Source organism: Pinus tabuliformis, chromosome 8 (assembly GCF_031772625.1).
Source record: "Pinus tabuliformis cultivar Carrire ecotype Pingquan chromosome 8, CPIR1, whole genome shotgun sequence".
NCBI lineage: Eukaryota > Viridiplantae > Streptophyta > Pinopsida > Pinales > Pinaceae > Pinus > Pinus tabuliformis.
This window is the reverse complement of record NC_142294.1, coordinates 1,820,458,099-1,820,602,277: the sequence shown is the minus strand read 5'-3', so window position 1 is coordinate 1,820,602,277 and position 144,179 is coordinate 1,820,458,099. Positions and strand designations below refer to the sequence as shown.

Sequence of the window (144,179 nt, the reverse complement as noted above, 5' to 3'; positions counted from 1 at the left end):
AAAAGGTAGCTGAGTTTTTAACGGACAATATCTTCCACAAGTTTGGCTACCCAAGAGAATTAGTCACAGATCAAGGAAGTCAGTTTACCTCTAACTTGATTGAAGACCTGCTCACTCATCTCAAGATTAAGCACAGAACTTTCACCCCTTATCATCCACAAGCATATGGATAGGTGGAAGTTACTAATAGAGATTTGGAAGGGATGTTGACTAACGTAGTGAGAAGCAGCAGAAAATATTAGGAAAATCGCTTGGTTTAGGCCACCTGGGCCTATAACACTACTTAGAAAACTACAACAGGTTTCACACCCTATGAGCTGGTATACAGGAAGAAGGATTTGCTATCCATAGAATTTTAATATAACACATTAAGGTTCATAGCTCAGCTAGACCTAGATCTCAGCCACGCACAACAGGAAATATTGCTTCAGCTGAATGGATTAGATGAACAGAGAATGCAGGCCTTTCTCCACTCAGAGGTAATCCAACTTCATAGAAATATATGGCATGACTGGCACCTCAAACAAAAGCAATTTCAGCCAGCGGATTGGGCGTTGTTATATGATTCAAGGTACAAGGATTTTAAGGGCAAGCTGAGGACAAGATGGCTGGGACCATATATAGTGGAAACTTGCAATGACAATGGTTCATTCCTTATTTGCACCATTGATGAAGAAGCCATCCCCATGCTCGTCAATGCGCATAGATTGAAAACTACAAGAAGCCCCTTTCTAAGCAGGAGTTCATTAAGACTCTTAGAAAATCAGTATCGGTAATGGAGCAGGTCCCTGTCACCGCTCTACCTACATCATGAAGGAAAAACACACCAAAAAAAAAAAAAAAACCAAAGAAAAAAGAAAAAAAACAGAAAAAACATAGAAAAAAGAAAAAAGAATAAAAGATCCTTGGGTGAAAACCTCTTGGAGGTGCCCAGGGTAGACATTGAGGGTGAAAACCTCCTGGAGGCACCCCAGCTGTCTCAGACAAAGAAAAAAGAAGAAAGGAAAAAGAAAAATAAATCTAATTTCTATTGAATAAATTGCAGGTTGCAGGAAAGTCATTACAGGTTTTGGGAGAATCGTGCAAATCAGAGACAGAGGACAGGACCAGGATGCATGCATCCCTCACAATCCATTCCTCCATCATCCTTACCTTTTCCCGAGATCTGGTCTAATTTGGCCCGAAATTCCACATCCCACATGAAGCTCTGTATCTTCTACGGGAGGATCTTGTAGAAACTATAGACAAGCCAAAATCGGTCTCAGAAGAGGACCCAAGGGTTTGAGATCTGCCTATGAGGCCTATAAAACCTCCCTGCTTCCATCCCTCACCATATGCCATCCATTTCCATCTTTGTACACCTCCATTCTACTCGTTTTCATGTCCCTGCACAGCCACACAAAAATCTTGTTTTTTATGCTGCAAACAAATTTTAGTGACAAATCAAAACAACAGTTTTTCTTTTCACTCACCATACTTGCTACCCTCCATCCGAGATTCCTTGCCAGTAGAGACCCTCATCAGTAATTATATCCCTACTCATTTTAGCTTGAATCTCAGAAGGAGAAGCAGCTACAGGAAGCCCTATAAGATTCCTATAGCAGCTGATCCCTCTGAAACACATACTACAGAGCCAGGGATAGCAAAGTATAGCCTATGACACATGCATGAGCTATGTTTGAACGTATAAACATCAACAACAGTCCGAGGTCAAGCATGCAGAATGCAACAAACAACAACAATGAAGAAATGGGTTCCAGCATCCGAAATGTGCATAACACGGACGCGACTGCACAGGTAAGTGACTAAACCTATTTTGCAATTACATGAATTATATTTCAAGGTTGCATAACTATGGGAATGGTTTAGTTTGAATGGAATCAGTGGCTAGTTAGCTAGCCACCCTCGGTCAGTTACACGTCCTCATGGAATCCAACTGAGCCCCGTTAAATTCAGAACTGCTGATAAGATATGCAGCCAGCACATGTGGAATGTCCATTCACGAAGAAATAATCAGGATTGGTAGCAGTGGTAGCAGATAATGGAAGGGAGGTGATGGTGGTCAGATGGCATGCAGCAACTGTTGGGTCCCTATAATACTAGTGATTACCCCATTACTATTGTAGTTATACCCCTTATTTATATTTTTGTGCCCCTATTACCCCCATATTGTTATTTCTGTGCCCCATAGAATCCCTCTATTGTTATTTTTGTGGCTTTATATTATTATTGTTAGGTCGGCTGGATTATATTGTGACTCCTTAGACTCCTATATATAGAAAGGAGGTTTTGTCATTTGTATCATCGAAGAATTGTTCATTTATGTAATGTAAAGGAGGTTGCCCCCTCGAAGAGGCTGAATTCTAAGGCGTTGATCTATCTTTTCTATCTTTTCTTGAGCTGGTTTCATAACATTTGGTATCAGAGCTTTGGATTCTAGGGTTTCGCTGCTCCAAACAGGTCATCGTGGAATTTTCGGTATAACTTTTTTTCTGTGACGTGTCAGAAGTCTCAAAAAAACCCATTTGAGAAGAATTGGTGCTGAACCTTGGGTCCGAATTTCAGAGCTTTTTGCGTGATATTTTCGGAGATATGATCTGAGGAAGTTAGCCTTTTTGCAGACTCCTGAATTACATTCAAAACAGGTGACCTGGGGAAAATCGTCATAACTCTCTTTCTGAGGATCGGATTGAAATTTCGTACAAAGGTACAGAAAGAGGACGGACTGCAGTTTCTTGTATGTGTGTTTCAGATTCAAAGGTTGAAACAGTGACTCGTGGCACGTCGTACAAGTTCACTCTACTGAACCAGTCTAAAAGCAAGTCACTGTGGGAGATTTCACATAACTCTTCCTTGGAGAATCCAATTTGACTCAGACTTGTGGCATTGGAAAGAGGACGTAGAAGGCTACTGCAGGTTGCATCCTCAAAATTGGATGATCTGAAATTACAGAGATACATCAGATTCAATATCAGGCTTTTATAAAGTGAAAAAAGGTGTGTAGTTTTTTTTTTTATTTTTGTGTAAGCTTGGTTTAACGGAATTCAAATGGCATAGTAAAACATTATTATCGGTAACTGATGCCCCGAGGAAAGAAAATGCAAACACCTAGTAAGGAACCTGAAAGCTCTAGCATGACTCATGAAGAAGAGGAAGAAATGCTACATGATATATCAAAATTACAAGAACAAGTGCAACATATGTCACGCTCACAAAAGCTAACAGAATCTAAGATAAATGGCGTGGAATCTAAGATAAATGGCGTGGAGTCTAAGATAAAGGGCATGGAAGCTAAGATGGATGATTTGAAGATAGATTTGAAGACAAAAATTGCAGATTTGAAGACAGATCTGAAGACAGATTTGAAGACAGACATGGCAGATTTGAAGACAAATTTGACAAATTTTCTACAAGAAATACTTACTAATGGTGAAAAGGTTGTAAAGGAAACTCATGATGTGAACAAAATTAATGTTAATCATGATTCCATAGACTCTAATGTTGGATCGAAGACCCACCATATTCCAAAAATCGATAGGAGGAAGTTTGATGGCAAGGATCCCGCCACATGGATATTACAGATGGAGCAGTTCTTCGATCTCAATAATGTGCAAAACACACAAAAGGTACGTATGGCAACTATATATTTGGAACCAAATCAGTTTGTATGGTATCAATGGCTTTTCTCTCGTAAAAAATTTATCACTTGGGCAATTTTTACGGAAGAATTGATAGCACATTATGAAGATAGAAAAAGCAACACTTTTTTTAGCCAATTGATAAGTCTCAAACAAAAGGGTTCAGTAATGGAGCACATTGAGGAGTTCCAAAAATTGAACATAAGGGTAAAAGATATTCCAGAGGAGCATACGATTGATGTGTTCATAGGGTCTTTAAATGACAATATCCAACATGATGTTCGCCTTTGGGAACCTGATTCATTAGAGAAGGCATTCAGGTTAGCAAGAAAAATGGAAAGCAAAATTATGGCAGCTAGGAAGCATACCACTCACAACTATAAAGACGGAAGTGTTGTTGCGCCTAGTCTTCCACAACCTATAAGGTTGACACCACAACAATTGGAAGAAAAAAAAGCAAAAGGGCTTTGTTACAGTTGTGATAGCAAATACACTAAAGGTCATAAGTGTGCTGAGAAGAAATTATTCTACATAGATTGTGAAGAGGAAGAAGAAAATGAGCAAGAAAGGTCAAAAGAAGAAGATATACTCCAAGAACAAAGCCTAGATGAAGAACAAATAAATCCAACCATATCTTGTAATGCATTGGAGGGAACTACCACTCCTCAAACCATCAAGATAGAAGGAAAAATCAAGAAGAAAAAGGTAATAGTGTTGATTGATTCAGGAAGCACCCACAATTTTATTAATTGTAGGGTAGCAAAAGAATTGAATTGCTTCCTATATCCAGCACCAGAGTGTCAAGTGATGATTGCAAATGGAGGAACAATAAATTGCTCTGGAAAGTGCCATAATATCAAGCTATCCATGGGAGAATATGTATTGACTAGCCCAATGCTTTCCATTCCAATGGGAGGTGCTGATGTTGTACTAGGAGTCCAATGGCTACAATCCTTGGGTACAATAGCTTTTAATTTTCAAGAACTTTTCATCAAATTTTCTACGGAAGGAAAAGAAGTTGAATTAAGGGGTATTGCAGGGAAACCAGGAAAGATAATCATCTCTCATGGTATGACAAAGCTTCTAAAAAAGGAGCAAAGAGGTGTGATTGCACAATTATGCTCGCTAGATGTTTCCACATTGGAATCATCTATTTCTCCAGATCTCCAAAAAGTCTTGGACAATCATTCCAAGGTATTTGAGACTCCCAAGGGTCTCCCACCTATGCGTGATCATGATCATGCTATTCATCTAATTCCAGGAAGTGTTCCTCCAAACATCAGGCCGTACAGATATCCCTATGTCCAAAAGAGTGAAATTGAACGTATGGTTGCGGAAATGCTAGAGGCTGGTATAATTCAACCGAGTCAAAGTTCTTTCTCAGCTCCAGTAGTATTGGTGCACAAGAAGGATGGATCATGGCGCATGTGTCCAGACTATAGGGAGCTCAACAAGCTCACTATTAAAGATAAGTTCCCCATTCCTGTTATTGATGAATTACTGGATGAATTGCATGGATCAATTTACTTCACCAAGTTGGATCTTCGTTCGGGATATCATCAAATCAGAATGAAGATTGAAGACATTCCAAAAATGGCATTTAGAACTCATGAGGGTCATTATGAATTTTTGGTCATGCCTTTTGGCCTTACCAATGCACCTTCAACATTTCAAGGTTTGATGAATTCAATTTTCAAACCATTCCTTAGAAAATTTGTGTTAGTATTTTTTGATGATATACTAATCTACAGCAAGTCTTGGAAGGATCATGTTGAACATGTTGACAGGGTGCTACAACTATTGGAGGAGAAACAATTATATGCAAAAAGATCCAAATGTTTCTTTGGAGTCCAGGAGGTGGAATATTTGGGTCATATTGTATCTCATGAAGGAGTTAAGGTAGACCCTAGCAAAATTAAAGCCATTAAGGAATGGAAAATCCCCACTTCCATAAAGCATCTGCGAGGATTTCTTGGGTTGACAGGGTATTATCGCAAGTTTGTTAAGAATTATGGGAGAATAGCAACACCTCTAACAACATTATTGAAGAAAGATTCATTTTCATGGACTCCAGAAGCAACAAAGGCCTTTGAACATCTTAAAGAGGCAATGTGCCAAGCACCGGTCTTAGCTACACCGGACTTCACAAAAACCTTTATTGTGGAATGTGATGCTTCAGGAAATGGAATTGGTGATGTTCTAATGCAAGATGAAAGACCCATTGCTTTTGAAAGTCGTCCAATCAAGGGAAAGTTTTTAAGCAAAGCTATTTATGAGAAGGAAATGTTGGCAATACTCCATGCACTTAAGAAATGGCGACCCTACCTAATGGGAAGACACTTCAAGGTAAAAACGGATCATGATAGCCTTAAATACTTTTTAGAACAAAGATTATCCTCTGAAGAGCAACAAAAGTGGGTCACAAAGATGTTGGGTTATGACTTTGAAATCATCTACAAAAAAGGGAAGCAAAATGGTGGCAGATGCACTCTCAAGAAAGGATGAGGATGTGGAAGCATTGTTGTGTGCCATTTCTATTATCCAACCAGATTGGATAAACGAAGCAAGGGAGGAATGGAAGAATGATGAAGAAGTGTGGGCACTTATTCGAAAGCTACAACAAGATTCCAGTACTTCTGATACATTTAGCTGGCAAAATGATTCGTTATGGTACAAAGATCGCTTATACCTCTGTAAGAATTCCCAGCTAAAACAAAAGATTCTTATGGAATTGAACACTTCTCCCTTAGGAGGGCACTCAGGATTTTTAAAAACTTACCACAGGGTTAAGAAGGAATTTTTTTGGGATGGCCTTAAATCAGATATTCAAAAGTTTGTGGCGGAATGTTTGGTTTGCCAGCAAAATAAAGTTGAAACAATTAAGACACCGGGTCTATTACAACCTTTATCCATTCCAAGCCAACGTTGGGAGGAGGTTTCTATGGATTTTATCACAGTTTTACCCAAGTCTGAGGGAAAGAGTGTCATCATGGTGGTAGTTGACAGACTTACCAAGTATGCACACTTTTGTGCATTATCACATCCATTTAAATCCAGTACAGTTTCTACTGCATTTATGGAAACAGTTCAAAAGCTACATGGAAACCCAAAGATTATTGTAAGTGACAGAGATCCCATTTTCACTGGAAATTTTTGGACAGAATTATTTTCTTGTCTTGGTACTCAATTAGCTCATAGCTCATCTTATCATCCTCAATCTGATGGGCAAACTGAGATAGTAAACAAATGTTTGGAAGGATATCTTCGTTGTTTTGTATCTGATAAACAGACACAATGGGTCAAATGGTTGCCTCTGGCTGAATGGTGGTATAACACTTCCTTCCATACAGCAACAAAAATGACCCCATTTATGGCACTTTATGGGTATCAACCACCATCTATCACATCATATTTAAGAGAAAATTCTAAGGTTCAGGCAGTGGAACATCACATCGAACATCAACAACAAGTCCTCCAACTCTTAAAGGATAACCTCGTGTTGGCACAAAATAGAATGAAACAACAGGCAGATCAACATCGCAGTGAAAGAAGTTTTGATGTAGGTGATTGGGTATTCCTACGGCTACAACCATATAAGCAAATGTCCCTAAAGCAAGCTAAGAAGGATAATAAATTATCACCAAAATATTATGGTCCGTACAAGGTGTTGCAAAAGATTGGTACTATGGCATACAAATTGGAGCTTCCTGCAGCTTCTCGATTGCACCCAGTCTTCCATGTTTCATGTTTAAAGAAGGTTATAGGTGACAAGCTCCCAATTCAAACAATATTGCCAGAACTTGATGAGGAAGGAAAAATTATATTGGAACCGGAAGCAGTCACAGAAACAAGAACTCGACAGCTACGAAATTGATCAATTTCAGAGTATCTTATCAAGTGGAAGAACTTATCCGTTGAAGATTCCACATGGGAGGATGAGAATTTTATGCAGAAGTATCCAGAACTACTCAAGCGTTGAGGACAACACTTTTTTGAAGGAGAGGGGCATGTTGGGTCCCTATAATACTAGTGATTACCCCATTACTATTGTAGTTATACCCCTTATTTATATTGTTGTGCCCCTATTACCCCCATATTGTTATTTCTGTGCCCCATAGAATCCCTCTATTGTTATTTTTGTGGCTTTATATTATTATTGTTAGGTCGGCTGGATTATATTGTGACTCCTTAGACTCCTATATATAGAAAGGAGGTTTTTTCATTTGTATCATCGAAGAATTTTTCATTTATGTAATGTAAAGGAGGTTGCCCCCTCAAAGAGGCTGAATTCTAAGGCGTTGATCTATCTTTTCTATCTTTTCTTGAGCTAGTTTCATAACAGCAACATTATGGTCGTGATGTAGGATCAATGGTCCGGTCCAGCCGTCTCATCACCTCACCACGAATCACGCCCACAGATAAAACACAGCTCAGTTAAGCCATTCATCACCTTTTGTTCGTTCTGCACTCACGACGTTTTCAATTGGAGTACGCATCTACCACTTCCAGAGCAGCTAACCAGTTGTCCTCCACTATATTTCTGCCTATTTCTCGAAAATCTCCCACCTATTAGACTCTATAGGAAGCATAGTTTCATTCTATAGGAGCCGGGTTACTTAGGAAGGGTTCTACAGGAAAAGCAGAGAACAGCTCTACAGAAAGAAAACCCGGGGCTTTCATCGAATTTCAAGCTGAAAACGAGGTAGGCTCGGGAAAAATTCTCTGTGCATGATTTTTTGGTGCAAAATGGTGAATTGAACATGGCATTACATTGAAAAATGAGAGTAAAAAGTCTGCCTGTGCATTGAGAAAAAGTGGAAGTCTGCGTGCATAATTCACTGAGTTTACCTAGTTTTTTCTTCTGCATCCGAAATCTCCTCATTAGTTTTAAAAAAAGAAAAATTCTCTTGTAAGGAAGACATGCAGTAGTAGAGGCCAACCTGTGCGTGAAAAAAAAAAACCGAATTTACATATCTATCAATGCGCTGAGAAAAAACCTGTGTCCTTAGGCTCTGCTGTAATTTTTTTTTTTCTTTCATAAACAGACAGACCAAATTCTGGGTGACAGCAGTTTTCAAATAGGGGAATATTATTGCCATTTGATATTGTAAGGAGCACATGAGAAATTCCTCCTTTGATCTAAGAAAAAAACCAAACTCAACTATCCTTTGTCTTAGTGATTGACTGTGTTTTTTCCCCACCTGAGCATTTTATTTTCTGGTTAAAGACCAAACTCAACACCATGCCAGGAGGATTCATGAGGAAAGAACCCTTAAACTGTAGAAAATTGTATGAAAACCTTGAGGTGGTGGGCCTTTTCACTAGGGTAAATTGGATATCCTTCTTTGACAGATTCAGGGTTATGATGAGGAGGTGACTGGAGAGTTTTTGATGTCCCTGAGACCACATTCGAAGACACATGCCATAGTTAGTTTTAGGGGTATGACCCTAGAACTTACCCCTGATTTCATCAGCAAAATTACCAATTTACCATTAGGGCTCCCTTGGAGCAAAGAGGAGAAGTCATTGGGACAAGTGGCTAAGAAAACATTTTTCTGCCTGAGGAGCATCCTATCGGAGACAAAAACGAGGTCAGAAGGACCAGCTTGCCTCCTCTTTAGAGTGAAGTCAGTTATCAAATAATGAAGTATATCACATGTGAAGGGAGGTTTAGCATCATTTATGGCTATCATTCGAGGCTGCTACATGAATTGAGGTATGGGATGGAGTTGCCTCAAGCCAAGAAGCCGAGCATCTCATATTTCCTCCTTTAGTCTTTAATTGAATGTGGTACAAAACTAAATGCAGGAGTCCCAGATCAGTTAGCCCACATGGACTCATCAACCTGTTGGTGGAAGATGCTTTACGCACATATACTCTCCCCATAGCTTGGGAAATCTTCAGAAATATGTTCAGGGATGATAACATCAAAACTTTGGCTGAGAACATCAGCCCACCCAGCAGTGATGAGGGGGAGAAAATTGAAGAAACTGAGAAGAGCATTGACGAGGGAACACAGGACATTCAAGAATAGGGTAAAACAAAGGAAGAACAGAAGGAAAAAGAGGAATTTGACAAGACTGCTGAACCTAAAACAACAAAGGAGAAAACAAAAAAAACAGAGAAACAAAAAAAGTCAAAGTTTGGGAAGAAAACAACCAAGAAAGCCCAAAAGAAGGTTACCATAGCCAAGGCAGGTACCCAGCAAGAGAAATAAGAGATACACCCTGAGATATCAGGGACACAAGGAGAAACAAGGGGCATAGAGATTTCTACAGGAAGTCAAGAAAAAGAACATTAGAAAGAGAAATCCCCTGAAATGTTGGCAAGAGAGGCAACAGCTATGCTTGCTGCATTAAGCACACCTACAAAACAAAGAGGAAAAAGAAAAAGGACCTCCATGTACTTTAAAGCCAGAAAAAGCACAAGGATCAAAGAAAGCAAACCTCAGCCACTTTCCAAGGAACCAATTGTCATTGACGACTCACCCATTAAAAAGAAGGAAGAGTCTCCTTCCAAGATATCCATCACCTATGAAAGAGGAAGCCCAAAAACCTTTACATGGAAAGAGAAAATTAAGTTGATGGACTCAAAGGCAGTTCTATGGGAAGCTTCAACATCTCTACTGGAAACTCTAGCCAAGTTAAAAGAGACTAAGAAAATAGAGGAGAAGGTAGTTAAACAATCACAAGGGGAGAGAAAAACTGAATAAATACCTGAACCTACAACTCAACTTGATTTGGGCTCATATTAAAATTTGTTAGAGGGTGGGAAAATCATCCCACAGAAATTTGTCGTACCATTATTTTTCGAATTAGAGAAAGAGAGGATCAGAACACACACATGTATGAAAATCGCCAAATCTAAGGGAGTTGAGGACATAGGCCACATGGAGGAGAAGTTAAAATAATTAAGGGGAGAATTTTCCATGGTAAAGCATGTAGAAAGCTGCAAAAGAGCCCAGCTGCAGGAGAGGAATGAGTTGCTGAAAAAACAATTTCAGCTACAAGAAGTCTAGAAGGAAGATAGGGTGTCCATTTGGGGAGGGCAACAACAGCAAGAAGGACCTTCAACAGACAAGGACACAATTGAGAAACAACATAAAGAGGAAGAGCTACAAGCTAACGTGGAGATGCTAACAACATTGCTACAAGAACAGGAATCTTAGGCAGCAAAAGAAATACAAGTTTTGAAATAGCAGTTGCAAGAGAAAGAGGCCCAATTGGCCTGCATGGCTAGTTGGGCAATAGAAACCTTGCAATGTAGGCAACCTGCTAAATCTTATGCATTATACCTTAAAGACCAATGGTTGCAATTTCAAATTAACACACTGGCCCAAAGGGGCACCACTCCATTTTAGAATTATAATCAGTTTTTGCAATTATGTGATAGTAGCTCAACAGAAGATAAGGCCAAAATGGTAGAATTCTATTTACATAACTTGGTGCTACCTAACATGAATCTATGGGTCCCAAAAACTGTATTAAGAGATCTGCAACTAATGGCCATGGCTTCTTGGTTAAGCCATGAGGAAAAAAGGGGAGTAGAGATTCAGAAGATTATGGCTAGGGAACTGAATGAGCCACTTATGATCAGGGCAGAACCAGAAGATCCCTCAACCCTTATATATTCACATCAGTACCTTGTAGACAACCCTCACATCGTGCTTGACTATGTTGAAAGACAAGCTCAGGCAATTGCTCACTTTGAGGACATGGAAAGACTGTTTGGTGATAATTGCATTCATGCTTGCACAAGGAGATGGAACACCTTGTCCCATAGTCTAAAAATAAGAGAGTACCACTCCCCAACTAGGATGAGGGAGGCTATGAGAAGAGTACCCCTACACAAAAAATCAATGTAGAACTTGAAGGCCAATTAAATTGGCCTTAAGTTTAGCCCTTCACTGGGGTTGTTAGAAGGGGTCAAGGAAGAAGATGAGTAAAGGCAATGGCAGGAGGTAGATAGAAAGGAAATATTTCATGATAGGGAAGAGGACATCAGCTCAGAGGCTTGGGATGTCAAAGAGGCAGTCAAAGCAATCAAGGATGATGAACTGGATTATTTTCTTAGAGGATGAGAAACACATTCAACAGGGGTTGATGATGAGCCCCGTAAATGGGTAAATATATGGGTTCATTTTTCCTAATATCCTCATTTAATCCACCATTCTCCATAGTTTTATGCATGCTTTTGAATATATTTATGTTAGTTGTGTGAATGGGAATAGTCACTTTACCACAAGGTCTAATACGTGCTTATTGCAGATTTTTGGAAACTTTTGGGACCAAGATCAGACATTTATGAGTAGATTGGCAGCCAAATACAAGGAAACAAGACTGAGGATTTGTAGGAGGGATGTCTACTTCACTAAATGACCCCTTCCTCGAGTTCTCCACCATCAGCTCAGAGTTCTACAGCCCACCAAAGATGATTTCAAGGGCAGCCGAGCAGGTATAGTGAAATGGCTGATTAACTATAGTTTTGGGCGGCCAAGCTCCTCAAGTTAAGGAGGACTGTTGGGGGTGCTCGTATGCATAAGTAGGAAGGATTCAAGCCTTAGTAATTTAGTCATTTTGTTAATCCATTTTCGCACTTTATTGCAGCTCTGTATCAGCACATTTTCAAGCTTCTTCTTGTAGACATTTTGTGGGATGTAACTATTATTTTTGGATCAATGAAGATGAATCTTGCTTTGCACCAGCTCTCATCTTTCTAGGAGGCTGTAGCTCTTGGGGTTGGGCCCAACCAAGTGCCAGTACCTCCTTTGTGTACTCTTATGTGTTTTTCTTGCATTCATAGACTAATTTCTGTTATTTAGGTTAAAATCTCGCTTCATTTCTTAGGTTTCTTTTGATGATTTAGATAGTTGTTCATGCTTTAGGTTGATTTGATAGTTTGGTAATAGAAAATATCCACAAAAATTCTACCAAGTAGTCCTTGATTTCAGCTCTCCCTCCTTGGGATCATGAATTCAGACCAAGGTACACTTGCTGCCACAAAAACACTGTTTTTGCCTTCTAATGCAATTGCTAGTGTTAGATTTTGAATTGGAAAAGTTGATATCGGTTGTGTCTTCATGTTCAGATCTATTCTTACTTAGTTTCCATATCTCTCTTGCATGATTTTCTGTTTATACGCTTCTATTCATCACATTTCTGGTTTTTAAGAGTAGATTAGGTCAAGGTATATAGATCTTTGTTTTTTTAGTCTTTGTTTCGATCAGTTTTGGAAAGTAATGTGCAGAACACCTATAATACATTCCTACCTACCCTTCCTCCATCATAAAACCTGTTCCAACCCCTCACTCAAGATTTCTTCCCTTCTTTCGCCACACTCTCCCAACTAACCCTAATTTCTATATTTTTGTGCAAACATTGCTTTCTACATCCTTGAATAAACCCAACCATCTTCATGACTCCTTAGATTCATTTACCAGGTCCCACACCTCTTAACAACCTTATCCACGCTTCATTCCCGCTTCCCCACCATTTTTCCTGCATCAATCTTTAAAAAATCACTTTCGGCCTGTTCGTGTAGAACTTCCTATAGAATTTCCTGTAGATCCCCTTCAACCTCCTGTAGAAGATAACGCGAGCAGTTTTTTGAGATCTGAGCATGGTGGAAATCTCCAGAAGGGTGCTAGGGACCCCTTAGGTCCTCTCCATACCTTTCTAACCCCTTGCAAACACCCACTCCATTCTTTCGCCAATAAACCTTTTCACAGTCAAAAATAGTTAAAATATATGCATAATAATTTTTGCATGAAATTGCTCAAAAATACAAAAAGATGAATTTTTCGTATTTTCTTTCAAAAGTAGCTTAAACACATGTATTTTACCTCTGCAATAGTCCATGGCATCCATTTCAGTAGTTGTACGTCTGTTTTCTTGCACAAGTAGTGTTTGTCGATAAAACAAGGGTTTGCTAGGGTTTATATTTCCTTTCGGCTTTCATCTTCTTTCTGCAAGTAGACTAGCCTCTTTTGAGTTAGCCTTTATCGATCATAGTTAAAAGCTTCTTCTAAGAACTCATAGAAGTTGGCTTAAGCTCCTAGCTAACTTGTGCTAGCTAATCAAGTGACAACCTACAGTAAGAGCTAGTACTTGTGCATATAGCATTGTCGCTTCCAAGTTTGTTATGAACTATTGGGTTGATAATAGTAAAGTAGGGAGTCCCAGGAGTTGCAGCATCATTGCTGCAATACTGGAGCTCACCAAAATGGACTGTTGGGCTATGTTATATTCTTTCCACGACTAGCCTACATAGTTAACGGGGGGGAGTTAGAGGGGGAGATGGAGTCCCCCCTTCATTGTGTTGATTATACAGTGGGGGGGTCACAGGAGGTTTGAGGGGGGTGGGTAGCCCCCCTCTATGGGTTCTAGGGTATTTCCTAGGGGAAAAAAAATTTGGACTCTATATTAGGTTGGGCAGACCTACCTATGGTTTTGTGCATGGTTTTCACACATGGTTTTGGGCACGATGGTTTTCAGTCCTTCGTATTGGATGTTTCGACATCTATAAATATGTACTATAACATTGAAAGGAACATAATGGAAAATCAATTTGGTAGTCTTGGTTTTGGGATCCAGGGGGGAATCTCTATTTATATGTGTTTTATGTGTTATGCTCTTGCATTGTTTATTTTTTGTGTTTTAGAATTTGTATGCAGGTAATTTATGTACGGGATTAAAACATACATTTGGTATCAAAGATGTTTTGGCTTCAAGGGGATGCCTTTGTTGCTGAGGGGTTTCACTTGGGCCTGTGGTAGAACCTATTCAGGGAGAGATCTACGAGATCGATTCTAGTGGTGAAAGAAGATGGCAAGCAGTGAAAAGATAGAGATTGAGAAATTTAATGGTCAGAGTTTTGAGTTGTGGTAACTCAAGATGGAGGATCTATTGGTGGATAAAGATCAATGGATTGTGGTAGACCCGAGTACTAAACCAACGAGAGTGTCCGATGAAGAATGGAAGAAATTGGATCGAAATGCAAAGAGCACAATACGATTGTGTGTCTCAGATTCAATATTTTTGAATGTATCAGGGGAAGCTACAACGAATTCTTTGTGGGACAAGTTAGGGCCTTTGTACCAATATAAGTCTCTGGTGAATAAATTGTTCCTCCAGAAAACACTATATAACCTGAGGATGAAAGATGGAGACTTGATGACAAAACATCTAAACGTATTTAATATTGTGGTAAGTCAGTTACTGTCTGTTGATATTAAAGTTTCAGATGAAGAGAAGTGCATCAGTTTGCTGTGTTCTCTATTAGATTCGTGGGATAGTTTGATTATTGCAATAGGTAGCAAGGCAATTGCCTTGTATTTTAATGAAATAGTCTCATCCTTGCTGACGAAGGAGATGAGACGGAAAAATATGGAGAGCGAGAATGGTGATGCCTTGTCTGTACGAGGACAGTCCCATAATAGAAACAAAAATATGTCATCGAGTGGGAGATATAAATCTACAGGAAGATCTAAATATCCAGGAAAACCTATAAAGGTGGTGTGCTGGAAATGCGGAAAGGAAGGGAACTACAAAAAGGACTGTAAATCTGAAGCTCCTGACAAAGGACAGGGATCTTCTGATGCTCCTTCTGCAGAGGCGAAAACCACCTCAGATGAAGGTGAGGATGTGTACTTGGCTTCTTCAAGTACACAAGTAGATCATGAGGCATGGTTGCTTGAATCAGGTGCATCCTTTCACTTCACTCCCCATAGAGAGTGGTTCTACAAGTATGAGAAATACGATGGTGGTGATGTCTTCTTAGGGGATGATAGGAAGGCTAGAATCGTTGGTGGCAAAAAAGTAAAGTTGAAGTTACAAGGTGGAAGGGTTAGAACACTTTTGGGTGTTCTGCATATTCTTGCATTGGCCAGAAATATGATTTCTCTAAGCAATCTAGATGATGCAGGTGTAAAAACATTGTTCAAGAAAGATACCACAAGACGGTTTGGGGAACACTGGTGTTGATGTAGGGAGTTCGGATTGGAACTCTGTATAAGCTGCAAGGTAGCACTGTTATTGATGGGTGCAACAGTTTTGTGGTTCCTAAAAGTGGAGCAGAAAATCTAGTGGTCTTTTGAGAAAAGACCATGCTATGGCATCAAAGGCTTGGACATATTGGAGAGAAGGGCGTTTGAATACTTCATGGTAAAAGTATAGTAGAAGGTATGACTAATAGCTCCCTAAATTTGATTTCTGTTACAATTATGTATATGGGAAGCAGAATCGGGAGTCTTTGAGAAATTTAAAGAATTTAAGGCTCTAGGATAAAACCAGATAGAGAAGAAGATAAAGGTGCTGAGGACAGATAATGGTGGAGAGTTTTGCAACAAGAAATTTGAAGAATTCTGTAAGAAGTGTGGTATATCACGACAAGAGACTACTCCATATACACCTCAGCAAAATGGAGTTGTAGAATGAATGAACAAGATGTTGATGGAAAGGGCAAGAAGCATGCTCAGTGGTGCCAGGTTAGGATAGGAATTTTTGGTAGAGGCGGTGGAGACATCATGTTACCTGGTCAACAGATCACCTTCATCAGCATTGGAGGATAAGACTCCACAAGAAACCCTCTCTTTCACATCTGAGGTAGTTGGATGTGATGCATATGTACATGTTCCAAAGAAAAAAAGAACCAAGTTGGATAGTAAATTTGAAAAGTGCATCTTTATAGGTTATAAGGATGGTTTAAAGGGTTATCACCTTTGGAACCCAGTAACAATGAAGGTTGTATATAGCCAAGATGTGGTGTTCAGAGAGGTGAAATATGTTACTAAACATGAAGTCCCATCAAAGGAACCTTAGAAGATAGAGTTTGAGCTAAAGGAGAAAGAATCAGACTTTACAGCAGAGGAGGAATCAAAAGATGAAGATCCACAAACTCCGGGTGTGAGAAGATCAGTTCGAGAAAGAAGGAAACCAAAAAGGTATAGTCCATCTACTTTTTGTTGAAATTTTTCGTTATCTATTATTGATGACGATACCGGAACTATGAAGGAAGCAGTAGACTCAGAGGATGGAAAACTTTGGAAAGAGGCCATGGTTGATGAAATGACATCTTTGCACAAAAATGAGACTTGAGATCTGGTGGAGTTGCCGGCTGGAAGGAAACTCATTGGTAGCAAATGGGTGTTCAAGAAGAAGACAAATGTAGAAGGAAAGGTGGAGAAATACAAAGCTCGGTTGGTACAAAAAGGTTATTCCCAGGTGCTGGGAATTGATTTTGGTGATATTTTTTCTCCTGTTGTGAAGGTAGCTTCTATTAGATTACTTTTAGTTGTTCTTGTTGCTTTTGATTTTGAGGTAGAACATATGGATGTGAAGAAAACATTTCTTCATGGGGATCTAGAAGATGAGATTTACATGAAGCAACCTGAGGGTTTTGCGATGAAGGGTAAGAAAGAACTGGTATGCAAGTTAAAGAAGTCTCTGTATGGGTTAAAAGTCACCAAAGATGTGGTATTAGAAATTTTATACATTTATATGGGGACTTGGCTTCACCAGAAGAAAAGAAGATTATTGTGTGTATTTTAAATTAATTGGTGACTGTGTTATTTATCTGGTCTTGTATGTGTATGATATGTTGCTGATTAGAAATGACAAAGAAATTATCTAGAATTTGAAAACCCAATTTTCCTCCAAATTCGACATCAAAGATCTTGGTGCTGCAAACTATATTTTGGACATGGAAATTAAAGGAGAGAGTGCAAAGAGGAAGCTCTAGTTAAAGTAGAGGAAGTATGTCGAGACAATATTGCAGAGGTTTAATATGCAGGATAGTAAACCAATGAATGTTCCTATTCTTGTAGGTGTAAATTTATCTGATGAATAATGTCCCAAGACACAAGAAGAGGAACAGGACATGTCCCATGTTCCATATGTAAGTGTAGACAGTAGCTTGATGCATGCAATGGTCTGTACTAGACGAGAAATTACACATGTAGTGGTAGTATTGAGCAGTTTTATGTCAAAACCAGGGAAGGAGCACTGGACAACAGTGAAGGGGGTTTTCAGAGATTTGTGTGGCACTAGTGATTTTGGCTTGTGCTACCAAGGAAGACCAGGATTGGACAGAGTGTTGGATATTCGTGGTTTTGTTGATGCAAACTAGGCTGGAGATATGGATCAGAGAAGATCTACAAGTGGGAATGTGTTTAACCTATTTGGAGGTGAAGTGAGTTGGATGAGCAAGAAACAACTGTAGTGGCCCTATCAACTACAGAGGCAAAATACATGATAGCCACTCATGCAAGCAAGGAAGTAGTTTGGTTGCAGAGATTGTATTCAAGTATGAGGTTAGTACAAAGAGATATAAGGATAGACAGTGACAGCCAAAGTGTAATTTTCTTGGCAAAGAACCCTGCTTATCATTCAAAGAAAAAGCACATTGATGTTCAATATCACTTTCTGAGGGATATGATAGAAGACAAAAAGGTGTTTCTGGTAAAGGTGGACACTTTGAAGAAGACTCTAGATGCAATGACAAGATTTGTGAGCTCTAAGAAGTTCTCTTGGTGTAGAGAAACAATGGGTGTTGCAGGGTTGGATAAATGACTAAGCTCTCCTGTGGCCCCCTATGGAAAGAAAAAAACAAGTGGAAGAATGTTGGGTTGTGTTATATTCTTTCCACGACTAGCCTACATAGTTAACTCCCGGGGGGGGGGTAGAGCCCCCCCTTCGTTGCATCTATTGCATAGTGGGGGGTTTACAGGGGGTTTGAGGGGGGTGGGTTGCCCCCCCAAATGGGGTCCGAGGCAGCGTCTGGGGGAAATTTTTTTGGACCCTATATTAGGTTGGGTGGACCTACCTATGGTTTTGTGCATGACTTTCGCACATGGTTTTGGGCGTGATAGTTTTCAGTCTATGGTATTGGATGGTTCGACATGTATAAATATGTATTGTAACATTGAAAGGAAAATAATGAAAAATCAATCCTGTAGTCCCGGTTTTGGGATCCAAAGGGAAATCTCTGTGTATATTTGTTTTATGTGTTATGCTCTCGCATTATTTATTTTCTGTGTTTTAGAATTTGTATGCAGGTAATTTATGTACGGGATTAAAACCTACATGGACAGTGCCTCTTTGCTAATTTGAATGTTTATTTGATCCTGGTGGATCTTGGTGGCCACCTGCCAAGTCCACCTGGACCCCCACCATTGTTTCTCTCAACATTTTCAGTTTCCTTAATTGTAGCACAACTTACTATTTTTAGCAGTTTTTCGGGTCCTGAACTGCCGGAGCCGTTTTGAGGCCCTAAACGATGTTTTCTTGGGAAATCTACCACCAACAATTTTTCTGATAAAAATCATATTCTCCGTCGTAGTCCTCGGAGAGATCTTTCCAACAAGCTATCATGCGCGTCAAACGGAGATAATACGACCAATTCGCGACCCCGGGAAGTTGGTTGTCCAACTCACCCCAAAACGGGGCCCACAATTTGGCGTTTCATCTTCTAGGGTTAGGTTTTGGAATGTGAAGGGTTTTCCATTGTTTCTCAATAATAAGTAGGCCTTCGAGCCTCGTTGTAAACACAGTTCGGAACAGTTCAGAGGCATGTAGCCAACACATCTCTTCTCAGAGATAAGCTACCATCGCCCTAGCTGGGTTATTTCTATTTCCATTTGTAAGCATATTTCAGTATTTTCCATTAATGAAATGAAGTATTATTTCCACTACATATCTGTCTTTATGGTTATCTCTATATTTTATTGCGTTCCTATTTAAATCTGGATCAGTGGTATCAGAGCGGTCTACCTTTTCTCTGTTTTTCTTTGCACGTCCCCAACGAGGTCAGGATATAAGGAGTTAGGGCTTGAGCTGGTCGAACCTTTGCGAGACCAGCCTCGCAGATCCCGACGGCCTCCTATGGCGGATGAGAAGAAAGATGAGGGGGCAGGAGATTCTATCAAAATCTTGCTCGAAGAAGCCCTCGAGCCACAACGGAACGCGATGATGGACAGTTTTGCCCAAATCCTTCAGCGGCTACCCAGAAGCGACGCATCGGCTTCCAGCAGCTACTCTGGAAATGCCACGCCCTTTAACGTACAAGTTAATTTTGAAATCCCCATATTTGAGGGTTAGATAGATGTAGATGCTATAGATAAATGGTTAAATCTGCTGGAGGGTTATTTTTCTATTCATGAATTTTCAAGTCAGGAAAAGATTGTTTTCGCTCTTCACAAAGCAGCCCCCCACGTCAAGGACTGGTGGGAAACCTACTGCGAGCAGAAGGATGAAAATACTGGCTCACTATTTTTAGCTGCACCCACCTGGAATTCATTCCAGGATGCCATCAAGGAGCAGTACTACCCTGTTGGAAGCTATGAGGATGAATACATAAAATGGACCACGTTGCGGGAGGGAAGGGACCAAGATGTGCCGGAGTTCACCAATCTTTTCCATACCCTTCGCACAAAGTTGGGTACCAAGGATACGGAGCAACATTTGATACTCAAATGCCGCGGCTGCCTGCACAAGTACATCCAGGAAGAAATACAATTCCTGAAGATCTCCTCGCTCAGCACAGCGTATCGATATGCCATCAAGGTCGAGCAGACGTTTAAAAAAAAAGAAGCGAGACTTTGGGTTTGCGAATCTGAAGCAAGGGAAAGGTGCCGCTAAAACATAGAACAAAGGACAAAGCCAAGGCAGAGCAGCCCAAGACAACCCGCCAAAGCTGCAGGCAAAGAACAACGTCGCGAAGACGAAAAAGGACATGGGAAAATGGTGTGAGTTCCATAAGAGCTCCACCCACAACACCAGTGAGTGTCGAGCCAAGCAGTCACTGGTGGCTGAGCTAAAGGTTCCAGAATCAGATGCATGTTCCAACTCTAAGTCAGAACCCGACAAGGGGGATGACAAAGGGAAGCAGATCATTGACGCGGATCCCAACGCCACTGTTTCTACCGCAAAGATCCAGAAGAGGAGGAGCGTCTCTTCCACTCCCAGATGTGGGGAAAGGGCTCCCCACTACAGTTCATTGTCAATAGCGGGATCCAAAAGAACCTCATTTTGGCAGAGGTCGTGAAGCGGTTGGGCTTGCCGACCATAGCACATCCACAACCATACACCATCGGGTGGCTTCACCAAGGATGGGATCTTCGCGTGAGCCAGCAGTGTCACCTTCTGTACAACATCAAGCCCTTCACAGATGAGGTATTGTGTGACATTGCTCCCCTTGAAGTTTGTGATGTATTATTAGGACAACCATACTTGTGGAAGCGACACGCTGTGTATGAATCAAGGCCCCGTGCTGTTATTGTTACATTGGGAAATGAGTTGTACAGGATACTAGAGGTAGCACCGCCTACCGCCATCTCTTTGATTACTGCAAAACAATGCAGTAAGCTCATTTCCAAGACTGGTAAATTTGTTTTCCTGATGATACGCCCGCAAGGAAAGAATAAGATAGTAGCCATGGCCTCCAGACAAGACCCCTCCGCATGAAAAATACAGATGGATAAGGTCGTGAAGGAGTATGAGGACATCTTCACCTCCCCCGCAGGGGTTCCTCTGCACTGTCAAGTCAAGCACTCCATCGAACTGACCCCAGGTGCGCTGCTACCCAATGGACCAATTTATCGGCGCTCCATTCTGGAGAACAATGAAATCAAGAGGCAGATTCAGGAGCTATTGCAGAAAGGTCACATCCGTCCGAGTTCATCACCTTGTGGGAGCCCGATCGTGTTGGTACAGAAGAAGGATGGGACTTGGAGACTCTGTATTGACTATCGGGCGCTGAACAAGATCATTGTCTGTAATAGGTACCCGATCCCGCGGATTGATGACCTCTTGGACCAACTAAAGGGGGCAAAAATATTTTAGCAAGATCGATCTGAAGTCAGGATATCACCAGGTACCAATCGAACCCTCTGATGTGTCGAAGACTGCCTTCAAAGCCAAGGAGGGCCTCTTCGAATGGTTGGTTATACCTTTCGGATTGACGAATGCTCCTGCAACCTTCATGAGGCTAATGGATGACATCTTGCGGCCATTCACCAACTCATTTGTAGTGGTATACTTGGATGACATTCTGATCTTCAGCCAGAGTTGGGAAGAGCACCTCCACCACATCCGATAGGTTCTTCAAACACTGCGGCAACACAAGCTATGTGCCAATTTGGAGAAATGCACTTTTGGCATGACCCAGGTTCAATATATGGGATACATTATTGATGAACAGGGGGTGCATGTAGATCCGTCCAAGATCCAAGTCATTAGGGATTGGCCATCTCCAACCACTCTGACAGAGCTCCGCAGCTTTCTAGGACTTGCCAACTTCTACCACAGGTTCGTGTTGGGATTTTCTCATATCACTTGGCCCTTGAGTCAAGTCACCAAGGGAGGAGTGAAAGTGAAATTCTTCTGGTCTGCATCTCAACAGAAGGCATTCAGAGAGTTGAAAGGTTGCCTCTGCACGGCACCGGTGCTTGCGTTACCAGATTTACAACAACCTTTTGAGGTCGAGACAGATGCCTCTGACTATGCTATTGGGGCAGTCCTTACTCAACACGGGCATCCAGTGGTGTTAACGGGAAAAGTGTCTATTCAGAACGACCCTATCCCACTAAGGTGTGACAATGACCTTAGAAACAAACAGAGAAAACTACTTTCGTATTCTTCTTTATGAACTATAAACGAAGAGGAATATGATGAACCAACCTGTGTCTTGCGCTAGTCCTTTGATCCAATCTCTCTCCTCTTTGACAGCTTCCAGCTACCTGCTCCCTTACTTGCCCAGCTTCACCAAGTTCCTGTAAGATCACAGAAGAATAAAACTACACAAAGACATGGATTTATATTCATAAATAGCTTAGGATCAGATTTAAGCTAAACATACAAATGTAACAAACATCAATGATACACAAGCATGTAGGAGAAACTCAAATAGTTTTATTGATATAACAAGAAGATCCAGGAGGAGTTACAACCGATGATTCCTGATCCAGCATCAACCTCCCAGCAAAGAATCCCCTCTTCACCTCCAACAAAGCATAAATCACCCAATACTCTGATATCTATCTCAAAACCAACAGCAATTCTCTGCAATGTACAAAATTCCAGCCTCTGGATCTCTGGGATGAGGGATCCATATATAGATGTATGCAAAGAGGATGAGTGAGCTTATGATTTGACTAGTGGCTTCTCTCTGTCAGTTCTTGCTTCCACTTGGAGACTAAGAGCCTCTTACTCATCCTTGGTCGAACTCATTGAGGCAAGTGTCATTGGAGAAGATTCTGGAAGCTTCCATTGTCTTTCCACCTCGCGGAATGGCACTGCCATTTGTCATTTCCCGCTCAATGCACCCTGGTAGTGCATTTAGGTGCGTTGCAATGCACCTAGCTAGTGTATTTGGGTGCTATGCAACGCAGCTAGCTAGTGGAGCAGCTGAAATGATCCTGATTTGACTGATTCTGAGCAGTTTCTGGTGGAGAACTTCTGGGAGAAGCTGTAATTTGTTGACCTTGTTCCTTTAGGGGTTGGAACGACACTTTTAGGGACTTAGGATCCCTTGGTTTATGGACATTTCATGCTTAGAGTTGTAAGGCACAAAAATGTCTATAACAGTTGCCCCCTAAAGTATGAGGCTGTTTATCGGGTGAAATGCTTTATTAGGAGGATCCGAAGTTCTTTCAATGCTGGGAGGAGACCTGTAATAAGATACAATACAATACATTATCTTCATACTATTTTTCATGATCTAGCTGAGGCGGGCATTCCCATGCTTAGCTTTATAAATTCATTTTTATGTACATAGGACAGACAATCGTCTGATGGTAGACTGATGATTCTGATAGAGCCATCATCCTTTTGGTAGGATGATTATCTGTGATGCAATGCTGTACATTTCAATGTCTTTATTTTTCCTGAATATATATCGCAGCCCAGATGGATGAAACTAGATCCGGGGTCTTCAATCTCGTCCGATCTTCACTCGAAGTACAAGTCGATCCATGTGAGAAATGTTTTGAAGTCGAACATGGAAAGACATCGCTTGATTACCAGTCAATGATGTAAACCGTTAACAAGCGCGAGAAGAATCAGCGATAATGATGATGACCCTCAAGGTACTGCAGTACAATTCACGTGGTGTGAATAAAGGACTTGGCGTCGAACACCACGCAAAATCTTTCGGTCGAAGGTCATTGATGTATACCTGTCGCCGAAAGTGAGAAACTTGCCATTGAGGCATGCAAGCTTCAAAGTACTGAATGGGGTGTTCGTAGATCAACTTCTTGGATAATGAGCTGATGTCGACAAGAAGTGATCCGTCAAAGGAGGGCCTTAATGAATCCCACATCAATGACACGGAACGGAGCAAATGATTTTGATGGAGGTGAAAACAACCTGATGATATACGGTTCAGGATGGCGGTCATTAAAGAATGAAGTATAATGTATGGTAGTGGATGGGACACAGGTGACTTCTCTAGATGACTTCTCTTGAACATGTCGGCGACACTTATATGATGGATTAGTAGCATTTACCCCAAATGTGGATGGTATGGCGTGACCATGGTGATGTGACCGGTGAATGAAACAACCCAACCCGATTCGGACACGGAGTGGAAGTGTCATGTTCAAGAGCGACTTGCTACCAATAAAGATTCTTTGAGTTTTCTTCCCAATTTTTCCCCAGTCATTGCTGACCAGTACCTCTTTATTTTTTTCAAGCTTGAGGAGGATAACATATGCTTGTTCTATAATTTGCCCTTCGGGAAAACCCATCGCTATGTTTTAACGAGCCTAGCGATAGTGAAACTCGTTCTCGTCTAAAGACAAGTTTGTTGCTATTAATATTTTAACGAGTCTAACGAGAAAGATAACTTGGTCCTTTTCATTTTTAGAGAGTCTGAAAAGGTACGCAAAGTTAACTCCAAAATTCCTTTTTCGTCATCTAATCCCTTAAGTCCGAAAAAGTATAAAACAATACAGAAGGGATGAATTTTCGATAGTTTTAACGAGCCGAACAAAACAAGCGCTCGATCGTTTTGTGCAATAATCCCTCAGGTCCAAAAAGATTAAAATCTAGAGGAGGGATAGCACTTCCGGTCGCTTTAACGAGCTGGAAGGCCAAAACTCGGAAATCTTTTCATATTTTACGAGTCAGTTGAAAAGATCTTAAAGAAGACTCATCTTTTGAGGAACGAGTGATAAAATGGGTAGCAGCTGATTCCAGGTAAGGTTTGGAATTTTCCAATCACGGCAGTGTCACAAGGATGGCTAGTGAAATCACTCTTCGCAGCTGTTCCTCAAAATGTGTAAACAATCAAATGGAGGTGAATGATCGGCCAATGGAAAAGTGGAGGTGACGGTGCAAACACGACCAAGGCTTTAATGGCTGAAATGCTACAATCACGGTGGTTATTTACCGAGGAATAGTGTTGTGGGGAAAAATGCCTATTTAGGATGATCCTATCCACCTAAGGTGTGACAGCGCCTTAGCAACAAATGAATACAGCTATCATGATTGCTTCCTTTATGAAATATGAAAGAGAGGAGATCGGCAGACTTACCGTTGTCTTCCGGTTGTCCCTCGAACTAGATCCTCTTCTCTTTGTGTGTCCACAGCTACTTGCCTCCTCGCTTGATCAAGAGAACAGCTACTTGAATCCCACGAGATCACAAGAGAACAACTACCTGTGACAAGAGAACAACTACTTGCGACAAGAGAAGAACACAATACAAAGGCAAATATACATATTCATAAATGATTCAGGATTAGAAGTAAATCAAATATACTAATGCAATCATACAAAATACACCAGCATATAGGAAAGAATCAAGATAGCTTTATTGAAAGTAACAGGATTCAGGAAGAGATACAACCCATAGGGCTCCAATCCAGTATCTCCTTCCCAGCAGAATGGAATTCCTTCTTCAGCTCCTTTCAAAGCATAACACACCCAATGTTTCTAGCCACAAACCAACAGCAATTCTTTGCAAATACCAAACTCCAGCCTCCCCTGACCTCATGGAGAGAGATCTATATATAGGAGTTTTGGAGAGAGGATGAGTCAGCTTGAGGCTGGTATGAAGTTGACTAGTGTCCTCTCCCACTTCAGTTCTTGAGTCTACTTGGAGGTTCTTGCTTCCACTTGGAGATTTGGAACCTCTTACTCATCACCAGTCGAATTCCCTGATCCAAGTGTCATTTTGGAAGCTTCCTGGGTATTGACACCTTGAGGAATGACTCTGCCACTTGTCCAAACTCGCTCACCGCAGTTTTGCAGTTGACATTCAACGCAGGTAGACAGTGGAGCAGTTGACATTCAGCGCAGATGCTCAGTGGAGCAGTTGACATGATCCAGAATTGCCTTGTTTTTGAGTGTTTTCAGGTGGAGAACTTTTGTGAATTGCTGTGGTTACTTGGCCTTGTTCCTCTAGGGGTAGGAACAACATGTTTAGGGACTTTGGATCCCTTGATTATTGACATTTCATGCTCAGTGATGCAAGGCACAAAAATGTCTATAACAGTTGCCCCCTAAAGTATGAGGCCGTTTATCGGGTGAAATGCTTTATCCAGGAGGGTCCGAAGTTCATCCATCTGCTAGGAGGAGACCTGTAATAAAATACAATACAATACATTATGATTCATACTGCTTTCATGATCTAGCTGAGGCGGGCATTCCCATGCTCAGCTTTATAAATTCATTTTTTTACATAGAACAGATGATCATCTGATGGTAGACTGATAATTTTGGTGAAAATTATCATCCTTTGAGTAGGATGATCATCTGCTGCAATGATGTACATGTCAAATGTCTCTATTTTTCCTGAATATATATCGCAGCCCGGATGGATGAAACTAGATCCGGGGTCTTCAAACTCGTTCGATCTTCACTCTAAGTACAAGTCGATCCATGTGAGAATTGCGCTGAAGTCGAACATGGAAAGACATCGCTTGATTACCGGTCAATGATGTAAACCGTTAACAAGCGCGAGAGGAATCACCGATAATTATAATGACCCTCAAGGTACTGCAGTACAATTCATGTGGTGTGAATAAAGGACTTGGCGTCGAACACCACGCAAAATCTTCTGGTCGAAGGTCATTGATGTATACCTATCGCCAGAAGTGAGAAACTTGCCATTGAGGCATGCAAGCTTCAAAGTACTGAAAGGGGTTGTTCCTAGATCAACTCCTTGGATAATGAGCTGATGTCGACAAGGAGCGATCCATCAAAGGAGGGCCTTAATGAATCCCACATCAGTGACACGGAACAGAGCTAATGATTTTAATGGAGGTGAAAACAATCTGTGACATATGATTCAGGGTGGCGGTCATGAATGGATGAAGGATAATGTATGGCAGTGGATGGGACCCGGTTGACTCTTTCTGAATGACTTCTCTTGAACATATGGTGACACTGATGTGATGGATTGGTAGCATTACCCCAAATATGGATGGTATGGCAAGACCATGGTGATGTGACCGGTGAATGAAACAACCCAACCCGAATAGTGATACGGAGGAAAAGTGTCATGTTCAAGAGCGACCTGCTACCATCAAAGTTTTCTTGATCTTTCCCAATTTTTCCCCAGTCATTGCTGACCAGTACCTCTTTATTTTTGTCAAGCTTGAGGAGGATAACATATGCTTGTTCTATAACCTGCCCTTCGGGCAAGCCCATCGCTATGTTTTAACGAGCCTAGCGATAGGGAAACTCGTTCTCGTCTAAAGACAAGTTTGTCGCTATTTAATCATTTTAACGAGTCTAACGACAAGGATAACTCGGTCCTTTTCATTTTTAGAGAGTCTGAAAAGGTACATAAAGTTAACTCCAAAATTCCTTTTTCGTCATCTAATCCCTTAAGTCCGAAAAAGTATAAAACAATACAGAAGGGATGAATTTTCAATAACTTTAACGAGCCAAATAAAACAAGCACTCGACCTTTTTGTGCAATAATCCCTCAGGTCCAAAAAGATTAAAATCTAGAGGAGGGATAGCTCTTCCTGTCCTTTTAACGAGCTGGAAGGCCAAAACTCGGCAATCTTTTCATATTTTACGAGTCAGTTGAAAAGAGCTTAAAGAAGACTCGTCTTTTGAGGAACGAGTGATAAACAGGGATAGCAACTGATTCCAGGTACAGGTTGGAATTTTCCAATCACGGCAGTGTCACAAGGATGGCTAGGTGAAATCACTCTTCGCAGCTGTTCCTCAAAATGGGTAAACAATCATATGGAGGTGACCGATCGGCCAAATGAAAGTGGAGGTGGCAGGTGCAAACACGACCAAGGCTTTTTATGGCTGATAAATTTACGATCACAGCGGTTATTTACCAGTATAGGTTCATTTTTTATTTAAAAATGAGCTTAAACTCTGGAGGAAACATTGCTCACTGCTTATATTTATTTTTTAACGAGCATGAAGATCGCGTTAAAACTGCTCGGATCTTGCGTTTATTTTTTAACGAGCATGAACTTTATGCTAAAACTGCTCGATTACCCAGTCATAAGATAAGAGTGTCTCATGAAAGATCCCATTTTTTATAGAGCTTGCGCCTTACCAAAGCTATGCTCACTCTCCTTTCTTTATGCAAGTTCGGAAACGGCTAATCCTATGAGTTTAAAGGGTTAGACCTACAGGTTTAAAGGGAGGACCTAAAAATTTAAAAAAATAAATAGTCGCCCCTTGCTTGCACTCCAAAAGGTTTGCATGCCCCTTGGTATAAAACAGAGTTTCAAGGTTACCCCTCAATTTGCAGATAAAACATTTGTTTTACCGGGAGAGGCCTACCTCTTTCAGGTTATCCAAAGATTGTCTCGTTAATCTTTCAAACAAAACACTTCTGTGGCAATGTCTACCGAAATAAACAAAGGTGAGTGACGACCCCCCGCCCTCTCATAACTTTGACAAGAGAATCTTATTCCAGAACAACCCCTCTTCCACCCACGGACGGGGTACGGACTAGTCATATTCTCCCGCGGAAACCTATTCTATACCTAAAGTTTTCCTGCCGAAGCAGGCCAGGACGCATGCCCCCTGGGTTCTGGTCATATCCTTCCGGATTACTCGCGCTCATCAGGCGGACGGACCATGGGTTGAGACACTTCTTGCATGAACAGACCATTTAGGGATGGCACATGACTATTTGCGATGTGTGATCCGGGAAACGAAAGTTGGTCCACGAGCTTGACCATTCTTCCTTCATGCGGAAAACACATTACTCTAAAGAGTGAGGAGACTACAGCTCCCATGCAATATATATAGTCTCGTCCAAGGAGTAGGTTATAATCCAAGGGTCCTTGAACGACCATCACGTTCATTTGAACGGTCTTCCCTTTCAGTGTTATAGGCACATTGGGGAGGATCCCTAAAGGTCGACTGGTTCCTTTATCAAAACCTGATAGATTTCTCAACTCAGGTAAAAGCGCCGGCGAACCAAGCGCTTTCCAAGCAATAGAGGAAAGGATACTCACAGATGCCCCCTCATCAATGATAGTGCCAGCCATTACCATTATGTATATTTGACAAATAATTCTGAATGGCACACTGGCTGGCAACCGGGGTCTGCCTAGTTGGTTCCAATCAAAGGACACAACCAGGTTGCTTGGTGGTGGGACCGAATATACGGCCGGATAGCGCTCTGATGAACTTCCTTCCTGCGACAAAGGAATGGTGGCGTTGCCCCCTTGATCATCAGAGTCAGTGCTGATGAAGAGAATTTGGACGGTGTCGTCTGTATTCTCCTCTGTGATGGTGTCATTCGAAGATGGAGCCTCTGAAGGCAAAACCGGGTCAACTGCCCTATCGACCTTTTGACTTTCGTCAGGCATGGATCCAGACGGTTCTTCTTCAATGACAGGTGCTTCGGCTGACCATCTAGGTGGTTCAGCCGGATTCTCAACTAGTGAGGGACTTGGCAGGAGTCTTTAATATCCAGGAGGAAGATTCGCTCGTAAAATCGGGTGATCTTCCAGGACTCTTTTTGCCTTGTCTAAGAAGGGACAATGGTGGATGGCGTGATCGCCTTCACACAGTCTGCAGGGAAATTTAACTTTCCCATTCTGTCCTGGAGTTTCACTCCCACTAGTTGACGGTGAGCAATCGACATGGCTATCAGAGGTCGATGCTCCCGAATTGTGCAAACGGGGGGACCAGTCTCTTAGTATCCGTGGGATACAGGGACAATCTCTATGGAAGTGGTCTCCCCTGCATATGACGCATGGCGATTTAGGCCTTACAAGTGCGGTGTGTGGATTTTTGTTAGATGACATTTGTTTGCCCCCAGTCGCCTTAGGCTCCTTCTTCTTCTTTTCTTTCTTCTTCTTCTCCTTCTTCTCCTTAGGAACCCGATTTTTTGATCGACCAGTTCCGTCAAGCGAAGAGGAAGGAGGAGAGGAAGATGAAGTGGAAGGCTGGGAGGCAACTCTTGTCTGATCTAACTGTTGACTCGACTGTTCAGGAGTGGTGGTATTCTGAACGACATTAGTCGAAAAGAGCCAAACTGGTAGGCCAATTGTCAGTCCTGGAAGCGACAATGTGGCCATGTGGGGCGCACCAACATCTCCCCAAGAGGAGAAGGGACTAGGATTTCCACCCAAGGGAACTCCTTGGTTGGTGTGCTCCATCTTTTCAACCTAAAGATCAACGCAGGATTAAAGGGTGATTGTTCCGTTTAAAATAAATTGTTAACGACGCTTTTTAGACACAACTTGCTTTTTCAGTTTTAAAGAGTCGAGAAAAAGCTAAAGATGACTCTAGTCTCCTTCGATGTTTTAACGAGCCCGAAGCGACAAATGCTCGGATGGACTTTTTCTGTTATAGAGTCTGAAAAAGGCCAAAAGAAACTGCTCTGGAGATCTAGGCAGAGGGTGTGCCAAACTTTTCGCAAAACCACAGAATACGTTTTACGGTACAGGTGGTCGATCTTCGTGAATGTTGTGTTCACTGCATTGCGATCAGTAGGGCGGCCGACACGGCTTCCTAAGGATAAAAGATATATGCCTATAGGGGTCTCCCAATATATACGCGACGGTACGTGGGAGCACAATCCGTATTAGTGCCACCGACTCTCAGGAGGAATCACCCACCTTCTTCGAGATCGACAGTCACTATGTTTAACGACGCCGGAACACGTCTCTAGCCTAGACCTCTATGTTGTGCGTTATGTTACAAAGCGTTGTTAGGTTCATTCATTTTATTTTAGGTTGATCTTTTTAAAGTTTGCCTTTCAAGGTTCACCACGAGATGTATGATACAAATTCCTAAATGCAGTCTAAGATGATAAGCAAGCTTTACAATCTTTCAACTTTGAAAATCCTAGCTACTAAGGGAAAAGAGAGCGACTATCTTTTCTCAAAGAGCAATCAACACACTCTAATGCACTTTCCCTAAATCCAACATGCAAACTTATCAAATGCAAAATGCACAATGCAGGTGTTTGTTTTCACTTTCTCAGTATAAATGCCTACAAAGAAAGCTTTTTGCACAAATTTGAATTTGCTTTTACAATGATCAAAATAAACAAGTTCTCTTTCTTCGAAATCAACAAGGGTAGAAGAGATTACAATCAATTTGCGATTTTCGAAATAAAGACTCGTTTTGATACTTTGAAAAGAAAAAATTCAAACCAATAAGCAAAAGTAAAAAACTATAATCAATCTGAACAAACACCCAATGAACTCTCTTCTAAGATCACTCTCAATCAGATCTGAATCAAAGGCTACAGAAAGATTACTTTACTCGTGCAAAGGAAGATTGTAAATGACGCCACAAACACATAAAAACATTTACAATCTTTTTGTACAAAGATTGGCGCGGAATTCAGGCAAAGAAAAGGGTTATCAGACCAGCACCTATACTTGGTTAAAGGCTGCAAAAACAGAGATCAAAACAGGGCAAAAAAGGACAAAGAACCCCAGCTGCACAAGGCCACACTGGTTCAGCGCAGGTACAACACTGTCAGTTTGACATTCAGCGCAGGTAGCCCCTTCGGGACCTGCGTTGAAATGCAGACTGCCTTCACAGTGTCTGCGCTGAAAGGGAAAACTCTCGTTTCCCTTGGTTTCTGGGTCACAAAATGCTCAAAAATACACTGTTTCAGGCCAAATCAGAAACACAAGCAAGGTATAAACAGAGGGATGCTTTGATAGGGTACTAAAGACTATCACAAGGATCAATCAAATCGTTTGTGGATCTAGTTTAGATCATAGACAAGTCCAACATACTGGATCAAAGCAGCAACTTTTACTTTGCATCCGAGAAAGATGCAGTTCAAGAATTGTTGTCAAGTCTATGAGGTAAACAAATGACGGAAACACAAATGAAATGAATAAACAAGTTCGTCCCCATCGGAGTCGCCAATTTGTTGTGGGGAAAAATGCCTATTTAGGACGATCCTATCCACCTAAGGTGTGACAGCGCCTTAGCAACAAATGAATACAGTTATCATGATTACTTCCTTTATGAAATATGAAAGAGAGGAGATCGGCAGACTTACCGTTGACTTCCGGTTGTCCCTCGAACTAGATCCTCTTCTCTTTGTGTGTCCACAGCTACTTGCCTCCTCGCTTGATCAAGAGAACAGCTACTTGAATCCCACGAGATCACAAGAGAACAGCTACCTGTGACAAGAGAACAGCTACTTGCGACAAGAGAAGAACACAATACAAAGGCAAATATACATATTCATAAATGATTCAGGATTAGAAGTAAATCAAATATACTAATGTAATCATACAAAATACACCAGCATATAGGAAAGAATCAAGATAGCTTTATTGAAAGTAACAGGATTCAGGAAGAGATACAACCCATAGGGCTCTAATCCAGCATCTCCTTCCCAGCAGAATGGAATTCCTTCTTCAGCTCCTTTCAAAGCATAACACACCCAATGTTTCTAGCCACAAACCAACAACAATTCTTTGCAAATACCAAATTCCAGCCTCCCCTGACCTCATGGAGAGAGATATATATATAGGAGTTTTGGAGAGAGGATGAGTCAGCTTGAGGCTGGTATGAAGTTGACTAGTGTCCTCTCCCACTTCAGTTCTTGAGTCTACTTGGAGGTTCTTGCTTCCACTTGGAGATTTGGAACCTCTTACTCATCACCAGTCGAATTCCCTGATCCAAGTGTCATTTTGGAAGCTCCCTGGGCATTGACACCTTGAGGAATGACTCTGCCACTTGTCCAAACTCGCTCAGCGCAGGAAGCCTTCTTTGCAGTTGACATTCAACGCAGGTAGACAGTGGAGCAGTTGACATTCAGCGCAGATGCTCAGTGGAGCAGTTGACATGATCCAGAATTGCCTTGTTTTTGAGTGTTTTCAGGTGGAGAACTTTTGTGAATTGCTGTGGTTACTTGGCCTTGTTCCTCTAGGGGTAGGAACAACATGTTTAGGGACTTTGGATCCCTTGATTATTGACATTTCATGCTCAGTGATGCAAGGCACAAAAATGTCTATAACAAATAGTTCATTTTTTAACGAGCTTAAACGTGGGTGGAAACATTTGCTCATGTCTTATGTTTATTTTTTAACGAGCTTGAACTATGTGCTAAAACTGCTCGATTAATCCAGTTATATGATAAGAATGTCTCATATAAAAACGACAACTTTTAGATTTTTCCCCCACATCCTTTCTTTATGCAAGTTAGGTGACGACTAATCCTACGAGTTTAAAGGGTTAGCCTACGGGTTTAAAGGGAGGACCTAAAAATTTAAAAAATAAATAGTCGCCCTTCGCTTGCACTCCAAAAGGTTTGCATGCCCCCAGGTATAAAATATGGTTTCAAGGTTACCCCTCAATTTGCAGACAAAACATTTGTTCTATCAGGAGAGGCCTACCTCTTACAGGTTACCCAAAGATTGTTCTATTTACAGTGTAAATAAAACACTTCTATTTACGGTGTAAATAAAACACTTCTTCGGCGATGTCTACCGAGATAAACAAAGGTGAGTGACGACGTCTGCCAACTTACATAACTTTGACAAGAGAATATTATTCTAGAATAACCCCTCTTCCACCGACGGACGGCGTACAGACTAGTCATATTCTCCCGCGGAAACCTACCCTATACCCGAAGTTTTCCTGCCGAAGCAGACCAGGACGCATGCCCCCTGGGTTTCAGTCATATCCCTCCGAATTACTCGCACTCATCGGGAGGACGGACTGGGGATTGAGACATTTCTTGCGTGAAGAGACCATTTAGAGACGGTATATGACTATTTGCTATGCGTGATCCGAGAAATGAAAGCTGGTCCACGAGCTTGACCACTCTTCCTTTGTGCGGAAAACACATTACTCTAAAGAGTGAGGAGACAATGGCTCCCATGCAATAAATATAGTCTCATCCAAGGAGTAGGTTATAATCCAAGGGTCCTTGAACTACCATGACGTTCATGTGAACTGTCTTCCTTCTCAATGTTATGGGCACATCGGGAAGGATCCCTAAAGGTCGACTGGTTCCTTTATCAAAGCCTGTCAGATTTCTCATCTCAGGCGAAAGCGATGGCAAACCAAGCGCTTTCCAAGCAATAGAGGAAAGGATACTCACAGAAGCCCCCTCATCTCTGACGGTACCAGCCATGACCATTCTATATATTTGAATGATAATTCGGAATGGTATGCTTGCTGGTAAACAGGGTCTGCCTAGTTGATTCCAGTCGAAGGAGATAACTAGGTTGCCTGGAGGTGGGACCGAGTAGACAGCCGGGTATGGCTCTAACGAACTTCCTTCCTGCAGTAAAGGAATGGGTAGATTGCCCCCATGTTCGACGGAGTCTATGTTGATGAAGAGAATTTGGACAGTGTCATCCTTGTTCTCTTCAGTGACTGTATCATCCGAAGATAAAAACTCTGAAGGCAAGACCGGGTCAACTGCCGCCTCGACCTTTTGACTTTCGTCTGGTATGGATTCAGTTGGTTTATCTTCAATGGTAGGCGCTTTAGCCGACCACCTGAGCGGGCCAGCTGGATTCTCAACTAGTGATGGACTCGGCAAGAGTTTTTTATATCCAGGAGGAAGTCGTAACGGTGAAACCGGACGATCATCCAAAACTCTTTTAGCTTCGTCTAAGAAGGGACAACGGTGGACGGCATGATCGCCTTCGCACAGTGTCATCCTTGTTCTCTTCAGTGACGGTATCATCCGAAGATAAAAAATCTGAAGGCAAGACCGGGTCAACTGCCGCCTCGACCTTTTGACTTTCATCTGGTATGGATTCAGTTGGTTTATCTTCAATGGTAGGCGCTTTAGCCGACCACCTGAGCGGGCCAACTGGATTCTCAACTAGTGATGGACTCGGCAAGAGTTTTTTATATCCAGGAGGAAGTCGTAACGGTGAAACCGGACGATCATCCAAAACTCTTTTAGCTTCGTCTAAGAAGGGACAACGGTGGACGGCATGATCGCCTTCACACAGTTTACAAGGAAGTCTAGCTTTCCCTTTTTGTCCTGGGGCTTCACTTTCACTAGTTGACGGTGTGCTTTCAACATGATCACCAGAGGTTGATGACACCAGATTGTGAAAACGAGGAGACCAGTCCCTTAGTATCTGGGGGATGCAAGGACAATCTCTGTGAAAGTGGTCTCCTTTGCAAATGACACATGGCGATTTAGGCCTGGTCGGTGCAGTGTGTGGATTTTCGTTAGACGACACTCGTTTTCCCACATTCGCCTTTGGCTCCTTCTTCTTCTTCTCTTTCTTCTTCTTTTCCTTCTTCTCCTTAGGAACTTGGCTTTTAGTTTTACCAGTTCCATCAAGCGAAGATGAAGGAGGAGAGGAAGAATTAGAGGAAGTAGAAGGTTGGTGGGCAACTCTAGACTCGTCTAATTGCTGATTCGATTGTTCAGGAATGGTGGTGTTCTGAACGACATTGGTTGAGAAGAGCCATACTGGCAAGCCAATTGTCAGTCCTGGAAGCGACAATGTGGCCATATGGGGCGCACCAACATCTCCCCAAGAGGAGAAGGGACTAGGATTTCCATCAAGGGGAATTCCCTGGTTGGTCAGCTCCATTTTCTCAACCCAAGATCAACGTAGGAAAAGGGTATGAATATTCCATTTAAAATAAGTTTTAACACACTTTGACACAAATTGTTTTTTCAGTTTTTAAGAGTCGAGAAAAAACAAAAGATGACTCTAGTCTCCTTTGATTTTTAATGAGCCTAAAGTGACAAGTGATCAGATGGACCTTTTCCGTTAAGGAGTCTGAAAAGGAATGAAAGGGATTGCTCTGGAGGTCTAGGTAGAGGGAGTACCAAACCAATCGCAAAACTGCAGAATACTTTTTACGGTATGGCAGTCAATCTTCCCGAATGCTGTGTTCAATGCATTACGATCAGTAGGGCGGCCGACACGGCTTCCTATGGATAAATGGTTTTAAGCCTATAGGGGTCTCCCAATATATACTCGACGGTACGTGGGAGCACAAGTCTGTACTGGCACTTATCGTCTCAAAGTGGAGGAATCACCCAACCATGAGTGAGGACAACAGTTACCAGGCTTTACGACACTGCAATACGTCTCTAGCCTAGACCTCTAAATGTTGTGCGTTAAGTTCCAAAGCGTTGTTAGATTCATTCAATTTATTTTAAGTTGATCTTTCTTACGAAGTTTTCCTTTTGGGTTCACCACGAGATGTAGATGTAATTCCTAAAATGCAATCTAAAGATGATAAGCAAATTTTTATCTCTTTTCAGCAATGAAAATCCTAGCTACAAGGGGAAAAGAAAGACATAATCTTTTCACAAAGAGCAAACAACACACTGTAAATGCACTTTCCTAAATCAAGCCAAACAGACTGTCAATATGCAAATGCACATGTGCATGCATTTGTTTTTCACTTTCTTAATATTGATGCCTAAAAAGAAAGTAGATGTACAAATCTGAATTTTCTTTCAAGTGACAAACACAAACAAGATTCTTTTCGAAATCAAAAGGCAGAGATGATTACGACACTTTATGATTTTGAAATAAATACTCGTTTCGACACTAGAAAGTCACAAATTCAAACCAAAGGCAAAAGTAAAAGCATAATCGACTATCAACAGCAAATAAAATTTCTCCTATGATCAAAATCATCACTTGCGACAGATCTAAATCAAAGGACGACAGTACGACTATTCTACTTTTACAATGGAAAACTGTAAACGACGCAACAAACACATAAAAAACATCTACAGTTTCTTTTGTACAACTGAGGCGGAATATCAGTAAGGAAAAGGGGTTTTTAAACAGACACATACACTGATCACAGGCTGCAAAAATCAGAGACAAAACTGAAAAAATGAAGCAAAGAACCTCAGCTGCACAAGGCTAGGCTGATCAGCGCACCTGTTACACAGAGAAACTGGATTGCAGTGCAGGTAGCCCTCTCGGGAATTGCGTTGAAATGAAGAACCTCTTCACAGAGCCTGCGATGGGGCAAAAACGAGAATTCTATCCGGGTCTCGGGTCACAGTTTGCAGTTTAATCTATGGTTTTTGGCCGAGTAAAAGCAATCAGTAATGCACAATCAGAGGGTAGATTTAAAGGAGGTGTAAGGGCTATCACAAAGGGCAATCAGATCATTTGTGAATCAGTTGTTCAATTCATAAACACATCCAGTGAATGGATTGAAGTAGCAGATGTCTACTTTGCATTTGTTAATGGCAAATGCAGTTCGATTGCTACTTCTATGTTTATGAAACAAACAACAAGAGAAACACAAACAAACTAATTAGACACGATCCCCAGCGGAGTCGCCATTTTGTTAACGGGAAAAGTGTCTATTCAGAACGACCCTATCCCACTAAGGTGTGACAGTGACCTTAGAAACAAACAGAGAAAACTACTTTCGTATTCTTCTTTATGAACTATAAACGAAGAGGAATAGGATGAACCAACCTGTGTCTTGCGCTAGTCCTTTGATCCAATCTCTCTCCTCTTTGACAGCTTCCAGCTACCTGCTCCCTTACTTGCCCAGCTTCACCAAGTTCCTGTAAGATCACAGAAGAAGAAAACTACACAAAGACATGGATTTATATTCATAAATAGCTTAGGATCAGATTTAAGCTAAACATACAAATGTAACAAACATCAATGATACACAAGCATGTAGGAGAAACTCAAATAGTTTTATTGATATAACAAGAAGATCCAGGAGGAGTTACAACCGATGATTCCTGATCCAGCATCAACCTCCCAGCAAAGAATCCCCTCTTCACCTCCAACAAAGCATAAATCACCCAATACTCTGATATCTATCTCAAAACCAACAGCAATTCTCTGCAATGTACAAAATTCCAGCCTCTGGATCTCTGGGATGAGGGATCCATATATAGATGTATGCAAAGAGGATGAGTGAGCTTATGATTTGACTAGTGGCTTCTCTCTGTCAGTTCTTGCTTCCACTTGGAGACTAAGAGCCTCTTACTCATCCTTGGTCGAACTCATTGAGGCAAGTGTCATTGGAGAAGATTCTGGAAGCTTCCATTGTCTTTCCACCTCGCGGAATGGCACTGCCATTTGTCATTTCCCGCTCAATGCACCCTGGTAGTGCATTTAGGTGCGTTGCAATGCACCTAGCTAGTGTATCTGGGTGCTATGCAACGCAGCTAGCTAGTGGAGCAGCTGAAATGATCCTGATTTGACTGATTCTGAGCAGTTTCTGGTGGAGAACTTCTGGGAGAAGCTGTAATTTGTTGACCTTGTTCCTTTAGGGGTCGGAACAACACTTTTAGGGACTTAGGATCCCTTGGTTTATGGAAATTTCATGCTTAGAGCTGTAAGGCACAAAAATGTCTATAACAAGTGGCATATCACAGTGAAACACTTTCAGACACAGTCCGGAAGTATCCCACTTATGATAAAGAGATGTATTCCATTGTGCAGGCCTGCCGACAATGGAAGAATTACATTTTGGGGAAGGAAACGGTCATCCACACAGACCACCGACCCCTGCAGTTCATACAAACCCAAGGGAAATTGTAGAATGATCACCATCAGAAGTGGTCTACATATCTGCAACAGTTCCATTTGAATATCAAGTATAAGAAGGGCAGCACCAATAATGTTACAGATTGCCTCAGTCGACCACCAATCATTGCGTTAACCACCGTGCTCAACTCTTGTGGCCATGAGACTTCTGATTGGCCACTTCTCTACAAAAGTGACCCAGAATTTGGCCACACATACCAGACACTCTTGGGGGGTCAACATGTTCCAAATTTTCATCTCCAAGATGCCCTGTTATGCCACCTGGGTCACCTTTATGTTCCTTCAAGCGAGCGTGCCAAGATGATTTGGGAAGCACACTACAGTCGGGCTGTTGGGCATTTCGGGGTCGAGAAAACGGTGGCAGTACTGCAAAAGTATTTCTATTGGCCAAATCTTCGACAAGATGTCAGGAAATACATCAGATCATGTACTTCCTGTGCCATTGCCAAACCCACCATCAAGAAGCAAGGCCTCTATACCCCGCTGCCTACCCGTAGTCGACCTTGGGAATCCATCTCCATGGATTACATGTCAGGCCTTCCTTCCACTAAGCATGGAAATGATTGTGTTTTTGTGGTCGTCGACAGGTTCTCGAAAATGGCCATTATTGCGGCCTGCAAGAAGAATATCACAGCAAGCCACTGCTAAACTCTTCTTTGAACGAGTTTGGGTGCACTTTGGGATCCCACAGTCTATCATCTCAGATCGGGACAGTCGGTTCCTCAGTACATTTTGGTCCAGTCTCTGGTCAATGCTGGACACCAAACTCACTAAGTCCACAGCCTTCCATCCTCAAACTGATGGCCAGACGGAGGTTGTCAATCGAATGATTGTACACATTCTGCGCATGTACAACTCAAAGCATCCACGGACATCGGACGAGAGCCTCCCCTATGTTCAACACAGCTACAACTGAGCTCTTCATAGCTCGACGGGCCACAACCCTTTTCAGGTGGGCCTGTGATTCCAGCCACTATGCCCCATTGATGTGGCCATGCCACTTGCAACTACTTACACAGATTTAGCTCATGTCCAGTCCGAAACAGATAAGGCAACCAGCTTCATTGAGCATATCCAACATATTCGCCAGCAGGTCCATGACATTCTGGAAAAATCAAATGCCAAGTACAAGCAGCGACATGATCAACATCGGGTGCCACACAAGTTTCAAGTGGGCGACAAAGTTTGGTTGCATTTGCAAAAGGAATGCCTTACTAGAGCCTATCGGAAACTGAGACCACTCCAATATGGTCCTTACACCATTATTAAGGCTGTGTGAGACAATTCATTTGAGCTCAGCATTCCCCCATTCCTTGGCCTACACCCAGTGTTCAATGTGGACCGCCTTCAGCCATACTTTCCACCGTTGCTAGACACATCCGACATTGCAGAACAGCTCAGACCCACAAAATTAAATGCAGATTGCATGGAACAAGCTGCAACTGATCGGATCATGGACACGCAGGTCAAGAACACTCGCCAACAGAATATCCAACTGTATCGAGTTGTCAAAGCAGGCCAACTCCTTCACCAGGGCAAGTGGCTCACCAGAGACCAAGTTCAGCAAAAGTTTCCTCATCTCATGGAGGAACTCAATGCAATGGGGACCATTGCTTCCTAAGGGGGGAGGAATGATCCAGGTGGATCTTGGTGGCCACCTGCCAAGTCCACCTCGACCCCCACCATTGTTTCTCTCAGCATTTTCAGTTTCCTTAATTGTAGCACAACTTACTATTTTTAGCAGTTTTTCGGGTCCTGAACTTTCGGAGCCGTTTTGAGGCCCTAAACGACGTTTTTTTTGGGAAATCTACCACCAGCGATTTTTCTGATAAAAATTGTCTTTTTCGTCGTAGTCCTCAGAGAGATCTTTCCAACGGGCTATCATGCGCGTCAAACGGAGATAATACGACCAATTCGCGACCCCGGGAAGTTGGCTATCCAACTCACCCCAAAACGGGGCCCACAATTTGGCGTTTCATCTTCTAGGGTTAGGTTCTGGAATGTGAAGGGTTTTCCATTGTTTCTCAATAATAAATAGGCCTTTGAGCCTCATTGTAAACACAGTTCGGAACAGTTCAGAGGCATGTAGCCAACACATCTCTTCTCAGAGATAAGCTACCATCGCCCTAGCTGGGTTATTTCTATTTCTATTTGTAAGCATATTTCAGTATTTTCCATTAATGAAATGAAGTATTATTTCCGCTGCATATCTGTCTTTATGGTTATCTCTATATTTTATTGTGTTCCTATTTAAATCCGGATGATTATTTCTACATTCATGTTCATAATGCCCAAACTTCTTACAGCAATAGCATTGAAGATTAGATTTGTTCCATGTTCTGCTTATCTGAGTTTGGTTTTGTGGAGGTCTCCACTTCTTTGCTGCATGATGATGTTTTGATCTGTCTCTGCCTCGAACTCTACCTCGGTTGATGCTGCCTCTATATTCTCTGACCTTGCTTATATCAAAAGAGATTTGTGGTTTGAAATCTTGTTCCATTGAGTATTTTGTGAAGTTGAGTCTTGTTTCGTGTGCGAGGAGTGATCGACTCAATTATTTTTATGAGAAAGTTGTAAAATATTTAGATTCCAGAATGGCTGTTACAATCATGTCATATTTCCTGGCTAGTCTTCAAAGAACTTTTTCAACAATCTTTTGATCTGTAATGTTTTCACCAATGAGTTTGATATGATTTACTATTTCGATCACTCTAGTCATGAACTGGTCTACACTCTCTTTGTTTGTCATTTTTAGGGTTTCCAACTGAGTTCTCAATGTTTGTAATTTAACTGTATTGACTATATCATTGCCTTGATACGTAGCTTCCAATATTTCCCAAGCTTCTTTTGTTGTGGATGTGTCATTTATCTTATCGTAGATAGAGTCATCGATTGAGCTTTTTATCCAACATTTGGCTCTATTTTCTTTATTTTTTAGTTCAATAGCTACATTGCTATGATTATTGGTCATGGTCGCCCATGGTTCTAGGTTTGGCTCTACGTAGCCATTATAAAGTGTATCCCAACACTCTTGGGCTTGAAAAAATGTCTTCATTCTTAAAGACCCAAACGCATAATTTTTGCCAAGCAGAGTCGGGGTCTGTGGCAAGGTGCTAGAGAATCCATATTTGAAATTTGGATAGACGCCCATTTTGTTTATAGATTCCTTTCCAAGACTTAAAAAAAAACTCTTTAAAACAAATATCTTTAAAAAAGAATTCAAATTTCATTTTTAAAAAAAACTTTTGAATTAGTTTTTTTTTTTTTTTTTTTTTTTAGTTTGAGCTGAAAAGAAGAAGAGCATAGGCTGCAACTAATTTTCCAGAAGAAGCAGAGAAGTAGCACACAAATGCTCGTGAATTCCACTGTACACAAACATAAGTAGATGACAATTTGGTGAATCCAACAACAAAGCTTGTTGAAAACAATTTGGTGAATCTAGTAACAGATCTTGTTGATGCCAATTTGATGAATCCAGCAACAGAGCTTATTGATCACAGTCAATGCTATGGTAAATCCAACAATTAATATTGTTGATGTAAACTTTGATAAAGAATTGTTGGAAAAAGATGAATGGTTGCAGATGATGCACCAAAAAATCATATTGACATGATGTTATTCAATAAGAGAAGCCCACTTGAGTCTGCAAACCGGGTGGAAGACAACTTGTTTGCAACAACATGGGTTATTAAAGAAGTGGAAGAGACAGAGACGGAGAAAGAGATAGAGGCAAAGGAGGAAGCCAACAAAGAGAAATGAGATACAAATACAAACATAGAGACATAGATAGAGGCGAAGGCATGGAAGGAAGCCCACAAAGAGAAAATAAAGATAAAGGATTAGAGAGAGAAGGAAGCACAATAGGAGAAAGCTCTCATTGTAAAGAAGAAGGAACATAACCAATGTGGTTCTGTAGATGTTTTTAAACTTACCATTCATTTCAAATGTGCAGGTAAATAGGATGATTATGAAGAAGAATTAAATTTCCTTGGAGCATGACTTGCAACACCATGTTTAGATGAGGTCTGTGTAGAGGTTGTAGTAATGAAGCTTCAAAACAACTTGGATGATGAAAACACTAATGAAATTTTCAGGTATTGGAGCCTCGAAGAGATGAAATTGCATTAAGGAATTATGTTGCAACAAAAGATTGATGATGAAAATAATGCTACAAAAGATGGCATGTGGCAGCAGTCGACATACAAACCGATATTTGAAGAATTCAAGAAGGTTACAAAAGATGTAATGTGGTAGTAGTCCACATAGAAACCAATTTTTGAAGAAGTGAAGGAGATACTTAGATAGCGTCGAACAATTGAAGACATGCACCAACAAATGAAGAAACTAAGATTTGGAGGATACAACTAAAAGTAAAAGTTGAAATGAACTAGAGGCTAGAAGATCTGGAAGAAGAGAAAAGCCCAATGCGCATAAGACTCCCTAGAGAGCAGAATTTCAAATTATTTTTTGGGCTGAGAGGAAAAAACAAGGGTCATGAGAGGCTGAGGAGTAAGTGCGAAAGCAACACAAATTTTCCACCTCTGAAGAAAGAGAAGTATGTTAGTTTCAGACCTATAAAGAGAGCCAAGTACATCATCAGTTTTAGACCTGTGGAAAGAGCCAAGTACATCAGTTTCACATCCCAACACAAAAAGGTGTGCGCAAAAGAATAAAAAAATTACGAAATTGTGGAATATTTAAGTTTGATGCACCCCACCCAAAGAAAGAGTGCGCAAACGAATAAAAAAGTTACGAAATTGTGGAATATTTAAGATTGATGCACCCAGTGAATGGAAATAGTGGGAAAAATGCGCAGACAAGCTATGCGGTGAACTGCGCAATTGGCGGAGGTGAATTTTAAAAAAGAGAAATGATTTTTGTAAGGTAACCATAAGTCGTTTATGCTTTCTCCACTAAACGAAAAAGGAGTTTTATTCAAATTCCACTTACTAGTTTTCACATGCAAAACGCTTCACGTGTTTTTTCTTCTGAAAAATTCAAAAACGGTTTTTTAATATAAAACGACAAAGGCTCTACAAAGTCAAAACAAGGTCGAATAAAAGTGGAACAAACACTATTTTTTTTATTTCATGAATTAAAACGGCGCACATGAGATTTGGAGCTTAACTCGTTATTAAATTTTTTTCCTTCGAAAAAAAGAGTAATTCATATTTGAAAAAGGGGGGAGGGGTGGCTTATATAATATGGTGGCATTTATTAAGGGTTTGTCTATGTAAGTTATTTAAAAAGTTGGGAGCATTTAACATTTGTTGGAGGTGTTGAAAGGGGTTATACGAGGGTGTTGGTAAAAGAAAATAGTTTGCTTTTTAATTTAAGGAAAAAAATTTCTTTAGAATTAATTGGAGTGGAGTATTTGAGTAGTAAAGGTGAATCTAGTTTGGATTTTTGGACCATACCATCATCACGAGCCATAGCTGCAACCATAGCCAAATCTAGTGTTGATAGCCAAATTTCTTTGATGTTTTGTAGCTGAGAAAGAAACTTGATGATAGGAGTGAAAGATGTATTTTCGTAGGCTACAGGGAGGAGTCAAAGACCTACAGACTTTACAATTCAATTACCAAGAAGTTTGTTTTAAAAATAGATGTTAATTTTGTTTAAAATAAATCTTGGTCTATCATGTTGATTATGCTTAAAATCAAACCTTTTATCCACCACAACCACCAATATTGTAGGTTCAAGAAGAGCGATACAGTTATGAAAATGGTACATCGTCAAGAAGTGAATCCACTAGTGATTCAACATATTCAGAATATCAAAAAACAAGAAGCATGAGATAAATATATGCGCATAAGCATGAGTTTGACCAACATAATATATTTGCATTTCGTTCGACTCAACCAACCCATTTTGATGAAGTAGTTAAAGAAAAAAATTTGGGTTGATGCAATGAACCAAGAAATTGCTACCATAGAGAAAAAACATACTTGGGAATTAGTTGATCTCCCAAGAGAGAAAACTAGAATTGGTGTAAAATGGTTATATAAGACCAAGTTGAATGAAAAAGGAGAAATTGAGAAACATAAGGCAAGTCTAATGTAAAAGGCCTTCCCACAACATTTTGGTGTCGACTATGGTGAATCCATTGCTCCAATAGCAAGGTTAGACATTGTTAGAACCATTTTATCCACAACCACTGAACACAATGGAAAGTCTATCAACTTGATCTAAAATAGGCCTTTCTAAATGTTATATTCTAGGAAGAATTTTATGTAGAGTAACCTCCTAGTTTTGAAGTTTCAGGACAAGACCATAAGGTATACATATTGAAAAAGCCTTGTATGGCTTGAAACAAGATCCATGAGATTGGAAAAGTCACATCGACATCTATCTCATCAAAAGTGGTTTTTGAAGAAGAATCCAACTTTGTATACAAAAAATCATGAAGCAAAGTTCTTATTGTATGGATTTACGTACACGATCTTCTTTATACAACAAATATGATGTTAGAATATTTCAAATCAACAATGCGAACCGAGTTTGATATGGCTAATCTAGGAGTCGGGAAATACTTCTTAGGAATTGAAATTCAATATTCTGTTAATGGAATTTCTGTTGGTTAACAAAAATATGCCAGTGACATCATCAAAAAGTTCAAAATGACCAATTGCAAACCAGATTATGGACCAATTGCTGAAGACACCAAGTTGAGCACAGAAGATGTAGCACCAACAATTGATCCCACATTGTATGAAAGTCTAGCTGGTAGTTTGTTATATCTCACTACAACTAGATGCATCAATTTTTGTCTCTAGGTTTATGCAATCACCAAATATTTCTCCTTGGAATGTTGCAAAAAGGATCTTAAGTTATATTGTAGGGACCATAGACTATGGTTTTCCCTTTACACATTCTAAAAATTATTCACTTTGAATTTATATAGACAAGGATTACGTAGGGATTTTATATGATCACGAAAGAAAATCGGGTTATGATCTTCATCTTTGCAACCAATATGGTTTCATGGACATCCAAGAAACAATCAATCATTTCAATATATTCTGCATAGGAAGAATATGTAGCAGAAAATTTTGCAGCTTGTAAAGCAGCGTGGTTAAGAAGATTATAGAAATATATTTCAAATTTTTAGAAGGAGCCAACTCTTATTTATTGTGATAACATTTTAACAATTTCTTTATAAAAAAAACATGTTTTCCATGAACAGAGGAAGTACATTGACCCACGGTTTCATTTCATCCTTGAGATTGTCAATGATGGGGACATAGAACTTGGTTTTTGTGGTTCCAAACATCAGCTTGCATATATTTCCTCAAAGACATTCGGAAAAAATGTGTTTGAATTTAGTAGAGAGAAATTAGGAAGTGTAATTTCTTCTACTTGTAACAGTTGAGATTAGGAGGGGATGTTGAGATATTAATCTCGGTGTCTGCTACATGTCATCACATTTGATTTCGTTATCTGCTAGGTGTCAAAGTTAGTTCAAAATTACTTCAGTTTAGTCGAATTCTACTCCAGTCATTTATTGTTGATGTTTTCGATGTAATATATTTTAGTTATTTTTAATATTGGGAAGTGCAATCTCTGCTCCACGATTTCTCTCCATTCTTTGTCACTCCTCTGTGCAATCATTCTTAGCTTTCTTTTCTCGATACGAAGAGACTCTTATTCTTTCGTGCAATCCTCCACTATGTATTCCAACCATGGAGTATTGATTGATCTCAAATCTAGAAGAATTAGTTATAAATTGTAGATATAATTATGCACCCGAATGGATATAGATTCACAACACTTGCATGAGATATTTCCTTGAACTGTCATCAATGCACTCTCAAACCAACATGCTCTAGAACTATTATCATTATAGGTTGTTATTAACTTTAACAATGAAGCCTCTACTCTGACTCACAAGAAATTTGATGCACCATTGATGCTCAGGATCCTATCTCCCCTCTACACCTATAAATACCATACATATATAACCCTATAGGAATAAACAAATATCTAGATAGTTAAATAGAAATTTGACATTTGTCCCAAAACTTCCTACAATCTAAGTTAGACGCTTGTCAATATTTACAAAGGTCTAGTTGTCCAATTCCTAAAATATCCTAACAACACAATATTCTAAATTCCTCTCAAATGAGGACACTTTTCCATATTACAAAATTCCCTAAATGAAATGAGAAAATAATATTTTTATCGAAAATTTACATATCCCTTTTTAGGGAATAAAATAATGTAGAACTAGTGTTGACGCTCCTGCATCAAACTCCCCCAGTAAAAAAGTTGATCTCCTAGTCAATATGTTAAATCCTCCAGGGTCCCAAATAAAAATATGTTCTTGTTCATATGCCTGATTATGTTGCCACTCTAGTCTTGACTTCGTTCTCCTAGGATATGACATTTGATTCTGCTACATTCCATTTTCCTTCACAAGGAAATCCTATGTAGTCAACTTCTTCTTGTATGTGCTTCTCCTTACAAATTTTGAGATCCTTCTTTTTTGTTGTTTAACACTCATTATTCTAACACAACCCATTATAGTATGTCAAGTACTGAAAGTCATTGTTCTTTTGTTATCTTGATACAATTCTTCATGTAAACCTTTCATTACCATATCTAGTTGGTCCAAACTATTTTTTGTAGTTAACCTCGTAAATACCTTCATGGACTGAGTCTCCACTCCATCATATTTGAAAATAATTAACAATCCTTTCCTTAGATGCTCTATGGAAAATATACTTCCATATTCTACACACTTATAATAGAAAATGATTTTCATTTTCTCTTGATTTTCGCCATTAGCTATTTCAACATGCTGATCAACTTTTACAACAATTTCCTTTGTTTACGTTTTTCCCGAAAATAAAATAAATTTCCATGAAACAAACTGGTGTCAAGCCTCTTTACCTATCAAGATATTTTTCACAGTATCCTGCAACCAACATAAGACTTTTTGGATGTCTTTATCCTTAACAGGTCAATTCCAGTCTCTTTGCAATAAATTTTCCTTCGCTTAGCCTTCCTAGGCATTCTACTGAACCTTAGGTACCGTGAAATATCATTTACATATAATATATTAATTTGAAACACACGAGGCTTTCCAATATCTTCTATTGTCCTCTTCAAAAGTTCTTTCTCCTAGTGATTTTTATGAGAAATTGTTGTTTAGTCCTCCTTTATGATAGGTGCCAATTCCCTTCTTCCTTCAATGTCATCGAAAGATATCATGACAATTGTGTATGGTTGTCCTCATTTATTATTATTGGGATTTTTATCCACATACAACTTGTGAGCTTTAAAAATGTACGACTCTTTTTCCTCATGTCATGAATCCTACTTGTACAATTTTTTTTTTTTTTTTTATATCGTTAATGATATTATTCTCCATCTCCTTATTTGATGGTCTAATATAATGTTATCTAGTTTTGTTACTCTCAACTACATTCATTGAGATTATACTTATGCACCATGTCCTATATATTTTATTTTATACATGATTCTCCTCTCATAAGGTCACTAGCATTATGGTAATATATCTGGGTTAGATATTTTCATTTGATCAACATTGTATGCCACCATTATAATGTATTTACCTACCACATGAGTGATATGAATGTAGTTGGCATTAAGTTAAGGTTTACATGCTTGGTATGGTTGGCTCTTAAGACATTTAACTTAATTTCATGAGTTTATTATATGCCCCTCCCCAGGCCTCTCAACTTTTGTTGGCCCTCTTGTATGCTACCCCATGTGACACATTCCTACATGTTCCTGCATCTATCCACTAGCACTCTCCATGTGCTTAGCTTCACATGTCCCTGCACCTAGTGACAGAGGTTTAGTGCTTACTAATGAAAAGGGACTTCAACGACCCAGATTTAACATGCCCAATGGATGGTAATCCTTCACTTGCTCCAATCTTAGCTACATTTCATCTTATCCGGTTTCACAGTTCGTCATTTTCTTCCCTCCCAGTTTCTGTCGACTTGCCTCTGTTAAGGTTTATCCCACAAGTGGTTTTCTCTGTAATAATTGCAACCATTATGCCCTCCATTGTTTCCTATTGCTATCACCTGAATTTCCAATGGCATGTATGGGCTATGATAGAGTTTCAATACCAGGGAATGCATGGTTTCACCCCCTCTCATCGGCACAGGTTATCTTGCTCAGGCATAGAACCTGCCAAGTATAATGCCTATAGTGTTGCCTAGACTACACATTCACTTCAGCTAATTTTCAAGCTTAGTTCTTATATTTCCATGTGTAGGTCTGCAATGTATTATTTTTTTCTCTAGCTACAACAACTAAAAATGTTGGGTGAGTGCAAGTGGTTGGGTATGGTTTCCTTCACAATGTAGGAATAATTGACAAAGGTAATGATCTTGGTGGATGCTCTCCCTTCGAAACCCATGGTAGGAATTTTTATTTTCCTTCTAGATAACTGGGGTTTTGGGAGCGATGTACTATGCACCATATTTTCTTCTTATATCGCCAATTCTCAAATTCCTAGGTCGACAAGTCTCCTACTCGACTCTTCTAAGTGCGCTAAGCCAGGTATGATAACCCCCTCTACAATTTTCTTGTGGTTTTCATGATATTTTTATGTTTTACGACTTTTCGTGTGTATGATCCTAACAATAGTACCTTGCTCTGATTGTGAACATGTACTGGTAACATCTCTAGTCTTGGATCTACTATTCCTACTAGCCCTAGATCCTCTCTACTATGCTTTGGATGACCTCTCTCTTGGATCCCTCGAGGTTTGCTCTGAGATTTAGATATATTTTATTGTAAACATCTTCCACCATGAGAATTTTTTGAAGAAAATAATGTTATTGGATGTGGATGGATACATTTTGGGTTCTCACAGTTTCCTTACACCTTGCTACCTAATGAGTTTCATCTAGTTTTAGTTTATTGAGGGTTTCATTTCCTTTTTTTAGCTCGGCCTTTCAGCATTGATTCTGCATAAGTCCCCTTTATTTCTTTGTCCTTTTGTATTACGATACACTATAAAGCGTTCATCAACTTGATTTTTGTATGACTATTATAAGGGGTTTATTGTTTAATTCCATAGTTAAACCAGTTATGAGGTTGACTACTTAAATTATGGACTTGAAGTCTGGTCTCTGTAATTTAGGGTCCCTTGTACATTAGCCCTTATTTCACTACTATGAATGGTTAATTCATACTTTAGTTGTGTTCCTCCCAATGTAGGGGTTCTCTATGTCATTATGTCTTCTTTCAGAGTCAACATGTTGAGACCTTTAGTTACTTTCCAGCATTGATTGATATTTATTGTTGTTGTTGAAGGACTGTATACAATTTGGCACTGATAATTTTGTATGTATTTATTTTTTCTGATATGTTGGTAAGGTTAAGGCAGACTCTACCAGTGTTATTCTCTAACTATTGTAATGATCCAGTTTCATTTACTGTCAACACTATTTATAAATGATATCATTACTATTTATACATTGTTATTTCTTGTTCTCATGTGCAATGTGATACTCAAAATTGTGTTGATTTGTTCAACTCTATGCCTACAATTTATTTTTACGTTGAATTTTGTGATGCCCTTTGGGAAAATATGTTTCATGATATTTTGAAATATGTATATTCAGTTGTTTTGTTCTATTGGTATCTTGGTGCATATATGCCTCATTCAACTCTTGACTATGGTATTAATGGTGTAGAACCAAATGTATGATATACTGCTAATTGGAAACCATTAAATGAGTTTGAATTACAATTTTTGGGTTTGTGAGTTAAGTTGTGATGCTTTCTTTAAAAATATTTTCTGTATAATTGCTACTATTTTGTCTCCTCTATTTATTGTGTCTCAGTACACATATCAATTGTAATATTAACTCTATAGATCCAATCTCATAGCGGCTATGTGTGTATTTTAGTGTAGTAGAAAATAAACTATACTCGTGCAACTGAAACTTTAGTTTGATTCAAATTTGTTGTTGTTTAATTTTCATTTCTTTTACAATATGACATGAGAGCTCAGTTGTTCATCACATTTTCATAAATTCATCATTTGTATTTGAATCTATCTTTTTAACCTGGAGCACTACTTTGGAGTAATGACCTGTAGTATTTCACTTGTGTTCACCTATGAAACACTACTCGCTATAGGTTCGTCGTACTTTCCTTTAGTAACTTTGATGTTGATCATCCTAACATGGATCCAGTCCTAGTTTAACAGTTGTAGTTCATCAATATTTTCTGCTTTCAAAAGGTTTAAACTTAATATTATATTTCACTAAGTGACCAACATTACTATAACCTCCTAGAGTACACTTGTAGAACTACTACTCAAATCAGTAGTACTTCTACACAAAAACCTTATTCCACTTCCCTTAACCACATGCATCATGATCTGAGTAACTATGGGTCTTCCAAACCTAGGTTTAGTGTTGCCTCCCATATATCAATATGAGTTACAAATTTTGGATAAAATAAGTAAATGATGTACCTCCTAAAGGAGATTTACCTCCTGAGGATCATTCCACAATTCGTGTTCAGACCCACCAGAACATATACAACTACTAAATTCAAATAATCAACACTAATAATTTCCCTTAAAATATTTACTTCACATTCTGATAAAAATTCAAAGGTACAACTTAAGTTGTATGATTATTCCATTTAAAACAAACCTACCCAATCTATAATATAAAAATAACAGTAGCTATGACCTCTAACCAACAACTTGGTACGAAGAAGTTGACTTGGATCGAACAAGTTTTCCTCCTGACCATGAACCTCCTCTTCTAGTTCTCCCACAAGCTAAGATCTCTTTCTCCTTTCCCCAGAATCAACAACCATTACTGTCCTGGTGAAGGAATTTCTATGCCTCACTTTCCCTAGTAGACTTTCTATAACGACGTCCCGTTTTTTTGAGTTCTTCCAATCCCCATAGCCTAGGATTTCCTGTTTTTGTTTTGAAAATGACTCTTTTTCATCCTTTAAAGGCTACCTTTTTCCACTACGGTGCTTATTCACCGATTCCAATGTTGTTTCTCCTGCACTGGATGATTTTGCCAGATTTTTCTCTTTTTATCCAATAAATCACATGATTTCACTCTAGGGGATTTTCTGAAGTGATTTGGGAAAGTTTCTTTTTCTTTATCTAGTCTATCCATCCTAGATTATGGATTAGGATAATGATCTCATTCGTTTCTTTGTTCTTTCCAAGTAATTTCTTCAAATACCATATTTAATTATTTCAAATTCAAATAATTACATTATTATATCTTTTCCTCCATAAAGAAAAGCTTGGCCATATTGCCATTACTATCAATACTTAAACTACTAAATAACAACATCTTAACTATAATAGTTTCTGAGATAGAGGGGCATTACGGTTTCCACACTAAAATAAAAGAACATCATCATCATTTTTTATTACTCAAACATTTCTTTGTTAAACAAAGCTGGATAACTAGCTTTCATGTTGTATTCCAGTTCCCAAGTGGCCTCCTCAAGAGTAAATTTCCTCCATTGCACTTTAACTAGGGCCATGACCCGATTATGGAGCACAGTCTCTTTCCGCTCCAAGATGCAGAGTAGCTTTGGTAGAAAGTCTCCTTTGCACTCCACCTCTAACCCATTCGAGTTAACTATATGAATAGGATCATGAACATATTTTTTTAGTAATCATACATGAAATACAATATGACCTTTACCTGACTGGGAAAAGCCAACTGCTATGCTACTGGACCCACTCGATCTAGAAATTCAAATGGCCTGTAGGATCGTGGTGCTAATTTAGTGCACCCTCCAGTTCTGAGAGTACTTTTCTGAGGCTTGACCCTCAGATATACATTCTCTCCTACTTTAAAATCCTTATGTGTCCTTTTTCTATATCCATAACTCTTTTTTCGGTCTTGGGTATTTTTAATATTCTCTTGAATTTCCCACACTATCTGCTCCATTTCTTATAGAACCTCGACTCCAAGAATCAACATATCCTCACGTTTGCTACAACTGAGTAAGGTATTGCATTTCATGCCATACAAGGCTTCCAAGGGGCTCATCTCGATATTAGTTTGGTAGTTGTTATTATAGGAAAACTCAAATAGATGTAGAAAATATTCCTACTTAGTGGGCATGTCCATCACATACATTTAGAGCATATCCTCTAGAACTTGATTCGTTCTTCTCATTTTCTCGTCCGTCTACAGATGGTATGCATTATCGTAGTTCAAATTAGTTCCCAAACCCCCAAACAAGGCCTTCCAATAGTTGGAGGTAAATTTTGCATTCCTGTCTGAAACTATCATCTTTGGTATCCCACGAATTCTGAAGATATTCCTCAAGAAGATATTAGCATTTTGTGCAGTTCCAAAAGTGGATTGTACTAGGATAAATTTTGTTTCTTTAGTCAATGTATCAACTACCACCATAATGGAGTCATGTTGATGCTTGGTCCTTGTTAACCTTGTTATAAAATCCATGGAGATCACCTCCCACTTCCATTTTGGTATGGGTAGTGGATTCAGTAATCCTGTTGGATGTTGGTGTTCCACTTTCACCATTTTTCACTTCAAGAATTCGGCTAAATAGTCTACCACCTCTTTCTTTAGACCTGGCCAAAAAAAAAAAAATCCTAAGGCTGTTATCATTTTATGATGCCCGAGATGACCGACGTATGGTCTCTTATGGTATTCATCGATAATCATATGTATTAATAATGCTACATTATGAATATACAACCCATTTCAATAAGTCATTAAACCTATTTAGTTTAATGCATACCAAACATTTATTCCCACTCTATTTAAGTTCCATTTCTTGATAACCATGTCTTGTTGCAATACTATCTGTTCTTCAAAATCTATCTTTACACTGCTTTCTGCACTTGCAATAAGAGAATGAGAATACCTACTTATTGCATCAACAATTTTGTTCATTTTTCCCTTAATGTGTTTGATTTCAATTTCAAACTCACTAAGGAATTATAACCATGTTTCCCTTCTAGCATTTATATCAGGTTGACTAAAGAAATACTTTAAGATGATATGATCAGTTACTAACACAAACTTCTTTCCCAACAATTAATGGCTCCACATTTTCAAGGCATGGATTACCACGACTAGCTCCAGGTGGTAGACAACATAATTTTTTTCATGTTTTTTTAGTTTTCTTGACTCATAGGTGATGACAACATGTTCTTGCAGTAGAATACTTGCTAGTCCTTCTAGACAAGCATTTGTGTACATTGTAAACTCTTTATTTGGGTCTGCTATATTTAAGATAGACTTATTGTTAACATTGGCTTTAATTTGGGGGGTTTTGGCTTTTCGTCGAAGCAAGGGGAGAGGGAAAGGCGTCTGCAACCCATCTAGGGTTTCTGCAACTTCTGCAACGGCAGACCTGCCAAGCTTAGTACAGCAGGTGAGAAGCAGACGGACGGGTGGTCAGAGGAGAACGACCATTGATAAGGAGTGAAATGCATTCCCCTCAGGGGGAGGGCCAGGAGCCTCCCCCCGATAAGGACAGTCGGTTGCCGTCAATGGAAGAAAAGGAAACGGATAACGAACAGAGCGGAGGTGATACGGATCGCAGCAAGCTGAAGGGTAAGGACATAGAACAGGAAGACAGAAACAGAGCAAGCTCATCCACATGCAAGCCTGTAGCAACGGACAGGCCGAGAGTGGAGTTCCCAAGTCATCGCATCAATGCAAGGATACAGTACATGAGAGATCACGCGTTGATTGGCAAATTCATAGGAATTTGGCCGACGGAGAAAGCACTGAGAAGTTGGATAAGTGCTAAATGGCATCCAAAAGGAGACATTACTCTGCATCTTGGAGCAAAGGGGTTTTTTACGGCGGTCTTCAACTGCTTGGAAGATCGTAATAGGATCCTGGATGGGGGACCCTATTTTTTCAACTCTGCAGGATTATATCTCAAAGCGTGGGTGGAAAGATTCAATCCAGATAAGGAAGATCTGAGCTATGCTCCAGTGTGGATAAGGTTATATTCGTTGCCATGGGAATACTGGGAAGAAAAATCCCTTCAGGAGATTGGGGACGCTCTTGGTGAGTTTGTCAAGATCGCAGAGGAAACAAAATCATGTAGATACACATCTTATGCTCGAATATGTGTCTACATGGACCTCAAGCAAGCTCTGCCAGACACGGTAAGTTTTTTTCATGAAGATTCTGAATGGATTCAAGTTATAGATTATGAGCATGTCCCATTTAGATGTAGGAAATGCCATAATATAGGGCATCTCTACAGAGACTGTCCACTAAACAAGAAACCCTCTTCCCAAGAAAGTTCGGATAATCAAACAGCAGATGGTTTCACTAGGGTTACAAACCGAAGGAGAGGGAATAGGAAAACATCAGGCAATCCCAAGGCAAATCCGATTAACAAGCCAGTACCAACAACGAGCAATCGTTTTGAGACCCTAGCCAAGGCTGATATGCAAGATCAGGAAAAGGAAGTGCAGGAGAACAAGGAATCCAATAAAGATCAGCGAGGAGAAACTTCAATGCAAACAGGAGATATGACTCATAAGCAATCAACCCCGCAATCCCAAGCAAAATCTGTATCCTGGCAATCCCAAGGAATGGAAGTGGAATACACTGAGCCCAACAACAAATCATCAAAGGAACGAGAGGAATCCTCTCAAGAACCTCAAATAATGGAAGAAGATCTGGAATCCTTAGATATAGGAGATCTGGATATTCTGGGCTTGGAACAAGCTTGCAAGACAGGGAATTTTGAAAAAATACCAGACAGGCAGGTGGACAACCTAGTTGAAGTGTTAAATAGAGCTCAGCAGAAATACTCGCTAGGTGTCCAGACAGGAAGTCCATGGGATGGCAAGTTCATCACAAAGGATAACAAGAAAAGAGGCAGAAAAACAAAGCTTGAAAGAACCATAAAGATAGGAGAGGTATTAGTGGAGTCAGGGAGGTATGCCAAACTGACAAAATACTTTAATACTGATCCCCATCCTTCTCAATGAAGCTGATATCATGGAACATAAGAGGGCTAAATGGCCCAAGGAAGAGCAGATTATTAAAAAATATGCTTATGCTAGAAAAACCGAGTATCCTCTTTCTGCAGGAAACGAAATGCAGCTCAATAATCTTGGAAAAAATAGCAGCGAAAGTCTGGCCGGGAGGGTTAGTAACAGCTGTTGATGCACAGGGAGCCTCAGGAGGACTTGCAATTCTCTGGGATGCGCGAGTTATTCAATTAAATGACATACAAGCCAATAAAAGCTTCATTCAGGCAACATTTCATCTCATAGGAACTAACACCTATGGATTCATAACTAATGTTTATTTTCCTCAGGACAATGCTCAAAAAGCTCAAATCCTGAACACATTGTCAGATCTCAGCTCAGAAAGGCCATACCCACTTTGGATTTCTGGAGGTGATTTTAACATGACAGCAAGCATGGAGGAAAAAAAGGGCGGTAGAAGCAGAGCAAATAATGATGGTAACCTCTTAAAAAATTTCATTCATACTAATTGGTTGGTGGATGTTCCCACAAGTAATGGCCTCTTCACCTGGAGCAACAAGAGAGAAGGACTACAACAAATTGCATCACGACTTGATAGATTTCTTATCTCTGACAATGCAACACATTTAGGAGGGGAATTTACAGCATCAATTCTGCCTATCTCTGGATCTGATCACTGGCCCATTGAACTTCAATGGAACAGACCTGGTAACAACCTCAAGAGACCCTTTCGATTTGAAGAATTCTGGCTAAAGCATCCGGATTTCGAAAAATTAGTTAGTTCAACTTGGCTTAACTTCAATCCTACCGGAGGCACCAGAATGTCCAAGTTTCAGCAAAAACTCAAGCATCTCAAAGGAGTAATCAAGCGTTGGAATCATAATACTTTTGGTAACATTTTTAAAGCTCAAGCCACGCTCAACTTAGAAATGAAGAGGATTCAGCAAAGTATTATAACTAATGGTCGAACGGAGGAACTATCAAAACAGGAACAATTCATTGAATCTCAAATTTTAGAGAGGGCCAAACAGGAGGAAACATTATGGAGACAGAAATCACGGATTAGATGGTTAAAAGATGGAGAAAAGAACACAATTTTTTTTCATAAAACTACGGTCCAGCGCAGAATGAGCAACTGTATCACTCACATCAAAAATGAACAGGGGGACAAAATCGAAACTCAGGAAGGCATTGAAGAGGAATTTCTCAGCTATTTTAAGAAGATACACCAGGAACCCAATATAGACAGAATGCCGGCCATCAACAGGCTCCTAAAGGACATCCCTAAGTTAATAACAGAGGAGCATAATAGTCTTCTCCTCAAACCAGTCAATCTACAGGAAGTTGAAGAAGCGGTCCATCACTTAAAGGAGGGAAAAGCACCGGGTCCGGATGGCTTTACCTCAAACTTTTTTCATAGGTTCTGGGACCTTATAAAAGAGGAGGTTTGGCATCTTGTGGAGGAATCCAGAGCTCTTCGATGGATGTATCCAGGGTTAAATGCCACATTCATTGCCTTAATTCCAAAAGGGGAAGATTCTAACACTCCTGACAAGTACAGACCGATCGCATTGTGCAATATCATCTACAAAATTACATCAAAAGTTATAGCAAATAGATTAAAGCCGCTGCTCCCTCTGATTATCTCGCCTGAGCAGTCTGGGTACGTAGAAGGCAGGCAAATAACGGATGGGATTATATTAACTCATGAGATAATCCATTCCTTAAAGCAAACCAAAAAGCCAGGTATGCTGCTTAAATTAGATTTGTCCAAAGCTTTTGATAGTATTAGCTGGGTATACATTCAAAAAATTCTCACAGCCTTTGGGTTTGCTCCATCTTGGGTCATGTTAGCTACCTATACCAATAGGTTTCATATTTCATGATTGGAAAAGAAAGTTCCAAATATGCTCTGCTTTGGTGACGCAAAGATCCCATATTTTCAAGGGAAGACAATATGTGTACATAGCTTGATGATGACTCAATTTTGGATGGATGGTCCAACAGCCTAATCTGGATCATGCCATGTTTCAATTTTCTGTTGTAGAATAGAGAAAGAAGTCTGTCCAAACTATTTAATCTTGGCAGACCAGTAGTTAGGTAGAGAATTAAGGTTCCCAACTGCTTAATCTGGGACCTTGGAAGCAATAAGGGTAGTTCTAGATAGAAAATCAAAAGAAAAAGCCAAAAGAAAAGAAAAGGCACATGAGGGTCTGCAAGTCTAAGTGCACCCTCCATGAAGAAACAAAAAATGCTAGGCAAGTAGATGGGTAGGTAGAGGGGGTTGCAGAAATGTCATTCCTTTCAATTGAATCTTGCTGGTCTAACATCAAGGAAACATCAATGGATAGGGAAGCTCCTCTTCCCCATCACTTTGCAGCAACACAATGGAGCATGTCTAACTTCCTAATCTCCCCCCTCACATTCATTGCTAACATCCCATTGCCAGCCATGTTCATGAAAAAATTCAAGGTCTTATGGTGGTTCTTATGTCTTTAAAAGCCACATTTCTTGTCTAAAATTCTTTTCATTTTGATCTACTTCCTAAACTTAGTTGATTTCATATAAAACTTAGTGTTTCACCCTTCTCATTCACCTCTTCCACTCATATTAATCCCTAACTTCTTATTATCTAAATCCCCTATGTTCCCCCTTTTTCCCTACTATTATAAACACTATGGTGTATAAACCCCAAGCAATCTATAAATATTCCCTTCCCCTTGGCATTATAGCCATATGTCCAAAGTTAGGGATTAAATCGACCTCTGGTCAGTTTAATAGCCTAAGCATTACCCCTCTTTTCCCTTCAGAGATCATTTAAACCATTTGCCCCTTCATTTGCAAAAGAACCTTGTAAAAAACCCCATTTCCACCCCTAACCCACTTTATTTGCAAAAATACATCAAAAACCCACTTTTCGGCTTTATCCAAAGTTTGGCGCAAATGCGCATTTTTATAAAAAAATACATTCAAAACCCATATTATCCGCCGAACTCCTAAGTCCCCGCCGGGCGCATATTCCAAAGAAAATATTATTTTAATCCCCGCCCGCTGCCGTATCGTCCTGGCGCCTTAGCGATCCGTCGACCGTCGGATCTGGCTCTTTTCATCCGACGGCCCACATGCATATCGGGTCGGGCCCGACGTCCGTAAGATAGCACCCGAGAAACTGTCAGAGGGTGACGTCAGGCCTCTGCCACGCGTCACCCCCACAATTTCTCGGGTCGCCCTCTGACAAAACAACTTCCGTATCGATAGTGGTCCGAGAAAATCCACTTACCGTTTCAGGTTTTGTGTGAACCCGCCATGCCAACGTCATTACCACGTCAGGCCCACGTCTTTGCTACATCACCGCCGCGTCAGCGCCCTTGTCCGCCACTGCTCCGACCTGTACGCCACCTCACCATCCCCGTGGACCACTCACAGGCCGCCACGTCACTCGATGACGTCATGCTGACGTCATCCGACCCTGACCCCACCTGATGACGTCATCCAAAAAAAGTGCCAAAATCCCAAAAGTCGATATTTTTGTCGAAAAACGCGGTTTTTCTCACTTTTTGCAAAAACAAGAACTATTCTGCTCTGCATGCAAATTACGTTCATTCGTTGCCAACCTACAGAAATCGACCCAGAGACCACCAGCGCTTCCATCCCACCTGCACTTGTAGCCATTGTCGACAGTTTACGAGGTATTTAACCAAAGCATTCCTCTGCGCCTGGTTTTATCCTTCGTTGTCCAAAGATAGCTTAAAAGAGTAAAAAAACACAGTATCTACCAGTAAATCCCGGTGGCTAGCCTCCTTTTTCAACTGTTGAGTTGAAATTCACCTGCAGAGCCTTGATTGTCCGAGTTTTCACCAAGCCTGCAGTCTGTCCGCGCATTCATGGACTTAGACCCCGAAACTATAATAACTCACCGTGGAGACACTTGAATCAGTCCTGATATCAGTTCTATCAGTCCTCTGTGCAGTATTTCAATTGCTGCTGTCACAATTTACCCTCTGTTCCTTGCAATTCACCTCTCTATTGTAAAGATACCCCTCTGTGTTGCTTTGTTCACTCAAACCACTTCACATACAAATCAGAGGCCTTATTAGCCATGGAAACACCAATAGCATTGAATATTCAACCTCTGAATGTCCCACAAAGAGAATTAGAATGGAAGGCCCTGGGGGATAAGGATTATCAGATGATAGATTCATTTTCAATGAATTCCAAATTTAACATCCATCTGCTGAATGACTTAAAGGCCCAACACCTCAATGGAGCTGATATTTTAGGGATTTGGGACTCCAACTTGCCCATTTACAACCTCCCTCAAGTCAATGCCCTTCTAGACTTGATCCATAGATGCTGTGAATGCTATGATCCATGTCAGAGAGCTGTTCTCAATCCCTCGGGTGCAGTCTTGTTCCATATCACCCCTGAGGCCATAAATCAAATGCTCAACTTTCATTCTGCAAGACCATTGACTCCTCTCTCCATGTTAGACTTATTAAAGAAGGGGGGCAACCTATCCAGTGCCCAAGTCATCAAAATCAATCACTTATTCATACAGCCAGGCTCTGAAACTATGAGAACGCCTCCTATTGGAAATCCATACCTCAATGACTTGGGAAAAATGCTTGTAGATCTAATTAGCTATGTCCTGGGCTACAAGGGAACTGAGGATGTTGATGACACCATTATGGCTATGCTGTCCATATTTTCTCCTGGGAAGCCTCCTGCTGTGCACTATGATTATGCTACATATATTGCAAACAAGATTCATGAGCAACTAATGAATCTAGAAAGGGAGAAGGTGTTTAGATACACCAGATACATATATCATCTGTTCTTATTTTATCAACCTGACAGTTTCCCTATTCCTCTCAAGAAACTTGATGCCCAGGGAAATCCAAGGTCAGTTGTGTTTTGGACTTCAGCTTTCCATCACACCTCTTGCTCACCATACACATACTGTGAATTCATAGACCTTTTCATTCATCCAGCTTTGACCTTGTTATATGGTGTTCCTCCTCCAAGATTGACTGATGAAATGCAAAGAATACTTCATCTCTCTAAGACCTACAGCATTGGTGATTGGTACTTTTACCAACACCACACAGTAATCAGAGTTTATGGTTGTGAGCTGGACCCTTACAGGCTGCCAAGATATGTACCCATGAGACTATTTGCCTTGGAGTATTTTAGGCGGTTTGGAAATGTAGACATGATCCATTTCCATAGTAAAAACAAGAAAGTGCAATTGAAGGTCAGGAACCAACTAGGCCCTTTTCTTTACAACATAAGGGAGGAGGGATGGAAGGAAGCAGATGGCATGCTAGAGGCCCTCAGATTGGAAACCAGTTTTTGCTAGGTACCTTATGACCCTAATCATTTCATTTCTCTCAGGAGGGTAAAACACAAATTGGGAGGTTATGCTCATGTCAGTTTGCCTCACATTGAGAAGTATGCCAACTTATTGAGTTGGAAAGAGGGCACCTTATAAGAGGCAACTACTAGAGAGAAAATGATACAAAGAAATGCAAAGAATGTTGAAAAAGAGGCTGACTTGGAAACTTGTGGACAGGTTTCCTCTTCATATCAAAGGCAACTAGGAGCAGCTGCCTCATCTTCCACAGCACATCAGCAAGCAGCCAGAACTACTCATCAAATTTCCAGCAAAGGCAAAGAGAAACAGATGGAGCCAGAACAGCTAGCTCCCACAGAAGAGCAACAACAGTAGGAAGTACAACAGCAAAAGGAACAACAACAAGAGGGGCAGCAAGAAAAAGAGCAATCAGGGCAGCAAGAACAAACATTAGAGGCCCCAATATCCATAGGGCAGCAAGCACAGGACACTCTGCCTCCTAGGCAGGAGACTACAGTGGAGGCCTCGGTCCTCCAAACTCCACAAAATGAGGACAAAAATCAGAAGAGGGACAGAGAGACTCCCCTCACAACATCCACAAATCACGGAGAGAAAAGGCACATAATGAATCCCCTCTCCGAGGAAGAAATGCCTATAGGACAATCTTTGGGCATGGGCCCACCAAGCATGGAAGCATCCGCAAGTTCCTTCCAGCAGGAACAAGAGAGGACAATTGGAGGAGAAGTCAGCTCCTCAAGCCACCAAATGGGAGCTGAAACAGGGATCAAACAGCAGTTTATTGAGATTAAGAAAAGGAATGAGCCCCTCAAGGTGCAGCTCTACAATCATTTGTTAAAGATGGCTCCCACTAACCAATAGAGACTAATGTATGCATATGATGTACAAGAGGGCAAAATGATCATGAGCCACTTTATGCCAACCATGTTGCAGCCACAGTCAGCTGCAGACTACTTAAGGACCAATCTTGAGGTCCTTGCAAGAGACATCCACCCAATGGATCAAATTGAATTGCATACGAAAACGGGTGAGATGGTATATGCCACCCTGGCAGATAAAAAATTGGTGAACTACAGGCTGGAAAATAGCCTAAATAACACAACTACCCAACTTGAGTTGGAAAAGGATTCCTCCCAGGCAAAGGACAACCGAATCAAGGCGTTGGAGGATATCATCATAGAGCTTGGGCATGATCCCAAGGACATCAAGGCTGTTCAAGCACTATTGAAACTAAGGGATGCAGACATGGCAGCATTGAGGAAAATGATCAAGATTCCAGCAACTCTTCATCCCCAAACAGAAGAGGTTGCCCAGCTGAGACATGACCAGGATGCATCAGCTATGCTGATCTCATTATATAAACAGCTGATCCAAACTGAGGAGAAATTGGGAGAATCAGAGGCTGCACTACAGGCAGCATTACAATAGAAGGAAGGAGGCCAAACTTCTCAGCCCCCTCCAGAGATAATCAATCTTGAGGAACCTCCTCAAACTACTGCTCCTCCCACAGAATAGACAGCACCCTCTACATCAGCACCAACACCAACAACAGAGCAGGCTCCAATCCTTGACATGCAGAAGCTAAAGAATGAAATCCAGGCCTTAGAAGCCCAAATGGCAGAAATAAATGAGGCCAGGGAGAGTCTAGCTAAGCTAAATGAGAAATATGACAAGTCAAAACAAAGCATAGCTGAGAAAGGAAGAGAGATAAAGGCTCTCAAAGAGAAGATAAAGGAGCTGGAAAAAGAGCTCACCCTGGACAAAGTGGTGGCTCAGCTCAAGATAGTTTTATGGGCCAACATTGGCCAATCAATCACAGATCAGTGGAAATACACTGAGACCATTCATGAGCAAATAGAAGTCATAGGAGAAGCACACAGAGAAATCCAGAGAGCAAGGGCATCTCTAGGCAACATGCCTGAGGTAGCCAATAGAATGATTAATGTTCTCAATAACCGTACAGGTCCTCAGCTGGCAGCAATGGGAATTACCAACAGAACTGAAACCATTTTGCTAATAAAGAGGGTCCTTACATTGAGAAGCCTGGTACAAACACTCGAAAGGAGAAGCCAGGACATGCAGACAGAAGTAAACAGGTTCATGGACAAGTTTGCAGCACTACAAAGCAGAGGTCTTCCTGGCTTACTGAATAGCGCAGGTAGGCTAATTTCACATGAGAACTATGCAAAGAGGGTCAACACATTTGCTACAAATCAGATCACTGAAAGACTTAATACTTCAGAAGAAACAGGGCCAACATCTGGGCAAAATCTCTATGATAGAGTAGAGAATTTATTTTTTATTATGAATGAGATCAAGCATTTGTTTGAAGTGCCTCCAAACTTCTACAAATATACAGAGGCAGATGAGACGTTGGATGCAATTTTGAGACATCAACTGCCCACACATGAATGGTGGACCAAAATGATACAGATGATACTGTGAACAAGATGCTCTCATCAAGTTTTTTCATCAAAAAACATAAGTTATCATATACAGGAAAATTTGATGCATTCAATATGAATGAAGAAGAGTGGACTGAGCCAACTCAGCAGAAAGATTCGGCCACCAAGGCAGCACTGACAGTTACAGATGACAGGGCTGAAAAAGCTACAGCAAGACAAAGGCACAAAGACATATCATTCAGCATTAATGACAGAACGTTCAACCGACTCAGTGGCTTTCAAGGGTCAAAAAGTCTTCTGATAGTATTAAAGAGCATTCATTTTGTATTCATAGCAGCAATAACTTCCTTATCTGCTATTTTGTAAAATTGGTGAACGTATTTATTTCCCAAGTGACTCAGCAGTTCAGATATTTTATGTAACCGATTGTATATATTCCCCCTCGCATAAGCTTGCAGGGGTTGTTGTTGATTTCTCTTCTAGAGTTCTTATGCTGTAAATTTTCAGAGTTTAATACAAAGGCTGATGGAATTTCCAAAGTTTGTGTTGTCTGAGGCATTGTAACGCGACTGCTGAATGCTACAGGATTCCTGCGTGTTTTCATGGCTCAATAAGTTTCCTTTAAACTTTCTTTATGTTCTTTTATTATTTCCTCATAACTCATCCATGTTCTATATTTCACAGTTAATGGCAGAGAAAAAGACTAATTCCAGGATTTATTCATAGAATACCCTGAATTCAATCTATGCTATTATAAATGTTTTCTTCAGTTATGGTTACAAAGGTGTAATTCTTAATTGCTGCACCTCTACATTGTGTCTTTCACAGTGATTATTGTTTAGGAATTCAAATCTGCTCCTTTACAATATATCTCTTTCTCACACCCCAGCATGATGGAAAATTCTTAATTGCTTTTCACTGGTTAAACACACTTCATCCTCATAATTTCAAGTTTGTTTCATGAGATATTCAAATGGCCCTGTAGTTTCAGCAATCCCAACCTACCTCTCAAACAACCTGTAGCCACAGACTCCATAGCCCAATGGATTAGAACTATCTGAAGATTTCCACCTTAGGTACAGAGAGACATCCCTCAACCAAAGCATAAACCAAACCCTGAACTCATAACTAGCCTAAAATCTTCACAAAACAGAGACAAACCTTGAAGAGAGAGCCCTCTCTGATTACAGTTGGGCTAGAAACTGTAATCCAAATATTGGTTAGTGGTTACCCCGGCCGTATTCACTTGGGAGTCAAAGGGAACAACCTGGGTGTTAACAGATCAGATGGATTTTTAATCTATTGTCTTCAGCATTTTTCTCTGTTTTAATCAATGCAATCCCCGTGGCCACTTATCGCCCCTCCAGAGGGATAAGGCAAGGAGACCCCTTATCTCCCTTTCTTTTTGTTATAATGGTTGAAGGTCTGGGTAGAAGTATCACATCGGCCCGGCGTGCTCTGCTTCTAAAAGGCCTTTCCTTTAACAATTCACCCTCCTTCACCCATCAGCAATTTGTTGATGATAATATGCTCTATGGTCATCCATCGGTGCAAGAAGCACGCATTCTCAAATCAATTCTATCTATTTTCTCTGATGCTTCCGGAGCTCTCATAAATCGAATCAAATCCCAGATCTTTTTCTTTAACACCCCTGTTTCCACCCAAAAAGCCATTGGCCGCATTCTTGGATTCACTACTGCCTCCCTGCCCTCCAAATATTTGGGTGCTCCTTTAATGGCCTTCGCTCTCAAGCATTCCTCTTGGAAGCAACTGTTGGAAAAATTGGAAGCTCGGCTCTTCCTCTGGACTCACCGAGCCCTCAATATGGCTAGCAGACTTGTTCTTATAAAAGTTGTCCTAAACTCCATGCCCTTGTATCTCTTTTCCATCCTTGCTGCTCCTAAATGGGTTCTAAAAGAAATCAAGAATCTCCAGCGTAACTTTTTATGGGGAAGCTCAGGACATAATAGGAAATGGGCTCTAGTCAAATGGGAGAAAGTCTGTATTCCTAAGCAAGCAGGGGGTATTGGGCTAAGAGATCCAGAGCACAGCAACAAAGCAATGGGCGCAAAAATCTGGTGGAGATGGCTAGCCTATCCCAACACTCCGTGGGCCTCTCTTTGGACAGCGAAATATGCAAGCAATTGTCCTATGGAAGAAAGAATACGAATGACGGAAGTCAGTATGGGATCGGCAATTTGGAATGCAGCTATCCAACACAGAAGCCTCATTCAAAAGCACAGTTTCTGGGAAGTAAAAAGTGGATCCATAGCACGGTTTTGGGAAGACTCATGGCAGCAATTACCCAAACTAAAAGACATACTTCAAGACCAGCCAATATCAGAGCAGGAGATCAGTCAGTTAGACAAGGTAAATCAATTCTGGAGCTCCTCTACATCTCAAGGACACAGGCAATGGAAAAAGGCAAACCAAATATTAACAAATAGCTCTGAACAAATTCAGCAGGCTCTCAATAAAGAATTACAATTGAGGCAAATCACCATTTCAGAAGGCTCAGACATTCTAAGATGGGGCTATGAGGAGAAAGGAACATTCACAACAAAGGAGGCTTATAAGATAATAGTCCAAGATCAGATAAACAAAGACACTTTATGGGCTAAAATCTGGGACAATCACAATTGGCCAAAGGTTTCCACCTTTTTATGGCTCTTATGTCATAATAGAATTCTGACTTGGGATAATCTTCGGAAAAGAAGCTTCTTGGGTCCATCCATCTGTCTGTTATGTAAGCAAGAGGAGGAAACAACCATACATCTTATGCAGACATGTCAAATGGGTAGAAAACTTTGGGAAAAGGTCGCCTTCCGCTGCCAAAAAGATGGTAGAGTGCAGGGAGATCTCAAAGCAACCATCCGCAACTGGAGTCAAAAGCCATTTCAAAGTAATCTTCTTAATGCTATGTGGCAAATCATACCGGGTTTACTAATGTGGAACATCTGGAAAGAGCGAAATAGAAGAGTTTTCAAGGATCAAATTATGCCTCTAGAGCAAATCTGGACCAAATTTCAGCAGAACATCATGGAGTCTCTATCGATCAAAGAATGGTGTGCAGAAGACCTCCCTACTTTACCACAGGAGAGAACAGTATGGGACAATTGGGGATTCCAAATAAACCAACAGTCAATAATAAAAAAGAATCCCACAATGCAGATAAAAGAATCCAGTCAATGGATGCCGCCCCCCACCAACATGTTCCAGCTCAACTTTGATGGCGCATCGAAGGGAAATCCAGGGAAAGCAGGGTATGGAGGTGTCGTAAGGGATCATAATGGCAATCCTCAATGCATTTATCTGGGCTCGAAAGGTTGGGACACTAATAACTCAGCAGAATTGGAAGGGCTGTGGAGAGGCCTCAAAATGGTTCATGAAAGGAGTATGTTCCCAATCATCATAGAAGGGGATTCGCAAATTATAATTCAAATGATCATAAAGCTCAGGAATGGATCTCCCATTCACAAAGTCAGCAACAGTTGGCGAATGGCTCAGAGGTTGGAGCTGATAAACAGTTGGCTTTCTAAACATCAAGCGATCTCATTCAAACATACCAGAAGAGAAGGAAATAAACTTGCTGACTTTCTTGCCAATCTTGGAGTGGAGGCTGAGGTAGGTTATTTCGAAGGGTCTTTAACCAGTATAGCCACCGAGGACCAGCTTGCAAAATTCCAGGAAATTGTCAATTGGGACAAATCTCAGAAGGAAAACACCCACCCGGATGCGGGTGGTATCACGTCAATTTAATGATAGGCCGCACATCAAAGGCAGTTGGCAGCGCAGATGGCAGGTGGAATGTCTGTCGAGGACGCGTAGCAGGTGGGCAGCAGTGTTTAAAGGTATGTGAATTCATTGCTGGGCAGTCTCGAATGTGGGTTCAGCAGGCCGGAGTTAATGCAGGCATGCATGATCGGCAGAGAATTTGTTATATTGCTATGGATCGATTCATCACACCTGGTTCAGTCACTGGAGCGATTCATTGTGCGGCAGAGCGGTCTCAGAACCTCTGTCTTGTATGCCGAATCTGGCTATTAGCGTGGATTGGCAAACTCATCGAAGCTGCTTGCGTTCCTCAGGTAATTGATTTTCTCTGTTTCAATCTATCTGCTGGTCAATTTGTGCTCTGGAGAATGCCTCGACGACGCGGTGTTCCTCGCAGAGGTAGTCATACAGGGGACAGAGGCCAACCGTCTCGCCCTGTTCCTCAAAATGTCATTCCTATTGCCTCTGCGTCTCCTTCTTCTCCGCCTCCGGAACAAGCCAGGCCCATTCCGAACAGCTCTTTCCAGACTGCCAGATTCACTTTCCAAAGCCGGCTTAATAGGCCCATTTTGACTGCAAGCCTCACTATTGTTCTCGCGGAGGAAGATAGTAATCAGGTGAGCTCGGCTAATACTACCCCCTCTCAGTCTCAGGGAGATAGCGTGCTTCTCGGGGACCTGACTGGGATGGTGTTCCAGGCAGATAACCAGCAAGAAGGTGGCCATGTCTCGGAGGTGCCACATCATCCCGTGGATCTGGCTCAAAATGATATTGTGCCTTGCGGCCCGACTCAGTGGGCAGGTGGTGTTTTAAATTTGGTGACCACTCCTGATGGTGGTGAACCTGTTTATGATGAAAGTGGATTTGTGACCTGGGTTGCTTCTACCAGTCAAGCGGAAGCGGAAATGCCAGACTCATCCAAGCATGCAGATTAGAATGGTTTACTCTCTGCCGGGGGGTCTAAGTAATTTTGGGTATGTGTCGTTAATTCTGAGGATAGATGTCTCTGTCTGGTCCATACTCTGGCTACGGAGAGGGGCCAATGTCATTCCAGTCTCTGTTTTCTGTTTCAGATATGGTTTTGTTAGCTGTGTCTTAATTTTTGTGGTCATTACAGGGCATGATGAACTCAGTCAGGGTAATCTTTTTAAGTATGTCAGTGCCCGAACCAAAAATTTTGCAGTATGTTTTGTAAATCTGGCATCAAGCCTGAACTGTAAGGTCCATGAGTTTTTGGTAGAGGAATGGCCGTGACCTCCTCAGAGGTTCTAACCTCTTTGTATATATTTTTTATCTTTCTTAATAGAATTAGCATTTACGGAGAAAAAAAAACATTGACTTTAATTTATTGAAGATCTCTTGACATTTGTTTGTCCATTCAAACTTTACCCCCTCCTTCTGTAAAGAGGTAATGGGTTAGGCCAGCTTCAGAAACCCCTACACAAATATTCAGTAGTACTCCCCAATCCCCATGAAGGAATGAATTGTTGATACATATTTTGGTATAGGCCAATTCATAATGGATTTAACTTTCTCAGGGTCCACCATCAATCCCTCTTTGGAGATGATGTGTCCTAAATATTTCATTTTAGGTTTATATAACTCACACTTAATGCTCTTTTCATAAAGTTGATGCTCCCTTAGTGTTTTCAATGCCAATCTAAGATGCTCTTGGGGTTCCTTCTTATTTTTAGAATACACTAAGATATCATCAATGAAGACTAACACAAACTAGTCAAGGTACCTATGGACCACACTATTCATGAGACACATGAAAATTGCAGGTGCATTGCTGACACCAAAAGGTAATACCACAAAATCATAATGACCATACATTGTTCTAAAAGTTTTCTTATGTATATCCTCCTCCTTTATCCATAACCGATGATATCCAATTCACAGATTAATATTTGAAAGGATAGTTTCCCCGCACACTTGATCAAATAGATCGTCGATTCGAGGTATGGGATATCTATTTTTAATGGTTCATTTATTTAGGTGCCTATAATCAATATACATTCTAAATTTTCTATCCTTTTTCTTAACAAATAGTATCGGGGCTCCCCACTGTGACACACTCGGTTTGATATAACCTTTATCTAACAACTCTTATAGTTGCATTCTCAATTCTAACAACTCTGGGTTACTCATTCGATACAGGGCTCTGGACACAAGTGTAGAACCTCGCACTATGTCAATCGTGAAATCTATGTTTCTCCAAGAGGGTAACTTGGGAATTTCTTCATGAAACACATCATGGAACTCTCTTATTACAAGTAACTGGTCTATCCTTTCACCTTCTGTCTATTGTCCATCCTCTTCCACATGCACCATATAAACTTGACAGCCTTTCCTTGTTTTCATTTTCAATTGTAATGTCATTATTTGCCTAATAAAGAGTGGTTTTGGTTTCCCTATTATGAAAAAGGATTTCTCCTATGAGTCAATGCAACTCAAGATTTTTCTAGACAGGTTATAATAAAATTTTGTTGTTCCAACCAATCCATCCCAATTAGGAGGTCATATGACCCTAAGGGAAGGATGTTTAAGTTTATTTATGTAAGGTATCTATTTAAATCCACTATACCTTGTTTTACCACATGGGTCAGTTTCCGTTTGGGACGAGTGGCTAGCTGTACCATCTAGGAGCTTTAAAAATTTCCTGATTTCAAATTACACTTCTCCATCATCTGAGGATTTATATAGCTTATGATAGCCCCAGGGTCTATTAAAATAGACATAGGCTGGTTTTGGATAATACCTTCAATATCAATCATGATAGATTGATTTTCTTCCTGTTGGTCCTCCAATGTCATGCTAATTCTCATAGTGCTTCTGGCCACATCATTCACTGTAGAAGATTCATGTGCCATTTGAATGTTCTGAATGGACCTATGCTTGTGGGAGCCATCCTGCAGCACATGTGGTATGCCGAAACACCAACATTTTAGTGGCTCCCTCTCCTTACTTCATGTACTGGTTGACATTGATCCCCTTTGTTAAATATTTTCCAGTGGTGGTCCTTACCAAATTTATTTAAATAGGCCAACTTCTCCCTCCTCATGTTCATCCCATTCTTGTTTGTATTCTTGATTTTCTAGGGTCTAGAACTTTCACTTCGATTTTTGAACTGTTGGTAGCATAGTCTGCCCTTCCTGTCTACTTTGTCGATAGTTATGGGTTTATCGAATTCAATTGTTTCTTTATGCACAATTGGTAGACAATTCATAAATCTCTACACCTTAGAATTTTATTCTCTAATGCAGGGCACATACTAAAGTAGGTTGGTGAACTTGGTGACAAAATCATCCATTGTAATCTATCTCAATCTCAATTCATGGAACTCTTTTTCCCAGTCATCATATTCCCTCTTGCTCAAATATCGAGCTTTAAATTTTTGTTGGAAATCCTCTCAAGAAACAGTTTTCTCATCCAACAGATGTATAATTTTTGTTTCCTCCCACCAAAGGGTGGCCTTTCCCTACAACTGATAAACAACCAATATTTCTTTCAGGTTTCTTTCATATTCATACACCTGAAAGTACTTAACCATATTCAGGATCAAGGCTTCTGCGTCCTCCTATTTTTCCCTGTCAAAGGTAGGAGGTTTTCTATTTTATAATTCACCCTGTAATTCCTTATTCTTCTTATCCTTATGGGATTTAGAATATGTTTTATCTTACTCTTCATCACTTTCAGATTTGTCCGGCATCGATCCTGTTGGTTTCTGTTTTGACCCTTCTGGATCAACACTCTTATGAATCAATTTCTCAGTCCATTCTCAATCACTCATTACTACTATTGAGTTGTGCCAATTCCTATTGCAAGTTCCTTACTATATTTTCAAATTGAGTGGGCATGAAGGTACCACCTCCCCCCAATTCCACGTATACACCATCCCCTCCTAAAATACTTGGGGGTAGATCCTCCATTCTTCACCGCAGTCAAGTAAAACAATCCACAATTATCAGAGAATTCTCACATAATATTAATTATGCACAATAGTAACTAGTAATGGGCCTCTGTTCATGCCCAATGTAGAAATCTGGGCTCTCATACCATTTTTCATGAATCCTACTTCTACAAAAGAAAATTTTAATATTGTTAATGAGATTATTTGGCATCTCCTTATTTGATGGTATAATATATTGTTATCTAGTTTTTGTTAATCTCAATTGAATTCATTCAGATTATACTTATGCACCATGGCCTATATAATTTATTTTATAAATGCTTCTCCTCTCATAGGGTCACTAACATTATGGTAATATATTTGGGTTACATCTTTTCATTTTATCAACATTGTATGGTACCATTATAATTTATTTACCTACCACTTGAGTGATATGAATATAATTGGCATTAATTTTAAGGTTTGCATTCTTGGTATGGTTGTCACTTGAGACATTATACTCCATTTCATGAATTTATTATATGCCCCTCCCCAGGCCTCTCAGCTTCTATCAACCCTCATGTATGCTACCCCATGTGACACTTGCCTATGTTTTCCTACACCTATCCACCAATGCTCTCCACGTGCTCGACAACACATGGCCTTGTGCCTCGTGATGAAGGTTCAGTCCTTACTAGTGTAAAGGGTCTTCAACGACCTAGATTTAACCTGCCCAATCAATGGTAATCCTTCACTCGCTCCAACAATATCTACAATTCAACATGCCTTGCTTCACAGCTCATCCTTTGGTTCCCTCTCGGTGTCTGCTGACTCGACTCTACTAAGTTTTATTCCATGAGTGGTTTTCTCTGTAACCACTGCAACCATTAAGCTCTCTATTGCTGCCTATTCCTATCACCCTCATTTTGAGTGGCGTGTATGGGTCATGATGGTGTTTCCATACTGGGGAATGCATAGTTTCACCCCCTATTGGTAGCTCAAGATATCTTCCTCAGGAATAGAACCTTCCAAGTATAACCCTTGTAGTGTTACCTAGACTACACATTCACTTCAGGGAATTTTCAAGCTTAGTTCTTATATTTTCATGTGCAGGTTTGCAATGTATTTTTTTTTTATATAGCTGCACTGGCTAAATATGTTGGGTATGCACCAACGATTTGGTATGTTTTCCTCAACAATGTAGGAATAATTGGCAAAGGTTGTGATGCTAGTGGTTTCTCTCCCTTCAAAACCCATGGTAGGAAGTTTTCTATTCTTTCTGGGTAACTCAGATTTTGGGAGTGATGTACTGTGCATCATATTTTCTAATTATACCCCCAGTTCTCAAATTCCTAGGTTAACTTGTGTCCTACTCAGCTTTGGTTAGTGCGCTAAGCCCAGTATGATAACCTCCTCTACAGTTTTCTTATGGGTTTAAGGATTATTTTTGTGTTTTATTACTTTTCATAGGTATGATCCTAATAGGTGTACCTTTCTTTGATTGTGAATAGGTATAGGTAACATCTCTAGTCTTGGTTATGCTATTCCTACTAGGCCTGGATCCTCTCTAATACACCTGGGCCGACCTCTCTCTTGGCTCCCTCCAAGTTCGCTCTGAGGCTCAGATCTCTTTTCTTTTAAGAGTCTTCCACCATACGAATTTTCAGAAGGAAAGAATGCCTCACATTTTCCTTGCACCTTGTCACCTAAAGAGTTTCATCTAATTTCAGTTTCTTGAGGGTTGCACTTCCTTTTTATTGGCTCAACTTTCAGCGTTGATTCTTCTCAAGCCCACTTTAATTTTTTGTCCTTCCATATTTCTGTCCACCATGAAGTGTTCATCAATGCGGTTTTTGTATGAATCCTATAAGGGGTTTATGGTTTAATTCCCTACTTACACTAGTTATGAGGTTGGTTACTTGAATTATGCACCTGAAGTCTGGTCTTTGTACTGTAGGGTTGCTTGTATATTTGTCATGGTTTCACTACTGTGAATCATTAATTCATACTCTAGTTGCAGTCTTGTCATTGTAGGGTTTCTCTACGTCATTATGTTTTCTTTCTGAGTTAACACACTGACAAATTTAGTTACCTTCCAACGTCGACTGATATTTATTGTCATTGTTCAAGGAATGTATACAATATGACATCAAAATTTTTGTATGTATACATTTTTTCTAATATGTTGGTAAGGTTAAGGAAGACTCTCCTAGTTTTATTCTCTAACTCATGCAATGATCCAATTTCGCTAACTATCAACACTATTTATAAAGAATGTCACTACTCTTTATTCACTGTTATTTCTTGTTCTCATTTTCACTGTGATACTCAAAATATTATTAAATTGTTGATCTTTGTGTCTGGAATTTATGGTTACATTGAATCCAGTGATGCCCTCCTCGAAAACATGTTGGATGATATTGTGAAATACATATATCTAGGTGTTCTATTCTACTTAGATCCTGGTGCATATATATTTCATTCAACTCTTGATTATGATATTAATGGTGTAGAACTAGATGTATGCTAGACTGCTAATTAGAAAGCCTTAAATGAGTTTGAATTACAATTGCAGGGTTTGCGAGTTAACTTGTGATGTTTTTCTTTGAAAATATTTTATGTATAATTGCTAATCTTTTGTCTCCTCTATTTACCATGTCTCATTATGAATATCAATTGTAATATTAACTACATTTATCCAATCTCATATTGACTATGTGTGCATTTTAGTGTAGTAGAAATATACTATACTCGTGCAACTTAAACTTCAGTTTGATTGAAATTTGTTGTTGTTTAATTTTCATTTCTTTTACAATATGACACAAAAGCTCAGTTGCTCATTACAGTTTCATAAATTCAACATTTATATTCGAATCTATGTTTTTAACCAAGAGTGTTGCTCCTAAGTAATGACATGAAGGATTTTGCTTCCGTAAACATGTGAAATGCTACTTAGTCCAGCTTCGTGGTCGTTTCATTCGGTAAATTTGATGATGATCATTCTAACATGGATTGAGTGCTAGTTTAATAGTTTTATTTCACCAATAGTTTCTATTGCTAAAAGGTTTAAACTTAATATTATATTTCACTAAGTGGTAAAAATCACTATAACCTGCCAGAGTACACGTGTACAACTACTACTCAAATTAGCAATACTTTTGCACAAAAACCTTATTCCACTACCCTTAGCCACATGCATCGTGATCTGAGTAACTATGGGTCTTCCAAACGCAAGTTTAGTGTTGCCTCCCATATATCAACACGAGTTACAAAGAATGGATAAACTAAGTAAAAGATGTACATCCTAAGGATCATTCCATAATTCATTTTTAGATCCACCAGAACATATACAGCTACTAAATTCCAATAATAACCGGCAATAATTTCCCTTCAAATATTTACTTCACATTTTGATAAAAATTCAAAGGTACAACTTACGCTGTGTGACTATTCCATTTAAGACAAACCTACCCAATCTATAATACTAAAATAACAATAGGTATGACCTCTAACCAACAACTTGGTATGAAGGAGTTGTCGTGGATCGAACAAGTTTGCCTCCCAACCACGTACCTCCTCTTCTGGTTCTCCACCGAGATGAGATCTCTTTCTCCTTTCCCCATAATCCATAACCACTCCTATCCTGGTGATGGTTTTTTATGTCCCACTTTCCCTAACATACTTTCTATAACGATGTCGTGTTTTTCTCGGTTCGGGCAATCCCCATAACATAGGATTTTCCTGTTTTTTTTTTCTTGAAAATGATTCCTTTTCATCCTTTAAAGTTCATATTTTTCCACTATTGTGCTTATTCACCCATTCCAGTGTTGTTTCCCCCACACCGGATGGATTTCCCATATTTTTCACTTCTTATCTACTAAATCACATTGTTTCACTCCAGGGGTTTTTCGGAAGCGATTTGGGAAACTTGATTATTTTTTTTCTTTATCTAATCTATCCATCCTGGATTATGGATTAGGATAATCATCTCATTCGTTCCTTTGTTCCTTTTAAGTAATTTATTCAAATACCATATTTAATTATTTCAAATTCAAATAATTACATTATCATAGTTTTTCCTCCACAAATAAAAGCTCGACCATCTTACCATTACTATTTGTACTTCAACTACTAAATAACAACATCTTAACTATAATATTTTCTAAAATATAGGGTAATTACACCTCACTTGTAATATCTACACCCCAAACTCCATGATGATATGAATTCTCTCTTAGATTCATCTCCCACTCATGATATTTCTTCTATTGGAGGGATGCAAACCATTTATGTAACTCTTATTGTCCACAATTTTTACTTGCATTTTCTTCCAACTCCTCCTTAGCACGGTGGATCAACAACTTCAAATTAGTTATCCTTTCTTCTAGAGAGATAAAATCCTGATACAAATTAGAAAATCTAATTTGAAGTAAATTTTTAATTTCATCATCATTTAGCCATTCTTATCCCTCAAATTCTAATTACATTTCCTCCAATGACTTGAATTCTTCATCACGTTCCATGAGTGCTTCACTAAAACCTTATCTAGTATTTGTCTCATACCATCGCAAAGATGCTCCTCTTGAAATTCTATTGTTTCCTTTGTCACATAAAGGAAACTCCATATTATCCCTTTCGTTTATGATAGGTTGTGATGAGTTTCTTCCTTCATTTCCTTCATTCAAAAAAAAAAACAAAAAAAACAAAACAAAACAAAAAAACATTAGTTTAAAAAACGTGAGGCTCTTGAGTGTATGTTGATTTTCTTAGTATCATTTTCCACACCAAACATTTCCCATAGTCAACGAGACTTCCTTTAAGCCTCTTCTCTTCATCCACATCATCACATTCACTCCTTTGCATAATATCTTTTGAGGGCTATCAATTTCCCTCTACATCATTGTTCTCATTTGCCATCATGGTAGTTTCTGGCAACTATTTACAACATCTTTCCTTGCTTGATCTGATCTTTCAGAGGTAGTATTTTCACCTTATACTCTCTCCTAGACATTTTTCCATGCCTTTGGTCTACATTCACATACAACTCACCAAATTTAAGGGCAAAAGACAATCTAGTGATCTCTAGTATTTCTGCTACTAGCTCTCCTTGTTGACCTTCGATAAGACTTTCTCCACATTCCCTAAGACATTCGATTTATGTCTCATCAAAATTCTTTTTTTTTTAGTTCCCTTTGTTTCTTTGTACTTTTCACATAAACAACTAGCTATAACATAGTCTCACTTATGCATCTTCCCCATCTCTAATGGTTATGCCTTGCTTAGGTCAACAACAGCTAATTTTCTTTTCAGGTTTGACCACCATGAGTCCTTCTTCCTCCAACTTAGAAATTAACAGTTACTTCACTTTCTTCCCTGAATTTCTAGCTCTCACGGTTTTCCTTTTATAACCCTTTCGTTTGACAAGAAACTTGAACCTCCTCTTCATGTTCCATCTCCGTCTCTAGTCTTCTCAATCTAGTACTATCTTCACTGACGTCAATCTCTCCTTCTACTCAACCATCTCCCTATCAAGTTCCCCTTGACCTAACTTCCTCCTCATGTGATTTTCCTTATTTTTTTTCTCTTCTATTATGGGTTCTCTTTGAACCCTCATTATGGCCATCAATATCCATCTCTTTTCTTCCCTCATTATGAGCTTTCACTTTCCCACTATGAGCTACAGACAAGCCCATCTAACAAGTCGTCTGCATTTCTTGTTACTTGAACACCTCACCTACTTATCCGTAGCATGGGATATATGTATTCCCTTATTTCCCTCTACTGGAACCTCTTCAACACTCCTTGATCCTCTCTTGCCTCTACTACACCTTGCTCTTGTCTTGAGAATTCCTATGGTTCTCTTCTCTTGAAGACCTCCTCTGTTTGCTTCACTCTCCAACCGAAGCTAGATTTTCTTCTACAACCTTTCTTGCTGCAATGGTTCCTTTCCATTTCCACTCATAATTTTTTATTTCTATACAGCTCTTGCTAACTATATTTATTTCATCTTCATCTTCTTTTACATGCAGTTATTAGTTTTTAAAAAAAAAATTAAGTAGACGTAATGAGAAATTATCTGCTAGGTTTTCTTTGCTTAGTGAAATCTTGTTGTCTCTTCCACCTTTTTACTTGGATGGGGTTTCTTTCACTCCTTCCAACTCTATTGTTAGTTGAAAATTTCTTCCTCAAGTATTTTTTGATTATCAAATCGCAGCAACACAAGTTCATTAGCTTATTCCAAAAAAGCATCAATGCAACTCTGATAGCACATGATAGCAAACCAGTATGACAGACTACTCAAGATGTCTATGACTCTTCAACCTTTATGGTTCTCTCCAAAACACATTAATCTATTTCACCTTGACCTCTGAACCCCTCCCTCCCTCAATCCACCTTTTCTTGTGTCGCGATTCCTGTATATAGTGAGTTCTAATATTTATTAGCTTTCATCAATTTAAATTGAAATCCCCCTTTCTTGTCAACTATAACCATATAAAAGAAACCATGTCGTAGGACCCATTTCATAGCAAATCAAAGGTTGGAGTTTTGCTACACCATACAAAGCACACCCACAAGTTGACTATTTGCACATCGATCGAAGCCTTAATAAAATAGTTGTTCAGTTCAAGCTCTCTCACATTCTAGTATAGATAACGAACTGAAATTTGTTGGGCCGAACTAGTCCTACCAAGGTCGACACTCAAGGATGTTTCCACATTCTTACCTCTACGTGCCCCGAATTTCCTTCGAAGACAATTGGATGACTACTCTACCTAATATTTTCTTTATTCAACTTTTATGGTCAACGGCCAGGTCTTTCGGATAACATATTCACTCCACTTGTTCGAGGCACAACCAACACAGTGTCAACTTGGGATTGTCCAAAAAGCAAAGGTTCATTACAAAAGCCAATTAGCACTCATTCGTTTCGACACTTTAGCAATCACGTTCCTTTTCTTTTACTTGAGTGTGTAAAATCCCTCACGTTCCTTTTCTTTTACTTGAGTGTGTAAAATCCCTCACTTCCTTTGGCATGCTATGATAAATGCTTCTCTATTTATCCTTTATGCTCATGAACCTAGACAACATCAAAATTCCATCAGGAACGTCCTACTCCTTTTTGCAATCCTTCTTAGTTCTCTTTTCTTGATACAAATATTCTCTTATTCTTTTATGCATACCTCTGTTACATATTTACACAATTTTGTAATGAGTTATCTCGACTCTAGAAGAATTCACTATACATTGTAGAAATAAATACTCATCCACAAGGATATAGATTGACGACACTAGACATAAGATTTCGATTAGGTTGGTCATCAATGCGTTGTCAAACTAATGTGGTCTAATACTCTTATCATTCTAGGTAATTATTGATTTTAACAACATAACCTCTACTCCTAGTGACAATAAAGTTGACACACCTTCAAAGAAGACATGAAGCACAAATAAATTATTCCATTTCTATTAAATTCAAAGGAAGTATATACAAAGGAACAATAAAATGGCTTATTTCTCGAGCTCCTATATCCCCCTTACTCTTACACATACCTTACGTTTATATTTTTATAAGAATAAATTAATATCTACATAGTTAAAGATAAATTGGAAATCTATCCCAAAAATGCCTACACTCTAATCTAGACACTTGTTGATATTTCCAAAGACCAGCTTGGTCATTTCCTCAAATATCCTAACAACTTGATAATCTAGATTCTTCTTAAATAAGGACACATGACCCTATTATAAAATCCCCTAAATAGAATGAGAAAACAATATTTCTATCTAAAATTTACATGTCCATTTTTAGGGCCTAAAAAAATGGTACAATTGATGTTGATGTTCCTGCATCATAAAAGTTTTCAAGTAATTAACCACTCTATGGACCTATCACTATCTGCCCGATATTTCACTTTTATTTATTCGTTAGTGTCTAGGAAAGGGGTGTGGATATTGAATGTGTTCAAAAATTGATCATACAACTTGACATGTCTAACACACAAGGATCTCATTCTATAACGAGTAGTCATTTTTAAGGGGAATTGGAGTGTCAAAAAAACAAACCGGAACAATATGTAGGCATAATCAAATCAGTGATATGTTTAAGCGTTTTCAAGAGCTAGGAACCACTTATTTGAATTATGAAAAGTTGTTTAATAATTAGTTCTACACCGTCAATTTACAAACCAAAACTATACACAACTAAAATATAACATACATGATTCATACTTTTTTAGATGAGTATAAGGTGCTCTATATTAAACTCATCATTCTTGTCACATACTATCCTTGGAACAAATTCCATAGATCTCTTTGCTATATCATGTGCATCTTTGTCCTTATCATTGATGGTAGTCTTGGATCTGCATACTTCCTTGTCATTTGTTAAAATAACAAATTATAACAAAACAAATTAATATTGATCTCGTGAATCTCAATATATTTATGTATTATAAACTCCAAGACACTTCATTGTGTGTGTGTAACTTCAAGCATTGATCCTCGTCAACCTGGGACATGTACATGTGATAGTCATCTCATTTTATAACTAAGAAAAATATGTTCTCCGACATAGTAAAATCATTTACAACAACTAACAGGCTACAACCAAGCGGAATTCTATAAAGGAGAGGCAATGACTTTGATATGTAAATAATTATTGAGAATGTACATACACTTGTTTCTTCCCGTGCCACTTGTGAACCGCGTTGGAGGTTACAACGGGGGGAAATGCGCTTGATGACCAGGGCATCCATCCTTTGTTAAATATCAATGGATATAAATATCACATATTGATGCCCAGTTACCCGCGGAGAAATGACAACCATCACTTGAAAATTGAAGAATTATGTGCTCCTACTAACAACAATCTATCATTGTGGTCTAACTTTGAGTTTTTCCATTTGACCAATGTGACATTTTGGAATGGAATTTCAAACAACACACTCTCTATGTCGCATCTTTGGATGGTAATGAAACTTGTGGTTATAAACGTTCAGAACCAGAAACACTTTTTTTTCATATAACTATGGATTAATGTTTTATGATTTGCTTGCTGTAGTGGTGGCACCAATCCTATGTGCAAAAGAAAATCAAAGTCACATGCTGAAGTTATACCAATAGTTAGTCTTGAACTGGTGATATCAAAGAATTTTATATCAACTTACACAAATCATGTCGATTTCACAGAAAGGTACGTTTGACGAATTCTAGAAAATCCTCCCCATTCATCTCACCATTCACATACAAAAATTTATGTCTTCCAATGACGGACATATTCCTTCACTCCCCGCTCCTTTTTCTTCGTACAATTCACATGAAACACTAACTGGAGACTCAAAATGTCCTTTTGATTCACGCCCTATTGCAGAAGTTGGATCCTTAGTCGCGTAAAATTAAGAAATACCTTCAATAAGAAACTAGTAGATGTTTTAGGGACTGCATTGATATATCATGCCCCGGTGTTCTCAATTGAGGTTGTCTCTGTAGATCAAACTCGCTTCAAACCTTCACGAAAAATCCTTCAAAGCTGATTAGCAGGATTGCACAAAACTTCTAACTTAAAAAACAAGCAACATAGGATCTTCTATCATACACAGAGCCTAATCTAAAACAAGGTTGAAAATTTACAACTCTCTCTTTTTCCTCGACTCTTTTTTTTAAACCAAAATACATCATAGATATATAGTGCACATGAGATTCAATATATTCTAAGATAGGAGAATACCTTTGATATAATGTCTCAATAGGCTCCAACAACCAACTAACCAAATGTGCTAATATACTATTATAAGTGTTAATTCTATAACATCTTTTTATAGCTATGATATTTCTATATTTCTAGTTAAATTGATTAATTTAAAAAATTGTCATATAAGTGTGTGTCATGAAATGATTTGTGTTTTTTTTTCATGTGGTATTCATAAGCCACAATACCCTATTTATAGGGTTAATAATATTCATGATAAAGTGGGGATAAACCTCCATGGTTAAAAATCTTGTTACATGATTTTTTAAATGTATATACTTTTAAATGATATGTTAATTTCATTAACAATAATAATAGTAAAGTAATAATTTAGTTTATTTTTATGATGTCTTTTCATTTTGGCAATGTGAAGTATATCATGAAGTATTTTTATGCTAATCATGGATTCATGTCTATGAAAGTATACTGACCATTTAATTTATATGCCTACAGTAGTTTAGATAGTAATTAGATACATGATTTGGCAAAATCATAAATATTTTATAATAGTGTGCTTAGCTTTCATGTAACAAAGTTGGTTAAATATAAGTATTTCAAAAGTTTTAACCATACATATATATATATAAATTAAATGGATGGCAAAGGACGATACACATCTAAATACTTATTTCATAGGATATCTCATGTTGCTAAAATTAAAAAAACCATAAAACTAACTAAATTATAATTCTGTTTTTAATTATTATTATTATTATTAATTGGAAAATAAATCATTATATAAATTAGACAAAAAAATGGGAAAACTTTCTTATGTATGGATATTAGCCCTAACTCATCATGAAGATTCTTATTCTATAAACAAACTTTGTTACAATATCATGGGACAATACCATCACTTATCAATACCATATGCAAAAAAAACAATAACTCATTTCATATGACACATGCTTATATGGCCTTTTTCTTAATTAAACAATATCTTTAAAAAGAAAAGAAAAACATAACTACTTATATATCTATCTCAATTTTTTATTCGTGTATATCACTAAGAATATTCTAGAATATTTCATGGAGATCAAATAATTAGTATCTACCAAATAATTAGCCATATAATTTAAATGGTTGATAAATTCTTATAAACATCAATCCAAACACTTACTTTATCAAACATGTGAAGTTACTAAAAAAATTACAAGTTTAATAATATATATATATATATATAGAGAGAGAGAGAGAGAGAGATTTAGTTCTTGAATAAGATTTGTTGCAATATCATGGGCCAATACCATGTCTTATCAATACCACATACCTAAAAGCTATAAATGACTTCATATTAGACATATTTATATGATATTTCTTTCACTTAATGAATTTAATTAAAAAAGAAAAATGACATAACTACTTTGGAGATAAATATCAACCTTGATTTGTGTATACTAAAAAAAATATTCTAAAATATTTGAAAGAGATTAAATTCCACCCATACACATAATAATTAAATTAAATCTTGGAAACCTACATATTTATAGTAATAATTATTAATACCAAGATCAAAACCAAAACTTTTAAATTACACCATTAACTTTGTGTTGGCAAGTTTAATAATTATTAATACGAAGATCAAAACCAAAACGTTTAAATTACAACATTAACTTTGTTCTGACAAGTTTAACCGGGGGAAAATTTAATTCTAACAATGTCTGAATGACTACTATGTGAACGTTGAGTGCGTGATCTATTCACAACTTCCTTTTTGAATTATTGAAATTTAAGGTAATCTAAACCTAATTCAAAATTGACAAAATGGATGTTCAGCGTCCATTAAGAAATGTGATTGAGATATGAAAGAACTCAAGGGGCGGTGAATATCTATGTACATGCATTTCGTTCGTGGTGGAAATTGAAAATTGATGTGCTAGTCGTAGAACGAAACATTCAACATTATAAAGAATTCACAACCTACCAAGCAATTAACTTCTTCGCTGTCCACAAAACATATCAACTTATTTAGCTTTTAACTGTTTACAAAATATTTTTATTAGTTTCTGTCTATTTATCATTGATCATCAATTTATTTATTGTGGACAAGAAGACAAACCATTATGAGTCCCTCCCTTGCGGGACTATAGCGATCCGTAGGTCGTTGACTGGAAATTAAAATATTCTTTGAGCAAAAACATTTAGTCCTTACCACAATTTAAATAAAGTTTTAAAAGTTTTATGTTGATAATATAAATTCAATGAAATTTTAACAAAAGTTTGAGTTTGGAGGTTTTATTGTCAGCTAGGATATATAAACCATTAAAACTTAAGATATAAGTTTTGAATGATCTTAAGTTTTTAATTTCATCAATTTCACCGAAACTTAATGTTAGTTTGGAGTTACCATTGCTCCAACACATTTAATGTTTGTGGTATCGGCAATATATTTACACTTCTCAAATAAATTTCCACATGCAGCAGCAATCTTTCTTGGTGAGTAATGTTGTTAAGCCCCTTCATACTCATAATTTCAATCGGTCCTTCATGCTCATAATTTCAATCTGTTGGGGAGTAATGTCGTTGAGCCCCTTCATACTCATAATTGTTGGTATACAACCAAAGTCCCACATTGACTAGAAGTGGGAGGATCATGGGTATATATAAGGATGGACAAATATCTCCATTGGTATGAGGCCTTTTGGGGTAAAGCCCAAAAACAAATCCATGAGCGCTTAGGCCCAAAGTGGACAATATCATACCATTGTGGAGATATGTGGTGTCCAGAGTCCTAACAAGCGGTATCATAGCCATGCCCCGAAATTAGCCAAGTGGATGAATCCTCGGAATGCCGAACGAAGGTGGTGGGCCCCTGTAATATCACGATGGGATCCGTGGATGAGCTCGGTTAGACAGGCGGTGTGCTCCGGATTCTTCATGGACATGTCCTGGGCCCAACACAGTGAAGAGGAGTTGACCTGGGATAGAGCAAGCTCTTGAGGCAGGTGGTGCTTCCATGTAAGGCGTGTGCTTCCAATGCATTGGAGCGGAGAATCCCGGTTGGTAGAGAGTGGACGGATGGATAATCATTTGAGGGGAGGCTCGATGGTCCGTTGTTCGAGGGGAGGATTGTTGGTATACAACCAAAGTCCCACATTGACTAGAAGTGGGGAGGATCATGGGTATATATAAGGATGGACAAATATCTCCATTGGTATGAGGCCTTTTGGGGTAAAGCCCAAAAACAAATCCATGAGGGCTTAGGCCCAAAGTGGACAATATCATACCATTGTGGAGATATGTGGTGTCTAGAGTCCTAACATAATTTCAATCGGTCCTTCATACTCATAATTTCAATCGGTTGATCAAGGGCTTTATGCTTAATTAAAAAGGTGAGGGAGAAGAGATCCCCGATCAGGGATTTTAAGCTTTATTTTTAATTACAAAGGCAAGCACAGAAGATATCTCTCTGTTTAGGTGCAGGAGATCTTTGTTCAGCTGTGGTGCATCCATTTGCAAAACATATCATATATGCAACAATCTTTATCATGGTGGGGCATCCGTTTTCAGAACATATCATGTATGTAGCAATCTTTTCCATGTCTCAATTATTTCCATGTCTCAATTATTTCTAGCTCTCACTAATACTGCTTCTATCTCTAACTGGTTGATTGCTGACCACATCATTTTCCTTTTTTCCTTTCAATTCTAAAAATAAAAATGCTTTTGCAGGTTTCATTCTCTTCATCATTCTCAAGTGCGTACCAAATTCAGTCTTTTCATGCCAATTTATGACTATCTTTATGGAACAGTCGACGAATCTTCAGATACTCTCTATGAGGCTTCACTTATCTATGAGGCTGCAAGTGAAGGTAAATATCTCTATCACACAGTGTCAAATGAAAAACAAGGGTTGAATGGCTAGTCACACAACGTAAACGGTTAAAAGAAAACTTGAAGTCCTCTTTTATAGCAATTAATCACCAAATGATTTAATTGAAACAGAGCGATTAATGACCAAATGATTTAATTGAAACAGGGCGCAAAGAGAGAGTTGATTTCGTATACTTGATGCATTTAACAAACCATTGCTTTTGAGGCACCAAAAACTTGCGATGTACCAATAGCAATAAATGAGAAGATTGTACAGTCAGAATATGTAGGAGAGTCTTGATCCACCTAATTTAGTCGCATAAATAAATAGAATGCCCTTCAGCCACAGTTAAATGCATTACATGGACAAATAATATTTATTTTTTCTCATTCATGTTCACATCGACTGATAGAATCATAGATATAATGCTATTTGTGTCAAAATCTCATATGCAACGATTGTTTCAGTAATCATAATTTTTTAACAATAGCAAATGAGATTGTTTCAGTGATCATGATTTTTTAACAATAACAACTCAGGTTTAAAATTTTGAAAGGTGCAATTGAAGACATAATGACTGCAAATAAATATAGAGTTATGGTACTAATTACAATTATACCCTGTTAGAGTTATTTTTTATTGCAAGAATCTGGTTAGAATCCTGGTATTATTTTTAATTATAACTTCCATGCAAGAGATGCATGATCACCTGATTATGAGCTGGACGAGATGAGTTCTAGGAATTTTCTGGTAAATTCCAAAACAAATAAACTGAACAGAGAATAATGCTCTGTTTTATCACAGGATCTTAACACAGCGGAAACTAAAAATGTTTTGCTGTAGACAGAGTTTCAACAACACAAAACAAAAACTTCTATTCATTAATAGGAAACCAACTATTACATAAATCATCTTCCTCACACAGAGGGATTTCACAACTGCTGTTACAAAAAAAACATCTTCCTCACACAGAGGGATTTCAACTAGGGACAAAAGATCTTCCTCTAAACAAAGGGATTTATCACTGTCTATGCTGAAAAGCATCTTCCCCTTAACAGAGGGATTCACCACTGTCTATGCTAAAAAGCATCTTCCTCTTAACAGAGGAATTCACCATTGTCTATGCTGAAAAGCATCTTCCTCTTAACTGAGGGATTACAACCAGGGAACGCTTCAGTTCCACACAAATAAATTTACTCTGTCTCTGCTTTGAAATTTTACACTGCTGTGTGTAAAATTTCTTACATTCGTTGCTGTAACAAAAACTTACATTTACGCTTCTGCGTATTACCCTTTGCATATTCAACAACCAAAAACTTTCTTTGCATTGTTGTGCATTCCCATTACATTGCTCTTCTACGCTGCTGCGTATTACATTTCATGATCAAAAACAAACAAAACATTCACACTGCTTTGTGTGAATTCTTCACCTGTGCACTAATGTGTGCTTCCCTTTTTCAGAATGGAAAAACTTTTCTTCACGCTGCTGCGTGGGTTACAATACTCATACAACCAACACAAAAACATTACATATATAAGTACAAAAAAAAATTGCATACATTTTCTTGTCCCATACTCCCATGGATAAAAAGTCAATAAAATTAAAAACCTTTTACCAACATTCTACAAATGCAGTAAATTCCATTAAATTACTTCACTGGCAAATTGGCGGTCTTCTGATTCAATCTGAATGATTTAATGAACAAAAATGGAGTCCCATGCTGCGAACTGCTCGAGGCTGTCATTCTCGTCCTTCGCTGAGCTACTCTTTAACTGCGGTAGCTGAGAACTCAATGTGCAAGAACTGGATCGCAACCTGCTTCTTCGCGCGTCCAAAAATCGGGCAAACTTGAACACGAGCCGTTGGATTAAAGAAATGGACGGTTGAGATTTGTTTGACAAAATGTGCGATCTGTGATAGTGATCATATCGCATCGCAGAATTTCAGTCGGCATAAAACACAGGGTGGAGCGTTAACATATGGGTGCGATTTGCGATCGGATCGCATCGCGAAATCGCAATTTGCGCAAAGTAGGGGTGCAACAGATTAATGTGCGATAGCGATATGCGATTTGATCGCATCGCACAATCACATCGCAAATGAAGAAAACGGAAATAGCGGGGAACTCCAATGGCGGTTTTCCAGAATAAACGTTGTTTGCAGTTGCTGTGTGTGATGCCGGATTCTGGCATGAACCGCAGTTGAAATTACTATTCCAACACTCCCCTTTAATTTCAATTGCTGGGTTAAAATTACAGTCACTTTTGCTTGATCCTAGCATAAGCTCCTTAACATCCTTCTCATCAAAACTGCTTGACACGCTGCTGCTGTAGCTGCCACATATTTTGCCTCTACTGTAATGATCAAGAATCACAGGCTCCCCCTAACTGTATGCATCGTCTCCTTTTGGCAGAGTCTTCTCAAAATAAATTTAGATTGGTTGGAGAGATCAAGGGACTTTCGGACTGTATTTCCTTCCTTCTCCATACTTGTGTAACTTTCTTCTTTTGCATGGTTCTAGCTTGTGTAAGAGCCCATGTTAAGTTACAATCACGTGCCATATGTCCAATGTTATGACACTTGAAGCATTCTACATTGTTCATGAATAAGATTTCATGATTTCTTTTTGTAAAATTGTTTCTTAGAGGTTGTCGGAGACCATAACATCTATCTCTATGAAACGCTCTACAATGTTTTGCCATATGACCAATGTTTGAACAAGAATAACAATAACCAAAAAATGAACTTTGGTACCTGCGAGATGGAGGTTTTCTTGATGTACTTCTGAAGCCTTTTTGGCTTGAGATCTTTTGATGATAACCATTGCCTCTTGCCTTTTTGACATCATCTACATTTCTTTTTGGGGCTGGTTTTCTTCTATTGTAACCTTGATTTTTCTCCTTGCCTTTGCTGGAACTAGGAGCATCACAATTTCATTTTGGCTTCTTCACATCTCTTTTGCTTAAAGCATTTTCACCCTTGTTTGAGGGTTCACCTGCATACCCGAGTCCTGATTTATCAGTTGGACATTTGTGATAACTGAGCATGTCATCCAAGGCTTGAGAGCTCTTCATGATTTTGTTCATCCCTTCAACCTTTTTTCTGAGGAGGACAATCTCTTCTTCCAATCTTTCGCACTCATTATTCTTCTTTGTAAGTTGTTTCTCAGTTTGTTCCTTTCTACGAGTAGCTTCATCTGCTACTATTTTAAGGGAGATGATATCTGACTTCATTTTGAAGATTTCTTCATTCTTTGCTTGACTACTCTCCATTTTCTTCTTAGCTCCTTGTGCCTGCTTCCTAGCTTCTTGTAATTGAGACTTAAGGGAGGAGACCTCTACCTTGTATTGACCAATCTCTTCTTCAAGTTTGTTCACTCTCTTGTGCCTTTGTTCAAGTTGACTTGACAAGGTATTTTTCTGCTTCTTTGCTTCATTCAATTGATTTGTCATAGATATGACTTCTTCATGAGGCTTCTTTTTTCTTTGATCAAATTCCTTCTTAAGGTTGGCAAGCTCTTCAACCCTTTCTTGTACTTGAAGCTTGATGCGGTCAACTTTCTTCCTTGTTTGATCTTGGTTACCAACTGGAGCTATTTTCTTAAGTGCCTCATTTTCCTTTTTCAAATTGTTAATCTCTTCCATGGCAGTCATAATTTGAGCAAGGAGTTCTTCTACAAAGTCCTTTTCATTCTTTTCATCTTCTAGGTCTCCTTCAGCCTTGATGTCATCATTCTCATTTTCAGCTTCTATAATGAGTTCAGGATCTCCCTTTTGATTGATGGTCATGGTTAGTGCTCCTTTTGAGTGAAGGTCATGAAGTTTGTCCCATATATCCTTTGCTGATGAATATTTTCCTAGAGTCTTCTTTACAGAATCAGGTAGCCCATTCAAGATTGTCTTTGCTACTTGTGCGTTGTACTCCTTGGATTTTCTATCCATCCTGCTATCATCAATCACTGATTCCCAAATTTCAATCCCTTGAGACTGTAAGAAAGTCCTCATTTTTACTTCCCATATATCAAAGTTCCCATTGAACCTTGGAGCCTCAAATAGAATGCTTTCAGATTGATTGTCTTCTATTTTAGTAGTAGAGGGAGACACATCCTTAGGAGGATTGGAGACTTTCTTCCTTGACCTCTCCATTCTTGCACTCTTAACTGTGCTTCAAGATACTTGATTGTGTATCTAAAATAACTAACTGTATTCAACAGTAACACAAAAACTAGCTTGAGAAATACCTTGGATTTTTGACTCAGTCTTCACTCTGCTGGAGAAGTTGTTGCAGCAAGAAATCCTTCCTTCAGCTTCTTTGACACCTTCAAAGAGCCTAGACAAGCTCTGATACCATGTTAGGAATTTTCTGGTAAATTCCAAAACAAATAAACTGAACAGAGAATAATGCTCTGTTTTATCACAGGGTCTTAACACAGTGGAAACTAAAACTGTTTTGCTTTAGACAGAGTTTCAACAACACAAAACAAAAACTTATATTCATTAACAGGAAACCAACTATTACGTAAATCATCTTCCTCACACAAAGGGATTTCACAACTGCTGTTACAAAAATAACATCTTCCTCACATAGAGGGATTTCAGCCAGGGACAAAAGATCTTCCTCTAAACAGAGGGATTTATCAATGTCTATGCTGAAAAACATATTCCTCTTAACAGAGGGATTTACCACTGTCTATGCTGAAAAGCATCTTCCTCTTAACAGAGGGATTCACCACTGTCTATGCTGAAAAGCATCTTCCTCTTAACTGAGGGATTACAACGAGGGAACGCTTCAGTTCCACACAAATAAATTTACTCTGTCTCTGCTTTGAAATTTTACATTGCTGTGTGTAAAATATCTTACATTCACTGCTGTAACAAAAACTTACATTTACGCTTTTGCGTATTACCCTTTGCATATTCAACAACCAAAAACTTTATTTGCACTGTTGTGCATTCCCATTACATTGCTCTTCTACGCTGTTGCGTATTACATTTGATGTTCAACAACAAACAGAACATTCACACTGCTGTGTGTGAATTCTTCACCTGTGCCCTAATGCGTGCTTCCTTTTTTCAGAATGGAAAAACTTTTCTTCACGCTGCTCTGTGGGTTACAATACTCATACAACCAACACAAAAACATTATATATATAACTACAAAAAAAACTTGCATACATTTTCTCGTCCCATACTCCCGTGGATAAAAAGACAATAAAATTAAAGACCTTTTACCAACATTCTACTAATGCAGTAAATTCCATTAAATTACTTCACTGGCAAACTGGCGGTCTTCTGATTAAATCTGAATGATTTAATGAACAAAAATGGAGTCCCATGCTGCGAACTGTTCGAGGGTGTCATTCTTGTCCTTCGCTGAGCTGCTCTTTAACTGCGGTAGCCGAGAATTCAATGTGCAAGAGCTAGATCGCAACGTGCTTCTTTGCAAGTCCAAAAATCGGGCAAACTTGAACACGAGTAAAAAAATGGACAGCTGAGATTTGTTTGACAAAATGTGCGATCTGTGGTAGTGATCAGATCGCATCGCGGAATTTCATAAAATTTCAGTCCGCATAAAACACAGGGCGGGAACTTAACATATGGGTGCGATTTGCGATTTGCGATCGGATCGCATCGCGAAATCACAATTTGCGCAAGCAACATGTTAATGTGCGATAGCGATATGCGATTTGATCGCATCGCACAATCGCATCGCAAATGAAGAAAACGGAAATAACGGGGAACTCCAATGGCGGTTTTCCGGAATAAACGCTGTTAGCAGTTGCTGCGTGTGATGCCGGATTCTGACATGCACCGCAGTTGAAATTACCATTCCAACAATGAGCCTGCCCAAAGAAGAGCGCATATATCATCACCTGATTATGAGCTGGAGGAGACGAGCCGGCCGAAACCAAAGCACAAATGGGGGCAGATTGGGATCTTTGAAAACATATTCAATTCTAGCATGGTAAACCCTCCAAAAGATGAAATAAAAAATAATGAGAACTCAGTTGTAAGAGTTCGGACAAGTTGGTGATGACAGTGTGTTGTCCTGGTTCCAGAACATAAAATCCAAAAGAAAACGAAGGCAATGGCAACTGAGTCTGGAACCTTATCTTCCTCTTTACCCACATCAACCACAACAATATCATCATTTTTATAGTCCTGTGACAGACCTTTCTAGTAATCCACTGAATTCCATGATCAATAATATTAAAAATCAACTTCTCTCCTCTTCTTCTCTGCCTATTTTTCTTTAGCCGGGCTTGAATATTATATACAGGTGAACAATTCCAACTCCATTATATACATGTGAACAATTCCAGCTCCATTATATCCAGTTGTATAAACATAAGCGCAAAATCTCATATACGGGTCCCTCTTCCTCTTCATAAGCCATCGAGATACTTATGGCCATATTGTCGTAATATCTCGATCGCCCCGGCCCAGCACCTCTATTTTGATTTATGGCCATATTGTCTGCGACGAATATGGTCTGGAAGATATTTACGAGGCTCCGGCCCAGCACCTCGGTCTTTTTTTATGCCCATATTGTCTGCGCCTAATATGGTCTGCGACTTGGAAAACAACTACCCTCAACTAACTGCTACCAGGCGCCCTTGGTAAACCTGCATGGCCATGTCATATCACTAGGGTTGTCCACGTGTGTGGCTATGGCACCATGTGTCTCTATCCACCGGATATGGAAAACGAACCATTACGGACTGGCGCGTTTTAACATAGTTTTGTTTGGAATGATAGCATGTTACACCAGATTCAATGCTTTGGAATGGTTATAGGGCTGCAGGCAAGATATTTTTATAAGTTCGAGGGTGTACCCACATATATTTGTATTTTAAAGGAGTAATAGTTATGATTTCTCTTTATCTACTTATACTTCAACAAAGATGGCTACCAAGCTGTCCGTTTTGTCATATTATCTAAACAACTGAGCTAATAAGAGAGATGATAAAAAATTATTGGTGTTTTTTATCTGATCTGTTTTATTAATTGTTGTCAGACCAGGCAGGGGCTACACAACCGCCCTTGTTGGTATTAATATGTTTAGTAACTAAATTTGAGAGAGTTAACTTTGGTCTCAAAAAAACCTTTGCAATGTCATTTGTATATCAAAATAATTAGCAATGAGATTTGTATCTCAGAATAATTGGAATTAACATGTTTTTGTCAATTTTTCTTCATATTGAGTAAGTAGATTGTCGATCCGTACACGGTGTGGAAATATGACATATCTTTAACATGGATGGGAAAAAATTTTCAAATTAAAATATGTATCATATATCTGATATATAAAGGATATTCTCTTAAAAAAAAATACTTTTAAATAAAAAAATCATAAACTTGAAGTTGTGAAAATTTCACTGTAATATTTTATTTTAATTAATTAAAAAAACATTTTATACCATCATGATATTATTATTTTAAAAACAATATTTTTGTTTCAATAAAATGAAAATGACGACTATCTAAAAAATAACTTAAAAGTAAATTAAACATATTGAACATGGTGCTCTTAAAATTCGTTTTGAAAAATTTATTTCGCTATATCTATTTTTAAGTATTATACTTGTAAATTTCATTCCGTTTATCTCCTACAACATTCCTTTTAAGCATCTATATATATAAACCATGTATTTATTAAGTGTAAAAAGGATTAAATATATTGAGAGACCGATGATAAAAATTTATTAGTGTTTTGGTTCTGACCTGTTTTATTAAGTGTAAAAAGGATTAAATATATTGGGAGACCGATGATAAATAATTTATTAGTGTTTTGGTTCTGAGCTGTTTTATTAATTGTTGTCAGACCCGGCAGGGGCTACCGCTGCCTGCGGCCCTTGTTTTTAATAACATGTAAACTAGCATTTGCACCACATGTTGCAAAGAAAACGTCGTAAGGCAATGATGAGAAACAATAGCATAGAAGAAAGAAGTCAAAAGTTTATGCAATTTTGTTTCTTTATTGATGTTTTTTTTATCATATGTTATGTTTCAGGGAGATTCCAACGGGGATATCTTCAAAGTGAAGGATTTATGAAATTTTTTGAAATTTTTTTGCCCGGATTCCGACCACTTTTGGCGGTCCAGGCAATTCCTCCGCCTCGATAAACGCCTCCAGAAATATCACGGGCGGCTCTGCTAGCTCGTGCTCATTCGGAAACAACCTTTGATTCTGGCAGTCACTTAAAGCGCCTTTTGACTATTTCACTTACTCTACAAATCTAGTCAACAGCTTTAAAACTTTTGACTATTTAATTGACTTTCGAAATTTAATCAACCCTGGCATGCTGGATCTACATAAACTCAAGGGTTTGAGGCAATTGGAGATCATTGAATGTCCTAGAGTAAGTTTGTTTCCAACAAAATTTGGTCACAAAGGAGCATTTCCTCTTCTGGAAACATTTTCTCTTGCTTGGCTACCTACATTAAAGGAGTTGCATGTAATAGAGAAAGGTGCAATGGCTTCACTTAAAATATTTAATATAATGGCACGTACAACATTAAATATATTACCAGAGAGTTATATGGATCTGAAGACACTTCAGAAAGTAAGAATTTTTGGTTGTCCAATAAGAAATATAGGAACTAGAGATAACACTAATGTAGAAGTGATGGCAGTGTCTATGGTAGACATGGAAGAAATTACAAAGAGATATTCCCAATTGTGAGATAAAAGGGAAAGTTGGTTGTATGGTGAATTTTGGTGCAATGAGCTCTTCTTCTTCAAGTACTTCCCATGGCCCTATTGTTCCAACAGGCTCTGCAAAGATGAAATTGATCGAAGAGCCCCTTATAGTGGGACAAGATAAAGCGTTTTCGATTCTCGAAAAGCTGGTGTTGTTGACAAGGGTGGATCCGGAAAAACTCTTCTTTTGAAGACGCTCTTCAATAGCCAAAAGGTACGCAGTAATTCTAAGGATGGTTTATTACTTTGGCTCACTGTTTCCCAAAGTCCCTCTTTTACAAGTCTTAGAAATGCACTCCGTACCCAAATAGCCACACAAAAAATGTAAATTTGGGCGAAAATATGAACGAAGAAGAGGTAAAGCGATGGTTGAATCAGACAGTGCACCAGAGCACCGGGCTTATTCTGTTCTTAGATGATGTATGGGGATGCAATGCTGTAGAATTGTTAGAGGAATTAGGTGTATTGTGCCCTGTAAGGAACCACTCCACCTCCAAAGTCATTGTCAGTTCCAGGGTTCGCGCTGCACTCTTAAAAACAGGTGTCGCAGATAAATACACAATAACAATGGAGGACTTGTCGGAAGATGAGAGTTGGAAGTTGTTTGCTTGTCACACTTTTCCATATAATAATGGAAATCTGCCAGCAAACATAGAAGAGGGAAAAGCCAAGCTTGTGTGTAAAAGGTGCAGAGGGCTTCCCCTCGCTATCAAAGTGGTTGGCAGGGCAATGGCCGGGAGTACTCATCCACGACAGTGGGAATGGGCTGTCCAAAGGCTGCCAAACGTGGACAGTGTGTACAATTGTGTTAGGTTGAGTTATGATGCACTCGGCTATGAGGATACTGACCTGCAATTGTGCTATTTATATGGAAATCTGCCAGCAAACATAGAAGAGGGAAAAGCCAAGCTTGTGTGTAAAAGGTGCAGAGGGCTTCCCCTCGCTATCAAAGTGGTTGGCAGGGCAATGGCCGGGAGTACTCATCCACAACAGTGAGAATGGGTTGTCTAAAGGCTGCCAAACGTGGACAATGTGTACAATTCTGTTAGGTTAAGTTATGATGCACTCGGCTATGAGGATGCTGACCTGCAATTGTGCTTTTTATGTGTAGCTACAAACATATTGGAAGACGCAGTCGTTCATGTCCAGTTGGCGATTTAGGTATGGATAGGGGAAGGCTTAATTGCCAAGAAGACGTTGGAACATGAGCATCGTCCTGCTTATGATCCATTCGAGTTGGGAAGATATTATCTCAACATTTTAGCAGATCGTTGTTTGATCGAGCCAATGATGAGAGACTTTGATGGGAAAGTACTCTGTTTCAGGGTGCATGACTCCCTGCGTGATATGGCAATCTGAATCGCAGAGGAGGAAGAAAATTTCTACTGCCGTGTGGGTAATGGTTTGACAGCTGTGAATGAAAATGAGTGTTTGGGCCGCATTCGGATTTTTTTGAGTGAGAATAGATTGACTTCTTTCCCCTAATCACATTGTCTACACAGATATGCTCATTGCTTCTCAGTGGAAATCCATATTTAACAAAGATCCCAACAAGGGTCATCAGGAGTATGATCTCCCTTAAGGCGTTCTCTTTAAGTGGGACGTCATTGAAATCATTGTCAAAGAGTATTGGGTGTTTGGAGCAGCTAATATATTTGGGTTTAAGACACATGCCCATCGATACGTTACCTGCATCTTTTACCAGTCTTGTAAATCTGGAGATCCTTGATCTTTCCTATTCTGCCATCCAAGAATTACCGTCCGCCATCCATATGCTGTGATCTTTAAGGAAATTAATCTTGGAGGGATGTAGAGATCTGCAATTTCTACCTCCCTGTATCTCAGGGCTTACCTCTTTGGAGCATTTGGAAACTTATGGTTGCAAGGCTTTTTTGGAAGAAAGATAAGGATACCAAATGGAAAAAAAACATCTTCTATCAACAAATTGGCAAGTTTAACACAACTTAAAACATTACAACTACAAAATAATGAGGAAATTATTAGTGATGGCACACTGGGAAAGATGACTCAAATGAAATCCCTCACATTGTCACTCATAAAGCTGGAAATTCTACCCAACGATATAAGAAACATGTCAAAATTGAGAAGACTGGTATTATTAGAATACTTTCACTTGGTTAAAATGGATTATAATTTTTATGACTTTCAATATTTGGGTTATCTTAAATTTGCTGGTTGTCATTTCTTGGAAGAACTTCCACATCTACATAAACTCAAGGGTTTGAGGCAATTGGAGATCATTGAATGTCCTAGAATAAGTTTGTTTCCAACAAAATTTGGTCGCAAAGGAGCATTTCCTCTTCTGGAAACATTTTCTCTTGCTTGGCTACCTACATTAAAGGAGTTGCCTGTAATAGAGAAAGGTGCAATGGCTTCACTAAAAATATTTACTATAATGGCATGTACAACATTAAATATATTACCAGAGAGTTATATGGATCTGAAGACACTTCAGAAAGTAAGAATTTTTGGTTGTCCAATAAGAAATATAGGAACTAGAGAGAACACTAATGTAGAAGTGATGGCAATGTCTATGGTAGACATGGCAGAAATTACAAAGAGATATTCCCAATTGTGGGATAAAAGGGAAAGTTGGTTGTATGGTGAATTTTGGTGCAATGAGCTCTTCTTCTTCAAGTACTTCCCATGGCCTTGTTGTTCCAACAGGCTTTGCAAAGATGAAATTCTTCTTCAAGTACTTCCCATGGCCCTGTTGTTCCAACAGGCTCTGCAAAGATGAAATTGATCGAAGAGCCCCTTATAGTGGGACAGGATAAAGCATTTTCGATTCTCAAAAAGTTCCAGAAAAACTCTTCTTTTGAAGACGCTCTTCAATAGCCAAAAGGTACGCAGTAATTCTAAGGATGGTTTATTACTTTGGCTCACTCTTTCCCAAAGTCCCTCTTTTAAAAGTCTTAGAAATGCACACCTTACCCAAATAGAAACACAAAAAAAGGTAAATTTGGGCGAAAATATGAACGAAGAAGAGGTAAAACAATGGTTGAATCAGACAGTGCACCAGAGCACCGGGCTTATTCTATTCTTAGATGATGTATGGGGATGGAATGTTGCAGAATTGTTAGAGGAATTAGGTGTACTGTGCCCTGTAAGGAACCACTCCACCTCCAAAGTCATTGTCAGTTCCAGGGATCGCGTTGCACTCTTAAAAACAGGTGTCGCAGATAAATACACAATAACAATGGAGGATTTGTCGGAAGATGAGAGTTGGATGTTGTTTGCTTGTCACACTTTTCCATATAATAATGGAAATCTGCCAGCAAACATTGAAGAGGGAAAAGCCAATATTGTGTGTAAAAGGTGCAGAGGGTTTCCCCTCGCTATCAAAGTGGTTGGCAGGGCAATGGCCGGAAGTACTCATCCACAACAGTGGGAATGGGTTGTCCAAAGGCTGCCAAACGTGGACACTGTATACAATTGTGTTAGGTTGAGTTATGATGCACTTGGCTATGAGGATGCTGACCTGCAATTGTGCTTTTTATATGGAAATCTGCCAGCAAACATAGAAGAGGGAAAAGCCAAGCTTGTGTGTAAAAGGTGCAGAGGGCTTCCCCTCGCTATCAAAGTGGTTGGTAGGGCAATGGCCAGGAGTACTCATCCACAATAGTGGGAATGGGCTGTCCAAAGGCTGCCAAACGTGGACAGTGTGTACAATTCGGTTAGGTTGAGTTATGATGCACTCGGCTATGAGGATGCTGACCTGCAATTGTGCTTTTTATGTGTAGCTACAAACATCTTGGAAGACGCAGTCGTTCATGTCCAGTTGGTGATTCAGGTATGGATAGGGGAAGGCTTACTTGCCAAGAAGACGTTGGAACATGAGCATCGACCCGCTTATGATCCATTCAAGCTGGGAAGATATTATCTCAACATTTTAGCAGATCGTTGTTTGATCGAGCCAATGATGAGAGACTTTGATGGGAAAGTACTCTGTTTCAGGGTGCATGACTCCCTACGTGATATGGCAATCCAAATCGCAGAGGAGGAAGAAAATTTCTACTGCTGTGTGGGTAATGGTTTGACAGCTGTGAATGAAAATGAGTGTTTGGGCCGCATTTGGCTTAATCACATCGTCTACACAAATATGCTCATTGATTCTCAGTGGAAATCCATATTTAACAAAGATCCCAACAAGGGTGTCAGGAGTATGATATCCCTTAAGGCGTTCTCTTTAAGTGGAACGTCATTGAAATCATTGCCAAAGAGTTTTGGGTGTTTGGAGCAGCTAATATATTTGGGTTTAAGACACATACCCATCAATAGGTTTTACCTGCATCTTTTACTAGTCTTGTAAGTCTGGAGATCCTTGATCTTTCCTATTCTGCCATCCAAGAATTATCGTCCGCCATCCATATGCTGAGATCTTTAAGGAAATTAAGCTTGGAGGGATGTAGAGATCTGCAATTTCTACCTCCCAGTATCTCAAGGCTTACCTCTTTGGAGCATTTGGAAACTTACGGTTGCAAGGTTCTTTGGAAGAAAGATAAGGATACCAGATGGAAAAAAAACAGCTTCTATCAACAATTTGGCAAGTTTAACACAACTTAAAACATTACAACTACAAAAAAATGGGGAAATTATTAGTGAGGGCACACTGGGAAAGATGACTCAAATGAACTCCCTCACATTGAAGCTGGAAATTCTACCCAACGATATAAGAAACATGTCAAAATTGAGAAGACTGGTATTATTAGAATACTTTCACTTGGTTAAAATGGATTATAATTTTTATGACTTTCAATATTTGGGCTATCTTAAATTTGTTGGTTGTCATTTCTTGGAAGAACTTCCACATCTACATAAACTCAAGGGTTTGAGGCAATTGGAGATCATTGAATGTCCTAGAGTAAGTAAGTTTCCAACAGAATTTGGTCACAAAGGAGCATTTCCTCTTCTGGAAACATTTTCTCTTGCTTGGCTACCTACATTAAAGGAGTTTCCTGTAATAGAGAAAGGTGCAATGGCATCACTTAAAATATTTACTATAATGGCATGTACAACATTAAATATATTACCAGAGAGTTATATGGATCTGAAGACACTTCAGAAAGTAAGAATTTTTGGTTGTCCAATAAGAAATATAGGAACTAGAGAGAACACTAATGTAGAAGTGATGGCAATGTCTATGGTAGACATTGAAGAAATTACAAAGAGGTATTCCCAACTGTGGGATAAAAGGGAAAGTTGGTTGTATGGTGAATTTTGGTGCAATGAGCTCTTCTTATTCAGAAAGCTTAATACCATTATATGATTTATGATCTATGTTTTGGCCATTATCTTTATTTATTATCAAATTTTAGACAAAAATGTTTGACATTATAGAAATGAGCTTGATAAATAGTTCATAATTCTTTAGATTTTTATGACAATTTCAATTTTTTTTTTTATCTCGAACTTTAAAAAAAACAATTTCAATTTCTTAATCTCTAACTTTAAAAAAAACAAGAAGACGGAAATTCACTTGTACATGGCTATGAAAAAGGATGAGAAATAGCGGAGAAAAAGAGTGAATCTAGGGAAAAAGAAAAAAAAACAGAGGGGTCCATCTCAACAGCTTTTAAAATGACACTCCCTTGCAAGAAATAAATGTTTATTTGCAATGTCATAATGTATTAATCTTGTTATAGAAAAATATTCAATTGAATGACCAACCTCAAGGCCTTGGCCTAGTGAAATGGTATTCACGTCTCCATAGAGTAGAGCAGCTTCACATAGTTTTATCTCTTTGTGCAACTCTTTCAGATGCCCCCACTTCGGTTGCCTTATATTGCCTATAAGGATTACAGAGTACCACAATTATATAAAGGTATATATTTTATTTGTTTTTAGTTTGGAGAATGATTTTTATAGATTATTTTTACCTAAGATACAAGGCCGTGAGGGGCACATCTACAGTAAAAGTCACTCAGAATTTACACTCAGCATCATCTAACTTAATAGAAGACCAATCACTTTACTACTTGGGCTAGAGCACAATCCGGTAGGCACAGAGTACAACAAATTAAGAAAATATGGAACAGAGTACCAAAATTTCCAAATATGGACTCACAATGGTTCCTAGCTTTTCTCATTGTGAAAGGATAATTGAACCAGACTAAATTTTCAGTGCTATACAATCATGGTGCATATAATCGCCCACCTTACCCCCGCCCCAAAAAAACAGCACTCACACAGTTTCAGTGCAGACATCCAAGCCTTTTTAAGTGAAAGCTTATGCAAGAATCTCTCATCAAATTTACAATACTTTGGATGACTATTTGAATTTGAAATCTGCTATACTTCAGATTGTAGCAGAGGCTTCTCATAGAAAACTATACCGTCCACGCCCAATTGGATGCATCAACGAAAAACACATTCACTAATGTCCTCATAGATGAAATCACACATTCCTGTGGACGTTGTTGAGAAAGGAAACACATACATCAGAATTCTTTGTAGAATATACTGTTGCCTGCATATTCAACATAAGTTTGATGCCTACAGTCAGTGATTAGTTTCCATCTCAACAACTTTTAAAACGACACTCCCTTGCAAAAAATAAATGTTTATTTGCAATGTAATAATATAACAAATATTTAGATTTCAGTCACTTTCTTGAATATAATTGATTGGCAACTTGTGATAAGGAATCACCAACTTACTAATAACTACATGTGAATTATGTCATTGGAACTTACTTTTGAATGTAGGGAGATGCTAGTCATTACTTGAAGAAGAAGTAGTGCCCATGTGATGAAAAATATGTTCAGGACGCATGATGCTTTTGGAGCATACCAAATGTACATCAGTATGATTCCAGCCAGGGAAGCAGCATAGGCCATCGTTGACATTGTAATCACTAGGATCCGACTCTGTGAAATTAAATTTTCTTTGTTCATCAGTTTTATGCCATATACGAAAACTGGGCGATAAAATAAATGTCATGATAAGGAGAAAATGGATCTCAATTAAAGAACAAAAAACTCTTAGATTAATAGCTTTTAAACAGGGGAGGTGGAAATTTGAATATGTTTTTGGATGCATTATAATCGATGTGGAGTGTTAACATATGGGTGCGATTTGCGATCGGATCGCATCGCGAAATCGCAATTTGCGCAAAGCAGGGGTGCAACAGATTAATGTGCGATAGCGATATGCGATTTGATCGCATCGCACAATCACATCGCAAATGAAGAAAACGGAAATAGCGGGGAACTCCAATGGCGGTTTTCCAGAATAAACGTTGTTTGCAGTTGCTGTGTGTGATGCCGGATTCTGGCATGAACCGCAGTTGAAATTACTATTCCAACACTCCCCTTTAATTTCAACTGCTGGGTTAAAATTACAGTCACTTTTGCTTGATCCTAGCATAAGCTCCTTAACATCCTTCTCATCCAAACTGCTTGACACGCTGCTGCTGTAGCTGCCACATATTTTGCCTCTACTGTAATGATCAAGAATCACAGGCTCCCCCTAACTGTATGCATCGTCTCCTTTTGGCAGAGTCTTCTCAAAATAAATTTAGATTGGTTGGAGAGATCAAGGGACTTTCGGACTGTATTTCCTTCCTTCTCCATACTTGTGTAACTTTCTTCTTTTGCATGGTTCTAGCTTGTGTAAGAGCCCATGTTAAGTTACAATCACGTGCCATATGTCCAATGTTATGACACTTGAAGCATTCTACATTGTTCATGAATAAGATTTCATGATTTCTTTTTGTAAAATTGTTTCTTAGAGGTTGTCGGAGACCATAACATCTATCTCTATGAAACGCTCTACAATGTTTTGCCATATGACCAATGTTTGAACAAGAATAACAATAACCAAAAAATGAACTTTGGTACCTGCGAGATGGAGGTTTCCTTGATGTACTTCTGAAGCCTTTTTGGCTTGAGATCTTTTGATGATAACCATTGCCTCTTGCCTTTTTGACATCATCTACATTTCTTTTTGGGGCTGGTTTTCTTCTATTGGAACCTTGATTTTTCTCTTTGCCTTTGCTGGAACTAGGAGCATCACAATTTCATTTTGGCTTCTTCACATCTCTTTTGCTTAAAGCATTTTCACCCTTGTTTGAGGGTTCACCTGCATACCCGAGTCCTGATTTATCAGTTGGACATTTGTGATAACTGAGCATGTCATCCAAGGCTTGAGAGCTCTTCATGATTTTGTTCATCCCTTCAACATTTTTTCTGAGGAGGACAATCTCTTCTTCCAATCTTTCACACTCATTATTCTTCTTTGTAAGTTGTTTCTCAGTTTGTTCCTTTCTACGAGTAGCTTCATCTGCTACTATTTTAAGGGAGATGATATTTGACTTCATTTTGAAGATTTCTTCATTCTTTGCTTGACTACTCTCCATTTTCTTCTTAGCTCCTTGTGCCTGCTTCCTGGCTTCTTGTAATTGAGACTTAAGGGAGGAGACCTCTACCTTGTATTGACCAATCTCTTCTTCAAGTTTGTTCACTCTCTTGTGCCTTTGTTCAAGTTGACTTGACAAGGTATTTTTCTGCTTCTTTGCTTCATTCAATTGATTTGTCATAGATATGACTTCTTCATGATGCTTCTTTTTGCTTTGATCAAATTCCTTCTTAAGGTTGGCAAGCTCTTCAACCCTTTCTTGTACTTGAAGCTTGATGCGGTCAACTTTCTTCCTTGTTTGATCTTGGTTACCAACTGGAGCTATTTTCTTAAGTGCCTCATTTTCCTTTTTCAAATTGTTAATCTCTTCCATGGCAGTCATAATTTGAACAAGGAGTTCTTCTACAAAGTCCTTTTCATTCTTTTCATCTTCTAGGTCTCCTTCAGCCTTGATGTCATCATTCTCATTTTCAGCTTCTATAATGAGTTCAGGATCTCCCTTTTGATTGATGGTCATGGTTAGTGCTCCTTTTGAGTGAAGGTCATGAAGTTTGTCCCATATATCCTTTGCTGATGAATATTTTCCTAGAGTCTTCTTTACAGAATCAGGTAGCCCATTCAAGATTGTCTTTGCTACTTGTGCGTTGTACTCCTTGGATTTTCTATCCATCCTGCTATCATCAATCACTGATTCCCAAATTTCAATCCCTTGAGACTGTAAGAAAGTCCTCATTTTTACTTCCCATATATCAAAGTTCCCATTGAACCTTGGAGCCTCAAATAGAATGCTTTCAGATTGATTGTCTTCTATTTTAGTAGTAGAGGGAGACACATCCTTAGGAGGATTCGAGACTTTCTTCCTTGACCTCTCCATTCTTGCACTCTTAACTGTGCTTCAAGATACTTGATTGTGTATCTAAAATAACTAACTGTATTCAACAGTAACACAAAAACTAGCTTGAGAAATACCTTGGATTTTTGACTCAGTCTTCACTCTGCTGGAGAAGTTGTTGCAGCAAGAAATCCTTCCTTCAGCTTCTTTGACACCTTCAAAGAGCCTAGACAAGCTCTGATACCATGTTAGGAATTTTCTGGTAAATTCCAAAACAAATAAACTGAACAGAGAATAATGCTCTGTTTTATCACAGGGTCTTAACACAGTGGAAACTAAAACTGTTTTGCTTTAGACAGAGTTTCAACAACACAAAACAAAAACTTATATTCATTAACAGGAAACCAACTATTACGTAAATCATCTTCCTCACACAAAGGGATTTCACAACTGCTGTTACAAAAATAACATCTTCCTCACATAGAGGGATTTCAGCCAGGGACAAAAGATCTTCCTCTAAACAGAGGGATTTATCAATGTCTATGCTGAAAAACATATTCCTCTTAACAGAGAGATTTACCACTGTCTATGCTAAAAAGCATCTTCCTCTTAACAGAGGGATTCACCACTGTCTATGCTGAAAAGCATCTTCCTCTTAACTGAGGGATTACAACGAGGGAACGCTTCAGTTCCACACAAATAAATTTACTCTGTCTCTGCTTTGAAATTTTACATTGCTGTGTGTAAAATATCTTACATTCACTGCTGTAACAAAAACTTACATTTACGCTTTTGCGTATTACCCTTTGCATATTCAACAACCAAAAACTTTATTTGCACTGTTGTGCATTCCCATTACATTGCTCTTCTACGCTGTTGCGTATTACATTTGATGTTCAACAACAAACAGAACATTCACACTGCTGTGTGTGAATTCTTCACCTGTGCACTGATGCGTGCTTCCTTTTTTCAGAATGGAAAAACTTTTCTTCACGCTGCTCTGTGGGTTACAATACTCATACAACCAACACAAAAACATTATATATATAACTACAAAAAAAACTTGCATACATTTTCTCGTCCCATACTCCCGTGGATAAAAAGACAATAAAATTAAAGACCTTTTACCAACATTCTACTAATGAAGTAAATTCCATTAAATTACTTCACTGGCAAACTGGCGGTCTTCTGATTAAATCTGAATGATTTAATGAACAAAAATGGAGTCCCATGCTGCGAACTGTTCGAGGGTGTCATTCTTGTCCTTCGCTGAGCTGCTCTTTAACTGCGGTAGCCGAGAATTCAATGTGCAAGAGCTAGATCGCAACGTGCTTCTTTGCGAGTCCAAAAATCGGGCAAACTTGAACACGAGTAAAAAAATGGACAGCTGAGATTTGTTTGACAAATGTGCGATCTGTGATAGTGATCAGATCGCATCGCGGAATTTCATAAAATTTCAGTCCGCATAAAACACAGGGCGGGAACTTAACATATGGGTGCGATTTGCGATTTTGCGGTTTGCGATCGGATCGCATCGCGAAATCACAATTTGCGCAAGCAACATGTTAATGTGCGATAGCGATATGCGATTTGATCGCATCGCACAATCGCATCGCAAATGAAGAAAACGGAAATAACGGGGAACTCCAATGGCGGTTTTCCGGAATAAACGCTGTTAGCAGTTGCTGCGTGTGATGCCGGATTCTGACATGCACCGCAGTTGAAATTACCATTCCAACAATGAGCCTGCCCAAAGAAGAGCGCATATATCATCACCTGATTATGAGCTGGAGGAGACGAGCCGGCCGAAACCAAAGCACAAATGGGGGCAGATTGGGATCTTTGAAAACATATTCAATTCTAGCATGGTAAACCCTCCAAGAGATGAAATAAAAAATAATGAGAACTCAGTTGTAAGAGTTCGGACAAGTTGGTGATGACAGTGTGTTGTCCTGGTTCCAGAACATAAAATCCAAAAGAAAACGAAGGCAATGGCAACTGAGTCTGGAACCTTATCTTCCTCTTTACCCACATCAACCACAACAACATCATCATTTGTATAGTCCTGTGACAGACCTTTCTAGTAGTCCAGTGAATTCCATGCTCAATAATATTAAAAATCAACTTCTCTCCTCTTCTTCTATGCCTATTTTTCTTTAGCCGGGCTTGAATATTATATACAGGTGAACAATTCCAACTCCATTATATATATGTGAACAATTCCAGCTCCATTATATCTATATCTAGTTGTATAAACGTAAGCGCAAAAACTCATATACGGGTCCCTCTTCCTCTTCATAAGCCATCGAGATACTTATGGCCATATTGTCGTAATATCTCGATCGCCCCGGCCCAGCACCTCTATTTTGATTTATGGCCATATTGTCTGCGACGAATATGGTCTGGGAGATATTTACGAGGCTCCGGCCCAGCACCTCGGTCTTTTTTTATGCCCATATTGTCTGCGCCTAATATGGTCTGCGACTTGGAAAACAACTACCCTCAACTAACTGCTACCAGGCGCCCTTGGTAAACCTGCATGGCGATGTCATATCACTAGGGTTGTCCACGTGTGTGGCTATGGCACCATGTGTCTCTATCCACCGGATATGGAAAACGAACCATTACGGACTGGCGCGTTTTAACATAGTTTTGTTTGGAATGATAGCATGTTACACCAGATTCAATGCTTTGGAATGGTTATAGGGCTGCAGGCAAGATATTTTTATAAGTTCGAGGGTGTACCCACATATATTTGTATTTTAAAGGAGTAATAGTTATGATTTCTCTTTATCTACTTATACTTCAACAAAGATGGCTACCAAGCTGTCCGTTTTGTCATATTATCTAAACAACTGAGCTAATAAGAGAGATGATAAAAAATTATTGGTGTTTTTTTATCTGATCTGTTTTATTAATTGTTGTCAGACCAGGCAGGGGCTACACAACCGCCCTTGTTGGTATTAATATGTTTAGTAACTAAATTTGAGAGAGTTAACTTTGGTCTCAAAAAAACCTTTGCAATGTCATTTGTATATCAAAATAATTAGCAATGAGATTTGTATCTCAGCATAATTGGAATTAACATGTTTTTGTCAATTTTTCTTCATATTGAGTAAGTAGATTGTCGATCCGTACACGGTGTGGAAATATGACATATCTTTAACATGGATGGGAAAAAATTTTCAAATTAAAATATGTATCATATATCTGATATATAAAGGATATTCTCTTAAAAAAAATACTTTTAAATAAAAAAATCATAAACTTGAAGTTGTGAAAATTTCACTGTAATATTTTATTTTAATTAATTAAAAAAACATTTTATACCATCAATGATATTATTATTTTAAAAACAATATTTTTGTTTCAATAAAATGAAAATGACGACTATCTAAAAAATAACTTAAAAGTAAATTAAACATATTGAACATGGTGCTCTTAAAATTCGTTTTCAAAAATTTATTTCGCTATATCTATTTTTAAGTATTATACTTGTAAATTTCATTCCGTTTATCTCCTACAACATTCCTTTTAAGCATCTATATATATAAACCATGTATTTATTAAGTGTAAAAAGGATTAAATATATTGAGAGACCGATGATAAAAATTTATTAGTGTTTTGGTTCTGACCTGTTTTATTAAGTGTAAAAAGGATTAAATATATTGGGAGACCGATGATAAATAATTTATTAGTGTTTTGGTTCTGACCTGTTTTATTAATTGTTGTCAGACCCGGCAGGGGCTACCGCTGCCTGCGGCCCTTGTTTTTAATAACATGTAAACTAGCATTTGCACCACATGTTGCAAAGAAAACGTCGTAAGGCAATGATGAGAAACAATAGCATAGAAGAAAGAAGTCAAAAGTTTATGCAATTTTGTTTCTTTATTGATGTTTTTTTTATCATATGTTATGTTTCAGGGAGATTCCAACGGGGATATCTTCAAAGTGAAGGATTTATGAAATTTTTTGAAATTTTTTTGCCCGGATTCCGACCACTTTTGGCGGTCCAGGCAATTCCTCCGCCTCGATAAACGCCTCCGGAAATATCACGGGCGGCTCTGCTAGCTCGTGCTCATTCGGAAACAACCTTTGATTCTGGCAGTCACTTGAAGTGCCTTTTGACTATTTCACTTACTCTACAAATCTAGTCAACAGCTTTAAAACTTTTGACTATTTAATTGACTTTCGAAATTTAATCAACCCTGGCATGCTGGATCTACATAAACTCAAGGGTTTGAGGCAATTGGAGATCATTGAATGTCCTAGAGTAAGTTTGTTTCCAACAGAATTTGGTCACAAAGGAGCATTTCCTCTTCTGGAAACATTTTCTCTTGCTTGGCTACCTACATTAAAGGAGTTGCCTGTAATAGAGAAAGGTGCAATGGCTTCACTTAAAATATTTAATATAATGGCACGTACAACATTAAATATATTACCAGAGAGTTATATGGATCTGAAGACACTTCAGAAAGTAAGAATTTTTGGTTGTCCAATAAGAAATATAGGAACTAGAGATAACACTAATGTAGAAGTGATGGCAGTGTCTATGGTAGACATGGAAGAAATTACAAAGAGATATTCCCAATTGTGAGATAAAAGGGAAAGTTGGTTGTATGGTGAATTTTGGTGCAATGAGCTCTTCTTCTTCAAGTACTTCCCATGGCCCTGTTGTTCCAACAGGCTCTGCAAAGATGAAATTGATCGAAGAGCCCCTTATAGTGGGACAAGATAAAGCGTTTTCGATTCTCGAAAAGCTGGTGTTGTTGACAAGGGTGGATCCGGAAAAACTCTTCTTTTGAAGACGCTCTTCAATAGCCAAAAGGTACGCAGTAATTCTAAGGATGGTTTATTACTTTGGCTCACTGTTTCCCAAAGTCCCTCTTTTACAAGTCTTAGAAATGCACTCCGTACCCAAATAGCCACACAAAAAATGTAAATTTGGGCGAAAATATGAACGAAGAAGAGGTAAAGCGATGGTTGAATCAGACAGTGCACCAGAGCACCGGGCTTATTCTGTTCTTAGATGATGTATGGGGATGCAATGCTGTAGAATTGTTAGAGGAATTAGGTGTATTGTGCCCTGTAGGGAACCACTCCACCTCCAAAGTCATTGTCAGTTCCAGGGTTCGCGCTGCACTCTTAAAAACAGGTGTCGCAGATAAATACACAATAACAATGGAGGACTTGTCGGAAGATGAGAGTTGGAAGTTGTTTGCTTGTCACACTTTTCCATATAATAATGGAAATCTGCCAGCAAACATAGAAGAGGGAAAAGCCAAGCTTGTGTGTAAAAGGTGCAGAGGGCTTCCCCTCGCTATCAAAGTGGTTGGCAGGGCAATGGCCGGGAGTACTCATCGACGACAGTGGGAATGGGCTGTCCAAAGGCTGCCAAACGTGGACAGTGTGTACAATTGTGTTAGGTTGAGTTATGATGCACTCGGCTATGAGGATACTGACCTGCAATTGTGCTATTTATATGGAAATCTGCCAGCAAACATAGAAGAGGGAAAAGCCAAGCTTGTGTGTAAAAGGTGCAGAGGGCTTCCCCTCGCTATCAAAGTGGTTGGCAAGGCAATGGCCGGGAGTACTCATCCACAACAGTGAGAATGGGCTGTCCAAAGGCTGCCAAATGTGGACAATGTGTACAATTCTGTTAGGTTAAGTTATGATGCACTCGGCTATGAGGATGCTGACCTGCAATTGTGCTTTTTATGTGTAGCTGCAAACATATTGGAAGACGCAGTCGTTCATGTCCAGTTGGCGATTTAGGTATGGATAGGGGAAGGCTTAATTGCCAAGAAGACGTTGGAACATGAGCATTGACCTGCTTATGATCCATTCGAGTTGGGAAGATATTATCTCAACATTTTAGCAGATCGTTGTTTGATCGAGCCAATGATGAGAGACTTTGATGGGAAAGTACTCTGTTTCAGGGTGCATGACTCCCTGCGTGATATGGCAATCTGAATCGCAGAGGAGGAAGAAAATTTCTACTGCCGTGTGGGTAATGGTTTGACAGCTGTGAATGAAAATGAGTGTTTGGGCCGCATTCGGATTTTTTTGAGTGAGAATAGATTGACTTGTTTCCCCTAATCACATTGTCTACACAGATATGCTCATTGCTTCTCAGTGGAAATCCATATTTAACAAAGATCCCAACAAGGGTCATCAGGAGTATGATCTCCCTTAAGGCGTTCTCTTTAAGTGGGATGTCATTGAAATCATTGTCAAAGAGTATTGGGTGTTTGGAGCAGCTAATATATTTGGGTTTAAGACACATGCCCATCGATACGTTACCTGCATCTTTTACCAGTCTTGTAAATCTGGAGATCCTTGATCTTTCCTATTTTGCCATCCAAGAATTACTGTCCGCCATCCATATGCTGTGATCTTTAAGGAAATTAATCTTGGAGGGATGTAGAGATCTGCAATTTCTACCTCCCTGTATCTCAGGGCTTACCTCTTTGGAGCATTTGGAAACTTATGGTTGCAAGGCTTTTTTGGAAGAAAGATAAGGATACCAAATGGAAAAAAAACATCTTCTATCAACAAATTGGCAAGTTTAACACAACTTAAAACATTACAACTACAAAATAATGAGGAAATTATTAGTGATGGCACACTGGGAAAGATGACTCAAATGAAATCCCTCACATTGTCACTCATAAAGCTGGAAATTCTACCCAACGATATAAGAAACATGTCAAAATTGAGAAGACTGGTATTATTAGAATACTTTCACTTGGTTAAAATGGATTATAATTTTTATGACTTTCAATATTTGGGTTATCTTAAATTTGCTGGTTGTCATTTCTTGGAAGAACTTCCACATCTACATAAACTCAAGGGTTTGAGGCAATTGGAGATCATTGAATGTCCTAGAATAAGTTTGTTTCCAACAAAATTTGGTCGCAAAGGAGCATTTCCTCTTCTGGAAACATTTTCTCTTGCTTGGCTACCTACATTAAAGGAGTTGCCTGTAATAGAGAAAGGTGCAATGGCTTCACTAAAAATATTTACTATAATGGCATGTACAACATTAAATATATTACCAGAGAGTTATATGGATCTGAAGACACTTCAGAAAGTAAGAATTTTTGGTTGTCCAATAAGAAATATAGGAACTAGAGAGAACACTAATGTAGAAGTGATGGCAATGTCTATGGTAGACATGGCAGAAATTACAAAGAGATATTCCCAATTGTGGGATAAAAGGGAAAGTTGGTTGTATGGTGAATTTTGGTGCAATGAGCTCTTCTTCTTCAAGTACTTCCCATGGCCTTGTTGTTCCAACAGGCTTTGCAAAGATGAAATTCTTCTTCAAGTACTTCCCATGGCCCTGTTGTTCCAACAGGCTCTGCAAAGATGAAATTGATCGAAGAGCCCCTTATAGTGGGACAGGATAAAGCATTTTCGATTCTCGAAAAGTTCCAGAAAAACTCTTCTTTTGAAGACGCTCTTCAATAGCCAAAAGGTACGCAGTAATTCTAAGGATGGTTTATTACTTTGGCTCACTCTTTCCCAAAGTCCCTCTTTTAAAAGTCTTAGAAATGCACACCTTACCCAAATAGAAACACAAAAAAAGGTAAATTTGGGCGAAAATATGAACGAAGAAGAGGTAAAGCAATGGTTGAATCAGACAGTGCACCAGAGCACCGGGCTTATTCTGTTCTTAGATGATGTATGGGGATGGAATGTTGCAGAATTGTTAGAGGAATTAGGTGTACTGTGCCCTGTAAGGAACCACTCCACCTCCAAAGTCATTGTCAGTTCCAGGGATCGCGTTGCACTCTTAAAAACAGGTGTCGCAGATAAATACACAATAACAATGGAGGATTTGTCGGAAGATGAGAGTTGGATGTTGTTTGCTTGTCACACTTTTCCATATAATAATGGAAATCTGCCAGCAAACATAGAAGAGGGAAAAGCCAATATTGTGTGTAAAAGGTGCAAAGGGTTTCCCCTCGCTATCAAAGTGGTTGGCAGGGCAATGGCCGGAAGTACTCATCCACAACAGTGGGAATGGGTTGTCCAAAGGCTGCCAAACGTGGACACTGTATACAATTGTGTTAGGTTGAGTTATGATGCACTTGGCTATGAGGATGCTGACCTGCAATTGTGCTTTTTATATGGAAATCTGCCAGCAAACATAGAAGAGGGAAAAGCCAAGCTTGTGTGTAAAAGGTGCAGAGGGCTTCCCCTCGCTATCAAAGTGGTTGGTAGGGCAATGGCCAGGAGTACTCATCCACAATAGTGGGAATGGGCTGTCCAAAGGCTGCCAAACGTGGACAGTGTGTACAATTCTGTTAGGTTGAGTTATGATGCACTCGGCTATGAGGATGCTGACCTGCAATTGTGCTTTTTATGTGTAGCTACAAACATCTTGGAAGACGCAGTCGTTCATGTCCAGTTGGTGATTCAGGTATGGATAGGGGAAGGCTTACTTGCCAAGAAGACGTTGGAACATGAGCATCGACCCGCTTATGATCCATTCAAGCTGGGAAGATATTATGTCAACATTTTAGCAGATCGTTGTTTGATCGAGCCAATGATGAGAGACTTTGATGGGAAAATACTCTGTTTCAGGCTGCATGACTCCCTGCGTGATATGGCAATCCGAATCGCAGAGGAGGAAGAAAATTTCTACTGCCGTGTGGGTAATGGTTTGACAGCTGTGAATGAAAATGAGTGTTTGGGCCGCATTTGGCTTAATCACATCGTCTACACAAATATGCTCATTGATTCTCAGTGGAAATCCATATTTAACAAAGATCCCAACAAGGGTGTCAGGAGTATGATATCCCTTAAGGCGTTCTCTTTAAGTGGAACGTCATTGAAATCATTGCCAAAGAGTTTTGGGTGTTTGGAGCAGCTAATATATTTGGGTTTAAGACACATACCCATCAATAGGTTTTACCTGCATCTTTTACTAGTCTTGTAAGTCTGGAGATCCTTGATCTTTCCTATTCTGCCATCCAAGAATTACCGTCCGCCATCCATATGCTGAGATCTTTAAGGAAATTAAGCTTGGAGGGATGTAGAGATCTGCAATTTCTACCTCCCAGTATCTCAAGGCTTACCTCTTTGGAGCATTTGGAAACTTACGGTTGCAAGGTTCTTTGGAAGAAAGATAAGGATACCAGATGGAAAAAAAACAGCTTCTATCAACAATTTGGCAAGTTTAACACAACTTAAAACATTACAACTACAAAAAAATGGGGAAATTATTAGTGAGGGCACACTGGGAAAGATGACTCAAATGAACTCCCTCACATTGAAGCTGGAAATTCTACCCAACGATATAAGAAACATGTCAAAATTGACAAGACTGGTATTATTAGAATACTTTCACTTGGTTAAAATGGATTATAATTTTTATGACTTTCAATATTTGGGCTATCTTAAATTTGTTGGTTGTCATTTCTTGGAAGAACTTCCACATCTACATAAACTCAAGGGTTTGAGGCAATTGGAGATCATTGAATGTCCTAGAGTAAGTAAGTTTCCAACAGAATTTGGTCACAAAGGAGCATTTCCTCTTCTGGAAACATTTTCTCTTGCTTGGCTACCTACATTAAAGGAGTTTCCTGTAATAGAGAAAGGTGCAATGGCTTCACTTAAAATATTTACTATAATGGCATGTACAACATTAAATATATTACCAAAGAGTTATATGGATCTGAAGACACTTCAGAAAGTAAGAATTTTTGGTTGTCCAATAAGAAATATAGGAACTAGAGAGAACACTAATGTAGAAGTGATGGCAATGTCTATGGTAGACATGGAAGAAATTACAAAGAGGTATTCCCAACTGTGGGATAAAAGGGAAAGTTGGTTGTATGGTGAATTTTGGTGCAATGAGCTCTTCTTATTCAGAAAGCTTAATACCATTATATGATTTATGATCTATGTTTTGGCCATTATCTTTATTTATTATCAAATTTTAGACAAAAATGTTTGACATTATAGAAATGAGCTTGATAAATAGTTCATAATTCTTTAGATTTTTATGACAATTTCAATTTTTTTTTTATCTCGAACTTTAAAAAAAACAATTTCAATTTCTTAATCTCTAACTTAAAAAAAAACAAGAAGACGGAAATTCACTTGTACATGGCTATGAAAAAGGATGAGAAATAGCGGAGAAAAAGAGTGAATCTAGGGAAAAAGAAAAAAAAACAGAGGGGTCCATCTCAACAGCTTTTAAAATGACACTCCCTTGCAAGAAATAAATGTTTATTTGCAATGTCATAATGTATTAATCTTGTTATAGAAAAATATTCAATTGAATGACCAACCTCAAGGCCTTGGCCCAGTGAAATGGTATTCACGTCTCCATAGAGTAGAGCAGCTTCACATAGTTTTATCTCTTTGTGCAACTCTTTCAGATGCCCCCACTTCAGTTGCCTTATATTGCCTATAAGGATTACAGAGTACCACAATTATATAGAGGTATATATTTTATTTGTTTTTAGTTTGGAGAATGATTTTTATAGATTATTTTTACCTAAGATACAAGGTCGTGAGGGGCACATCTACAGTAAAAGTCACTCAGAATTTACACTCAGCATCATCTAACTTAATAGAAGACCAATCACTTTACTACTTGGGCTAGAACACAATCCGGTAGGCACAGAGTACAACAAATTAAGAAATATGGAACAGAGTACCAAAATTTCCAAATATGGACTCACAATGGTTCCTAGCTTTTCTCATTGTGAAAGGATAATTGAACCAGACTAAATTTTCAGTGCTATACAATCATGGTGCATATAATCGCCCACCTTACCCCCGCCCCAAAAAAACAGCACTCACACAGTTTCAGTGCAGACATCCAAGCCTTTTTAAGTGAAAGCTTATGCAAGAATCTCTCATCAAATTTACAATACTTTGGATGACTATTTGAATTTGAAATCTGCTATACTTCAGATTGTAGCAGAGGCTTCTCATAGAAAACTATACCGTCCACGCCCAATTGGATGCATCAACGAAAAACACATTCACTAATGTCCTCATAGATGAAATCACACATTCCTGTGGACGTTGCTGAGAAAGGAAACACATACATCAGAATTCTTTGTAGAATATACTGTTGCCTGCATATTCAACATAAGTTTGATGCCTACAGTCAGTGATTAGTTTCCATCTCAACAACTTTTAAAACGACACTCCCTTGCAAAAAATAAACGTTTATTTGCAATGTAATAATATAACAAATATTTAGATTTCAGTCACTTTCTTGAATATAATTGATTGGCAACTTGTGATAAGGAATCACCAACTTACTAATAACTACATGTGAATTATGTCATTGGAACTTACTTTTGAATGTAGGGAGATGCTAGTCATTACTTGAAGAAGAAGTAGTGCCCATGTGATGAAAAATATGTTCAGGACGCATGATGCTTTTGGAGCATACCAAATGTACATCAGTATGATTCCAGCCAGGGAAGCAGCATAGGCCATCGTTGACATTGTAATCACTAGGATCCGACTATGTGAAATTAAATTTTCTTTGTTCATCAGTTTTATGCCATATACGAAAACTGGGCGATAAAATAAATGTCATGATAAGGAGAAAATGGATCTCAATTAAAGAACAAAAAACTCTTAGATTAATAGCTTTTAAACAGGGGAGGTGGAAATTTGAATATGTTTTTGGATGCATTATAATCGATGTTTCCATGAGTTATAAAATTCAAATTTAGTACATTGGCATGTCAATTCAATATATAGAGTTGTGTTGAGCTGTGGAACAGATAAGGCAAGTTCTGTATTTTTAAGTTGGGATTTCAAGTAACAAAGTAAACGCCCATCTTCTACTTATTCAGAAAGCTTAATACCATTATATGATTTATGATTTATGTTTTGGCCATTATCTTTATTTATTATCAAATTTTAGACAAAAATAATTGACATTATAGAAATGAGCTTGATAAATAGTTCATAATTCTTTAGATTTTTATGACAATTTCAATTTTTTTTTATCTCGAACTTAAAAAAAAACAATTTCAATTTCTTAATCTCTAACTTTAAAAAAAAACAAGAAGACGGAAATTCACTTGTACATGGCTATGAAAAAGGATGAGAAATAGCGGAGAAAAAGAGTGAATCTAGGGAAAAAGAAAAAAAACAGAGGGGTCCATCTCAATAGCTTTTAAAATGACACTCCCTTGCAAGAAATAAATGTTTATTTGCAATGTCATAATGTATTAATCTTGTTATAGAAAAATATTCAATTGAATGACCAACCTCAAGGCCTTGGCCCAGTGAATTGGTATTCACGTCTCCATAGAGTAGAGCAGCTTCACATAGTTTTATCTCTTTGTGCAACTCTTTCAGATGCCCCCACTTCGGTTGCCTTATATTGCCTATAAGGATTACAGAGTACCACGATTATATAGAGGTATATATTTTATTTGTTTTTAGTTTGGAGAATGATTTTTATAGATTATTTTTACCTAAGATACAAGGCTGTGAGGGGCACATCTATAGTAAAAGTCACTCAGAATTTACACTCAGCATCATCTAACTTAATAGAAGACCAATCACTTTACTACTTGGGCTAGACCACAATCCGGTAGGCACAGAGTACAACAAATTAAGAAAATATGGAACAGAGTACCAAAATTTCCAAATATGGACTCACAATGGTTCCTAGCTTTTCTCATTGTGAAAGGATAATTGAACCAGACTAAATTTTCAGTGCTATACAATCATGGTGCATATAATCCCCCTCCTTACCCCCGCCCCAAAAAAACAACACTCACACAGTTTCAGTGCAGAAATCCAAGCCTTTTTAAGTGAAAGCTTATGCAAGAATCTCTCATCAAATTTACAATACTTTGGATGACTATTTGAATTTGAAATCTGCTATACTTCAGATTGTAGCAGTGGCTTCTAATAGAAAACTATACCGTCCACACCCAATTGGATGCATCAACGAAAAACACATTCACTAATGTCCTCATAGATGAAATCACACATTCCTGTGGACGTTGCTGAGAAAGGAAACACATACATCAGAATTCTTTGTAGAATATACTATTGCCTGCATATTCAACATAAGTTTGATGCCTACAGTCAGTGATTAGTTTCCATCTCAACAACTTTTAAAACGACACTCCCTTGCAAAAAATAAACGTTTATTTGCAATGTAATAATATAACAAATATTTAGATTTCAGTCACTTTCCTGAATATAATTGATTGGCAATTTGTGATAAGGAATCACCAACTTACTAATAACTACATGTGAATTATGTCATTGGAACTTACTTTTGAATGTAGGGAGATGCTAGTCATTACTTGAAGAAGAAGTAGTGTCCATGTGATGAAAAATATGTTCAGGACGCATGATGCTTTTGGAGCATACCAAATGTACATCAGTATGATTCTAGCCAGGGAAGCAGCATAGGCCATCGTTGACATTGTAATCACCAGGATCCGACTCTGTGATATTAAATTTTCTTTGTTCATCAGTTTTATGCCATATACGAAAACTGGGCGATAAAATAAATGTCATGATAAGGAGAAAATGGATCTCAATTAAAGAACAAAAAACTCTTAGATTAATAGCTTTTAAACAGGGGAGGTGGAAATTTGAATATGTTTTTGGATGCATTATAATCGATGTTTCCATGAGTTATAAAATTCAGATTTAGTACATTGGCATGTCAATTCAATATATAGAGTTGTGTTGAGCTGTGGAACAGATAAGGCAAGTTCTGTATTTTTAAGTTGGGATTTCAAGTAACAAAGTAAACGCCCATCTTCTGCATTACTCAAATTTTCTTCACTTTCTTCACTTACTAAGGATGCTTCTCGTATTCGTCGATATGGTCATGAGGCAAATATGTGTGTATATCTGTAGATAGACAGGGCTTTATTTTTCTAATCCTACTTAAATGTTCTTGATTCTGTTATCTCCTGATTTTTGACAAGATCCAAGAAAGAAAACTCTAAACCAAATCTACATATTGGAACTAAATGATAAATGGCCAAATGAATTTCAATTTAGGTATTAATAACCATATGCCTTATCTGCATCTCGACTATTTCTATGTTTTTGAATTTCCTTATAGGTTATTTTACCCATTAACATAATTAATACCAGTTCGTCATCCAGTAATTTTCCTTTTCTTTCCACTCTGTAAAAGGAATTTTTTGTTCAATCTAGGGATGGCTTCAGCGGGATGAAACTGATGGTAAAAAAATCTCCCAAATTCAAACTTCAATTTTTTAACATATCCATCTTCCTTGAAGTTAAAAGAAAAAAAACCGTGAACATGAGGGGAAAGAGTTGTACCATCGTTCAACATTTTTCTCCAATACCCAATATAATAATTCCCCCAGGTGATGAAATTGATCACACTGAAAAGTTGTATGATGAGAAATATCCTACCAAAAAAAAGAGAAATTTTGGCCCTGGTTAGTATTCCTTAACAAGCAATTAATTTTAGCCTATAAGATAGAAAACATAATATCCATTTAATGATTGATCAAACTATATCACCCAAATGTAACCAATGTAATCTTGAATTTACCATGGACAAATAGCATAGCATATACATATTCTCTTTTGGAAGACAAAGGTTATCTAGTCCTAGTATTTAGGTTAAAATTGCAAAAGACATTTTGATGACGTAGGTGATTGCTGTACGGGGGATTTGTTAGATATCATTGGACTAGTGAAAGATTGGGTGAAAATATCACCAACCCCCACCCCTGGATTTGTCATCAACAGTTTTCTACAAATCAGCAAATGTAAAATTGATTCTCAAGAAGTTAATTTATCCAAGGAGATTGTCTGTGTACTTAAAAGGCACATTGTATCCAAAAAAGCGTGAAATGTAAAATTGATTCTCCAGAAGTTAATTTATCCAAGCAGATTGTTTGCGTACTTAAAAGGCACATTGTATCCAAAAAAACGTGAAAGAAGAGAAGCATACCCGGCACCAAATCTAGCAACTTCACCTGCATCAATAGTTACAAAGATGTTAGTTTATGATACACATTTTATGAAGTCCATGTTTGGGCAATTTTGATGTCTAATTGCAATTTGCCACAAAGTCATGAAACCTGTCTAATTTAAGCAGAAACAAGAGTAAAATTTGGTAATTTGAACCAAATTTGGTATTGAAATAGATTGCTGAGAATCATTATTAGTAAACTCACCATAGAATTGAATAAAAGCAGATGGAATAAAAAAGGGGATCACCATCAGAGCAATCCACATAAGGCTCTTCCAGGGCCACCATCTTGAATGCCACGAGTCATGACATTGATGCAACTTCGTAGTTCCAACTGTTGTAAGAAACATAGCGAAATAAAATATCTGAGGTGATGTTAAGGTAAACAGTTCAGACTCCAGAGGCCTATCGCTATGGTCCAATACTGTTTGGGAAAATAATGTGGTTGACATCGCACGAAGTGCCCGAGACGCATGCGCCACTTATAGTCCAATGGCATCGATACGCGGATATGATTTTATGTAAGTTACGTTGCCGTGGTCATGCATTTGAAAATTGCAAAGGCCACTTGCATGTTAAAACCCCCAGAAATAATCTGGTTTGTAACCAATGGGTGGTTAGTTCTGCGTGAAAATTCAGACCTTGACACTGATCCGGATTTACCTTCCGTGAAAGACATGATGCCACTTCAAACTTAAAAAGCTCATGACAAGAAATTAGAATCCGGTATCCAACGTGTTTAAAAGCCAAACAACTTGTAAGGCATATAAATTTTGAAATTGGATACAAAGCAGCCCAGGCTTACTCGAAGCACACCTTCTGTACCCAACCAGTCATGACCTCCTTGACAGCCTTTCAAATCTGTAAAAACGAAGATCTCAAATTCATATATATATAACGAAGAAAACGGCATACAATGTAAATTAGGTTCATTTTCCAAAGCCAAATGTAATTACATCTACATCAAAAGAATAATCATCTAAATGGATGCAGATAAGTTAAAGAGCTATTTGAAAAATTCACGATTTTATGCGTAATTAATACTACCCGCCATCATAACACATCCCACTAGGTTGAGGGAGTGAACATCGCTTTTTCTAAATGCAATGACAGAATATTCTATATAACATTATCACTCTCTCCATCGAGCACTATCTTGTCTTGTACACTTCCAAAAAGTCTTGTTTTCTCATACACATTTCCCGCACACCAGCATTTCCGAACTTCACGAATTCGACGTTCAGTGGTAGGAACATCACAAATTCGATGAGGCACCGAATTAGAAGTCGGTTGGGAGGAAACCAACTCATGCAATGTGTGCACTGTGAAAGGCAAGGCCTAAAAATATGAGCAGACACATCGTTTTCATTAATATCAAACATTCACACAAATGTTGTTTCCTTCACCTAAATGTCATTTCATATCAAACAGTCAGACGCATGTTAATTCCTGAAACTCCAAGTATTGATAACAAAATAGACTCAAAAGCAAGCGTAAAACCAGGGATCTGAGTCAGATCGAGGATGTCTTTGGATGTAACAAAGCGTTTACTGGCCAACACAAAGGCCATGGACGATAGTTAAATACATCAAAGTGTAGATTGATTGGACATCCAAAGCGTTTACTGGCCAACACAAAGGCCATGGACGATAGTTAAATACATCAAAGTGTAGATTTATTGGTCTATCTCATATCTGCAGGTTAGAATTCAGGGATATTTAGAAATTTACCATTTAAATAAAAATAAAAATATTATAAATTCAAATTAGGTTATAATGATATTTCTCAAAATTCAAATAATTCAGTTGGAATACTTCTAAATTTCAAAATATTTTCAAAATTTACAATGGAGTTAAATTCAGGTTAAATAGACTTAAACCTTTACATGTATCTTGATTAAATTGAGAATATCAGCTGTACCATCTTGGAATTTTGCAGATGTCAAAGATGAGCGCTGCTTCTCTTTTCTTTGTTGTTGTGAGTGTTCTTCTGTGCAATATACTGCACAGATCGGAATCCAAATGTAATCCAAAGTCGACAGTAGATTTTAGCAGAAAGAATTTCCCCCCTGGATTTGTATTTGGCACGGCCTCCTCAGCATTCCAGGTTCAAAATTTTCATTGGAACTCTACCTTTCCGCCTTGTATGAATATTCTGATGCTGAGCCATTTATGCTAATGTGCCACTTTGCAGTACGAGGGTGCAGTAGAAGAAGATGGGAGAGGACCCAGTGTATGGGATACCTATTCTCATAAAATTGGTATTGGTTTCCAAGAGCAAGCTGTGATCTTAAGCCCTTTTTTTGTGCAAACAGTATAAACCATTTAAAATCATGTGAACACCATTGCTTTTACAGGGAGTATACTGGATTCCAGCAATGCAGACATTGCAGTCGACCACTATCATCGTTACAGGGTCAAATTTCCAACCTCCCAATAAAACCCTGCTGTAAGAAGGAATGTGTGTAGGGTATAATCATATTTGAATACGTTGTGCAGGAAGATATCGGGCTAATAGTGGATATGGGGATGGATGCTTACAGATTTTCGATCTCCTGGTCACGCATATTTCCCGGTAAGATAAATCTTCTTTGTGAATGTCTCTCCAGACTTGATCAAGACTTCCCCCGGCTGCAACGCTCACCTGGCGCTGCATGGCACAAGGTGGGGAGCTGAGAAGGCCGTCATCCATGTTACTATTTCCTGCACTGCCATCGCCGTGAAGCTTCTCTACCCGCCTTTCCAGGGGTTGCAAGAACCTGAATTCAGAAGGAGCGAGCACTGCCTGGGACCCCATATGGCTGATTCACGAGGTATCGGTTTCGGTTTCATTACCGCCCAGGGGAGGTCATGGCATGTGTAAGCGACGTGGAAATAAGGAATGGTGGCCACGGGCTCTGCAGGATACAGGGCAGAAGGAGCGTCCATGTAACTGTATCGATCTTCGCCGGAGTTAGTAACCACGTGGAGGTATGTATAGTTGCTGGTTAATCTGACGGTAGAAGATGCTTCTATCGTCTAACATAGATAATCGATGGTCCATAATCGTCCACGCTGGGGTGTTGATTCCAGAGGGAACGCCTTACGGCGTAATTATTTTTATAATAAGCGTTATTTTCTAACAGGTTAGAAATTCCATACAAAACTTTTACATAATATTTTGTAACTGTTTCATAATATGAATTTTTATTTGAGTTCAAGCTTTTCTAATATCAATAATTTGAGAGCTTTCATTTATTTCATTTTGTTGGAGATAGAAACCTAAAAGAAATTGGTTTTTAGATTAAGTAAATGATGAGAAATTGGTATTATAAAATTAATATAAATTTGTTTTAAAAATTGATGTAAAACTTTTACATAATATTTTGTAACTGTTTCATAATATGAATTTTTATTTGAGTTCAAGCTTTTCTTAATATCAATAATTTGAGAGCTTTCATTTATTTCATTGTGTTGGAGATAGAAACCTAAAAGAAATTGGATTTTAGATTAAGTAAATGATGTGAAATTGCTATTATAAAATTAATATAAATTTGTTTTAAAAATTGATGTCTTGAAAATTTAAGAGCTTTTTTTTCATTTTGTTGGAGATAGAAACTTAAAAGAAATTGGATTTAGATTAAGTAAATGGTGTGAAATTAGTATAATAAGTAATATAAATTTATTTTAAAAATTGATGCACCAAAAATTTAAAGGAATTAAATTGCTTTGATGAAATTTATTTTAAATGTAAATTTGAAAGAAAAAAAATAATCTGAAATTTTTTTATTTCTCATATATATATTAATTATCAGAAATTTTTTTCCATTTCATTTCAGAATTTATTACTCATAATAAGAATTACTATTATTATTATTTTATAAATGTCACATGTTTATATTAATTTAAAATTAAATAAATTATATATTTCTCTCATTTCAAACAAGTAATTTTTTCTTTTTGATAATTATCTTCTTTTATTCCATAATTACATATCTAAAAATTTGCCATTGAAATAATTTGTTAAAGTGTTATTTTGAAATATTTTTAAGAAATATAAAAATAATACATCTTCCCCACATAGTCAAAAGTGAAAAGACAAGATTTAATTTACTTTTAATTAGTTCATCTTTTTATCTGTGGGGAAGAAAATACTCGATCTCTTTTTAAAGTTTATATAAAATTGTGTTACTTCACATGCCATATAAATTTTTGAATTAGGTTACTTCACATGAATATCAAAATATTTTATTTATGGATGAGAGTGAGAATGAAATATTTTTACCCTATTTCTTTTAGACATGATTGTAATATCAACAATATAGAGAGCAAAATAAGAAACTATTGATATTTTATAATAATTTTAATTAAAATTGACCTGCATTCATTTTTATGTTTTTTCATATTAGACTATATTTTTTTATTTAATTTTTTCTTTTAATTTTAAACATGAAAAGAATCACATATCTCCTTCATATTAATTGGAGAGTGTATCCCTACACACAATAATTATTTTAATTAATTTTAAAATATTCTCCTATAAAATAAATGCCTTTTTCAACCATTAAAAAATATTCTTCTCACATAAAAAAATTATTCAACAACGATATTCATAAAACTTAATTATTTTCCCATAATCATTATTTACTTGTGAATATTAAAATGTTACTAAGATTATAATTTTTTATTATTAATTTTTTATATTTTATCTATAAAAATAAATTTAAATCTCCCAAAATAAAAACTCTATTATATTTGATGGATATAATTTCAGGTATTGATATTTACGATTTCCATAAACTTTATTATTCATTTGAATTTTAAACATAAAATCCAAATGTTGCAAGTAGGGTTTCTCTACTCGATACACAAATAAACCACTTCCAAATAATTCATTCAATTTGATGTTTGAGAAGCATGTAGATATTATACGTAAAAGAAGAGCTTAACACAGCATTAAAGTGTATACAGTCTCGAATACAACCCCGTTCCTGCGTTGAATCCCGTGCATGTACCATTAGAGAATCGAGTCTATGGGCACATCCAGACCTAGGCGATGGAATTCTTCCAACATATTAATCACTTGCAACAAACCATCGTATCTTCTCAATCATCAACCACGTGCAGCTTTCTATCCCTTACCCTCTTCCTTTCTCTCCTCCACGTTGAATGCCTTGCCTCTTCTTCTTGTCATCCTTGTCGAATAGACAAAACGGACCGTGACGCCGGTGCTTCTGCATGGCACTATTTAGACGGCTAACAACTTCAGATATATAAAAATGTTAGGATTGTGAGCTTGGTAAGATTAAAAATGTTAGGATTGTGAGCTTGGTAAGATTCAGATATATAAAAATATTAGAGTTTTGAGCTTGGTAAGATGGATTTTCACATTTATTTATATGAAATCCGTTAAGTGGGCGGATTCTGGTAAGTTAATGTAAGTTAATGATTATGGTTGGAAGTTTAGTAAGTTAATGATTATGGTGTGGAAGTTTAAGTCATTATGGTTTAGAAGTTTAAATAAATATTACATGATATCAAAGCCTTAATCCAAATTAAATTACCTAATTTTCCTTGTTTTTGAAAATACGTCAAATTTTGATACTCAATCAAGACAAGGTCCTCAAATTTTCACAATCACTTCACCTAGCGATCTATGAAGTGGACTAATTCCCAGTAGATCATGGTAAATTTATTAATGCTTGCCTATTTTGGTGTATCAGAAAGAGGTCCTTATAAAACGTATGGAATCCAGAAATGGAAATCATCAATCTTGGCTGAGGCGTGTGAAAGACTCGTCAAATTATGTTCAAAGAGAATTGAGTTAGAAGGTACAACAGTTCAGCCACAGACACAGTCGAATGTGAGGTCTACAAACGTAAAAAATGACGTTCTGGGAAAGCAAGTGGAAGGAGCCCCTCACATGGAGAAAAAACCATTAGTCTACCAACCACGCTACCAAAGATTCAATTAGTCCCCCAGATCTTCAATCGGTCACGAAGGACCATCGGTTTTGACTAAGCAAGGCTAATGGGCCTTAGGTGTATACTTGTTACAGGATGGGCGCTTCTGCTTATGCTATCGTCGCCGTAATCAAGCCGAGCCTTTGGCTCTGTCGTGAAGCTTCTTTCGGCCCCAATGAAGGAACACGAAAGTCTGCTCGAGCCCGGATATACGTCTGGCACGCAGGTTGGCTAGTGGAAGGGATAAATCTGAAATTCCAATTCTCCAGGCCTTGCTGTACAAATCAATTAGGTACTTCATTCAGCAATCAATTCGAGCTACAATACATACATCAAATACAAAGTAGTGCAAGATACTAATACTTGCGTATGGCAATTAAAAAAACACATATATTGATAGCACGACGATGACTTTATTCATCAAATTTCTAAAGATCACATTCCAAAAAAAATAAGCACATATGTTGATAGCACGACGATGACTTTATTCATAAAATTTCTAAAGCTCACATTCCCTTTAATTAGAAGGGATATTTGTGAGTTAGGACAAATAACCGGAGAATTACTAAGGGTGATTTTGGCGGTGAAGTTGATATTTTCTATTATAGGATAGTTTAAACTAGGGTTATTGTTAAAATAAGATAATTATTCTCACCTGAGGAGTTGGTTAAAATTAGAGACAGGTAGTACTTCTCTCGTCGTCAGTCGGTAAGGATGCTACAGTAGTACTTCTCTCGTCGTCAGTCGGTAAGGATGCTACAGCAGGCTCGACCATAAGGTCCGGCAGGGCTCGACTAAAAGGAGAGGTTTTTGGTGCCCGAAATAAGGTTAGTATGAAGTATGGTGGATGGATACCCCCTTCGTAGGCGCTTGCTTAAGGGAACTCCGGAAGTTGCTTAAGGTATCTCCGGCGATTCTCCTTTAAGTCTTTCAATTCCCACCTCACATAGCCAGGGTTCTTACGCGGGGCCCCTTTTATTAGTCCCTCTGAAAGGAAAGTTAGTATTGAGTGTCTAATTTATAGTGTGTAGTTGCATATCAAGTTATTTTAGGTCAGTAGTTAGTTGGAAATTGGTTCATTGTATATCCATTATAATTATCAAGTTTTTATGTGATCAATAGAAAAATCATACTTTGTACTTGAAATTTGTCTTTTGGCTCCTCTACTTTCCATGAGAGCCGGTAAGAAGAAAAAGACCAACAATTTTTTTAATAAATTTCCGTTGCAAATTTGTGAAAACTGTTAAAGAGCACACAGATTTCACGGTTTATTAGTGTAAAAGCCGCGCAAATATCGTTTAACTCAAGTTCGCTGCGTAGTTTATTTCGTGTCCGGGTGCGCAAGCCATGAGAGAAAAACGAAAACCCCGTGGGGAACTAGAAAACGTGAAAATTATTATTCGAAAATTAAACCTTTCTTTTGAAAAGGTCACGTAAGATTTTTTATAAGGTTTTTAAAGTTTGCGTATACGATTTCAAAAACTTTTCATAAAGTTCAAGGTTTTATGCACACGAGTTTTTCTTTAAAAATCTTTTTATTATAAAAAGGTTTTTGAACGGATTTTTGATAAAGGTTTGATTTTGGGTGAGTTTTGTGTTATGTGAAATAAAAGGGGAAAGGATTTTATAAAATTTTTATTTACAAGGAATTTTTTAAAAAGGAGTTTTTTAAATTTATAAAAAGAGAAATTTAACGTTTTGTATTTGAATAGTGATTTTTTTTTTTTGAAGAAGATGGTCTTTTTAAATTTTTAATCTTAGTTTCCACCATTTACACAGGAAGATTATGATCTGTGTGTCATTAAGATGATGACCTTGTTGCAGGCTCATGATGTTTTGGGTTATGTCCCGTTCGGGTTTTCAGAACCAAAAAATGAAGAAGAAGAACCTGCCTTCACTAATATAGAGAGAGAATTGTGGAAGAAAGTCAAAAAGAAGAATGCACAAGCATGCATTTTATCCAACAAAGGGTGGACCAAGCAGTGTTCCAAAAGATTATGGTCACATCTTTAACAAAGGAAGCATGGGATACCTTAGCGACAAGCTATAAAGGTATGGCCAAACTCAATATTGTTAAGTTGCTGAATACTAGGAGAGATTTTGAAATTTTGCAGATAAAGAAGACATAGGACATCAATTCTTTCATAAATTGGGTCATGTCTGTCGTAAATTAATTAAAAATTTATGGTGAGGAAATTAAAGATCAAACAGTGGCTGAGAAGGTCCTCAGATCTTTTTCTACCAAATTTGATGTTTTGATAGTAGCCATAGAAGAAGCCAAGGATTTGGCATCACTTCTATCACATGAGGCAATGATAGACAAAAACAAGGATTCCACTATAAAAGCCACTTTCCAAAGTCAAGTTTCTAATTCAAGAGATGGAGGTTGAGGCAGAAGTAGATCAACAGGTAGAGGATGAGGCAGAATACATGGTGGTCAGAGAGATGCTCGAGAAGAGCATGGACATGAAAGTGGAAGCACCAGCAGAAGTTTCAACAATAATCAAAGACTTGACAAATCAAAGGTGAGATGTTATTATTGCAATAAATTTGGTCACTATGCCCGTTACTATAGGAAGAGGATAGTTGATCAAGGGAACCAGAGAGATAATGTCACTAGAGAGAGTACTAACTCCATCTTCCTAGCCTGCAATACCATGCATGAACCTTTTGATAATGTGTGGCTATTATATAGTGGTTGCAGTAACCATATGACATGCAACAAGAATTTGGTTGCAAATTTGGATCGATCTGTGAAGACAGAGGTAAAGTTGGGGACTAACAAGACTATGGATGTAGATGGAAAAGGAGTGGCCAACATTTTGACCACGTAGGGGGAGCCGAAGACAATCTTAGTGGTATATTATGTCCCTGGTGTCAAACATAATTTGATAAGTGTTGGTCAATTGACACAGAAACGATACAGAGTTATCTCTCAAGGACAAGAATGTGTTATATATGACAAGCCCACAAGCAAGCAGATGATAGAAAGGTGTAGATGACAAGGAACATACACTTTCCTTTAGTTATGAATTATAGTGATTATGTCAATTATTTTAAAGTTGCATGTTCTAATGATTATTGTTTATGGTACTTTTGGTTTGGACACTTGCACTTTTCTAGTTTAAGATTGTTGTAGTAGAAACAAATGGTGAGAGGATTACCTTCCATCAAAGAAATTGCTAGCACTTGTGAGTGTTGCATCCTCAGAAAGAAACACCATGAAATTTTTCCAAATGGAGTTGCACACAGAGAAAAGCAACCTCTTCAGCTAGTGCATATAGACTTTTGTGGACATAGTAATGAGAACATAGTCGATTGGTGGAAGTTGTTACTTGTTCACATTCATTGATGATTACAATAGAAGGAATTGGGTTTACTTCTTGAAGCATTAGTGTGAAACTTCTGCAAAGTTCAAAGAATTCAAAGCCTTAGCAGAGAAGAAAATTGATCAAGAGATCAAGGTATTGAGTTCAGATCATGGTTGAGAATATTATTCAAAGGGATTCCATGAGTACTGCAAACAACATGAAATCAGAAGATAATTTACAACTAGATACACACCACAGTAGAATGGTGTAGTAGAGAGAAAGAAAGAGACAATTATGAACATGGAAAGAAACATGTTGAAAGGCAGAAACTTGTCTAATGAGTATTGGGAAGAAGCAGTTGCATGTGCTACTTATGCAATCAACAAATCTCCAACAAAGAGTGTGATGAAAAGAGTACCAGAACAAGCATGGTCAGGTATTTATTGTAGCATATCTGATCTTAGGGTATTTGGATGTGTAGCTTATGCACATGTGCCTAAAGAGAGAAGAGGTAAATTGGATGATAAAAGTGAAAAATGCATATTCGTTGGTTATAGTGAGAAATCAAAAGCTTACAAATTGTATAACCATATCACCAAGAAGATCATAATTAGCACAAATGGTGTGTTCAAAGAACAAGAGTCATGGAATTGGACTGTAGACAAAAAATTGATGCATAAGTTCCACTGATGGAAGAAGATGATGTAGCAGAAAAGGAGCTGCAAGAATCATAGGTAAAGACACCAAACGTAGGCACACCAACAAGGACTCCAAGATTTTTTAGAGCAGCATGGCTCTTCAAGCAGATCAAAAGATCAATATTCTCCCAATAATCAATCAAGCAATGAATCAAGAGATGGTAAGAGAAAGATGAAATTTCTGAAAGATATTTATGATGATTTGGATGTTAGTTCAAATTTTGCATTGTTGTCATTCCAACCTTCTTCATTTAAAAAAATAATCAGAGATATAAATTGGGTGCATTCCATGCATGAGAAATTGAAGCTATTGAAAATAATGATACATGAGATCTGGTTGATTTACCAAAGGAAAAAAACCTCATTGGTGTAAATTGGGCGAATAAGAAAAAGTTGATTGAGAAAGGTGAACTTAACATATTTAAAGCAGAACTTGTAGAAAAAGGATTATCACAGCAACCCGGAATAGATTTTGGAGAAAGATTTGCTCAGGTAGCTAGATGGCATACTGTAAGAGTAGTTCTACCCACAACAACTCAAAATAAGTGGGAAGTATATTCGATGGCTATGAAATCAACTTTCTTGAATGGAATTATAGAAGAAGAAATGTATGTGCAGTAGCCTCTAGGATATGAAGTTGAAGGTAACAAAGAGAAAGTTTACAAGTTGAAGAAAGCGCTCTATGGACTGAAGAAAGCGCCTAGAGCTACATGATCAGGAACGGATTTTTCAGAAGAAACATTGAGCCTACCTTCTACACAAAGGTAAATGATGATGGACAGGTTTTGATTGTTTTCATATATGTTGATGACATGATTTTTACATGTGATTTTGAGTTAGATGAATTTAAAGAAGCCATGATGAAATAATTTGAGATGACAAATCTTGATCTCATGAAATATTTTCTTAACATAGAGACTGAGCAATCTAAAAAATGATTTTTTATTTGTCAAAATAAATATGCTAGAGATTTGTTGAAAAGATTCAGGATTTAGAATTGCAAACTTGTACCTACACTAGTTGCAACAGGTACAAAGTTAAGTAAGGATGATGAAGGATTTGATGTTGATCCAACTTTATTAAAAAGATTGGTTGGAAGCCTCATGTATCTCACACCTACAAGACCAAATATTATGAAAGGAGTGAGTTTGATTTCCAGATTTATGGAAACTCTAAAAGACACACAATGGAGTGCAAGAAAAAGAATTCTGAGATACATAGTAAGAACTAGAGATTGTGGCATAATGTATGCAAGCACATAAAAGAAGGATTCAACATACACAGATAGTGATTTTGCAGGCATTTTGGACAATAGAAAGAGCACTTCTGGTTATATGTTCTATCTTGGTTCAGGTGTGATTTCATGGGCATCTAAGAAGCAACCTATTGTGACACTTTCATCAGTAGAAAAAAAATATGTAGCAACAACATCAACAACATGTTAAGTAGTGTGGTTAAGAAGAGTATTTGATGTCCTTGTATAGAAACAACAAGGATTAGTAGCAATATATTGTGACAACACCTCAGCAGTTGCACTATCCAAGAATAGTGTGTTTCATCAAAAGAGCAAGCATATTGATACTAGATATCACTTTATTAGTGAACTTGTGAGAAATGGAGAAGTTCATTTAAACCCTTGTAAATCTAGTGATCAATTGGTTCATATTTATACTAAGTCATTAGAAACATATGTGTTTGAGTTTTAAAGAACAAACTTGGGTTTTGTAATCCTAGTTGAGATATAAAACATCAGGTATGTCTAAGTTGTCATGAGTGATGTCCTAGTTTAGCGGTCGTAATTAAGGGGTGTGTTAAAATAAGATAATTACTCCCACATGAGGTGTTGGATAATATTAGAGAATCAGTTAACTAAGCGATAAGTCAAGTCGAGTTAATTCATAGTCCAATTTATAGTGTGTGGTTGCATGTCAAGTTATTTTAGGCGAGTTGCTAGTTCGAGAAGGTTAAATACCCTTCACCAGGTTCATTGTAATTATCAAGTTTTTGTGTGATAAATAGAAAAGCTACATATCATGTGTTTTGTGTGTGAAATTTTTGTTTTTCCTCTTATTCCTTTCCAATAGTTACCAATCTCTAGTTTGAATTAGCATTACATTTTGATATGATATTATAAATATTCTCGTGAAAATTTTTCAGTTCAATTATTTTTCTCCTTATAATAATATTTAAATAATAATAATAATGATTATAAATAATATAAAAAATTAAAACATAATTATAAAAATAAGAAACCATACTAACTTCTTCCCTCCAAAACCTCTCTTAATTTCAAAACCTAAAAACTTAAATCTATGGTCGTCCTAATTTCAGAACTGACATAAAATTCTTTGTTAGATAATCTTCGGCATAATCACATAATCAATCTTGTGTCGACGCGTTTCGAACCAACCAGTGTGGTTCATCGATGAACCACACTGGTTGGTTCGAAACGCGTCGACACAAGATTGATTATGTGATTATGCCGAAGATTATCTAACATATTATGGATCACAGAAGTCTAAATACCTTAATAAATTTCTTTCTTAATAGATACTGCATAAATGTTCATAACTTATTTATCTAAATTTCTCTAGAATGAAATATGTTTAATCATTTCCTTAACAACATATTTACTATTCTATATTTAATACTTCCCTTAAAAACACATTTAAAAAAATCCTTGTACAATAGAAATACTTCCCTTATCAAATTTTCTCGTTTTCCCACTTTTTGGGGTTGATATTCAAAATATTTCCTTCATTGTTTTTTCCACTTGCCAAACATTTAATTAAAAAAACAAAATTAATACTTTCCCTTCCAATTCCTTTCCCTTCTTCCTCCAAACCAATACATGCTATCCCTTCTATTTTTTGTTAAGACAGACATTACTCAACATTTTTGTAGTGAACATGATTAATCAACATTCTATGAAATTTCTTGTGGGTAAACTATCAATGGCTCACCTAACCTATTACATTGCAAATCAAATTAAATTCCATTACAAAAAATTTTGTTCGAGTCGAACTATCGAATTTTCAGATTTTCCCCTCGATTTGGGTGAATTTGGTAACCATGGTTTAAAGATTACTATAAACTAATGTCTTGAAAAATTCTTAACTCTTTCACTAAGAGGTGGTTTAAGGATGACCACAAACTGGATGGTAATGAATTAGAGCCTTGAATACATCTTTAACTTTGGCTCTCCAAAATTTCAATAGATAATAATGTAATAGAAAGATTTAGATGTCTTATCTTTCCCTAGGTCTAATGCTTTGCCTTTTGTTTTCTTTGTCACTTCACTTCTCCTTGATCTTCAAAGAAAGGATTCTACATATCTTTAGGTCATTTCCATTTCTTCCAAACCTATCATAATGATGATATTATTTTAATTCCCTCTCCTCTAATAGAGACATTTGGTTGATTCTTCCATTTTTAAACAAGGTACATAAAGTCACTACACTAAGCGATATTATTCCCTTCAAAAGCTTTCCTTGGGCTTTCTCCACTAATGAGTCAAATTAGATGGACTTCATTTGGTGAGTAGCTTGCAAAGATTCAATTAGTGTGAGCCAGAGAGAGAGCCTTGATTAATGCTATGAGCATCATGCCTATCTTCATGGACATTTATGTCTTGCATGATGGGTTTGATCTCAAAAGCTAAAGTCATGGGATCATCATCCTTCACTTCTGCGTTGAACAACATCACCAAAAATTGTACAAGTTCTAGTTTTGTGTGCCAATCATACAAATCCTTTAACGTTATCCTTCAACTCTAGTTCAAAGAGCTTCAGTAACAATTGTACAAGTTCTAACTTTGAGAGAGAATCATACAAGATTTTTATCTTCTTTAATGGCTCTATACTAATCATGACTTACCACTATAGTGGAAATTAGAGCATATACTTTCTTGTGAGTTGATATACGCTTTGTAGGTCCATGAGCCTCTTTCTCTGCTTCTCGTTAAGCCTCTTCTTTAATATCTCATGCACATATCCCATCCCATAATCAATATTAGAGATAAAAAATAGAACTTTGATTAAATGAACAATGCTTTTATTTTCAAGGTCAAAAATAAAACTTAACCACAAATCTCATATTCAAAAATTGTTCCACAAATTTATCAAACCTTTCTTATTTGACAAAAAATGGAGAGAAAAAAACGTGGACTAGAGGAATGTTCTTCTTAATATTACGAATCAGCTAAATAAGATTACATTAGAAACAACACTAATAAATGATTGGAGTGAAACTCGACTAAATTGGACTAACTAAAATTGAATTGGGACACTTGGATGGAAGTTTTTGACACATAACAAGTGGTTAGAATTATATTCTCCAACACTAGCCCCTAATTTCAAGCACATAAAATATAATTATGATACTTGTTAATTTATGTCTCAGATAGGCTTACAATTCAAAAAATTGACTTCAACTACATTTACTTTTTATTCTTCTCTTCTTCCAGATCCTAAAGGTTCTAAACTGTTTTATATTTTTCTTCTTGTTGTAGGCTTCAAATTTCAGATTCTTCATTTGCTGGTACGGGTCTTCTATTGTTCCAGGTTTTCTAAGAATGTCCTGAACTTCTTCAAAAAATGACTTGTATGTGGACTGTTGCCACATGTCATCTCTTGTAGTGTCCTTTTCATCATCAATCTATTGGAACATAACATCATAATAAAATTTTATCTCTTCACCGCTTAATACTTGAAAATTTCATTGATGTGTTCATCATGCATGTTATCTTCAACATCAATTTCTGCAGCTTCTATGCATAATTCATCTAGACATTGTGTTGCAAGCCATGCTTCAAGGAAATTTAACTCTTGTTCATAATCATTCTATGTACCTCCACACCGAAAATCAATGTTAGAATTAAAAATATTTGGAGAACCACATTGGTTCCGGGCCTTTTAGTCTGCAATGAGAACTTTCTCATTTTACACTTCCAGCTCTACTTCTGCCTCTGTCTCTATTCTCTCTTTATAGGCTTCCTTCTTTGCCTCTGCATCTATCTTTGTCTCTATCTCTACGACTTTTTTACTAACATGTGTTGCTACAAATAGTTTGTCTTCCACCTGGTTTTGAGACTCAAGTGGGCTTTCCTCACCGAATAAAATCATGTCGATCTGATGTGTTTATTACATCATCTACAACCATTCATATTTAGCCAATAATTCTTGATCAAAATTTACATCAGCAATATTATTTGCTAGATTCACCATAGCATTGATTATTCCAATGGCAGCTTCATTGTCCTCAGGAAGCTTTGTTGTTGGATTCACCAAATTTTCATCAGCAAGGTATATTACTGAATTCATCAAATTTTCATCAGCAAGCTTTGTTGTTGGAATCACCAATTTTTTGTCCACTTGTAGTTGTGCATAATGGGAATCACAAGCATCTATGTGCTCCTTATGAGTTGCTTCTGCAAATTTTTCACAATCATCATCCACTTGTGGTTGATAACAGTGGGATTCAACAAACTTTTCAATGCTCCCCCTTGCACCGAAACACCTCTTAAGGGTATCCCAAGTCTCCTTGGCTGTCTTGGCATCTGAAATCAAGGGAAGAATGTTGTCATCCGCAAGTTATTTTATAAATTTTAATGTGAAGCCATCCTTTTTCCTTTTCACTTCCAGTTATTTCAAAGAAGCATAAACATCTCTTGTTGTTACTTCTACTTTCGTAGCCTCATGTATTTTTCCAATTTTTGAGCTCTCGCTAACTGTGACTCAATAAGAAAATTGATCTACAGATATAGTGGTTGCCTCTATAGTTGCTGCTCTGTTGCTCGTCTTATAACATATTCGGCTTCAACTCTCTATGGTGGCTTCAAGAATCTCAAATGGATTCTCCTTTAATAAAATATTTCACCAAATTTCTCACAAAAGAACCACCTTCGCAAATTGTTTCACAAAACCCTAATTAAAAAAGACATTTACACCAATAAATCAACCATGCAACTTTTTTGAATAGCCCTTTTTTTTTAACTTTAAAAGTTTTTTATTTATTCTTTTGTGACTAAAACTTCAGATGAAACTGATTACATGATCCTTTATAAAAAATACCTTGAAGCCCTGTTTAACTCCCTTTTCAAAGAAAACCTTGAACCACCCCTTTTTTAAAATAAAAAATGAGATCTTAAAAAATATGTTTAAAAAAAAGGTGTTTCCTTTCACATAACTAATACCAAATCTTTGAAATTTGGTGTCACAAAACCTTATGTACCTTTGAATTTTTGTGCTTTTGTGCTTCGTGCACAAATTTACCAAACGAAATTCTTTACATTCAAATTTTTTTGGATGAACTTTGTGGAGTTTCCGTATTTTTTTTTAAATTCCTTGTCATTTTTGAGCAGTTCCGATGACTTGTTATGTGCAATTGTGCCCATCATTTCAACACATGGGGTGCGTATTTTATTCTTGGCTAAGATGTGAAAGCAATGCATTGAGCCTTTTTTTATCGGTTCACAATTTCACTTTTCTCATTGGCCTCCCATGACCCTTGCTTCTTCTTTGCCAGCCCAAAAAATATTTGAAGCGCTACTCTCTCTGGAGTCTTATGCCACCTGGCCTCCTATCTTTACTGCTCTCAAATAGTCTTACATAGCCTATGCTCTGATACCATGACAAAAAATGGAGAGAAAAATGCGTGGAGTAGAGGACTACTCTTCTCAATATTACGAATCAGTTAAATACGATTACATTGGAAACATCATTAATAAATGACTCGAGTGAAGCTCGACTAAACTAGACTAAATGAAACAGAATTGAGACACTTGGATGGATGGTTTTGACACCAAAGAGGTATTTGGAATTATATTCTCCAACATTATTCACAATGGCGAGTTATCCCATAACAATAGAGAAGAACCTTATAAAAAAATTCTTTATCACGCAATTTCTTGCATCTAGTATAATAATCTATGACAAAACCAGTTCAAGTGTTGGTTCCATTAAAACCATTCCTTCATAAACAACTCGTAAACTTGTCAGCTAGAGCACCTCTGGGAAGGTGCCCAAGCCAATATATCCAGTGGCAGAAGTTGAAATAAGTGTCTGAGATACAAGAGTATATATGTACCCCACTATAAGTGATGTCCCTTCCCAATTTGATTATGTTGTCATCAATCTCCTCCTTTCCACAAATGGTCCTCGCCTATCTTTTTTTTTTCTCAAAATAAAATAAATGGATTTTTTATGTGACTATGCATCCACTGACTAGAGGAAGAGAAGACAGACATGAACATGTTTGAGTGGCATTGACCAGAAGTGTGATAATCCTTTCCTTCTCTCACCTTTGTGGAATAGGGGATGCCATTAGAAGCAAGGAGAGGATGCGGTGGGACGTGATGGCAAAGACAAATGAGGCAGACACTAGCCATTTATCCTCACAGACAAGAAGGTGAGCACACGTTTCCTAGTGTTTTTGTTGGTGTACATGCACTTAGTTATGCTTTATTAGCTTAATTTAACTCTAATGCTTTCATGTGATGTGCACTTAGTTAGTATTAGTTAAATCTAGTGCTCAGATGTGGTGTGCACATAGCTTTAGGTAGTTAACTCTCTTCTTTATATGTGGTGCATGTGAACATTAACATAACATAAAGCACACTTAGCTTTAGTTAGATTTAATTAGAATTAGTTATTGCATTTACAAAAAATCCTAACTTAGTTTCTTTATGTATTGATTCTCAAATCAATACTGACTAATATATTTCACTCTTTCTTCCATTTTGCCTTTTCAATTCTTGCAAGTTTGTGCAATTATTCTTCAACGAGATCCTTATCTATGCTCTAGTAAATTTACATCATATCAAAGGTATAAGGCTCTAGAGAAGGTGCATGAACTATATTTTCCAGGTTTGAATATCAAAGAATTAGAAATTTATGGGAGATCTGATTTCAGATCAGAATATTGGATAACTACTGCAATTCTTGCTACAACTACAAGGTGAGATAATGGAGTTCCCATCTTCATCTATTCTTAGTTCATATAACTGCCTCTAATGTAAGTCACAGATTTTTCTTCACCATAGAGGCAAGTGCTTGTATAAGGTAGTCATGAATAAAGAATCTGAACCCAATTCTGTAATTGAAAAATCCAAATAATTCAACAAGATGGACGAGGCTTTTGGCCTTGTATTATTGTCCATACCTCCTGTTGAATTCTGGAATGGTTTCTTTTTTACTATCCTTCTTTCCATCTCATTTCAATTTTTTATCACAACTTTATAGCAATCTGAGCATGTTCAAGGTCAAGTTCAACTCTTAAAAAAGTATTCATCATCCATAATTAGGATCTTTGTTTCTTAATGAATTTTAATGAAAATATTCTTACAATGATAGAATCATACATATTCTACAGCTAATATTGATTTATGCGGCAATATTCCTTCTTAGACAGGTTGCAACACTTCAATAAAAGGATGAAGAGCACCTCAAGATTCAAAATGTCAACCATATGGATAACCACCTATTAGCATAACTTAGCAAGCTACAAGGATTGAGAGATATAGAAGTCAAATTGAGAGTCAAACTCTGAAACGAAAATGTAGCAATCAATTAAAAGCAGTGGAGGAATATAACAACATCAAGCAAGCAAGATTGAACACTTTTTCAACTATTAGAATTTGCATCGAGATGAATCTCTTATGAATTTCTCTTTCAGTAAAATGTCATAAATAGATTGAGTTTCAAATTGAATCTATCTCATAGATGTCAAAAAAGCTCATGTTGTGTCATCTTAAAACTCTTAAAATCGTTTTATGAAATTTGTATAAAGGTTGAAACCAAGGTCTGAGATAGAAGTTTTATCGAATATTCAGTTCATAATTGTTTTACTGTGAAGACCGATGATAGTTTGTTCCAACTTAGTATAAGTTACGTTGTTGTCAATGCGTGCGTGAAGATATTGTGATTACTAGCTCACGTGCACTCGTGGGAGGGCCCCTTGTTGAGTTGTCAAGTTTTGCTTATAGTTTTTTTTTTGAATTACTTGTTTTTAGTATTATAGTTTCTTTTAGTAATTTGTTTCCAAAATAATTACATTTCTGATGATTCTCATTTTGGTTGCAAAGTACTCATAAACAGAAAAAACATAAAAATATTTCAATTACTAAATGCATCTTCTTTCCAACATTTAATTACATTGTAGCATAGTTAAATTTATTAAATGTTGATGAAAAAATTTTCAGAGGTTAAATACGCACACAAGTAATCATTCTCAAGTTGTAAATATTTTCATTTCATTTTTTGCAAGTACGAATTAGATTATGTTTATTGCAATTTTTGTTTCATGTAATTAGTATAGAATTTCCTTAGAGCAATTTAGAATAGAATTTTATTTTTATAAGTTAGTGTAGAATGTTTTTAGTTCTGAAAAATAGAACTAGATTGTTTCTTTCTTGGAATTTGGTTTCTTAGAATTTTCTTTTGATACAATTAGAAGAAAGTTTGAATTCTACAATTTATACATATTTTCTAATATTGGAAACTAGTGAATTTCAATTAGGATTTAATATAAATTTGGTTTGAAAGAACATGTGTGTACTCTAAATTGTGTGAAAAAACATTTTTCCATACTTAGAATTAGTTGCATTTCTAGAATTAATCAATTCACAATAAGAATACTAGAATATATAGTGCACATACATTTCATAAGTACACAATCTTGGTTGACAATTAATGAAGTAAATTAAGATCAATTAATTTACGAAATGCCTCCATAATTGCATTTCCATGTGGACACATGCAACACTCCAAATGAGGTCTTGACAACATTCAAGAATTTATTTGGAAAGAAATATGAGATGCAGGCTCATATTCTCGAAAATGCGATAAATTCCTTAGAGCCAAACAAGTTTGAGAACATTCAGGATTTATTTATGAAATTCAAACAAGATTGCGGGATCGATAAATACAAAGAGGAATGTCAATTTATCCTTTCTTTTTTTTCCAAATTAGGTCCATAATATGGTTTTTTTGTTTCCACATTTTATACAGTTAGTCTTACAACTGGAGATAAATGGAAAATTCCCAAACTTGATGCATTTGTTGAGTCTCTCATTCGTGAGCAAGATAAAATCATCAAGGTGGGTCCATTAATGTCTGCAAATTCACATGCACATGACATGCATGAAAAAGGAAATTCCAACTCAAAATAAAATCTACAATTGAAAGGCAAAGGAAAGGCAAGAGATCCAAATCCAAGAAAGGGAGGAAATCTAAAACTGCCAAATTACTCTTCTAGCTCCAACGGTAAGGAGGGAATTAAAGGAAACTACAAGTGTCCTTATTGTAACGGAGGTTATCATCTTGAATATTCTTGCATGAAGAATACTATTGATTTTATGGAAAATACTCTTCAGCAAAATAATCTTCGTCATAACATTCAAGAAAGTTCCAAGAAGAAGAAAGGGGAAAAACAATCATAAACAAGGGTTAATGGTCATTCTTTGATTTTCCATCATTCTACACCGCAAGAATGGGTCATCGATTCAAGAGCTTCACATAATATGGCTTCTTCAAAAGAATAGTTTTCTTCTTTACATACATACTTGAGATCTCCTATTCTCATTGGAAAAATGACTGCAGTTGGAGAAAATCAACAAGGAAGAGTGTACTTCGAAGATGGAAGTTTTGACAATGTCTTCCATATTCTGAGGCTTTCTATGAATCTTCTTTCATTGTATTAGATGACACACACTGAAACTGAATGGAAAGTGGAATTTACACTGGATTCCGTGAGAATTTATGATATACAAAACAACTTGCATATTACATTTGGAAAGGTAAATGATCAATCAAATTTTAATACATCTTATGATTTTGTTCCACATTCATATTTTATTTTGTACTTACACATGAAAATGATGAAAGTAGGATTTGGCACGAGAAATTTGGACAATTGAATTTCACATATATGTAGAAACTTAGCAAGCAAGGAATGGTTAAAGTACTACCTGCCATTCGATTTCGAAATGGTGTTTCTAATGGATTTTCTCTTCAATAGCATCAATAAGACAAGTTTGAGAAGGGGCATGCATGGAGATCATCTTCATCTTTGAAGCTTGTACACAATGATCTCATGGGTCTATTTCCAGTACCATAAATGAGAAAATAAAAATATTTCTTTTCATTTATAGATGATTACACGAGATTCACTTGTGTTTCTTTCTTGAAACTGAAGTTTGAACTTTTTCAACATCTAAAGATTTTCAAACCACATGCAGAAAATTAACATGGAAAACACATCAAGATCCTCCATACATATAATGGGAACGAATATGTCAACACATATATCTAGAGTCATTGTAATGAAGCTGGAATAAAGTTGCAACATACAGTTCCTTACACTTCGAAACAAAATGAGCTGAATGAGAGGAAGAATGGATATTTGAAAGAGATGGTGAGTTGCATGTTGCATGCAATATATTTTCCATAAAAATTATGGGTTGAAGCTATCAATTGTTCCTCATACATCCATAATAGATTTCCTCATAAATTTTTTACTAGAAAAACACCTTTTGAGGTCTGGATTGGCATGCAACCACAAGTCATTCATTTCAGCATTTTTAGATCTTGAGAGTTGATGTGCATTCCTAAAGAGAAGAGAAAGACTTTGGAGCCTTAGAGAAAGGCATGCATGTTTTTTGGATATTTTGATGAAGTCAAACGGTATAGATTACTTGATATCAATACTAAAGACATCTTTATTGATAGGAGTATAAAGTTTGAAGAGGATGCTTTGCATGCACCACCAGACGAACCTTTTACAAAATTTCCCTCCCCACTAGTTAGTGAGTGTACAGATGATACTTCATATCATAATTATGATCTATATGAGCGTTTTCCTACAACACCCGTTGGACCCCTAGTTGTTGAACATCAAGATAATATTTCGTCATGTATTTCAGAATATCTTTGACCATCTTCAACACAAAAATCGTGCAACATGAGTGATATCATAGATGATCCTGCCACTATACCTTAGTTGGAGGAAGCTCCACAAACACTCTTATCTATGGAGCCAAGCATGACCATGCATGCTTATATGATGCATGTATCTGATCTAGAGACTTATGTAGAAGTAGTTGAGCATCCTAAATGGGAAGCAACTATGGATGAAGAAGACAACACTCTGATTGAGAACAAGACATGGAACGTAGTTCCACCACCTTCTCATCATAAACTTTTGAGGTAAAAGTGGGTTTACCAGACCAAGAATGAAGAATATGACAAAGTTAGTCAATATAAGGCATGGTTGGTGGCCAAGGGTTTTCAATAGGTACATGGTGTTGACTATGATGAGACTTTTTCTTGAGTGGAAAGAATGAATTACATTCAGCTAGCCCTTTCCATTGCAACAACAAGATGATGGAAGGTGCATCATATGGATGTGAAAAATTCCTTTCTTCATGGTGATCTAGAGGAAAAAATCAATATGGATCAATTGCAGGGATACATGCGGAATTCATCTTCGGTATGAAAACTAATGAAATCTCTCTATTACCTCAAGCAGGCTCTTAGAGTGTGGTATGCAAAGATGGATTCCTATTTGTTATCTCAAAAATTTTTACACTGCAAATCAGATTCCAATGTTTATTTTTTTGAAGAAAAATGACTCCTTGTTGATCATAATACTCTACGTAGACGATATGTTGATAACAGGTCATTCATTTGTTGCCATCATTGAGATTAAAACTATATTGCATAAGTGGTTCTCTATGACAGACATGGGCTTCCTAAATTCTTTCCTTGGACTAGAGATTAATCAAAATGGTTCTAGGATTACCATTTCTCAATGAAAGTATGCTAGACATATTTTGGCATGATTTCACATGAGTGACTGCAAGTGAGTAACCACACCTTTCTTATCAAGGATAAAGCTTGAGAATGGAAAAGAAACACCATTGGTTGATTGCACATTGTACCATTAACTTATGGAGAGCAGGGAAATTTTTAAGAAACCTTCCCAAAATTATATGTATAATAAATGGGGGAATCCCCATGGTATATATAAAAATGTACAAGCTATTTTTTTAATTATATAATACATATATATAATTTTTTGGTGAATCTTTTATTGAATTATAACTTTTCATTAAATCTTGGTGATTTTTCACTAAATTATAAAACATTGTAATGTCATTACAAATAATGTTACTTCTCAAGATATTGTTTTAGTAGCTAAGTGAGTGATGTGATGTTCAAAGTGTTCAACAACTATACAAGTTATATTTTGGCACTAGGTGAGATCAGTGCAACATTTTGGAATAGTTCAAAGGGCCATTAATCTATGTGACATTATTTCCTTACCCACCTGTTTCAAGTTTCGGGCTTGCTCATTTTTAGGGGAATTTTCTCCACTTGGTGAGTTGTAGTAGGGTTGGTTTGGTGGAATTTGTCAAGCAATTGGGTTCCTTAGGAGTTACTATTTTGAAATAAATCACAAACTATTATCGTGTCTATTACTAAAAATCAGTGTAGGTCAATTTTTTTTTTTACCAAATAACTTCTGATAATTAAAATAAAATTTTAAAAACCCTATTTTAAAAAATTACATCTATAAAAATAATAAATAATAAATAATATTAATTTATTATTATTATTATTTAAATAATAATAAATAAATAATATAAACATTTAATATTTGTTGTTTATTTTTTTTAGTATTTATAACAATACATATAATGCTATATATAACTTTTACATTTAAACATAAATTAAATTAAAGAATCTTTCTTATGTAAATTTTTTTATTTAAAATTTAATAATAATTATTATAATTAGATTATTTATATAATGTATTACTTATATTTTATAGATTTTTATTTATATTATATTTTATATTGATTATATTAATAATAAGGTTAGAATAGAAAAATAATATTTTGAGTTATATAAAAAAATCACAATAACAATACTTAGTATATTTAAGTAAAAATTTAAAGATAGTAAATATAAACATTATATTTTACATTAATTTTTTTCTATCATAATGAAATAGTTTCATTGTATCATTACATCCATTATTCATGAGATGTTATATATTTATATGAATTTGAGTCATTTATAAGTGTTATGGAAATTTTTGTTAGAGGAAAATGTACATAGATATAAAAAAATTGTAAAAACAATAATGTTTTAATTTTTGATATATATATATATATATATATATATATATATATATATATATATTCAATTCTGGTATCTCTTTCACTTTTACTAAAAATTCTGGTATCTCTTTCAGTTTTACTAAAAATTAATATTTTTTTTTAATTGGTGATAGTAATATAAATATAATTTTAAATACATGTATAATTTTTTTTTTTTAAATATATTTCTTGTAATTTTGTAACTTGGTTAAATAAATAATTCATATATATATATATAATATTTTTATAAATTATAAAAAAAAACTATAATCTAATCATAATATAAATTATATTATTAGTATTTTTTTATTTCGTTTTATATCACTCGTCTTTTTTATTATAAAAATAATTAAATAAGTATATGCAAATATATTTTTTAACTCATGATATAATACAAAAAAAAGGACAGTTGTTTATCTACACTTGTTCTTTTATTATGTTTTTTAATTCTATACAAAAGCTTTTATGAAAAAACTACAACATGTAAGCAATAGAATGTTTTTAGGAATTTAGGAAAGGTAATATCCACAACCAATTGTGCAGAACATTTTAAGATCTAGGATATATGGTATATACCTTAAACATGAATATGATTTTAACTGAGCATATAAATATCTTATGCTCAATGAAAACAAAAAGGTCGATGTAAAATCAAAGGAATTTAGAGACTATTATTTCTAAAGGTGATTTCAAACCTTTAAAGTTACATGAAAATGAGTTAATGAATCTCAACATGTAGAAACTAACTATTTTGTAACCTTTTCTTAAATACTATGCTATGTAAAAGGGAAACATCACAAGTTAGTATTTTTTATATCTATGTTGGCATATAGCTCCACCACCCTCATTGCCATCATTTTTAGCTATTTGAATTTGAAAGCAGAGATTTCTACAGTTATGAGAAAAATCACCCTTTCATGATACATGTTGGATCAAAGTCATTGAATGTCATGGAGTGTCCATCTTAAAGGATTTTGTGAACTCCCACAACAATCTTCACTCTACTATTACTTTATTGAATCCTGGAAAAGTGTGACGGCCTCGATGGTGAAAGCACTGACACCTACAATTAACTCTATCTTACAACCAGATTATTTTATGTTTATAAAATCGAATCTCTCTTCTATATAGACGGTTAAACGATTTAATATATGAAACAACTTTTAAATCTATAAATATAAAAATATAAAAAAAAGGAGTACATCCTCTACTATTTATATAGAGCTTTATTGATAGTGTCTACTATTACAATAAGAAAAAATTATAATAGTTTATCTATGTAAAAAATAAAATAAAAAGTAAAATTTTAATAATCATGTTCATATTTTTATGCTGGATACTTGCGTCATTTGAACATTTAAAGAACATGGATATGGGTGAATTCTTACCAAATTAAAATACAAATAGTCGAATAATTTTGTTTGCTAGATGTCAAATGAACATGGAAGAGTTGACAAACTAATCTCTTCATTGCAATCGTTGTTTAAATAATGATGGAATGACTTTGATATAAAAAGCCAATTTGTATAAATCCATGATTCAACATTTCATGAAGTGTGGGATACATTTTACTTGAAAGTCAAAAAATATTCCAACAATTTTGGTTTAATAGAAAAATATAATAGAGTGAAAATAAATTCCACAAGGAGAAACACATAAAAATAATTGGTATTATCACCAAAATAGGCTGAAATATATCTTGATAGTTTCCATTACTATAAAAATAGGGCTAATGGGAGAATGTAGTTTGAATTTGTATGTAAAAAAAAATTCCAATAATTTCGGGTTAATAGGAAAAAATAATAGAGTGAAAATTAATTTCACAAGGAGAACAAAATTCAAATAATTGGCATTCCCATACAAATAGGGTGAAATATATCTTGATACATTCCATTACCATAAAAACAGGGTTAATGGGAGAATGTAGTTCGAATTTTGCAAGGAAAAATAATTTTTTAGACTTTCCGCATCAAAATCCCATGTGCTAATGGTACACAACCATTTTTTTAAAATAAATATTGCGCGATGAATATGCAAACCCCTATTTGTAAAGAATTCATCCAACCAAAACAAATAAACCCCTCATTTCTCCCATAAAATGTTCTATGTTGGGGAGTATTATTTATCTCACTCACTCCCGTCCTAATCTCTCATATGTTGTAGGCGCAGTTTCCACATACATGTAGGAGTCACATGAGTTACAATGGAATGCCTCAAATCACATCCTTCGATATGGGCAAGGGGCAATCACCTATGGGAATCATTATCCAGAAAATTGTTCTTTGGATTTGATTCAGTTCATAGGTTCAGCTTGGTTTGGTGACAACCTTGATTGCAATTTCACATGTATTTTTGTACTTAGTTTATGATCCATCCCCATTTTGTCATCAAGAAAGAAACATGATGCCATCGCTTTATCATAATTATAGGTTGAGAACAGGTGAGCAATCAATGCTACTATTCAGGCCATTTTACTACAACATTTCCTTTCTCAACTTGGTATTGGTTTCCATTGTCCAATTGTCATATTATGCGACAATCAGAGTACACTAAAGTTTTTGAGAGATCCAGTGTAGAGGCAATAAACCAGACATATCGAGATCCACATGCACT

The 144,179-nt window shown here is 37.7% G+C and overlaps 4 protein-coding genes across 4 annotated transcripts; 3 read left to right on the top strand and 1 right to left on the bottom strand.

The window, feature by feature from the left end:
* Positions 1-54,026: 54,026 nt before the first annotated feature.
* LOC149243552 (uncharacterized) lies at positions 54,027-67,094 on the top strand. Its single transcript, XM_089371248.1, has 3 exons — positions 54,027-55,484; positions 55,658-57,305; positions 64,648-67,094. Exons 1-3 carry the CDS (start codon positions 54,027-54,029, stop codon positions 67,092-67,094), a joined length of 5,553 nt encoding a protein of 1,850 aa, XP_089227374.1.
* Positions 67,095-96,262: 29,168 nt separating this feature from the next.
* Positions 96,263-97,600, top strand: LOC149243551 (putative disease resistance protein At4g27220). Its single transcript, XM_089371247.1, has 2 exons — positions 96,263-96,896; positions 97,032-97,600. The coding sequence occupies exons 1-2, from the start codon at positions 96,263-96,265 to the stop codon at positions 97,598-97,600; spliced, it is 1,203 nt and encodes a 400-aa protein (XP_089227373.1).
* A 12,487-nt stretch (positions 97,601-110,087) lies between these two features.
* LOC149243550 (putative disease resistance protein At4g27220) lies at positions 110,088-111,425 on the top strand. The gene is made up of 2 exons (XM_089371246.1): positions 110,088-110,721; positions 110,857-111,425. The coding sequence occupies exons 1-2, from the start codon at positions 110,088-110,090 to the stop codon at positions 111,423-111,425; spliced, it is 1,203 nt and encodes a 400-aa protein (XP_089227372.1).
* Positions 111,426-115,395: 3,970 nt separating this feature from the next.
* LOC149243549 (uncharacterized) lies at positions 115,396-118,263 on the bottom strand. Its single transcript, XM_089371245.1, has 6 exons — positions 118,243-118,263; positions 117,661-117,820; positions 117,435-117,459; positions 116,792-116,883; positions 115,762-115,985; positions 115,396-115,485 (listed from the first exon to the last, which is right to left on the bottom strand). Exons 2-6 carry the CDS (start codon positions 117,803-117,805, stop codon positions 115,396-115,398), a joined length of 576 nt encoding a protein of 191 aa, XP_089227371.1. The 5' UTR covers positions 117,806-117,820; positions 118,243-118,263.
* Positions 118,264-144,179: the final 25,916 nt, after the last annotated feature.

What these genes read in the sequence shown, in the direction of transcription:
- LOC149243552 (XM_089371248.1), top strand. Translation starts at nt 54,027, where the DNA reads ATGCATTCCCCTCAGGGGGAGGGCCAGGAGCCTCCCCCCGATAAGGAC. An exon ending in GAACCATAAAGATAGGAGAG is followed by an intron (nt 55,485 to 55,657) that starts GTATTAGTGGAG and finishes CTCTTTCTGCAG; the next exon opens with GAAACGAAATGCAGCTCAAT. An exon ending in AAAGCAAACCAAAAAGCCAG is followed by an intron (nt 57,306 to 64,647) that starts GTATGCTGCTTA and finishes TATTGTCTTCAG; the next exon opens with CATTTTTCTCTGTTTTAATC.
- LOC149243550 (XM_089371246.1), top strand. Translation starts at nt 110,088, where the DNA reads ATGAACGAAGAAGAGGTAAAGCAATGGTTGAATCAGACAGTGCACCAG. An exon ending in TGGTAGGGCAATGGCCAGGA is followed by an intron (nt 110,722 to 110,856) that starts GTACTCATCCAC and finishes TTTTATGTGTAG; the next exon opens with CTACAAACATCTTGGAAGAC.
- LOC149243551 (XM_089371247.1), top strand. Translation starts at nt 96,263, where the DNA reads ATGAACGAAGAAGAGGTAAAACAATGGTTGAATCAGACAGTGCACCAG. An exon ending in TGGTAGGGCAATGGCCAGGA is followed by an intron (nt 96,897 to 97,031) that starts GTACTCATCCAC and finishes TTTTATGTGTAG; the next exon opens with CTACAAACATCTTGGAAGAC.
- LOC149243549 (XM_089371245.1), bottom strand. Translation starts at nt 117,805, where the DNA reads ATGTTTCTTACAACAGTTGGAACTACGAAGTTGCATCAATGTCATGAC. An exon ending in TGCTTTTATTCAATTCTATG is followed by an intron (nt 117,460 to 117,660) that starts GTGAGTTTACTA and finishes CTATTGATGCAG; the next exon opens with GTGAAGTTGCTAGATTTGGT. An exon ending in GCATCTCCCTACATTCAAAA is followed by an intron (nt 115,486 to 115,761) that starts GTAAGTTCCAAT and finishes TTCCTTTCTCAG; the next exon opens with CAACGTCCACAGGAATGTGT.